The sequence below is a fragment of the Ictidomys tridecemlineatus genome, chromosome 5 (assembly GCF_052094955.1).
Source record: "Ictidomys tridecemlineatus isolate mIctTri1 chromosome 5, mIctTri1.hap1, whole genome shotgun sequence".
Taxonomy (NCBI): Eukaryota; Metazoa; Chordata; class Mammalia; order Rodentia; family Sciuridae; genus Ictidomys; species Ictidomys tridecemlineatus.
Genome location: NC_135481.1, coordinates 193,760,186 through 193,896,798, shown reverse-complemented (window position 1 = coordinate 193,896,798; position 136,613 = coordinate 193,760,186). Strand labels below are relative to the sequence as shown.

Here is a 136,613-nt window from a genome sequence, read left to right as displayed (position 1 = left end):
TACGAGTCTTTATTCCAACATCATCTCATCGGGAGACTTTGCCTGAGCACTTGATTAAAATCTGCAGCCCCTCTAAATATGTCTTGTGCTCGGCATCCCTGACTCTGCCTAGTTTCCCTGCAGTGTTCAGACCCACCAAAGGGGAGAGCAGGGGCCGTGTGGTTTCCTACACAGACGCCTGCCTAGCCCCCAGCACGGAGCCTCTTCAGTCCCCATAGATGCCTAGTGCAGCAGGAGCACAGGCCAGTGACGGCGCACCTGCTCAGCAGCCCCAGCTGCATGAATAACTACGTAAAGCGCGATTGAGTGAAGAAGGAGCCAGGTGTGGTGGCGACGCCTGTGACCCCAGCAGGAGTATCCCAAGTTCAAGAGCAGCCTCAGCAAGTCGGTGAGAGCCTCAGCATCGTAGCAAGACCCTGTCTCAAAAAATAAAAGTTGTCTGACGGGGAGCTCAGGGGTAAAGCTCCGCTGGGTTCAGTCACCAGTCCAGCCAGGAGCGGAGCCAGGAGCCGCTGTGGACACACTAGGAGCCTTCAAGTCCAAGAGTGTGGTTTGAATTACCGAGTAAAAGAAAGGAAGAAGAGCGCCCACCCACGTGTCCCAGCTGCGGCTGACTTGAGGGTATTGCTCCAGGTCACTTACTGAAATGCCCCTGCCCACAGCTCTCCCTCCCGCCGACCTGGGGCTGGCAGCATGGACGGTCAGGTGGCTGGCATCAGACCGGGCCCGGATGTGGTGGTCAGGCCACAGTCCAGGGGCAGCGGGAGCGTGGTGGCCAGAGGCGCAGTTGGGTGCCCAGTGCAGCAACCCAAGGGGAAGCTGGCGCCTGTGTTGGATCTGAAACAGGAACTGGGGCGCTGCTCAGGAAGGAGGCCCCACCTGGGCCCCTCGGCCCTGGCCACTGCTGGCTTCCAACAGGCCACAGATGCTTTGGGGGGAAACTTGGTCACTGAAGTAGAACGTGCATTCAGAAAAGTACACACGCGAGCGACAGACAGCGCCACGAACGTTCAAGGCATCAGGAGGAAGGGAATTAGGATGACCCGCCCCCAGATCAGGGAATGAATCCCCACCCCACACCGGGTTGCTTCCTTCCACCTTCGCGTCTGTCGTGCTCAGTGATGACCGTCACCGCCATTTCAACGCGGATGACTGCTTTTCTCTCTTCCCCTTGGTCCTGGGGATTGAATCCACGGCCTTTAAGCGGCACCCCAGCCCTTCTCTCTTCCTTTTCATTTTGAGACGGGGTCTCACAAGTTACTTAGGCCTCACTAAATTGCTGAGGCTGGCCTCGGGTTTTTGACCCTCCTGCCTCGGCCTCCCAAGAGGCTGGGATTACAGGCGTGCGCCGCTGCGTCCGGCTTCTACCATCTTCTTTGACTTCTCAGTTTCTCTGTCTAGGAAACGGGGTTTAAAGATTTCCCTAACAAAATCAGCAGGATGAGTGGTAAGAGCCACTGAGGGTGTGAATCGGGAGAGGCCAGGTACACAGGACACCACGGGGCGAGTGCAGCCTGACGGAGACCTCAGCTCCTGGAGGAGAGCCCTGCGCCGACGCTGGGCAGTGGCTGTCTCCCTGGAGGAGCTGAGGAAGCCCCTGGCCCTACAGGGCGGGCTCCCCATCTGCTCGTGGGGGGTGGTAGTGCACCTGTCTTCTTGGCCTTCCCCCGTGTCCTCTTAACAGCACCCCGATTTCCCGGGAGCCCCGTCTTTGCTTTCTGTCCCTGTGAGGCCCGTGGGCTGAGTCCATCCTGGGCGCCAGGAAAGCCCCAGGGCTCCATGCCGGGCCCTCAGCACCCCACATCCCTTTGCCCTCAGGAACCAGCCCTGGGGTTTTTGCAGCAATTATTGGGAAGATCTTGTTTTGTTCTCTTTCCTTCTGCTCTGGTGGGCGGGTGAGAGGAGGTGGCCACTGCTGGGGGAGCGAGAGAAAGGCGGAGCCCAGCGCCTGAAACTTCCAAGCCCCTGATCTAGCCGCACCTGAAGGCAGCCACACGCTCTTGAAGATGCTATTCTGTGGAATCCACTGGGTTCCTTTTTTGGCCTAAGTCACTGAGCAGGTGATGTTGTTATCTGCCCTGGCCCCTTTGGCACTCATCATTTTCTTGCACAATGACCTGATGGCTTCCAGCACCCTCCTTCTCTGCCAGAGGGACACACAGGGGGAGAACGCCCAGGGTTCACCTCCCCTGGGAGCAGCCCGTAACCAGTGGTTGACAGGAGCGGGCGCAGCCATACCCTCCTCTCCTGCCTTTGAGGGGTCAGTCCCCAGGAGGATTCTACACGGAGTCCCACAGCTCCCCGGGAGTGGGAGCGTCCTCATGTCCCATCCCCAGCCAAGCTTCTTGGGATGGTTCATCTCCCAAGTAAACCACTGGCCCACAGACCCGGTCTCCCAGCTGCTTTAGCGGGATCCTGACCCCAGCGTTTCCCAGGCTCCGCCTGACGCACAGCTCAGCCTTCCTTCAAAGCCTCTGCCTCAGCCCAACCCACTTTTCCACTAAAAACCATGCCCACGCTCTGGGGTGGTTTCCGCACTGCACCCACTTCTTGGCGTCCCCCATCCTCACGCAGAGCGGCCCGTCCCTCCGTACTCTTTTATCTGCGAGGCTGGCCAGTGATAAGAATGTTCCATGTCATCTTCCTGTCCCTGACCTTTGAAGAACTCTGTCCACTCAAGGCCTGTGACGGTGACTCAGACTGAGATGTTCCTTTCTGTGGATGAAAGTAGCAGGAACAGAGAGGGCCCCCGGGGCAGCTGCTCCTCCCTCCCCCTCCCCAGCAGTCACTGAGCCCCATGCTCTCCAGCAGGAAGCCTAGTTGTTGACACCAGGAGCGGACAGAGCCCTGGCCAGGGGCGGCAGAAGCCCCAACCTCCACAGCTGAGCTGTTCTGCTGAAATGTCACCGCTGCTGCTGCCACCTCTGCCTGGGGCCGAGAATCCAGGGGCTGGCCTCTGGAACTCCCGTGCTGGAGACAAACACCTCTGCCGTTGAGCTTGCCAGGCTTGGTGCCTCTGCTTGCTCTTGCTTCCCGGGCTCAGCAGGACGAACCCAGGGGCAGAAGGTGTGCCCGAGGCAGGGGAGTCTGGGAACTGGGGCTTTCTCCCTCCTGGGCTTTATAAAGCAGGCGCCCCAAGGGGAGTTGGCCAAGTATAGGTCTGCAGCAACGATAAAGTCAGAAAAGTCCCCCACTTTCCGAGCACCCAGAGCTGAGGGGGAAGACAACACAAAGAAGAAATTCCAGGAGAGTGGAGCATTACTTCAGAGAAAGTATAGCAAATAGCAAGCATGTATTCCAGGAAGATTCAGCTCTTCCAACAGGACCACCTGACAGGGGTGTCATGGTGCATAACTTGTGAAGATGCTTAGAGGACAACTGGGCAAAGAAGAGCAGGTGGGAACAGTACTTAAGGCAAGCACAAGCATCATGTGCAAAGGCCCAGTGGTAGGGAAGACGGTGAGGGAAGTAGGGGAGCAGTTGAGAGAAGATGGTTGGAGAACAGAGAACAAGGAAAAATGAGGAAGCAGAGGGGTGGGAACGCTAAGGAGTTCAGACTTTCTCCTAAGGGCAATGGTGAGCCCTCGGGCTGGCAAGCAGGGCAGTAGCATGATAATAGCTGATAATATTTATTGAGCCAACTCTTTTGCTAAACTGCTGACGTAGATCACATAGTACACAGGTGCAACAATCCTATAAGTCAAGTTCTACAGACTGTGAGCAAACTTCTCAGCCACTATATGGCTCAGTTTCCTCATATGCACAGTGAAAGCAATAATAGAGCCCACTGCAGAGGGTTATTATGACGGGTGATACGTGTGCCCCAGCCAGGCACTGGGGTGCACACCTGTAATCCCAGTGGCTCAGGAGGCTGAGGCACGAGGAGGATCACAGGTTCAAGGCCAGCCTCCGCAACTTACAAGTCTCTAAGCAACTCAGGGAGACCCTGTTTCTAAATAAAATAGGAAAAAAAAATGGGCTGGGGGATGTGGCTCAGTGGTTCAGCACCCCTGCGTTCAATCCCGACACAAAAAAAGAGTGCCCGAGGCGGGGGACCCCACCCACGTTAGCTTATGCTGCTGTTACTCCATCTCAACCTATGAAAAAGCTGAAGCCCAGACAGATCAATCAGCTGGCCCCGGTCACACGGCGAACAAGGTAAAGAATGCACGAGTCGGGGTGGTGCGAGTGGAGGGGCCGGTCAGCACGGAGAAGCCACGTCTTTATCCTGGGGCCCGAGGGAACCTGGGCTGCCGTGGGCACCCACACAGCCAGCCTCTCTCTGACGGCTGGGGTGTGGCCAGGGTCTGAATTGCAGCCTGCCATTGTATATATACTTGACGTCTCTCGTGGCTTCAATGTTTACACACATGGCGGCACACTCACGGTTCACTTGTGCAAGCTCCGTCCACACTTTGCCCTGTGACGCCTTCGTCCGCAATGTCTGCTTGTACCCCATTACGGGAAGTGAGCTGCGGTTCGCCCGGCCCCTGCCCTCGCCTGTTCAGTGCATTCCACCTTTGGCCTCTGCTGGGCAAAGTGGCCACACCCATCTTTGCACCTGTTAGAGCTTCTCCAGGATGTGGCGATGCTGGTCACCGGGCTGTGGACTTCGGCCACCTCACAGCAGAGTATGTGTGATCTGGCGTCCCCACTTCCTCACCCACGAGAGCACCACCAGCACGTACCAGGCCACTTCCCCAGCCCCATCTGGTCTGTTTCCACCAAGTGCCCACCCACGCGGTGCCGGGCCCAGATCCTGCCCCCAGGGGCATTCGCTGTGAAGACCAGAAACCCCGGCTCAGCCAGCGCCTGAAGGGCCTTTTCCCAAAGCAGACACCTGACTGCCAGCCAGTGGAGGGAAAGTCCATCCAGGTTCCGCCCAGCAGCCAGTGCAAGTGAAAGAACCGAGAGGCATCTCTTAGCAGCCGACGGGCAGCAGTTCCAAACCAGAAAATACCAAAGTCACAGCCCACGCCTGTCACCAGGCGGCTAGATGGCCCCCGATTCAGGCCCTTTGTGACCTGACTCAAGTCTACCTCCCCAATGTCCTCTCCCTGGACACCTCCTCTGTTTCTCATGAGTCCTACCAGCTGTCCTCTGTCCCTGGTACGGGTGATGTCCTCTACTCTTCCCGTGGTGGCTCCATCTCTTCCTTCAGGCCTCAGCCAAATGCCACCTCCTCAGAGAGGCTTCCTGACCGTGCTGTTCCGAAACCCAGGCCCCAAGAGACTGAGCGGAAGGGCCAACACTTGTGGAACTGAAGCACTGGTGAGATTCGGGGTTATCTTTTTTTATATGTATATTCTTTAGTTGTAGATGGACATAACACCTTTATTTTATTTTTACGTGGTTCCGGGGCTCGAACCCAGTGCCTCATGCATGTTAGGCAAGCGCTATACCACTGAGCCACAACCCCGGGTCCTGGGATCATCTTATTATGTGCCAGCCATTTCAAGTTTTTCCAAAATGATAATGTATTCCCTATGTGGATTCTTTATTTTTTATTTGTTGGTGCCTGGGATTGAACCCAGGAGCACTTAACTAACTGAGCCACATCCCCAGCCCTTTTTCATTTTTGTTTTTTATTTTGAGACAGGGTCTCCCTAAGTTTCTTAGGGCCTTGCTAAGTCGCTGAGGCTGGCCTTGAACTTGTGAACTTGCGGTCCTCCTGCCTCAGCCTCCTGAGCTGCTGGGGTGACAGTCCTGCGCCACCACCACACCCTACTGAATGACAGTTGTCAGTGGTCAGTGATCCGAAATGCGGGGCCCAGATGCAAAAGCCAGACCTGAAGCTACCCCCTCCCCAGAAATACCAACGAGCACCCCCAAGGCCTGTTCCAAATGTCAAAGGCCATGATGTTCCTGGTGGGCACAGCTTCTTTGTCCCAGAGGTGAGAAGGATCAGAACTCAAGGCCATAACCTGGGTGCTGTTTTCAATGCCAGCTACCCGAGATGTGTCCCCTGCTCCACCCGAGCTCGCACACCAAAGGGACTTTCCTGCTGTCAGCCCCCCCCCCAGTGAGTTCTCCCTCCCCTGCCTCAAGTACACCCTGCTCCGTTCACCCTTCCCTCCCTTGACTGTCCGTGGGGAAGCAGGGAATCTAGTCCCTCCTCAACACTCAGGTTTCACTATGTGATTTTTTTTTTAAATTCAAATTTAATTTTAAAAAGTGTTTTCAGTTGTAGATGGACACAATACGCTTCGTTCATTCATTAACACTGGGGTTTGAACCCAGGGGCACTTAACGGCTGAGCCACATCCCCAGCCCTTTTTGTGTTTTATTTGGAGACAGGGTCTCTAAGTAAAAGTTGCTGAGGCTGCCTTTGAGCTCATGATCCTCCTGCCTCAGCCTCCCATGCAGCTGGAATTACAGGAGTGTAATTCCACGGTGCCTGGCACAGATTAGTTGAGTAAACGCCATCCTGTCGTGGTGGGTTCAGCTGAACAGTGCCACTGCCGACCCCTCTTCCGGGCAGTAGACGTGGTCTGGTGGCCTCTGAGGTGAGTGCATGGAGATCTATCGACTGACTGTGCCACTAACCCCACTGAATGGCTGTGGGTGAGGTCAATGGTCCAACAGGAAGAGTCAGCCCTCCCTCCCAGAACTGAGCAGGGTGGGAGACCCGCCGGCCCACCCTGCCTGCTCAGTCTCCTTGTGATTCACTGGGAGAGGACTTGAGTAAACAAGGGTGACACTGTGTCCAAGAACCTCGAAGATCCGACAGGCAAAGAGCCCAGCCGTCACCGCAGCCCAGAGGTGAGGCTGTTGAGCACGCAGCCCCCCCACAGCCACCCCCACGAGGGCTCACTTTTATCTGATGATGAAAGGAATGTTGGCTCATAACTATGAAGTTTTTTTTTTTCAATCACCTTAGAAAAGTATGAAGAGAGTGAAAAATAGTCACAATTTTAGAGCATTTTGTAAATTACCTCAGCTTTCTTCCCAGTGCATATAGTACATTCAAACTCCAAAGCAAATTTGTGCTTTTTATTAAGCAGAAATTCCTAAGATTCCTGCATACACCACTGCTCTCTGTGTGAATCTACTTTATATTCAGGATAGTCCTGGGTAATGAGCACTGTTTGTTTGTTTGTTTGTTTCCAGTCCTAGAGAGTGAAGCCAGGGGATTCCACCCCTGAGCCTCATGCCCGGTTCTAAGTTTTATTTTTGAGACAGGTTCTCACTAAGTTGCCCAGGTTGATCTCTGCGTTCTATCCTCCTTCCTCAGCCTCCCGGTGAACTGGGGTTGATTTCAGGCATGTGCCATGGTGCCCGGCACCCATTTTACAGATACCAACTGAGGAGAGGTGAGTGATTTGCCCAAGGTCAAGGTGTAGGTGGCCCGGCCAGGGTTCAGGCCTTAACAGTGCACTCTGTGGTCAAGCCCCAGTGGAGGCCCCTTCCCGAGCTCATACAGAGAGGCGTGTTCCCAGGGTCCGCCTTTATTCTCCTGTCAACGGACGATTGAGGTTTCCCTAATTTTCCCCCATGAGGAAAGAGAAAAAAGGTCCCTTTGGGGCCATAAAAGAGGTAAGAAAACTGCTTCGATGTCACCACAAGCTGTATTTCTGTCCTAGGAGTGGCAGAACAGGCTCAGCCCAGCGGGGGCAGTCACCCTGCAGTGGCACCCTCGTCCGCGGGAGACACCCAAGGAGTCCACGTGGGCCACGCGGGTTCAGCGCTGCTGCATGCTGGTTTATTTGATCCCAAGAGAACACTCTGGAATGCCAGCCGGGGACGCGGATCCAAGGTTAACTTGCCCAAGTGTAAGCGGCAGGGCTGGGCCCTGGGGTCCGGTTCCTCCTCCTGGTGGAAGCACCCAGGTGCCACCGCAGGCGGGTGGCAAGGCCGGCCACCCCGGCACAGGGCGAGCGGGACCTGCGGCAAAACGAAGACTGAGGCCTCGAACTTTGTGTCTCATGCTCCAGTTCAACCGGCCTCTGGTCACCCTGGGTTTCCAGGGAGCTGGCTGGCCCTGGGTCCTCAAAGCAAACCACCCCAGGTCAGGCGGAAGGCAGCAAGGCCAGTGTGCATCTTGTCCCGTTGGGACAATACACATTCGTTTGCTGGCCCCGGGTTCTGCGGTCCCCGCGTTCTCACGGGCTCTGCTGGGTGCTAGGCTCAGTGTCACAGGCGGCCTTGAGAGGTCGCCGTCCAGGCCTCCTCTGAAGCCAGCCTTGAGCTCTCTCTGGGGTTGGCAGGTGAGCTTCCCTGCAGCTGCAGAACCGAGGCGCGCACCCCCGACTCGCGGTCCAAGGCTCCCTCTGCACTGCGGGTCCCGCGGCCCTTTCCATCTTTGCATTTAAGGCACAGGACTTGCCGATGGAGGTGGTGAAGGCCTGTGATCCCAGCAGCTCGGGAGGCAGGAGGATGCAAGTTCCGGGAGCCTCAGCAACTTGGGCCCTAAGCAGTCTAGAAAACCCAGTTTCAAAATAAAGAATAAAAAGGGCTGGGGACGTGGCTCAGTGGTTCGGTGCCCCTGGGTGTAAGTAATGAAGTGAAGGCAGACACTTTGAATGTCCCACAGGCTTGTGAAAGAACCAGAGGGACGGGGACACCCCTCGGGAAGAGGTGGCTCGTGGGGCCATCGTGCTTCCCTTCGGGCTGAGGCCCTGGGCTGCTGTGGGGTGTCCTTCCTGGAGTCCCCTGGGTGCCCCGGGGAGCCTTCCCACACCCGCCTGCCATCCCGCCACCAGCACCGCCCTGAGGTGAAGCCGGAGGAGACCCCAGAAGGTTCCTAAGGAGGAAATGAGGTGAGAGAGACAGTCACCCCAAAGGGAGCTCTTGGTGCTATTGTGTGCACACAGTAGGTGCTTCATCCATGGTTAATGACTTCTACCAGGCACTACTCTGCGCACTAGAGCCCCTTTCAGTCTAATGAGGGTGACAGATAGTAAGGAAGTGAATTTTTCAAAGAAATAGAATATTACACTGAGTGAAAGAAGCCAGATAGAAAATGCCACATTTTTATTCCGTTCCTGGGAAGTGCTCAAACAGGCAGATTCACAGAGATAGAAAATAGCGCACGATTGACAGGCGCGGGGCGAAGTGCACGGAATCAGAGTCTTGTCAGGGTGATGGGAATGTTCGGGAATCTGAGAGTGGAGACAGTGGCACAGCACCGGGAATACACTGACGCGTGCACTTCAAAATGATGAAGGTCATGTATGATACAGGAATACTTCAATGACAGCTTTTAAACATTTTGTGTGTGTGTGTGGTGCTGGGGATTGAACCCAGGGCCTTGTGCAGGCGAGGCAAGCACTCTACCCACTGAGCTCTATCCCCAGCCCCTTAAAACATTTTTTGAAAGAACAAAACAGGAGAATTTCACACACTGCTATGAGCCACGAAGTCAAGAAAGTAAAATGTTGAAAGACAGCAATGGGGGCTGGGGATGTGGCTCAAGCGGTAGCGCGCTCGCCTGGCATGCGTGCGGCCCGGGTTCGATCCTCAGCACCACATACCAACAAAGACGTTGTGTCCGCCGAGAACTAAAAAATAAATATTAGAAATTCTCTCTCTCTCTCTCTCCTCTCTCACTCTCTCTTTAAAAAAAAAAAAAAAAGAAAGACAGCAATGGTTTGGGCAGGTGGAGGGACTACCTCAGGCAGGGTGGTTTCCTCTGAGGCACAGACATTTGTGATGGGACCTGACAGGCTTAGAGGGCAGCTATACAGACACACACAGCAAGTGCAAGGGTCCTGAGGCAGGGATAGCTCTGCCTGTTCAAGGAGAAGTCAGTACAGCTGGAGCTGGGTGAGCTGGGGCGCAGGGGACACGTACGGGGAGAGGTCAGAGAACCCTGAGGAGGCAGTGGACCAGAGGGGCCTTGCAGACCACTAATAGAAGTTGGAGTTTGGCTCACCATCAAAGGGAGCCCCAGGTGAATTTGAGCAGGAGAAACATGACCTGATGCAGGAGGCAGCGGGTAGGGATCAAAGCAGAAAATACAGGTGAAGCAGCTGGCATGGCTCCGGGCTGGCAGCACCCAGCAACCCCCGTCACTTCCACCAACCAGAAGGATGCCAGCTTGTCAGGTCAGTTGACCACAGGAAGTCAAGACCAGGGGCACCTTGGTGTTTCCACTGACTCACGCCCTACTGCGTGAGTCACCTTCCCTATCAGTTCTTCCTCTCCTCCCCACAGTCACCTTTGTGTCTTTGCCACCGTCCCCACCCTAAGCCCTGGTGACAGATGGAAACACTGTCTTCTAGGCTGCCCTGGGCTGATCTTTTTGCTTTCTCTCTCTCTCTTAAAAACGTATTGTTTTACTGGGTGTGGTGGTGTGTGCCTGTAATGCCAGCAACTCAGGAGGCTGGGGCAAGAGGACTGCAAGTCTGAGGCCGGCCTCAGTAATTCAGTGAGGCCCGAAACAACTTAGAGAGACCTTGTCACAAAATAGAAAATGAGAAGGGCTGGGGTTGTAGCTCAGCGGTAGAGCACCCTTTGGTTCAATCCCCAATATAGCAACAAACAAACCACAACAGACCCGTCCTGGCTTTAGGTTTTGTTTCTATTGAGGTCATACATACACATAAGTTGAAGAGTCAAATTTCAATTCGTTTTCCAAAGAAAGAAATCTCCACTTTACTCCCTCTTCCTATTACCCCTCTCACCTTGAACTTTTTTTTTTTTTTGCCTTTAACTCCTGCCTCTAGGTAACACGCTTGTATTGCAACTTGTTAATTTTTCTTTTCCAGTCAGACCTGCTCTCCACTGCAGATGACGAGGCTTCTGGGGGCTTTGCCTCCCACACCCGGTGCTCCAGCACACACACACACACACACACCCTTGCCCTCCCCCGTCCTCTCAATATAGCTAGATGGTGACTTGGGTGAGGTCGATACTTGCCATTCACCTCGTGGGGATCATGTAAGCACCATTTGCAGCTGAGCTCCGTGATGCACTGGGGTGGCCTTGGCTTTTTCTGCTCAGCTTTTCATGTTTCCTTGGTTATTAATCATCCTCCTCTCCCGCCCCCACCCTGGCCTAATTTTCTCAGTACTTGTCGGTTCAACTGCAAACTCTTTGATGGAGGTCCAAGTGACCTCTCAGCACTCTCTAATTCACCATCATTCTATCCATTTACCTCCTGGACAAAACACCCTGGAGTCTCAGATGATACGCGAACTGCCGGACCGCGTGCGTGCTCTTTGGTTTCGGGCCACCATCCTGAGGTTTCTTGCTGTCTCCATTTAGGGATTGTGCTTACTTCAGTCCCAATCTGAGTTTCTGTTTCCTGCATCAAGGGTCTTATTCTTTTTTACTTGACCTGCCCCCCTCCCCTTTTTTTTTTTTTTTTTTTTGGTCCCAGGGATTGAACTCAGGGGCACGTGACCACTGAGCCACATCCCCAGCCCTATTTTGTATTTTATTTAGAGACAGGGTCTCACTGAGTCGCTTAGGTTCTTGCTAAGTTGCTGAGGCTGGCTTTAAACTCGCGCTCCTCCTGCCTCAGCCTCCCAAGCCTCTAGGATTACAGATGTACACCATTGTGCCCAGCTGACCCTTATCTTTTTGATGTAAGCACCTTGAGAAAGGGTATATGGGAAGTAGAAATCTTGAGACTTTCTGTAGCTAAAAATGTTTTTATTCTGTTTTTTCCTTTGACGATGGCTTAGTGGGTATAGAGTTCTAGGTGGAAATCATTTTCCTTTGGAATTTGGAAGACACCACTCTCACCTTCTTGCTTCTAAGTTTTTATTAAGTCTAAGGTTATTCTGATACTTTATATGTAACGTATTTTCCCGTCTCTTCTGGAAGTTCACGGGTTCTTTTCTCATATTTTGAAGTTTTCTAATAATGTTTCTTGGCAAGATCTGAAAGTTTGGCTCTCAACTGGACTTTTAGCTGATTTCCTTATTTAATACCCTCCTCTCTGGAGATGCCTACTCATTTCAATTTCATTTTCAATAGTACTTGGTGCAAAAATTCCTGAGCCTTTTGGAGTTTTGGGGACTAAACCAGGTTGACCTTGGCTTTCCCCGTACCAATTCAGAATTCTGTATTCCCAGTTCTTTTGAGTGGTTCACCTACTAACCTATCCACTTGCTGTTATACAAAATGATCTATAATCTCCTCTCCTGTTCTCAGGTGCATGAAGGCTTATTTTCATAATCGTAAACCATAATAACCCCTGCCTTGTCAATCCAGTGATGCTTAATGGTATTGCAAAAGTAAAAAGCTACGTTTGTTCTGTCATCTTTTCCTGCCCCCAGTCTTGCTGGCGAATCTGAACACGGCACTTTCTCCATTGCTGAAATCCCATACCTTCCCCAGGGCCTCGCCCGACTCCCCTCTCCCTTCCTCCTGCTACCACTGAGGCTGATCACATGGTAAACAGGGGGGACATTTAACAGGATCACCCTCAGTAGTGATCACCACGTGTGATTACCCTAAGAAGTCCCTGAGAGGAGTGTCCCAGTTTGCTTTGCTCAGATGCAGGAATGGGGGAGAATTAAGACAGGAAAGAGCAAGAAGCCAGGGCAGGTGCCAAGCCAGCCACCACTGTGGGCACGAAAGGGTGAGGGGGTGGGGCATGGATTCTCCAGTCGCCACTAGCTATTTGTTAAGAAGCATGAACTCCCCGGAGTCCTGTCTCAGTCAATCTCTGTCGCTGTGTCAGAATCCCCCAGACTGGGACATTTAGAGAGAAGGGAAATCTATTTCTTACAGTTCTGGAGGCTGGGGAGACTAACACTGAGGGGTGGCATCTGGCAAGGGCCTCCTCGCTGTGTCATTCTGTGGCAGAAGGGCAAAGGGAAGGCGAGAGAGAGAGGCAAAAGAGGCCCAGATGTGTCCTTTCACAGAGAGCCCACTCCTGTTCTGGCAAAGCTCCTCTTACTGTACTGACATTGATCCTTTGAGGAGGGCAGAGTCCTCAAGGCCTAATCACCTCTCTTAATAGTGTCGCATTTGGAATGAAGACTCCACCACCGGCTTTTAAAAGGAGACTCATTCAAACTGTGGAACTCGGACGGGCTGTAGCTCAGCGGTAGAGCGGTAGAGCGTTGCAAGGCCCTGGGCTCGGTCTCCAGGACTGAAGAGAGGGAGGGAGGGAGGGAGAGAAATCATGTTCAGTTCTCTTCCATTTTCTCTCAACAATAACGAATTAATACTAAATGATACTAAATGATATAAAAGAATGAAGGCGAATCCAACCTAGATCTTATTTTTCCTGCGGGGTGATGGGCACACAAATGGCTGTTCTAAAGGTGGGCCCGTGCTAGTGATGTACCTAGCCTAGTTGTCTCATTAGATCAGAAGCCAGCTTGTCACGGGTTATGAAGGATTCATTTCTGTTTTCTGTAACAATATCAGGATGTCTGTAGGGCCTGGCCATTAGTTGATGTTGTAAAGCTGATTGGCATGCCTGCCCGTGCCCTGAACTCACCCAGGTCCGGTTTTCCCTGACCAGATAACAACCCTTTCCTAAACCTTAGTGACGCCTCATAAATTCTGGCCTTCCCTGGCCGGGTAACGACCCTCTCTGAGTCTCTAAGATCTCCATAAATTCTGATGCCGGGGCCAGCAAAAGTGTAAACTTGTGTTATGCTCCTCAGAGCGTTGTTATCTGTAACCCCCCTTCGTGTAACTTTTTGGGCTATAAAACTGGGCCACAGCCTCGGGGCTGTCCTTGGCTCCCACGATTTTGAGGGGCAAGGCAGCCCGGCCGGTCGAAATAATGAGCTGGCTTTAATTTGATTTTAACTGGAGTCAGTGGTCTTGTCTTGCGTCCTGGTCTAACACTAGCCCCTGACCTGTGGACATGCTGGGTTACATGGCGGAAGGTCGAAGGTTGCGGATGGTCAGGTCACTTGAAATGGGGAAATCGTCTGATTTTCTGGATGAGTGCGTGTAAGGAGAGAGGAAGGCAGGACCGTCAGGGTCCACTGTCCCCACCATGTGAAGGAAGCCGAGGATGGGGGATGCAGTTGCTGGCTTTGAAGAGGCAGGATGGGCCTGGAGCTGGATGCCACCCCTCAGTGTTGGACTTCCCAGCCCGCCCTGTGGGATTGGGACGGCCTCTGGCTGGAAGGCGGCCTCGCCCACCCCAGGATTTTAGCCCCTTGTGGCTTCTAACCAATAGAAGTAGGCCATAATCAGGTTGTGCTGTTCTCTAACAATTCCTAGCTATAAGTCTTTTATTCCCCCCCTGAAGTACTAGGGGTCAAACCCGAGGCCTCTGTGCATGCGAGGCAGATGCTCTACTACTGACACCACAAATCCCAGCCATAAATATTTTTATATAAATCTATATTTTAATATATCTCTCTTACTGGTCCTGCGTCTCTGAACCCCGACTGATCCACGTGTAACCACTTTGATTCCCTTTTTATTTCTTTGTTTATATTTAATCATGCATTTCTTGCAGTGCTGGGGATTGAACTCGGGGCCTCGTGCATTGCTGAGCCACAATCCCAAGCCCTAGGCTCTTTTAAAATAATATGAAGTAGCAAACTTCTTAAGGAGTCTTTGGTGGGCCCTGATTTTGTTGACAGCTTCAGCATTTTCTGTCTTGATTTTCTTCTTCTTCTTCTTCTTCTTTTCTTTCTCTTTCCCAGTACTAGGAACCCAAGCCAGGAGTGGTGTACTCCTGAGCCACATCCTGAGATCCTCGCCCGCTTTTTTTATTAGGTTGCCCTGTTTGGCCTCAAACTTGTGATCCTCCTGACTCAGCCTCCCGCATGCGCCACCACACACCTGGCAGCTCCAGCAGTTCTTAAGCTCTGGGAAAAGAATGATGAGCAAGACTTCAGGGTTCCACCTCTGTAAACCTGGGCTCAAAAGAATATTTCTCTTATAGGGTTATTGTCAGAGTGAGCCATGCCATCCACATAGACCACAGCCAAACGGGTTAGGTCACCATGTCAGTGTAAGGTCAGGCCAGGGATGGCAACCAGCCACGAACTCCCAGGCCACACCACTTTCAGCCTTAGCAGTTCACCAGATACTCACAGGTCACCTGGTGGTCATAAGCTACGTCGTGACAAGTTCTTTTATTTCCAGGCTTAACTACCAATATCCATAACACCCAAGTCACACATCACTCTGTACATAATTATATCTGCACAAGTTACAGACAGGCCAAGTAAGGGTTAAGGTGGCCACAGGGGTTCGGGAGACTGAATCAAGGGCAAAGGTAGATAGTGAGCTACCGGGAGGCAGAGTCTCTGTAGGTGGTCAGGTGAGATTAGCAACCAGCAGAAGCACTTGTTCAGGGTACAGAGCTGCCAAAGTGCAAGGATTTGTTCTAAGCCAGGGTCTGGAGGGAAGGAGTGTCTGCTTGAGATGTCACAGTGGGTCAGGCCTGGTCTTCACCGCAGGGCAGGAGAAACCACGCTCTGCTGAAGCCCAAGGACAGAGATCTGGACATTTGTCACTGTAGAGATTTTCCTGGGCAAGGCTTGTGACTAGTGACCAGGTGATGGGGTCAGGGTGCCACCATATCCAGTCTCAGGGTGGCCTCCTTTTATGGGCCTCTGTTGAGGGGATTGCTTCACTGGGGGGTCTGGCGGGCTCCATGAACTCACAGGCCTGGTTTTTGCCATACAAATTGGATCCAACTACGCACCTGTGTGCTTCTCATTAACCTGTTGAGTGTGCCGGGGTCTTGTTGTGGCATTGTTGATTTAGCTTGTTTCCTGTGGGGGTGTGAGGCAGGAGGTTGTTTACTGTACAAACAAGGCGCGGGCCATTCCACCTCAGCCCTGAGACTCAAATGGGAGTCACTCACAGCAAATCACCGCTTTGTAAAACGGCGCAACTCCAGGTCAGGCACAGCCTGAAAGCACCTTGTGGAGTAATGCCCAGCAGGGCACAGCCTGCTCTCCACCATGATTATAAGGATTAAATAAATGACTGAGCGCAATCCACTTGGAACAGTGCCTGGAGCAGAGGAGGCCTTGGAGAAACGTTATAAGAGGCCAGGGAGGAAGGACTCGGGAGACTCCGATCCTTGATTTCCCCAGCTGTGGCCCAGGGAGGGAAAGGTGATAGACTCAGGAAGGCAGGAGAGAAGTAGCAGAGGAGCCGGGAAGAAGGAACAATTCTGGTACTGCAAAATGCCGGAGACACCTGCTTGTGTTTTAAACTTTGGGCCAGAGGTCAGAGCCTGTGGGCCGCATCTAGCCTGCCACCTATTGTCATATGACCCAATGGCTAAGGGTGACTTTACTTTTTTTTTTTTTTTGTACCAGGAATTGAACTCAGGGACACTTGACCCACTGAGCCCCATCCCAGCCCTTTTTTTTTTTGTATTTTATTTAGAAACAGGGTCTCACTGAGCTGCTTAGGGCCTTGCTTTTGCTGAGGCTGGCTTGGAACTCTTTTTTTTTTTTTTTTTTAAGAGGAGAGAGAGTGAATACCAGAGGGTGGACATCACTGTGATCCATTTTATTTATTTATTTATTTATTTATTTGAGAGAGAGAGAGAGAGAGAGAGAGAGAGAGAGAGAGAGAATTTTTAATATTTATTTTTTAGTTCTTGGCGGACACAACATCTTTGTTGGTATGTGGTGCTGAGAATCGAACCCGGGCCGCATGCATGCCAGGCGAGCACGCTACCGCTTGAGCCACATCCCCAGCCCCTGGCTTGAAACTCTTGATCCTTCTGCCTCAGCCTCCAAGCCGCTGCTGGAATCACAGGCGTGTGCCACTGTGCTTGGCTTGGTTTTACAGTTTTTAAATGGTCAAAAACAATCCAAAAGGGCTGGGGATGTGGCTCAAGCGGTAGCGCATTTGCCTGGCATGTGTGCGGCCCGGGTTCGATCCTCAGCACCACATACCAACAAAGATGTTGTGTCCGCCGAGAACTAAAAAATAAATATTAAAAATTCTCTCTCTCTCTGTCTCTCCTCTCTCACTTTCTCTTTAAAAAAAAAAAAAAAAAAAAAAACAATCCAAAAGAGAAGAGTGAAAATAATGACACGTGTAAATACCATGACATTCAAATGTCAACATTCATGAAGCTTTATTGGAACCTGGCCCCACCTTCTTATGTCTTCCAGGACTGTTCTATCACTGCAAAGCCTGGATTTACTGTCTTTAGAGGAAAAGTTTGCAGGTCAGAGAGGGCCCCCTCACCCAGGAGGTGTCATTGGAGATGACAAGAGGTGGAATACCAAGGCAGGAGTTTGGAGGTAGTGGGTAGAGCAGACCAGGCAGACAGAACCCAGGCAGGCGCTTTCTCTCTAACCGGGAACAGTCTTCTAAGAGGGGTGCTGACAAAAATTGTGGGGGGTCCCTGAGGCCTCCCCGGCTTGGGGCAGAACTGCAACTTGCATGCTGGTACTTCTGGGCCTGGCACAGCCCTGAGCCCAGGAACTGCATGTCCAGTGGCTTTATTTGTCTTCCTGGGCCATGACCTAGAGAGTTTAGATTAATTCCCAGGAATGGGTGAGAAGAACCTGGGACTTGACCACAGGCCTGAGAGCAGGTGACCTGCAGCCTCAGGGCTGGCAGCAGGCCGAGGAGGCCGGGGCTGCAGTCCAAGGGCTGTTGCCAAGTGCTGCCCTGGCCTTGACTGGTGAGGGCAGTGAGGGGTGGAGAGGAGCAGCCTTGGTGAACTGCAGCCAGGTGGGGTTTTCTGGGGCTAGAGAAAGAGGAACAGCCTTAAGCTCTTGGGTAACAAGTGAAAGCCAATGAAAGTGAATATAAAAAGAAAAAGAAACTGAACCAGACCTCAAGGAATCAGCAACGCTTGATTAAGCAGCAGAGGGGCACACTTTCAAGAGGCAACATGGCCACGGGCTACAACAAGGGTCTGAGTTTCACAGGGCTCAGCCGGGCCAGGTTGTGGGAGGAGTTGGTCAGGATTGCAACAGGTCAGACTCCTGAGCACCCTTTTCCCCTGAGGGTTTTGTAAATCTCCATTTCCTTCCACAGGTCTGGCCTGAGAGCACCCAGCATTCAACCTCTGCCACCCACTTGTCTCCCATAAGGCTCTGGGTCTACTTTTATTTTGGAGCCAGAGAAACTAAGGCAGTACAGAGAAACAGGGCTATTGGTTTTAAAAAAATGAGCTGAGCTGGTCATGGTGGCCTACACCTGTAGTCCCAACCACTTGAGAGGCCGAGGAGAATTCGAGGCCAGCCTGAGTGATTTAGGGCCCAGGAAGTCGCTGTGTCAAAGTTATTTATTTATTTATTTATTTTTGCAGTATTGAGGATCGAATCCAGAAGTGCTCTACTATTTACTACTGAGCTACATTCCTAGCTCCCTGCCCCCTGCCTTTTTTTTTTTTTTTTTTTTTTAGTAGTGTTACCCAAAGCTCAGTCCTTGTCCCTGATGCCAATCCAGGAACAAGGACACGGTTTTGAGAAAAAGGAAAAAGAAGGTTTATTATTTTGCTTGCAAAGGAGAAACTCAGGGGACTCCTGTCCCAAAAGGCTGTGATTCTACTCATCAAGGGGAACAGGAAGCTTTTAAAGAGATGGTTCAAAGGTTCACTTGTTAATTTGGGAGACAGTCATTTCTGAGATCTTCTGGTGCCATCCCCAAAATCTGAATTACTTCATTCCCACAGTGGGTGTGTGCTCAAGGACAGATAACTCGGAAGGGGAAGAAAGGTAATCCTGTTTCCCCTGAGATTAGGGAGGGGGAGAGGTTAGGGAGGAGAACAGAGAAAGAGAAACATGTCCTTTTAAAAAATCAGTCACAGTGGCAGAGCAGCAAGGGCTATATTCAAAGCATAAAAGGGACCCCTGTTACAGTAGTGCCGGGGACTGAACTAGGAACAGACCCTAGTTGCACCCTCAGCCTTTTTAAAATTTTTTATTTTGAAACAAGGGCTCCCTAACTTGCCCAGATTGGCCTGCAATTTGGGATCCTCCTGCCTCAGTCTTCCCAATTGCTGGGATTACAGGTGTGCACTTTTATATCCAGCCTCCAAATAAAATTTTAAAAGGGCTGGGGGTTTAGCTCAGTGGTATAGAGAGCTTTTCTAGCATGCACAAGACCTTCTCCAGCACAACACACACATGAAAGAGAGACAGAGACAGACTGTGCCTCAGTTCCAGCTTCATGGTTTGCTTTTGTGTGACTGCAGGCAAGTGGCTTGACTTCTCTGTGGTGATTCAGTCCCTGAATAAGGACAGTTTCGACAGTTTCGTCTAGAAAGCTATGGAAGGAATTAAGGAAACAATAGCCTCACACCACACCCACAGGAAGGGCTCAAAAAACCAGCAGAATCTAACCTCACTCTCTCAGTTTTGACAAGAGTCCTAAAAGGTCTCGGAGGGTGGAAAACTCTGGGTTTCAGCCGGATTTCTCAGTTCAGCTCCTCAGGGCCAAAACTCTGACTTCATCCTCTTTCAACTGCCCCAGTCCATCAGCAAACCTGCCTTCAATGTGCACCCAGTCCAACCGCACCTGCCACTCCATGTACTACCTTCATCCAGATGCCATCAGCTCTCACCCAGATGACTGTCAAGGCCTCCTGGCTGGTCTTGGGGCTTCTCCCCTAGATCCACCACACCCGGCCAACACTCCACAAGCAGCCAAGGTTGTGTCATTTGTTGGAAGGAATCCTTTCTGTGACTCCCTGAAGCACTTAGAATGAACTTATTTATCCAATGATGATTATTATTGTCTACCACGAGCCTGGTACTGTTTTAGGCACTGGAGATAAAATGGAGAATAAAACAGACAAGAATCTCTGTATTCATGAAGGTTCTGTCACAGGAGAAGAGATGTCTCCAGAGAAGGGCCACAGGAGTTCCCAGAAAACAGAGGGAACTCAACTGAGGACCAACAGGGTTCTTGCCACATGTGACAGAAAGGAAAAGAATTTCTGCAAGAGCCAGACAAAGGTTTAGATAGGTTTATTGAGGAAGGTAGACATTCAAGAGAGACTTGGGCTGTCTGCAGAGGGAGAAGCAGCCCTGACTTGGACCGGGGGATCCAATATTTATAGAAGGGCTGTATCAGGGACTAGATTTTAGCTGCACAATTCTGTGCCATTTTTCCGGTGCTTGTGTATTTATTTCCCTTATTTTACAGGGACACAGGCCTAGGGTATGGGTCAAGACTTGCCCATTTGTGTTTTCTGCATTTCAATGGGTTGATTCTGCATTTCAATTGCTTGAGGGTGTTTCCCTATCTCAGTTCCACTCTCATTGTGCAAGATGGACAATAACTATCTAAGCAAATCTCTCTATATATGAACATATGAAGCCAGGAGTAATTTACCACAGTCACATCCCAGCCCTTTTTATTTTTCTGGCTTTAACTTGAAATCCTCCTGCCCCAGCCTCCCAACTCACGGGATCATAGGCGAGCACCACCATGCCCAGCAAAATACATGGTATTTTAGGAGATCTAATAGTTCAGGGACGGTGGGGGTCCTTGGATTTTAAATAGTCAGGATTTTAAATGGTCAGGGAAGACTTAATGCAAAAGGCTGAAGGTGGGAAAGGTGGAGCCCAAGCACTTGCCTAGGAGCAGAGCATTCTAGACCAAGGGCTGGGCAAGTACCATGGCAAGTGGTGCTCTCAGGGCTCCTAGCGTAGGGAGAAGCTGCTGTGATAACAGCACAAAGTGGGGAGGGAGTGGACCGAGACCCAGCTTACTGGGGCAAACGGGGCAGAGCTGATTCCTGGAGATGGTCCAGGGCTTTAAGACTGTAAGTCATTACAGGTTCTGAGCAGAAGCGTGACTGTAGTTTTAAGGATCACTCTGACTTCTATGGAAGACCTTCAGGAACGTGCACAGACATTCAGGGAGTGTGTGATTAACCAGATGAGATTCTATGGCTCGGACGAGGGCAGCAGAGGCGGTCAGTCAAACCCCAAAGCCTTACAGTAGCCTTTTTGATGGGGTCCCCCTACCCGCCACCGCACTGCTGGGCACATAGTAGTCGCCTAATTTGTTGAATCAGGGGGCGGGGGGCGGGTAGCTCAGTGGTAGATCGCTTCCTAGCATGAGGCTGGGGGGGGGGTTTGTCCCGGATTTTAGCCAAATGAATGTCACGGCGCTGGGTAGAGAGTGCTTGCCCTCAGGGTGAGTCACAGTGACCTCACAGGAGTTTTCCCCAAATCGTCCCCGCCCGGTAATCGGGAAAAGGCCGACTCTCCGGGGCAGCGGTGCCACGTGGCCCAAACCGGATGTAAGCCCGGACAGTCCCGAGGGCCCTCCCACGCGCCTCCTCCCACCCTCAGGCCACTGAGACGTCAGGACAGAGGGTCACCCTCGCGAGGTCGAGGCCCCGCCCCCCGCTCGCTGGCCCGCCCGCGCCTCCAGCGGAAGCCGGAAGCGACCGTGGGCCCCGCTAGCCCCGCGGCTCCAAACTCGGTGGTCTTGGAGGCTCCGCAGGATGGGGGAGAAGATGGCGGAAGAGGAGTGAGTGGGCTTTTCCGGGGCGGCGGAGGCGGCAGGGCTGGGCCCCGGCGGGTGACGGCGAGCCTCTGGCCCGGAAGGCGGGGTTCCTGTGCCAGTTGTCAGGACTGCCCCTGCCCGCGCCCACGCGGAGGGCGGGATGGGGACGTGGGCCCGCTGGGGCCCTGCAGCCCCCGGAGGTCGGACCCCGGGCTGGGGGCGCCCCGAGAGCAGCCCTGCGGAGGCCGCAGCCCACCTCCACCGTCTGGGTTTCCGCCCTGCGGAGGCCTCTGCGCGCTCCTCGCCCCGCCGCAGGAAGGCTCCGGCCCCCCGCGCCCGCTCGCTGCCTCGCCACCGCAGCCGCCTCTAACGATGGCTTCGCGTCCCTCCCCTTCTCCGAGTTTCATTCACCCGAGGACGGTTGGCGCAGTTGCAGGCCCGAGGCACATGCTAGTGAGGGAGGCGGACCAGGAGCTGCCTGAAGTCACACAGGGACCCACGCGGTGGGCCCCCGCCCGATGAACGCGAGGAGTGGGGTAGCGTGCGGGTGCGGAGTTCCCAGGAAGAAGTGTCGCTTGAGCAGAAGCTTTAACAAACAGGAGGAACAGGAGGGGGACAAGTTCAAAAGTCCTTTCTCAAGAGAGGGTTCAGTGGTTTGGAGTGAATGAAAGAAAGGCAGCAGAAAGGGTGGAGTGTAGAAAACAGGCAAATGAGCGCCATGTGATGAGGTAGGGAGGGCGTCTGTGTCTTCCAGGCCTTTGTGGCCAAGGTCCATCGCCATCGTTGCAGGCCACCATCTGTTGCACGTTCTAGACACCCTGTCAGTGTTTGTGGAATGAGTATGTGAAGGTTGACAAGGTACCCATTGATACTGGACTTCTTCACCTGATAACCTTTCAATAGCCCTTGGCCAAGTGGGGGCCAGGTCATTCAGTTGACTGACTTATTGGGCATCTGCTCCAAACACTGAACTAGTCCTCAACAGCACAAAGCATAGAGACTGGACTAGCCCCGTGCTGTCAGGCTTGGGTTGAAGCTTGATTGTGCCATTGACTAATAAGGATGTTGGTCAAGGTATGGAACCTGGAGAGGTAGTGTGTTACCTTGTTCCTGGAATGAAGCAGGTCGCAGTAAATACCAACTGTTACAATCACAATTAATCATTATTATCATGCCAGTATTGCCCTAGTTCACAGTCCCAACACAGTATGAAAAGAGAGCCTTGGCACAGAAGCCATGGAGTGGGTACACTGGGTGGGGTGGAGTATTATAAAGCAGGTAATCTGAGCGTTTTGAAATCTGAGTAGGATTTTGTAAGGTAGGGTAGGTCATTCTGACCAGAGTGACAATTGGGCAAATTCAGGTGGTTTCTTCCACATGCAGAAATAATACAAAGAATACGAACTGGATAAATAAAGGCATGAAGTAATGGGCCTTGGGATGTGTTGAGACTAGTTGCTCCTATCAAGTACGAAAAAGCAGGACATATTTCGTTTCTATGCCAGCCCACATTTGCCCTTGTTCCTGGCCTCAGAGAGGCTATAATCAAAGGCACCTGAGGCCTTTATTACCCTCCTGCAGGTACAGGTTTCCTTCATCTCCATTTCTCTGAGGCCTGCCTTCTCTTTGGGAGACTTGTGAATCCCATGAAATTCTTTGCCAGGTTCTCTTCCATTTTGAGGTGTGTGTATTGATATTTGAGACCCCTTTCTGTCATCTAATTCTGCTTTTTATATTCTCCAACAGGTTCTCCAACACAACTCATGAGGGTTTCAATGTCACCCTCCACACCACCCTGGGTGTCACGACCAAACTGGTGCTCCCGACCCCTGCCAAGCCCATCCTCCCTGTGCAGACGGGCGAGCAGGCCCAGCAGGAGGAGCAGTCAAGTGGCATGACCATTTTCTTCAGCCTTCTTGTCTTAGGTGAATATGGAGCCCACCATTGCCCTCAGGAGTGTCTGTGGTTGACCCTGTCATCACTGTCTCCGTCAGGCCTTCCTGCCACGTGGTTCCACTTTCAACACTGAGGGCCAGTGGTCATAACACCGTAAGGGTCTATGGAATCATGGGGCTAAGCAGTTCTGAAGAGCTCTTAGTGTAGTATCCTGACCTTTGAAAGAAGGAATTAAAGAATTTTTGACCCAAAAAGGATCTTGAACAACTGTTAGTGGATTTCATATCCTGCTCATAGGAATCTGTGTGTGTGTGTGTGTACATGCACACATGTGTGAAGGTGGTGGGTAGGAGGTAGGGGGAGCCAAGTGAGAACACATCTGACTTCCTGTCCCTAACTTACTTCAACCAAAGCAGCATTTTGTCTGTTGTATTTATTATGTTTCGGGGTATATTTCTAATTTAGTTTAAGGTTTGAGTGAAAGACCAAACCCTTGTGTCAGACACCATTCAACTGTCATTCCCATTGGCTGTGGTTGTGACCTTTGCCATCTCTGCACACTATCTGTGCTCTTTCCTTTCTTTATAATATTTTCGTTTAAATGGGCTAATTTTGTCCAAGTTAAAATCTTACCTGTTCACCTCCCTCCACCAGCGGGTGAGGAAGTGTAGGCCTAGAGAGGTAGAGCGATCGCACACCTGGCTGGTGGAGACTAGTGGCTGATATCCAGGTTGCCAGATGCCAGTCAGGAGGTCTAGATAAAGAGGTCAGTGCCTCCCAGAGACAGGAGATGGACAGAGGACAACTGTTTTGGAGAAACTGTACAATCACTTTAGATTACCTGAGTATGGACAAAGAACCTGGAGGGTGACGGGACCCAAGTCCAGACTCTCATTTCAAAAGTTTGCATGTTTACACTTGCTGCTTTTCCTTAATGATACTGATGTCATTAATTAGATTAGACCTTTCCAGAGGAGTGAAAGGAGCTGGGGTTTTATGAGTGTTGTTTTGATGTTTAATAGGACTGGTTTTGGAGAAAAAGTGTAATTTTGTTCACATTTATGTTCAGACTCTGGTAAATGGTCAAAGAGTTTTAACAGTATAGTAGTTTATTGGAAATCTTAGGATTCATCCTTTTCCATCATAGAATTTTAAAAACTTTTAAATTGAATAATGAGAAAGTACACAATGCGAAGTGTACAATGTGTGGGACATAGTACACCTGGACCATTTTTTTTACCCAGTAAATGTAATTGAATGGTCTCTAGTGGATTGCTTCCAATAATCAAGGACTCTTTGGTTTTGTTTTTTTTTTTCCTTTGGTTATAGTAATTGAATACAAAGAAGAAAAGCAGTCCTTTTCTTTATTAAGAACTCTTCAGGACCTGACTTCATCTTTCAGGATGGAGCGTTGTTAGTCTGTTGACACTGCTGGCAGCCTGCTCTGTTAGAGAATAGAAAAGGCAGCCTGGGAAAAACTTCTGTGATCACTTTTTTTAAGGGAGGATGAAATGTTAAAGAAAACCTTTCAGGATGTGGGGCACTTAAGATTAACTTGTGCTGGAGATCACAAAACAGGTTTCGATAATGTGCCTTCTAATCTCAGCAAAATCCTGCCCAGTATTAGCTCATCTTGGGGGCTGGGAAGGCCGAACTGTACTTAATAGTGCTGGGTATTTTTCTTGATTGTTTTCTCTTCAAACTGATCATAAACCTAGACTCTAGAGTCACACTGTTGTTCCTTGAGTTTTGTTTTCACCTAATCAGATTCTTGGATGAGTTAGTGTCTCTACTTACTTATCAGCAGGCATTGACAGAAGGGAATAATGCTTGCTTTTGTTTTTGTTTTATTTTTGCAGAGTTGGGGATCATACCCAAGAGAGCTCTGTCACTGAGCCATATCTCCAGCCCATTTTATAGTTATATATTTTGAGACAGGGTCTCACTACCTGGCCTCAGCCTCTCAAGTAGTTTAGATTGCACAAGTGGAACAGGGTGCCCCAGCCATTTACCACTTTTGTTTACTATTTTAGTTAAATCAAATGAAATTGTAACTATGTCTCCTATAAGCATATCACAGGATTATGGTGTTTCCTCTTTGTTATGAAGGGATGACCAAACTATAGTTACTTTTGACTTTTAGAAACTTGAATTCACTTGACTTGCATTTAACCTGGCTGATCTTTGACTTCACTGGAAACAATGATGAGTCATTATTATTGACTTAAACTAGAGTTAACAATTAACATCATTTACTGCATCTTATGGGCCATTAAACTTAATGGAGTTATTAAAATTGACATGTTTGTTTTAATGTATTTTCCATAATTGCCAGGTCAGGCACAAAAAAAGAGAAGCACATTAGTTTATGGGATGTACTCCTTCCGTACCACACAAGTTTTTTCCCCTTACTGTACTTGAAGGCATGTTTGCATGTATGTATATGCACATGTGTCCATTTATAAGCACATACGGGTGTGCAGGCACATATAGTTTGGAGTTTATTTTAACATAAATGGAATTCTGTGATTTGCTTTTTCTCACAGAATGTCTGTGCTTTCTTTTTTCATGTTAGTAGATTTTATATCCACTTCGTTTTTAATTGTGGTAAAATAAACAAAATATCATTTAAACCATTTTAAAGTGTGTAATTCAGCTACATTTATTCCCTTCACAGTGTTGTGCAGCTATCTAGATCCAGAATATTTTCTTTTTCTATGGTTCTGGGGATTGAACCCTGAGGCGCTGTACCACTAAGCTACATCCCAGGCTTTTTTTAATATATTGAGCCAGGACTTTGCTAAGTTGCCCAGGCTTGGTTTGAACTTGTGACTTTCTGGCTGAGTGTCTCTGGGCTGTTGTTTTAATTATAGCTATCCCATGTGCCACTGTGCCTGGCTCGGAATATTTTTATCACTTTAGAAGGAAAGCATTAAAACAAAGCATTAGGGCTGGGCTGTAGCTCAGTGGCAGAGTGCTTGCCTAGCACGAGTTAAGGCACTGGGTTTGATCTTCAGCACCACATGAAAATAAATAAAATAAAGACATGCTGTCCACCTACAACTATTAAAAAAATTTTTTTTAAAAAAGCATTAAAAGCAGTTAATCCTTAGTCTTTGTTGCTGTAGCAATCACCATGTTACTCTCTGATTCTAGGAATTTACCTATTAAGAATATTTCATATAGCCTGGGTGTGGTGACACACGCCTATAATCCCAGTGGCTTGGGAGGCTGAGACAGGAGAATTGTGAGTTCAGAGCCAGCTTCAGCAACAGCAAGGTGCTAAGCAACTCAGTGAGATGCTGTCTCTAAATAAAATACAAAATAGGGCTAGGGATGAGGCTCAGTGACTGAGTGCCCCTGAGTTGAATCCCTGGTTCCCCCCAAAAAGAATGTTTTCATATATACGGAATCATACAATGTGAGACCTTTGTGATTGGCTTCTTCACTTAGCATAATGTCCTAAGGATTCTTCATGTCAGAGCATGTTTTAGAATGCACTCCTGTTTATGCTGAATAATAGTCCATTGTATGGCTATGTTTATTCATTTGTTTATTCATTCATCAGGTGATGGACACTTAGATTGTTTCCATCTTTTGACTATTCTGAATAGTGCTTCTGTGAACATTTGTGTACAGGTGTTTTTTGTTTGTTTGTTTGTTTTTTGTGTGTGTGTGTGTGTGTGTGTGTGGAGCGGGTACTGGGGATCGAACCCGGGGTGCTCTATCACTGAACTATATCTCCCACCCTTATTTTTAAAATTTTTTATTTGTTCTTTTTAGATATACATGACAGGGTATATTTGGACATATTATACATATATGGAGTATATGTTTTTTGTTTTGAGACAGGGTCTGGCTAAGTTGCTCAGGCTGGTCTTGAATTGGCAGTACTCTTGCCTCAGCCTCCTGAATGGCTAGGATTATGGACAGACATGTGCTAATGCACTTGGCAGTGTTTTTGTTTCTCTTGGATATTTACCTATGAGTGAACTTGTTTGATCGAATGGTTATTTTGTTTAACTCTCAGGAACTGCCAAACTCTTTTTCACAGTCTGCACTGTTTTATAAGAGTTTGGTTTCTCCATGTTTTTATCAATGCTTGTTATATTCTGCTTTTTTTTTTTTTGTTGTTGTTCCAGGGATTGGACCCAAAAATGCTTAACCACTGAGCTACATCCCCAGCACTTTTTATTTATTTTTTATTTTGAGACAGCATCTCACTAGCTTGCTACAGCCTCAATAAGTTGCTGAGGCTGGCTTCAAATCTGTAATCCTCCTGCCTCAGCTTCCTGAGCTGCTGGGATTACAAACATGCATGACCATGTTTTTATTACATGTTTTTATTGGCTGTTGTTTTTATTATAGTCATCCCAGCTGGGGATGTAGCACTCCCCTGTAATCCCAGCCACTTAGGAGGCTGAGGCAGGAGGATGACAAGTTCAAGGCTAGCCTATAAAACTCAGGGAGACCTTGTCTCAAAAAATAAAATGGGCTGAGGATCAGTGATAGAGTGCCCCTGGGTTTAAGCCCAGCATGAATAAGTCAATAGATAATAAGATGGATGGATCCGAGAGGATGTGGTTTGGTTTTGTTTCTCTAGGACTGTTGATGGTGAGCCCTTTTCCTGTGCTTACTTGCCATTTACTTGGAAAAATGTCTGTTAAGTTCTTCGCCCATTTTTAAACTGTGTTGGCTCTTTGTTGTTGGCTGTAGGAGTTCTCTGTATATTCTCTACACTAGTCCATCGTCATATATAGTAGTGCAAATATTTTCCCCCATTCTATGGGTTGTCTTTTCAGAGTTTTTTGTTAGTGGCTGAGATCATTACCTGGCATTGATGGACTTCGTAGTTAGCACTTTGTACTAATAGACAATTTCTCCTTAAAACTGCATATAATCATTTGCTTTTTATATGAGTAAACTTTTCAAGTTAATTTTTAGAAATCCAGCTTGATGCAAAGAAAGAGCAGAAACTGATGCCGTTTTCTGTCTCCTCATGCTCACGTGCTCTTTCCTCCGGTCAGCGCATGCTCATCAGCACACGCTGTGCTTGCATCTGGGGACTTTTTTCATGCTTTTATTATTTAATGTAGACTTTCTAACTAGGTTAAATATTTATATTAAAATAACATCACAGATTAATAGTGTGAAGCACAGAATGAACGAGGGGTAACTCTGTATAACTGTTTGCTTTCTTTGGCCACCTGGTGCTTTTTAGTGGGATTGAAGAAATCTCATTTGTTAGTGTGGGCTCTGAGGGTGTTAACAGTTATGCAGATTGTTTAAACGTTTCCTTTAAAAAATTCAGTTCTAGTAAGATAATACTGTGATTAGCAGATGGTATGCCGCAGAGGAACCTAATGAAAGACAGAGTCTACGTACTAAGGTCTGGGCCATGAAGTATTATGCGATGCTTACTTTTTTTTTCTTTTTTTGGTACTGGGGCTTGAAGTCCAGCACTCACTGCTGAGCCTCATCCCCAGCCCTATTTTGTATTTTATTTAGAGGCAGGGTCTCACTGAGTTGCTTAGCGCCTTGCCCTTGCTGAGGCTGGCTTTGAACTCGTGATCCTCCTGACTCTGCTCCCCAGCCACTAGGATCACGGGCGTGCACCACCATGTCCCGCTGCAGTACTTTCTTTTTTTAAACAGTTTTACATCCTCTTCTCTTGTTTCTTGGCAGAACTCCTGTGAGACAAGTGAGGCTTGAGTCCTGTTTTGGAGGTTGAGGAATGGAGGCTGCCAGCCAGGTGGGAGGTGGCAGAGAGTACTGTGGCACAGAGCACAGGGCCGCAGCACCACCTGTGTGTGGCGTCCTCAAGCCTCGCTTTTCTCTGTCCAAAGGATGTAATGGTGACGACAGCTAGCCCAGGGCGGAGCTGGGATCCAGTGAGCCAACTTCCGGGAGTGCTCAGTGTAGTTCCGGACTCTTGGGGAACTGCTCGGCCCAGCTGTAGCCAGCTGGGGAGCACGAGTATCCCATCTTCGAATCTCTTTGATGTTTTCTTCACTAAACCAAAGTATTGACCTTTAAACATCCTCACTTTCTTCATAATAGAGAGCTGGTCAGGTGGTGACAAAGTATTTCATGTCTACATAGTCTGTTGCAGTTATATTTGCGTAAAAGTGGTTTCATTGATTTCCTCTTCACTGTTTAGAGTTTTCCAGTTGAAAATTAGTTTAAAAAAAATAGGACCATTTCTCATAATCAGGAAAATCTATGTAATTTAAACGCTTGTATAAGTTTTTGCAGCTTATTAAAACATCAGCTACCAGAAAACAAAGTAGTTCAGGCATACAAAGAAGTATAGAGAAATATTATAAAAACTGTAAGTTTAAGTTTACTTCCAGGTTAAAAGCTAAGATAATATATAAAAGAATGAGAGGTTATACTCCATTTATGTATGATGTGTCAAAATGCATTGACTGTCATGTATAACTAATTAGAATAAGAAAAAATTTTTAAAAAGACAATGAAAATATAATCGAAGCTCACTGTGTCATTACCAAGTGTCTATTATGCTGATAGCTCCCCCGCCCCCAATAAACACTGCTTTGAACTTGATGTTTATTCAAATTTGGGCTTTTTTTTTTTTAAATACTATCTTATTTTTTCCCACAGCTATCTGCATCATATTGGTGCATTTACTGATCCGATACAGATTGCATTTCTTACCAGAGAGCGTTGCTGTTGTTTCTCTAGGTAAGTGCTTATTGTTGATCTCATAATAAAAGTGATAACAGTAACCACCATTTTTTTTTTAAGAGAGAGGGAGAGAGAGAGAGAGAGAATTTTTCTTTAATATTTATTTTTTAGTTTTCGGCAGACACAGCATCTTTGTATGTGGTGCTGAGGATTGAACCCGGGCCGCACGCATGCCAGGCGAGCGCGCTACCACTTGAGCCACATCCCCAGCCCCAGTAACCACCATTTTTTTAAGTGCCTCCTTAGTGCTGGAAATTACAAGAGTTGCATTGGGTATTTGATTCCATTTCTTCCTCACTGTTGCCTGCGTAGGGTGTTATGAGCGCACATTAAAGATGAGAACCTGGGCTCAGACAGTGGTGGTTACCCTCTGCAGGTCATGCAGCAGTCCGTCTATATAGCAAAGGCCTTTCTGTGGTCTCCTGCTTCTCACTGCCCTTGGTGCACATTAGCCTCTGCTGCTCAACTAGGCTGATGTCCTCCTAAGTTAAGGCAGGTGGTTGATAGTTAATTTACAGGATCACTATTTTTTTGCCCCTTGAAACTGAATTTAATTGAGGGCCTTACATATGCCAGGCAAGTGCGCCACCATTGAGCTACATCCCCAGCTCTTTTTTTGAAGCAGGGTCTGGCTTAGTTGCCCAGGCTGGCTGCAAACTTGTGATCCTCCTGGCCTCAGCCTTCCTAGTTGCTGACATTATAATTGTGTGCCACTGTGCCTGGTTCACAATCATGCCTTTTTATTTTGAGACAGGATTTAGGTCAGTTGCTGAGAGTCTCATTAAATTGCCCAGGCTGCCAGGCACAGTGGTGCAGGCCTGTAATCCCAGCAGCTTGGGAGGCTGAGGCAGGAGGATTGTGATTCAAAGCCAGCCTCAGCACCTTAGTGAGGCACTTAGCAACTCAGTGAGACCCTGTCTCTAAATAAAATATAAAATAGGGCTGAGGATGTGGCTCAGTGGTCGAGCACCCCTGAGTTCAATCCTTGGTATCAAAAAAAAAAAAAAAAAAAAAAATCACCCAGGCTGGCCAACTTGCTAACCTCCTGTCTTAGCCTTCCAGATTGTTGGGAGTGTGGGTGGTGCACCATCATGCCGTGGTTTCCAGTCTACCCCACTTAACTTTCTCTTGTTTCCTGTGGCAAATAATTGTTAAGATAATTAGCTTTTAATTGGGGAGAATGAATCTATGTAATAATAGGTGTGAACACACGTGCAGGTTCATTGAAGTGGTTTGTGAAGAAAGAAGCAGGGACTTCAAATGATATTAAATTCTAGTCTAAACTGTTTGTAGTTGCTCAAGGCACAGTTAAGTAGTTTCCTAAGATCACCTGAGACTTTTATCTGTTTCTTTTAGCTATTTTTACTAGTTTCCACTTACCTACTGTTAATTTTTCCTTATCACCACTGATGATTTATAAGTTAATTTTCTTTGCCTTTGGATCTCGATTACTGGACTAGTAATTCTTTTTCTTTTCTTTCTTTTTTTTTTAAAATACCTTGTTTATGTAGTTGTAGTTGGACACAATATCTTTATTTTATTTTTATGTGGTGCTTAGGATCGAACCCAGGGCCTCGCACGTGCTAGGCGAGCGCTCTACCGCTGAGCCACAGCCTTAGCCCCAGGACTAGTAATTCTTGTGCAGCATAGTTGTGGTCTGTGTTAGCTTCGGAAATGAACAGATTGTTCACTGGCTCCATCACTACCTGTGTCCTGATACGCTGGTGCCGACCTTCTGTTTCCCTGGACCTCACAGTACTTCTGAGTGCCGTGCTCTAGCCCCTGAGCTTTCATGTGCCATTTCATTTAAGTCTTCTAACTTCCAGTACCACCATATCTTACGGAGCAGGCAGAACTGGATAGTAATGTTTTTGTTTTTGTACCAGGGATTGAACCCAGGAGTGCTTAACCACTGAGCCACATCCCCATCCCTTTTTTATTCTTTTGAGACGGGGTCTCACTAAGTTGCTTAGGGCTTTGCTAAGTTGCTGAGGCTGGTTTTGAACTCATGCTTCTCCTGCTGGGATTATACAGAGTTGGAAACTAGTTTTACTCAGGGTTCCTGCTCTTTATTTAACAGGGGATTTTATTTTGTTTTGTGATGCTGGGGTCAGACTCTGGGCCCTGTGCTTGCTCTGCAAGTTCTTTTTTTTTTTTTTAAAGAGAAAGTGAGAGAGAGAGGGGGACAGAGAGAGAGAGAGAGAATTTTTAATATTTATTTTTTTAGTTCTTGGCGGACACAACATCTTTGTTGTTATGTGGTGCTGAGGATCGAACCCGGGCCGCACGCACGCTAGGCGAGCGTGCTACCGCTTGAGCCACATCCCCAGCCCTCTGCAAGTTCTCTACCAGTGAGCTACACCCCCAGCCTTCTGGTCCCTACCCCTTGGTGCTGAGGGTGGAACCCAGGGCCTTGCCCACACTAGGCAAAAGCTCTGCCACTGAGCTATAACCTGAGCTTAACCCGCAGGTTCTTTGGCTGTATATCCTGGCAGGTTCTAACAGCCTTGGCTGAGCATGGGAGGCTAACTCATTAACATTCCTTTCCTGCTATTAGGCACATTGAAAATAACCTCCATAGGTAATACCCATTATTCTGCCGCATTCAGCAAAGGCTTAAAAAACCACATCAAGGAATTTATGGCTTTGTGATTAATTCATAGTTTCTTAAGAATAAAAATTATGGATGGTGTTTATTTAGGTTGGATGTACATAAAAATTAAAATGATAATTCTCATAATTTGATTTGGAAAGTTGTGTTCTTCACTGTCTCACCAAACACCACTGCTTATGTTAGGACCTAGAGCAGACATTTTCGATTGCCTACCTAGGAGTCGTTTCCCTCTTCTTCCTTGGAAATAGAACCCTACATTTGATCAGGTGTCCTCCACAGTGTATGCTCCAGGAGGAGGGGGCCGTCCAAGTCATGCTTTGTCTTTGCCATCATGGTGACTCCACCCTTCCTTGCCTATGGTGGAGCCAGCGGGGTAGTGTGACGCTCCCTTCTGGCCAGTGACAGTAACAGGAAGTACACTGGGGTGGGTGGTCTTGGAAAGTGCCCTTCCCCAATAGAAACAAGTGAAATTTCCCACTCTTCCCTCTGATACTGTGGATTGGGGATATGATGCCTGGAGCACTGGTAGCCATTTGAAACCACTGTGAAAACTGTGCCTCAAAGACAAAAGCCAGAAGGGGAGAGAGATGGGAAGCCCAGATTTTTTTTTTTTTTTTGTATTGGAGATTAAACCCAGGGTTCAGTGTACCTCTACTACTGAGCTACATCCCCCCCCTCTTTTTTTTAATATTTATTTTATAGTTTTTTAGTTGGACTCAATATCTTTATTTATTTATTTTTATATGGTGCTGAGGATTGAACCCAGGGCCTCACGTGTACTAGGCAAGTGCTCTACCCCTGAGCCACAACCCCAGCCCACCCAGCCCTTTTAATTATTTTAAGACAGGACCTTATTAAGTTGCTAAGGCTGGACTGGCACCTGTGGTCCTCCTGCCCGAGTCTCTGGAGTCTCTGGGATTTTAGGTGTGTCCCACCATACCCAGAGAAGATTGATCACATTTTTAACCAATAGCCCTGAAGCTGCTTATCTCAGTGATGTCTGTTACATGAGAGAATAAATACCTGTTGTTTAAGCCTCGTTTATTTATTTATTTTTACTTGCAGCTGAAAGCATCTTTATTTTATTTATTTATTTTTTGGTACTGGGCATTGAACCAGAGATGCTGTAACACTGAGCTGCATACCAAGCCCTTTTTATTTTTTGAGACCTGGTCTCCCTAAGGAGTGCAGTGACTCCCTAAGGAGTGCAGGACCAGGTTGGCCTCAAATTTGCAATCCTCTTGCTTCAACTTCCTAAGTCACTGGGATTACAGGCATGAGTCACTGCACCTGGCTAAAAGCATCTTAATATAGAACTCTTCCATTTGATGAACAAACTTAATTTGATTTAGAGAAGACAGATTGGTGGGCGTGGAGCGGTGCACCTGTTGGCTTATGTAACTAGAAAGCTACAGGTGGCACTGGCTTTCCCTTCCCACTGACCTGGATCCCACTCTCTGGACTGGTCCTCCATTCCTCCTGCCTTCTGTTTTGTTTGGCTGCCCTCAGGCAGGCTGTGTGGTAAGCCTTACAGCAGCAATTGAAGTAGAAAAGGTGGCCTCCTCTTCCCTCTGGCAGCAGATGGATGAATGCCACGTGGCCACCTCAGAATTGGGGTACAGTGGTGCTGGGGTCACCTGAAGATAAACCATCTGCAACGTTCAACTCTACATTGATGCTGCAGAAATAATTACAGCCTGTCGAGCTGGTGTGGAGCTTGAGATTGGTGATGGAAAGTAAGGGTTGCTTTCAATACTTCTTTGCCAACTCAGGTGATTGGAAAGCTAAGAGAGTGTCCGGGAAAAGAGTGCCAGGGTCCAGAAAGAGTAGTATTTGAAAGGACAGTGGGCTGGGGATGTTGCTCGATGGTAGAGCACTTGCCCACCATGCACGAGGGAAAAGAAAAAAAGAAAAGTAACTTTATTACTTTGGAGGACATTTTGTTAGAATTTGGAAATGCTGACGAAGCTATGAAAATAGTTCTTATTTCATAAAGCCAAGGATGTTAAAGGAAAACGTTGCTTCATGGAGCAAATCATAATGAACCATTGAGACCGCTTTCAGGAAGGCCCTTTGTACTGGAAAAGCATCCAGAGGTGCTGGAGAGCCGCCTTCATTCTTCCGGGGATAAGTCTTGCTAGCCTGCTTCTTCCAACCAGCAGTTACAAATAATCTGCAGTCACCTAGAGCCTTTTGTGTTATGGCTAAGGATTCTGAGTTCCTAAGAAATGTCATAGAGAAGGACCAGATACACTCTGAAGCTTTTTCACCTGTTGTGTTGCTGCTGCTGTTTGAAGCACTGGGGATTGAACACGGGGCTCTCTATAACTCAGCTATATCCCCATACCTTTTTTTTTTTTTTTGGTTGTAGATGGACAGAATGCCTTTATTTTATTTATTTATATGTGGTGCTAAGGATTGAACGCAGTGCCTCACACATGCTAGGCACGCGCTCTGCCACTGAGCTATGACCTTAGCCCTCCCCAGTCCTTTTTTAAAAACTTTTTTCATTTTGAGACAATCTTGCTAATTTTCCCAGGCTGACCTTGAACTTCAGATCCTGCTGCCTCAGCCTCCTGAGTATGTGGAATTACAGGTGTGGGCCACTGTGCCCAGCTACTTTTTTATATTTTCAAATGAGTTTAGGCATTTTTTTTTTATTCTTTATAAAAACAGTATCAGTATAAAGTTCTAAAGAGATTTCCTTGACCTTTGTTCAAAGTTTTTAGGATACTTTCTGTCCTTTGTGAAGTTCTATAGTCTTGGCTTTTAAATTTTTTCCTTTTCATAAACAACTGTACTTTAAAAAACAATCCTGTTTGAAAGCTCTGAGTATTTTTATCATGGTTCCTTCTTTTCCAAGCCATGGTGGACTTATACATGTGTTAGATAATTCTCTGAGTTCAGAGTCATTTTGTATTTTTTTCCTTTTTTATATTTCTACATATTAGTTTAGTTCACGTGCTTACTTTTGTGGGCCTTTTAGTACCAATGTACTACTTTTTTTGGGCCAAGGATTAGAAGTGAAATAATTGTATTATGCTCCGTTGTGTATAACACAATTTTTCTTTATTTTAGAGTGAAAAAAGATCAGAATGGGGTTAGAGTGCTGGAAATTTGACTTTTTCAAATGCCAAGGTTTAGCCTGAACATTAGTGATAGTTCAAAAAAACATTTTGATGAACCAGTTTTATGAATTGCATTTGATTGTTGAGTAAATAGGACATAAAAGTGCCTCTCTCATTCCTTTTTTATTTTTTTTTATTTTTTATTTATTTTTTTTTTTTAGAGAGAGTGAGGGGGGGGGACAGAGAGAGAGAGAATTTTAACATTTATTTATTTTTTCTTAGTTCTCGGCGGACACAACATCTTTGTTGGTATGTGGTGCTGAGGATCGAACCCGGGCCGCACGCATGCTAGGCGAGCGCGCTACCGCTTGAGCCACATCCCCAGCCCTCTCATTCCTTTTTTAAAAAATATTTTTTTAGTTGTAGTTGGACATAATATCTTTATGCTTATGGTGCTGAGGATCAAACAAAGCACCTTGCACATGAGGGTGAGCGCTCCACCTCGGAGCCCCAGCCCCCGCCCCCCACCAATCCTTTTGTGTGTGGTGCTGGGGCTCAAACCCAGGGCCTTGTGCATGCAAGGCGAAAGGCAAGCACTCTACCAACCAAGCTATCTCCCTAGCCTCGCCCACATTCCTTCTTAACCACGTTTGGGATGTGTTTTACTTATTTTTTAAATATTTTTTTAGTTGTCAATGGACTTTATTTATATGTGGTACTGAGAATTGAACCCAGTGCCTCACACATGCTAGGCAAGGCGTTACCACTGAGCCACAACCCCAGCCCTGTGGTGTGTTTTACATATACACACACATATGTAAATTGTGACACATGAATTTTTAACACTGGGCCTCATGCGTCTAGGAAGGCACACTGCTACTGAGCTATAGCCCTAAGTGGGTTTTTTATCTGGTACCAGGAATTGAACTTCAATGAGGTTAACCATTGAGTCACGTCTCCAGCCCTTTTTATGTTTTAAGACAGGGTTTTGCCAAGTTGCTGAGGCTGGCTTTGAACTTGTGATCCTACCTCAGACTCCTGAGTTGCTAGTATTTCAGACATGCACATGTTAAGTTGCTGAGTGATGCTTCTGCCTCAGCCTCCTAAGTAACTGGGATTATAGGCATGCACCATCATGCCCAGCTTAATATATATTTGTTTTTGTGGTATTGGGGATTCAAACCTGGGCTTCATGAATACCAAGCAAACATTATACCACCGAGCTATAGTCCCAGCCCAGCTTTAAGAATAATGTTCTTTTTGCCAATGAGGTTTTGAGTAGAAAATGCAAGGAAAAAATAAATTGCTCAGTTTGAATTGTTTACTAAAGGTAATTCTGGAAAGCAGATATAGTAATTTTATATACCTGTGTGTGTATGTATGTGTGTGTGTGTGTGTTTGTATATAAATTTTTTTTTTTTTTTGTACTGGGAATTGAACTCAGGGGCAGGCACATCCCCAGCCCTTTTTTGTATTTTTATTTTTTAGAGATGGGGTCTTACTGAGTTGCTTAGCACCTTGCCATTGCTGAGGCTGGCTTTGAACTCACTATCCTCCTGTCTCAACTTTCCGAGCCTCTGGGAGGATAGGTATGCACCACCATGCTCAGCAATTATATTCTTATTTGTACTTAAGTTCTTTTAACAAACTTTTTAGAGGGTTGGAGATATAGCTCAGTTGGTAGAATGCTTGCCTCGCATACACAAGGCCCTGGGTTCAATCCCTAGCACCACACACAAAGAAAAAAAAAGAAAAAAGAACTTATCAGAGGAGAATCCTAAATGTGACCGTAACAGCTTTTGTTACTTTTTAAAACTATTATTCTAAGTAATGTTGATGAAGCTTATGTTGTCCCCTGGGTAACTGCCTGCTGATTTTTACTGGAGACACAGGGATTCATCTGTTGGTATTCAGGTAGCTATCTCAGTGGCCAAGGCCTAAACAGTTGTCAGATTGACAAGACAACCATGTTAGACTGGAAGGTTTTTCCAGGCTTTCATAATGCCAGAAGAGGGGGTTGTCAGCATGGTCTTGGAGCCTCAGCGTTTCTGACATCATGAATTAGAAGTGACAGTTTATCCCTGTGATGCCCCATTGCCGTGTCGCGGCCTTAGCTTAGGGCGTGCTCTGCAGGTGCCAACTTCATGTTTTTGCCTAGAGTCTTATTTTAAAACTCGTCTAGTTTTATGGTCATCTTTCATGCTTGGCCTTTTATCATCTATGCATTGTGTTTTATACTTGCCAAGATAGTGAGGTCATACTTTTTTTCCTACACTTTAAAAAAGGGAGGAAGCAGGTCTTTAAAGGATTGTCTTCTGACACTTGCCATATAAGGGATCTTTTTTGTTTTCAGTACCAGGGATAGAACCGCTGAGCCACACCCCCAGTCCTTTTTATATTTTATTTAGAGACAGGGTCTCGCTGCATTGCTTAGGGCCTCCTTAAGTTGCTGAGGCTTTAAACTCGTGATCCTCCTTCCTCAGTCTCCTGAGTTGCTGGAATTATAGGCCCGTGCCACTGTGCCCAGCCTGTTTTTTCTTTTACCACATTAATATTCTCATCTGAAGATTGGAAAGGATTACAGTTCTCTAAAAAAAAGTGAGCTACTTTAAAAACCATACAAACAGCCTTTCACCCCCACAAACAGACTAACCTGAGGTGTTGATTCCCATCTCCCTGCAAGGACTGCCTTTAAGGGTATCTCGGATGTCTACTTGCAAGTAGGTAGTAGAATCACAGATGGGTTTTCAAAATTAGTCCATTATAACTTGATTCTATAATTATAGCTACAAAACATGCTTCAGCATCTTATTTTTCCAGTACTGGGGATTCAACCCAGCGGCACTCTACCACTGAGCTGCATCCCAGCCCTTTGGGACAGGGTCTTGAGGAGTTGCCCAGGCTGGCCTCCAACTTTGAATCCTCCTGGCTGAGTCCTCTGAGTCAGTAGCATTACAGGTGTGCCAACCACACCCAACTTAAAAAGCATTTTATAAGGGCCCCAAGTATGTAAACTGTTTTTTGGAAAATCCTTTGCAGTGGATTTTAAAGTGTCACATAGGTAATCCTGTGTAGCAGCAGATCTGCCCCTCATGATCCTTGCCAGCGTGTCCTCCACTAATAGGCCTTCTGGTCTCTTGGCACAGGGAGTCCAGAGTGACGAGGAAGGCAGCATTGTGACTCTTCAATGGGTGAACCCTAGGAATGTCCCCCTCTGGAAGCCAGGATCTCTTGATCCACTAAGCCTAGCCTTCCAGGGTGAGAAATGGCCTCAGTAGGAATCCACTCCCAAGGGGGTCACTGGCAGTGATGTTGCGTGTGGCCACTTCTACCCATTGCTTACTGTATCAGTGCTTACCGTTGGGGACATACCACCCATGATAGCCTTTAAGGAATATAGTGCATCCTGGCTCCAATCCTCATGGAATGGGACATCCAGTCTTGTCTCAGTTCTGTCTGTAGGAGGTCATTTTGCCACTTTGGCGACTGGCAGCTTCTGGGTGGTTGCCATAAAGTCAGTCCCTTAGCTTGACTCGTTGTGTGGGTCCCCACACTGGTGGGTCGGACATTTGTGGGCTAGTTGAAAGACATACTGGCTACTGTGTGTCAGCGCCAGTCAGGACGAGTTGCTGCCCTTCCCAGGGTGAGAGGGGTCTGATGTATCAGGTCGCCACATGCCGCCAGCTGGTCCTCTCACGGGAGGCTGCTGTATCAGGTGATTAGCGTCAGTCTCCGTGGCTGCCCAGGCTCCATGCAGTGTGGCCGTAGTGGGATCAGCCTTGATGGGAGGGAGCTCCTGTCCTAGACCCATGTCCACCTTCCAGCTCAGCCATCATGGCTACTGTCACATGTTCTCTGTACACACTAAGCTGGTTGGGCTGACTGGATCATCCTGCACCAAGCTTGAGGTTGTAAGAATTTGCCAGTGACACTGTATGTAGGAGGCAAAGAAGGGTGTCAATGTAACAGTGGAAAGTGACATGGTGGAATGGGCCACCTGTCCACATAGCACACTGTCCTCTAGACCTGCAGAGGGCTGATCTCTAATGTAACACCTTATCTTCCGATTGGATTACTGCTGTGCCCAGCTAGCTTGTAACTTGGTAGGTCTGACAACTCAGCTTATGAAGGACATTTCTGACCATATGGTCACTTGTGTCCCTGCTCAGGTGCTCTGTCTCTGCCAGGCCTCATGCCGGGTACAACTTTTTGAATTGCAAATAATTCCCTACTGCAAATAGCATGACCTTGCTCCAGAACCCTAGAGATCTGTGCTCAGCCACCTTCCCCTGGAGCTTGCCCAGGATGCCACATGGCGTCCCTTCCTCCCACTCATACCTTCAGGACCACAGGGTCTGCCAGATCACGTGGCCAGAGTGGCAGGACTGCCTGAACAGCATCGGGACCTACTGCCAGGCCCTTTCTTCTGGGCTCACTGGGCACCGTCAGCCTTCCAAACACCCAGGAAGTGGAACGTGGCTTCCTCAGGTTTGGGGAGTTACCTTAAATCCAGAAGAGGCCCCAGGCCCCGTGTGCCTTTCTTAGTGCTAGGAAAAAGAAGGTACAACCTCTTGTCCTTTACTTAGAAGGAATGTCACGGCATGCCCCATACCCCTGAGCCCTAAACCCTCTAATGGGCAGGCCTGGCCCTTTCTGTCCTCTGAAGGCATCTACTTCATTCTCATCCCATAGATTAGCAGGATGTTGTTGGTGTAGCAGGCCAGCACGTCACTCTGTGGAACGTCCGTGTAGTCCAGCGCCTTTCAAACTACCTTAATGACAGAAAGCAGGCACTAGCCTAATCCTGGAGCAAGACCATGAGTGCATCCTCTCCTCTGTCCTTTGGGAATTGAGGCCGTCTCTGATGCTTCTTCCTGTTGGGAGTGAAGGAGGACACATTTTGCAGGTCAAGAGCCAACACCACAGGCTTGAGGTTTACCCTCCGGGTTCTTTTCAGGGCCCCACAGCACAGCTGCTGCAGTTTGCATTGATCTGCTGCATCTGCCAGTTTTTGCAGGGGCCACACTGGTTGACTAAAGGGACCACTTTTGTGTTAAGTATTTCAAGGTGGCAGTGATCTCTGCCCTTCTCCTTGGGGTGCTGTATTGTTTGGGCAGAGTTGTTAGGGACCCGGGCTAGGCACTTCTCTTGACCTTTCCTGCTACAGTAGCCTTTACTTGGTTGGTCAAGAACTAATGTGAGGAGCTGTGGCTGTGGCTCATGCTAGCGCTTGCCTGGCATTGTGAGGCCCTGGGGTTGATTCTCAGCACTGCATATAAATAAATAAAATAAATGTCCATTGACAACTAAAAAATATTTTAAAAAAACCAAAAACACAAAACTACTGTGAGCGGGGCATGGTAGTGCATGCCTATAATTTCAGCCATTGGAGAGGCTGAGGCAAAAGGATTCAAGTTCAAGGTCAGTCTCAGCAACTTAATAAGACCCTATCTCAAAGTAAAAAGGGCTGAGAATGTAGCTCAGTGGCAGAGCACCCTGGGTTCAGTCCCCAGTACCAAACGATCACTAATGTGAGAGTCTGCCAGCTGTTTGGACACCCCTGGAATTGGGAGACAACTGCCAAGTAGCTGAGTTGGCAGGGAGGCCGGCACTGGGTGGGTTGCACCAGCCTACGCTTCCTACCTCATCATCTGCTCCTGCCCCTGGGGGAGCCACGGTGCCACCTGGTATCAGTGTCGGCCTGGCTCCCATTTCTAGCAGCCGTGGGAGCCCTGAATGTTGCCCCTCCGGGTTTCTAGCTTTGTGTCTGCACAGCTGCTGGGCTCCTCTGTGCGGGTGGACAATTGTCACCCTTTGCACCTGCTGTGGTGTCTTGGGTCCTTCCTCATGGTCTGCCTTTTCCTTCAGTCTGGGTTCTAGGTCTCGGAACTGGCTCGGGTCTGGGATTGGGAAATGGATTGTGATTTTCCATTTTGACATGAACTCTACTTTCCTTTCTTGATCCCTTCTGATGGGACATGTTAAGCCAGGGTTTCCACAGGTCCCTGCGAGTTGCCCTTGCTGGGAGTCTTGCCTTGGCTTGCTAAGTATTGTCATTTTGCCTCTGCAATTCCAGAATTCCATTGTCCCAGTGCCATAACAGCACCTGTTTTTTGGTGGGCAGGTGAGACAGGTGGGGATTGAATCGCCACCTGCCTTAGCACTGAGCCACATCCCTAGCCGTGTGTGTGTTGCTGGGGACTGAACCCAGGGTCTTGTGCATGCAAGGCAAGCACTCTACCAACTGAGATATATAGTTGGCTATAGTCCAGCCCCCATTTTGTTTTTTAATTTGAGTCAGAGTCTCACCAGGTTGCTGAGGCTGACCTTAAACTTGTGATCCTCCAGCCTGAGCCTCTAGAGTCACTGGGATTTCAGGTTTGCACTAGTGCACCCAGCCCACACCTCATTTTGTTAACTGGGCCCCTGGGGTTTTCAGTGACATAGGTGCCCCTTTTACCAGTGCAATCCTGGCTGCTTGTCCTGAGGAGCACAGTCACCGCGTGGGTTTACCATCTGCAGTGAGTCCCTTCTGGCATGTCAGTCTCTCTGAACCTTTCAGACTTCTCTGGCACCTATGCCTTCTTTCATCTGAACCATCACTTCCACATTCTGGGGCCTCCTGCACCAGGGGGCCGCCTTCTGGAGCTCTTGCTGTAGTGCTGCATCATATCGGGGCGCCAGATTAACAGGCTCTCCTGTACCCTGCTTTACATTGCTCCCCTCATCTTTGATCTTCCTGGGCTGGTGCATGTTAATGGGGTCTCCTACCTAGGTCCTTTGGTATCTAATCCCCCCCACCGTGGCAGGCCCCGTACTGCTGAAGTTTGACTGGCTAGGCTGAGGGTCACGTGAGGGCTTTTCCTTGTCTTTTTTTTTTTTTTTTTGGTACTGGGGAATGAACTCGGGGGCACTCAGCCACTGAGCCACATCCCAGCCCTTTTTCATATTTTATTTAGGGACAGGGTCTTGCTGAGTTGCTTACCACCTTGCTTTTGCTGAGGCTGTCTTTGAACTCTTGATCCTCCTGCCTCAACCTCCCAAGCTGCTGGGATTACAGGCGTGCGCCACTGTGCCTGGCTTTTCCTTGTCCTGTAAGGAACTTGCCTCATTTGGGGCGTCTGTAGTCTTGAGACAGCCTCCGGTGCCTTTATTCCCACAGGGAGACGGGGCTCTGTGGGCAGGCTGAGAGGGTCCATGGGAACCATGGGTCCTGGTTACAGGTGCTTGGTGTCTCTCCCCAAGCACCCTGCCCCAAGGCCCAGAGCCCACCTTTCCCCCCTGAGGGGAGAAATGCAGACTTGCCTGGTTGAGTCAGCTTCCTTGGAAGCTGCATGCTCTTCTGCTCAAGTCCTCCGCCCTGTCCGGCCCTGTCCGGCTCTCTAAGCCCTCCAGGTAGGAGATGAGCCTCTCCAGGGCTACCAGGAAACCCTTGCTTCCTGGCCCGGTCATTTCCTCTTTTTAAAGCATAAGAAATTCAGCACCAACCACAAAATCCCCTGGAATCTCTCCCACGCCAGGAGACTGCAGGACCCGGGTATCTCCCTCCACAGTCCCTGACCCAGCCAACACAGGTGTGAGTCTTAGCACCTGCACTGCCACCCACGTGAGGGGTGTCAGCCCACCTACCACCAGTGACAGGGTCCTTGTTGCACTAAGTTGCCGAGTGACACCCAACTCCAGGATCCACAAGTGGGCTTCCTGCGACCATTCCATGTGGTACCAGCTCTCTAAGCAAAGTCTGAGACGTGGCTGGGGACAGGTATTTTGTAAGAGGGCTTCCCTCAGGAATAATTCTGTGAGGAGGGAGAGTCAAACAGACGTGGCTTCAGGTGACTAGCCTGAGTGGGGAGGGGCAGGGGCAGGAGCACAGCCACGGTTGTCCCTCTTTAAAGCAAGAGGTCCAGGCTTCTGTACCCCACCAGGTGGTCACTGGCTACTAACTAGGTGGGGCACGTGCAACTCACACGTGGGGCCTGCCCACAGCTAGGGGCAGTGTTCTGCAAGGTACAGGTGGGAGCACTTAGCAGTCACCACTCCCCACAGCTGGGAAGGTGCAGTGCCCTGGGGAAGGGCCCGGATGTGCTGCTGTGGAGTTGTTGCCAAGGTACGGGTTAAGGTTAAAAGTCAGTGAGCCAGGCTGGTGGTGCACGCTTGTAATCTCATCTACCTTCGAGGCTGAGACAGGAGGATCGCCAGGTTGAGGACAGTCTGGGCAACTCAGCGAGAGCCTGTCTCAACAAAAGGGGGGTGGGACTGGGATGGAGCTCAGTGACTAATACAGCCAAATAAATAAGTAGATAAGAATGTGAATATTAACTATCATTTGTCTTAAAAACTTGACATGTTCATGCATGAAATGAGACTATAAATGTGTAGACACTAAGAAAAAATGTAGGATTATCAAGAAACCTTAACAGTGGAAAGAAGAAAAGGGAGTGGAGGAGGGAGGGAGACTCATGTCTTCACTGTGTACCTTTATATACTCCTTTGTACCTTTTTTGTTTTGTACCAAATAATCAAATAAAAATAATTAATATTAATATTATTGTTTTAGTCAGCTTTTTTATTGCTGTGACTAAAAGATAGGACAGAACAATTGTAGGGAAGGAAAAGCTTGTGTGGGGCTCATAGTTTCGGAGGTCTCAGTCCATGGGCAGCTGGCTCTATTCCCGGGCTCAAGGTGAGGCTGACCATCAGGGTGGGAGAGTGTGGCGGAGGGAAGCAGCTCGCTGTGATCAGAAAGCAGAGAGAGACTCCACTTGCCAAATACAAATATAGACCCCAAAGCCACCCGCTCCCCACAGGCCTCGCCTCCTCCAGCCACACTGCACCTGCCTCCCATCACCACTCAGTTAATCCCATCAGGAGATTAATCCTTTGATTGGGTTAAGGCTCTCACGACCCAATCATTTCTCCTCTGAACCCTCTTGCCCTATCGCACATGAGTTTTGGGGAGACACCTCACATCCAAGCTGTAACAAATTGTTATGATTTTTTGTTATATGGCTTTATTCCCTTGTAGTCTAGTTGTGAGAATGAGCTAAAATGGGCTTTACATCTAAGCATGGCCCCTGCACAGTGTGGATGTGGGTGTGCTTGTGTATTTTTAGCACAGAGCAAATAAATAGATGTGTGTATATTTTAAGAACTAGGACCGTGCTGTGCATACTGTTTGGCAACCTGATTATTAATGCATTTTCAGTATTTTTTCCGTGGCCTTCATGACCAGGGATACTCATGTTTTACAGTGGTAATCGTAGCTCAGCAGTGCACTCTGGGGAAGACAGTCGGTGTCGCAGTTCTTAGTGGCCATGCAGTTCATAGTGGCCATGTGGATGGGCGGCAGCCAGTCTGCCTGTCTTCGCATCTTGTGGAGGTAGAATATACTTGGAGCCAGCAGACTGGCAAGGCTTGCTGTCCCTGAGCCTTCAGATGAGCTACTTAAACTCTGAGCTTTGCTCCCTACAGCATCTCTTGAGGATTAAAACTAATTTAAAGTGACAGATCCTGGGAGAAGGAGCTCAACAAATAGCCATTAGCTGCTTCTGTGCTTTGAATGAGTCTATGCTGTCCTGATGAGATGTGGGCATGAAGAGCCAAAAAGAAAATGTGAGAACTTGGGTTTCTGTTTATTTTTAATCTCACTCTTTTATAATTTCTGGTTTTGTGTGCATATATTTTAAAATATATTAGAGAATCGGGCTCAGTGGCTATGTTGCTGTAGTCCCAGCAACTCGGGAGGTTGAGGTAGGAGCGTCACTGAGCCCAGAGTTGGAGACGGACCTGGACAACATAACAAGACCCCATCGCATAACAACCAACCTGTAATCCTTGCAACTTGGGAGGCTGAGGCAGGAGGATCACAAGTTCCAGGCCAGCCTCAGCAACTTAGTGAGACTGTGCCTCAAACTAAGATGTAAGGGGAAAAAAAAAGTACTGGGAATGTAACTTGGAGGCAGAATGCCCCTGGGACCAGTCCCCAGTACTACAGAAACAAATAGAAGCCAGGCATGATGGCGTGCACCTGTAGTTCCAGTGCTCAGGAAGTTCCCTTGAGTCCAGGAGTTTGAAGCCAACGTGGGCAACACATCGAGACCCCTCTCAAAAAACAACAGCAACAAACATTGGAAACAATTAGTACAGTAGCACTTGCATAAAGTAATAAAAATCTGTAGCCATGCATGCTTAAATTATACTTACTGATAGGAATATATAAAACTGTATCAGGGTATATTCTCTCTGTAGACTAGGTTGAGTTAACTTTGAACCTCAGCCTCAAGACATAAAGTAGAAGTCTGCCGACTTAATACTGCACTGTAATTTAGTCCTGGGATCAATCTCAAGGATTTCTCTGGTGATCAGCTATTGTTATTCATAAAATATACTCACAAAATATATTTACATTATATTTTGTAAAGTTTCCCAGCCCCTCATAGGCAATAATATAGACACAGGCACAGGCAGTAGAGTGACTTCTCAGGTGGAACTGCTTTGTGTGCACCTAGGAAAGCATTAATTGTTATTAAAATTTGGCATGCACCTAGAAGGGGAAAAAAAAGTTGAAATTTCAGTAGAGCAGAAAAATACTAGCTTTAAAAATGAAATCTGGAACCATGTTCAGCTTCCGTGGTCATCAGGAATCATTGCTGAATGCAATACAAATTAAAACATTGAAGTATAATTCTTACCCATCACGTTGGCAGAAATGTCAGTGTCTGCTGGTTATTCGTATCCACCCTGGTGAAGACGTGGAGTCTCTCATGCAGAGGGTAAGTTGGCATAGCCACTTTGGAGGATAATTTGGCAACAGTTTCAGAGATAAAAGTGCTTGTGTTTTATAATCTAGCCCTTCTTAGTCTTGGGATCTGCCTTAGGGACACTCTTTCAGACAAAGTGGCCAGAACAATTGTAGGGAAGGAAAAGCTTGTTTGGGGCTCATGGTTTCAGGAATGTTCGTTGCAGCACCCTCGTTGACGGCAGCAGTTGGAGACAAATGAAGTACTATTCACATGTTGTACGTAAACTTTGTCACTTCAAAATGTACAATCCAGTGCTTTTCAGTATATTCACAGGGTTTTGCAGCTATCCCCTCTATTCTAGAACATTTTCATCACCCCAAAAAGAAACCCCATGCCTACATCCCCTTCTTACAGTCCCTAGAAACCACTAATCTGCCCTCTGGCTCCATGAACTGACCTGTACTGGACTTTTCCCTTGTTTTATTTTTTTACCACCTTTGTTACTGGGGATTGAATCCAGGGCACTTTATCACTGAGCTACATCTAAGTTGCTGAGGGTCTCACTAAGTTACTGGGGCTGGCCTGGAACATGGGATCTTGCCTGAGCTTCCTGTGTTGCTGAGGTTATGGGCATGTGCCACCAGGCCCTGTTTGGACATTTCATGTCAGTGCAGTTATATAATCTGTGATTTTTTTCCTTCAATACTTGTCAACAAACTGTCAAGCTCAGGGCCTTGCTCATGCTAGGTAAGCACTCTACCTCTGAGACACAGCCCCCACACCTGCAGCAGCTTTATTGAGATACATTCATATAACACAATTTGCCTGGTTTAAAGTACAGTTCCGTAGTTTTTAGTATATTCATTGAGTTGTGCAATCATCTCCACAGTCAGTTTTAGAACATTTTTATCACCCCAAGAAAGAGCTCCATGTACCCTTTAGCTATCATCCCCAAAACCCTCCTCCCCAGGCCCAGGCAAGGATTTCTATTGCCTGTTCTGGATATTTCTTGTAAATGCAACAGTAAGACGTGAGGCCTTTGGTTTCTGACTTCTTTCACTTACATCTTCAAGATCCCTCCCTACCGAAGCGCCTGTCAGTACGCCCTTCCCTTCTGCCGCTGAGTGACATTCCCTTTTGTGGACATACCACTTTCTGTCTGTCCTTTTATTAGTGGATGGATGTGGGGGTTTCCCACCTTCTGAATATTAAGATAATTCGGTCGTGAATATCCATGTACGAGCTTTTTTTTTTTTTTTAATATTTACTTTTTAACACAATACCTTTATTTCACTTATTTTTATGTGATGCTGAGGCTCAAACCCAAGGTCTTGCACGTGCGAGGCGAGCGCTCTACGGCAGAGCCCCAACCCCAGTCCTCCATGTATGAGGTTTTATATGAACATATTTTCATTTCTCTTAGGGGGAATGGCTGGGTCATTTGGTAGCTCTACTTAATTTTTTGAGGAATTGCCAAACTCTCTTCCCTAGCAGTTTTCTGTTTCCATCATTCATATGTGAGGGTTTCAGAGCCTCTAATCTTGCCAATGTTGTTATTTTTTACTGATTCAGTATAGCCATCCTCGTGGGTGTGACTTATGATGTTGAGCATCTTGACACGTGTTTTTTGGCCATTTATGTGTGGCCAAATATAGAATATCTATTTATACTATGACATTTTTATGCTACTCCATAGAGCAGTTAAAAGGAATGAAGTGGCTCTATATGTGATGATCCAAGTAGCAACATGATACAGTACCATACATTTTATATCAGTGTACTCAGCTGTGCTGTTTCTGTACATGAATGTATGGGTTCTGTGTGCTTAAATATAGACAATGTAAGTTCTTCTACCATCATTCTCTGCAATTTCTGGTCTCCTGGAGCTCTATAGCACTTCTGTCTGTCTGTCTGTTTCTCTTTTTTTTGGCGGGGGGTGTGGTACTGGGGATTGAATTCAAGACTTGCATGGTAAGCAAGGGCTCTACCACTGAACTACATCCTCAGTCCTTTAAATACACACACACACACACACACACACATGCATAGATGTATATAGGCATATGTCTAAGAGAGCACAGGGGGTGGTGTTACAGTCCCCAAGACTTACCGAGATGGCTTTATCTTGCATTAGAAGATGAACTAAGCTGGGGTGGGATATGATCAGAGGGGACTGCTTATAACGTTTTATGTGGTAGTCATACTGACCTGTTTTAAAACACCCGGAAATAAATGGTTTACTGCTTGAAAACATAAGAAGAAAGAGCTCTGGGCTGCTGGCTGGCCACTCTGGCGGGGATGTGCCGGCTGCTGTGTCACTGACTCCCTTTAGAGCTGTGTTCTGTGCTGAGGGTGGCCCCGGGCCTCACACGTGCTCTGTAAGCGCTCTGCCACTGGTCAGCGTCCCCACCCCCTATCATTAGTCTTCTACTGCATAGCAACTCAAATAGTGTAGAAGTTTCTGAAATTAAAATGAACCTACCCCCCGTCTTCACCCCCCACACGTGCACATGAGGGCACACGCTGTTATGCCAGGGAGGGTCCTTTTCTTTGTCTTGTTCGTTTGGTTTGGTTTGGTTTGGGCTTTGGTGCTGGGGCTTGTTCCCAGGGTGCTTTAACACCGAGCTCCCCCCACAGCCTTTTCTGGTTTTGGTGCTGGAGATTGAACTCAGGGACACTCAACCCCTGAGCCAGATCTCCAGCCCTTTTTTGTATTTTGTTTAGACACAGGGTCTCACTGAGTTGCTTAGTGCCTCACAGTTGCCGAGACAATTCTATTGTCTCAGCCTCCTAAGCCACTGGGATCACAGCCGTGCGCCACCGCGCCCAGCCCCACGATCTTTCCTATGTATTATTTTGAAACAGGTCTCACTAAGTTGCTGAGGCTGGCCTCAAACTTAGGATTCACCTGCCTCAATCTCCCAAATAACAGTGTGAGCACTGTGCCCAACTTTAGGTTCTTTTTTTTTTTTTTTCCTTTCTTTTTTTGGGTAGTGGAGAGTTAACCCAGCGGTGCTCTGCCACTGAGTTTACATTCCCAGCTTTTTTGTTTTTATTTTGACACAGGGTCTGACCCTGTCTAGCCTCAAACTTGCCATCCTCCTGCCTCAGCCTCCTGAGAAGCTGGCATTGTAGGTGTGTGCCATTGCAGCCAATAAGGATCCTTTTCTTGATAAATGTCTGTGTTCTGGTATTGTCCCCCCACCCAGTGAGGTGTCCCTGCTTAGCCTTCTGTTAGTGCTGGGGAAGCTCCTTCCTCTGTGTCTTCCTCAGAGTGCCACCAGGGCCATGGTCTGCAGACCTTCCTAGTGTCACCCTCACCAGAGTGTGGGGGTGAGGCCTGGAGTTCTGCCTAAATATCTTTTTCCCCCTGGGACTGGGGACGGAACCCAGGCTTCTCGCATAGGCGTGAGCTTGGACTTCTTTTGTTTTACACAAGGCTCCTGTGATGATTCAGATGGAGCAGTGGGGTTAAGAATTGTTTATCTAGTGAGTAATCCAGCAATAAAAACATGAACCCAAGGTGCATGTTTGAGGATTATTTTTGGTAGGTGCTTTAGGAGAGATTAAGGAGCCTGTCAGTTTTATAGAAACACGCTGTACTTAGATGATCTCTTTTCTTCCAGGAATTTCACAGAACTTTTTACTTTGGGTTATTTTCAGCCTTTGAGTTCATCTCTAAATAGTCAACATAGAGCTGCCATCTGAGTCTGTGAGAAAGTGATCTTGGGGTTTTGTTTTTGTTTTTGTTTTTTTAATGCTGGGACAAACTTGTCTTACAAGGTTTCGCCATTTTTACCTTGAAAATGGGCATATGGGCAGCTTCTCACTCTTTTTTTTTAATATTTATTTTTTTTAGTTTTAGATGGACACAATATCTTTATTTTATATTTATGAGGTGCTGAAGATGGAACCCAGTGCCTCATGCATCCTAGGTGAGCGCTCTACCACTGAGCCACAGCCCCAGCCCACATTCTCACTCTTGAGATGGCCTACATTCTCTCTTGAATGTGTCTCAGCTTCCCTGAGTAAATCTCTGTGCTTCTAAAAACGAAAAACAGCAACAAAAAAGGAAAAATAGAGTGGGTGTATGTAGAAGAATGACAGGTATTGCATCTTCCATGCCAGGCAGAGTACCTTGTGCAAAAATTTCTTCCCCCAGATTCCTGTAGACTTCTTAGTTTATCTGCGATGCAAGTGAGAAACTCGAGTGACTCACATAATGATAGACTAATTTCCTCTCTTTTGTGTGCATGTATGTTTCGGGGCGCTTGTGGGGGTTAAACCCAGGGGTGCTTTACCACTGAGTTATATATCCCCAGCCCTTTTTATTTTTTATTTTGAGGCACAATATCACCAAGTTGCCTGGACTGGCCTTGAACTTGTGATCCTCCTATCTCAGCCTCCTGAGTCACTGGAATCACAGGTGTGCGCCACCATGGCCAGCCAATTTTTTATTCTTATTTTTTCAGATATAAAACTTGCTGAGCTCCATGAAAACCATTTAGAGACACAATGAATAATATTCAGTTTCTCTAGAATTATAAGCCTGAGTAGTCTTTCTCCTGTCTAAATTTAAATTTATGTTAAACTTCACTTTCTCTCTTCTAGGTATCCTCATGGGAGCAGTTATAAAAATTATAGAGTTTAAAAAACTGGCAAATTGGAAGGTAAGTTTGCCTAACTGTTCTTTTTGTAATATGATCACAGTTTCTGGTTGTTTTTAGTATCATTAATGCTTATTCTAGTTTTCTTATTAACTGGATTGTCACTGAAGTTATTTATATTGTTCCATGAACTTTTTTTTTTTTTTTTTTTTTTTTGGCATGGGGACCAAATCCAGGGTCTTGTGCTGGATAGTGCTCTACCAGTGAGCTTCAGTCCCAGCTCCCTATTCATTTTTTTGTAAGATTCAGGTTGATTCCTTTATACCTGAATTTTTAGAAAATGCATAAATCTCGCACTGTCTGGCTGTCAGTTTGTTGTTACTTGCCTTTTGATAATCCTACACTGACTGACTTCATGGGGAAGACTACTCAGCGTTACGCCTGAACAGGGAGCGTTCTGCTCGCACTCTGCCAGCTGGGGGTGATGAGGTGATGAAGGGTACTTGTCCAGCACTGTGGAGCTTAGAGCACTTGATACACTTCAGCTCCTGTGGTCCTTGTAACAGCCGCTTGACCAGCCAGGTCGACCAGTCATTATCATTGCCACCTCCTTACACATGAAGGAGGTTGGGTCATGGCCAGCGTTGGCAGGGCTAGAGAGGAAGTGGCTGAACTGAGTCTTGGTACAGACCCTGAGCCCTGTATATTCAGTATTCTCTCCACTATTCCTGGTTCCTCAGTTCGCTGATGTACATCCCCTCGTGTTTACAGGTGGTTATTAGGGTATAAGCATCATTTGAAGTACAAGGACCAGCTGAAACTTGAATTTCAACTTAAACTTGAGCATCCTTATTGAGTAGAAAGTGTGTGGGAAGGTTCTAGGCTGGACAGGTGGGGCGGCGTCCTGGAGGAGCCGGCATCTGTGGAGAGCTGAGTTGGAAGCCGGACAGCCTTCTGGAAACCGGATGCACAGGGAGCAGTGTGCGAGAAGAACAGTGAAGGAGCCTGATGGTTCCTTCCACAGAGTCCTGTTTGTAAGCTGTCCTGCTGAATCTGCTGCTTTCTGCCTGTATTATCACATGCTTAATATTTTCCTTTTTTTAAAATCCAGAGCCTCATGTATGCTGGGCAAATTCTCTATCACTGAGCTACACCCTTGGCCGATATTTTTGTTAATATCAGCTTACTTTTTAATTTATGTATATTTTTGGCAGTTTTCAAAAATGTTTTATGGTACAACATGCATAAAATTTATATTTTAGCCATTTTTTAGCAGATAATTCTGTGACATTAAATACATTCACAGTGTTGTATGCCCATCCCCCTATGTATTTTGAGAACTTTTTCATCATTCCAAACAAAAACTGTCTTCTCGAAGCCACAGCTCTGTCCCCCTCCCTGTAGCCTGGCCTGTGTGCCCTGTATTCATGTGGTCATGCAACATCTGCCCTTCCGTATCTGGCTTATTTTCGTTAACATGGTGCGTCCAGGGTGCATTCATGTGCTTGCATCTCTCAGAAATTCATTCCTTTCTATGGCTGAATAACCCTCACTTCTGTTACCCCTTCCTCTGGGGGTGGAGTCCGGTTCTTTCCACCTTTAATTCTGCTGCTCTGGTGGTGATACACTGTATCCAACTTATTTTACTGCAGTGCGGGGATGGAACCCAGGGCCTCCTGCCTGCTAGGAGAGAGCCACCCGGAGCTCCTTATCACCCCCAGCTCCTTTCGCATTTATTTGGAAGGAAGCAAACTAACATTAGGTGGGTTTTTGGTTTGGTTTGGTGCTGGGGATGCAACCCAGGGCCTCACTCCAGCGAAGCCTGTCCTCTGTGGCTGAACTGCACCCCAGCCCCTAGTGCAGTTTTGTAAATAAATGGGGTAAAAGTGACGCAGGACAGGTGCCTGCTGACGCCTGGGCTCAGGCCTGCTCCCTCTGTCCAGGGGGCAGCCCAGTGGAGTGAGATTGCCGCCATGGCGATGCCAAACGTTGGGGCCAAACTTTTGAGGTTGGAAAAGAATGGCAAGGGGCTGACTTCTGTCCGTGGGGAGTGGATTTGACACCATTGCTCGATGGCACCCGAAACCACCTCAGACCATTTTCAGGGAGAAATTGTGGAAGGAGCCTGGCCGTCTGAGGAGGGGTGTTCGTGTCCCCATTCCCCACCACAGGGGTGGCTTGAGCTACAGGTTTGTCCCTCACAGTCTGGGGCCCCAAGCTGCTGGAAAGGCTGGGGGGGGGGAATCCTTCTGGGGCCCCAGGCACCCCATGGCTTGTGGCTGTGAGCTCTGTCTCTGCCTCTGTCTTCCTGTGGCCTTCTGTGTCTGTCCTCTCCTGGCTTCTGCAGTTTGGCTGCACTTGGGCCCTCCCTCAGGGCGGGAACCCTTCTCAGTTCTCCCCTTACCTCTGGCCCGTCCTTACCCCAGCCTGTTTCCCACTGAGAGCAGCCTGGGGGCCGCGGGGGGGGGGGCGGGCAGGGGATGTGTGGGCTCCCTGAAGGCACCCCTTTGTCCCGGGGTCTAGGTTTTGAACCTCCAGAAGGAGCTGCCAGGGCCTGACTGCGCAGATCCTAGCGGCCACCAGGAAGGCAGCGCTCAGCCCGTTTCTTTTGTGTGTGTCCCGAGGAGTCGCCACGCTGCAGAGGGGTTATTTTCAGACTCAGTAGGGCATTTCAGAGTCCTCATTTGCTTCTATTTTGAGCCTTTTTGAATGTTATTTTAGTCTTTATGATAGCAGCTACATTTGTAAGAATACAGTTAGTCATTCTTTTGAGTTAGGATTTTGACAAGAAATCAGACTGTCAGGATTGTGACATGGAAACATTCAGAGGGAGGGAGGCTGGCTTTGCAGTATTGAGTAGCCTGGGGACTGCATGCAGCCATTTGGGGTTTATTGTTTTTCCCCAAATCCCAATAAAATTAGGCAGATTAATGCAGAGATGGAATTCTTACGACCTCATCTCCCAGCAGACACGGATCCTGGAGCCATAGCACTTCATATTCAAGTCTGGAAGCCTGGCAAGGGGCTTGTGTCACAGCCACCTCCCAGGCACCCAGTGTGACGCAGGAAAAGAGCAGGTGCTTGTGGTGGGAGGAGGCCGAGCTGCCGCCACATTGCAGGCTGGCCCTCCCGAGCGGGCTTCTCAGGCCCACCGACGCCCTGTTCCCAAGGTCCCAGTTTGTGCACTCGATTTTGAAAGCTTTCTATCTGAATTTAAATTGTGTATATTAAAATTAATTTTCCTTCCTTCCAAGGAGTAAGCTTAGCACACCAGTAAGTGTTTGGTAGCAGTTCATTGTGCTGTTTCTTTTGCTGGTCACCCTTTACAATTGCTTGTCCTACATTTGAGAATGCAGATGACTAATTTACTTTCAGTCTCTCCTTCAGCTTGGTTTTAGTATCAGGGAGTACACTCGAACCTCAGACATCTCCCCTCTGCCAGACCCTGGGAGAAGAAGGATTTCTTGGTTATACAAATCTCTTTTTATATTTTTAGGAAGAAGAAATGTTCCGACCTAATATGTTTTTCCTCCTCCTGCTGCCGCCTATCATCTTTGAGTCTGGATACTCCTTGCACAAGGTGAGACCTGACCTGAGTTAGCTGCTGGTATCTGGATGCAACTTGTCTCTCTGGGGCCAGTTCCTGAAAATCTTGGGGTTAACAGAAGAGTAAAAGATGGGATTTCACAGGACAGCTCTGCCACTTACTGACTGTTACCTTAACAAAGCCATTCAACTTCCTGACTCTTGGTATTTTCAGCTATCAAGAGAAAATAGTGGGGCTGGGGTAAAGTGGCCACTGGGGTAATAGTGGCTCAGTGGTAAAGTGTTTGCCTAGCATGCATGAGGCACTGGGTTCGATTCTCAGCACCATATCCAAATATTTAAAAAAAAATAAAGATCCATCAACAACTAAAAAATATCTTTAAAAAAAAAGAAAATAGTAATTCCTACTATATAGGTATGGTGAGATTTAAATGAGCTATATGTGTAATACATATATCACAATGTTGTCATATACCTAACCTTTATCAGGTGCTTAAAATATACCAATGGCTATTTTACCTCTATATTAGCACCCATCCAGGCTCCCTAGATCTGTAGTGCATTCTGATTTCTTTTGCCTGGCCTTGAATCCCAGCTCTGTCACTCAATAACTAGAGATCATAGGTGACTTACATGGCCTCTCTTTCAGATTCCTCTTCTCTCAAGTGGAAAGATGACTCTTGCTTTGTTCTAACAATTGTAACAAAATTCAAAGAAAATTATAGCTATAAAATTCCCCCTTGTTCTTCTAAACATTCTTCAAAAACAATTGCTAGTTGGATAAATATTGAATCCCAACGCTCAGTGACAATTGTGGAGACTCAACCTTCTCTGATACTGATATTGGAAGAGATTGTTTTATTGTGAGTAGCAAAAGAATAAAATCTGGCTCTGTTGTGCATGTTCAGCTGACATAACAGTATCCTCAGGTGCGTCTTCAAAAGAGCTTGGGGGTTAATTTTAGCCGTGGTGGTTCCCTGACCCTGTAGTTGCCCCAGGGAAGCCAGAGAAGAGCAGACAGACGTGATCTTAATTGGGTGCTCTGAAGTTTCAGGTACAGTGGCCTATTGAGCTAGTGTTTCCACGGGGGTACTTTGCCCAGGAAGATGGTCAGACAGGGCCTTGCTAAGTTCATGAGTCTGGCTTTGAACTTGTGATCCTCTTGCCTCAGCCTCCCAAGCCGCTGGGATTATAGGCGTGTTCCAAAGTGATTTTAAGAGGCACATGGACAGTTATTTTATATACATGTATTTATATAAAAGTATACATCTTTATTTTTTTAATTTTATTTGGTGCTGAGGATCAAACCCAGTGCCTCCCATGTGCAAGGCAAGCGCTCTGCCACTGAGCCACAGCCCCCGCCCAGACAGTTACTTTGGATTCCTCTTGTTGGACACAGACTAACACATGTTATGAGGACAGACTGTGTCCTGGGATGAGGAACATGTGCCCAGGCCTGTGGCTTCTCACCTTGTGGGACCTTTTTCCTTTCTCAGGCCCATCTTTCCTGTCTCTCCTCTTAGTGCCCCTCTGTGGGCCTCCACCCCCAGTTGACAAGTCCCTTACCCCACTCCCTCCCTCTCCCTGGTCCCTCTCCTGACTGGCTGGAGGCCTGTCCTTCCCCTTGGCTTCCAGCTGCACATCTTGCAGATGTGTTGCCCATTCTGTGTTTGGAGACCACCCCTGCTGGGGCTCTGCTTGTCCTGGCCTTGCTGCTGTCCGCCCTCTGATGCCTGGTGCAACACTTTCTTGTCTTCTTTTTAAAAATCTGTGTATGGCTGGGTTTTTCTTCCTTTGAGTTTCCCTTAAATATAGAGGTATTTAAGTTTTAAAATAAGTTGATTCAGCTTGAGGTATTTGTAATGCTGTAGGTATTTTGTGAATGTGATAACAAACTGAAGGCTGGATGCACCAGGGCTAGCTAGACCAACCTGGGGGAGAGGAGGGAGCAGAGATGCAGCTCTGCTCTTGTGCTGCCCCCTACAGGTTTCTTGTTAGGAGGTAGAAATTAAAAGAACCCCCATCCCCAAACCCAAAACCCTCTTCCATGTGTGTTTGAGATGTACATTCCATGAAAGGATGTGGGCGAATTATTGCCCCCACATTAAGTAGACTGCTGCTGCTGCTTTTTTTTTTTTTTTTTTAAAGAGAGAGTGAGAGAGAGAGAGGGAGAGAGAGAGAATTTTAATATTTATTTTTAGTTTTTGGCAGACACAACATCTTTGTTTGTATGTGGTGCTGAGGATCGAACCCGGGCCGCACGCATGCCAGGAGAGCGCGCTACCACTGGAGCCACATCCCCAGCCCTGGACACAATATCTTTATTTAGTTTTTTATGTGTTGCTGAGGATCGAACCCAGTGCCTCACATGGGAAGGCAGGCATTCTACCACTGAGCCCCAGCCCCTTAAGAGTTAGATTTATTAAGAGAGTTTCGAGTGAAAAAAAAAAAAAAAAAAAATATATATATATATATATCATATATCACATATGGTATATATAAAATCTTGAATTTTCCACCCAATATATCCTAAGACATTCAGTTCAGAATTTTTTAAAATCGCATTCATCCAAAGAAAAAATTAAAAGGTAATGTAAAAAATACTCCCAAGTCTTCAGACATTATTATTTTTTTTTTAAAAAAAAAAGAGAGAGAGAATTTTAATATTTATTTATTATTTTTTTAGTTTTTGGCGGACACAACATCTTTGTTTGTATGTGATGCTGAGGATCGAACCCGTGCCTCACGCATGCCAGTCGAGCACGCTACCACTTGAGCCACATCCCCAGCCCCTCAGACATTATTAACATTAGATAATCATTTTTTAAAAAAACAAGCAAAAAGAAATCAAATTCAACATCTCTTCACTACTTCATTTTGTAAACAAATCTTAAAAAGTCAACTTCCTATCTTCTCAGGGGGAAAGTGGAAGTGGACAAGCAGATTATGAAAATATTTCAAAATAATGCTGAAGAGGGTTGGGGCTATAGCTCAGTGCTATGCTTGCCTAGCATCTTGGCACTGGGTTCAATCCTCAGTACCACATATAAATAAATAAATGAATGTTCATCAACAATTAAAAAATACTTTTAAAAAAGTAATGCTGAGGAGGGGCTGAGGTTATGGTTCAGTGGTAGAACACTTGCCTAGCATGTGCAGGGCCCTGGGTTCCATCCTTGGTACCACATAAAAGTAAATAAAAACAAAGTAAAGGTATTTGTCCATCTACAACAAAATATATATATTAAATGCTGAAGAAATTGGTCTCGTTTTGAATTTAAAACATGACATTTTGAATATTAGAGTATGTATAATTTTTATTTTCTAGTTTTTTTGAGGGAGAGGAGACAGGCTTGTTTAAAATTTTAGGAAAATAATAGTTTTTTAGAAAAACATTCCTGTTTTTTATTTACTTGATTTTATAGTATGTCTGTTTTCTGTGGCTGGTCCCAGTGCTCACACTGACTTGATGGTTTGGAGGATCAAATCAAGGCCAGCCTCCGCCACTTCGCAAGGCCATAGGCAACTTAGTGAGACCTTTCTCAAAATAAAGAATAAAAAATGCTGGGATGTGACTCCATGGTTAATTCATGGTTAATACTCCAGGTATTCCTGGGTTTAATCCCTGATACCAAGAGGAGAAAAAAAAGAAGGAAGGGAGGGAGGGAGGGAGGGAGGGATGGGACAGCCTGATGTGAGCAGGAAATATCAATTCAGAGACTTGTCCACTTCCACTTTCCCCCTGAGAAGATAGGAAGTTGACTTTGAATGTTTTATTTTAATATTGCTGCATTTTCTAATTTAAATTTGACTTAGAATACACATTTCAGGAAGACTGTTAGCAGCAGTGTGTGAAGTAAGCAGCTACTGGTTTTTTGTTTTTGTTTTTGTTTTTTGGTAGATGGGCACAATACCTTTGTTTTGTTTTATTTGTTTATTTTTATGCGGTGCTGAGAACTGAACCCAATGCCTCATGTGTTCTAGGCAGGCACCCCACCACTGAGTTACACACCAACCCCTACTGGTTCTTTAAATTGTAAATGTCACATAATGTTAATTATGTCAGAGAAATAGATAAATTTGCTGTGTAGCATAGGGAAGTTCTTCTGGCAGAGTAGCTTGAATTAGGATACTTTTAATATCTAGATTAATATTAACGAATTATAAAATCATATCAGAATTAGATCCCTGTGAACAGAGCAGGAGTGATTAATACTCTTTTTTTTTGTGTATGTGTGTGTGTGTGTGTGTAGGTTGAACCCAGGGCCTGTGCATATGAGGCGAGCACTCTACCAACTGAGCTCCATCCCCAGCCATTTACAAAGACTCACAGATAAAAGTCCTTTGTTTAGAAACAGAACTCAACATTGTGTTCTCACCGAGCTGTTTTAAAACTCTTTGTGTACCCGAGATCCATTTGCCAAACACAGACCCAGTGAGCGGTGTGGGCAGCCAGAACGGAGTTGCCAAGCAGCTTCCTCAAAGAGAGGGGCTCCGGGGCTGGGGATGTGGCTCAAGCGGTAGCGCGCTCGCCTGGCACGCGTGCGGCCCGGATTCGATCCTCAGCACCACATACCAACAAAGATGTGTCTGCTGAGAACTAAAAAATAAATATTAAAAAAAATTCTCTCTCTCTCTCTCTCTCTCTCTCTCTCTCTCTCTCTCTCTCTCTCTCTCTCCTCTCTCCCTCTCCCTCTCCCTCTCCCTCTCCCTCTCCCTCTCTCCCTCTCCCTCTCTCCCTCTCTCCCTGCTCTCTCACTCTATCTTTAAAAAAAAAAAAATATTTAAAAAAAAAAAAAAGAGGGGCTCGGTGGTCTATCAGCATCAAGCTGAGGACACTCTTAGAGTGACTTTGACTTAGCAGCTCCTGGTGTCCATAGTGTGACAGTTTCTGAGCAAAAGAGGGCATCTTTGGGGCTGGGGATGTGGCTCAAGCGGTAGTGCACTCACCTGGCAAGTGTGGGGCGCTAGGTTCGATCCTCAGCACCACATAAAAATAAAATGAAGATGTTGTGTCCACCAAAAACTAAAAAATAAATATTAAAACAATTCTCTCTCCTCTAAAAAAAAAAAAAAAAAAAAAAGAGGACATCTTCTCCACACCAGGAGTCGAGGCATCAGGCCCCGGGCAGTGGTCCCTGGGTGGGTCCGTAGGATTCCATTCCACAGCCTCACCCCTGCATCCTGTGGAGATTGGAAAGATGTCACTTTGCTACTTGGGATGAAATATTTTCTCTTGAATGTTGGGAAGCATAGATGTAAATATATTTTATCTGTCATATTTGAGATGATACCAATAGTGAGACGAAATTATTGAAGAGAACTGGACAGTAAAAAACCTGTTATCTTGGCATTCTTTATAAGAGTGAACTGCTTGTGTGTGTGTGTGGGGGGGCTAGGGATCGAACCCAGGGCCTTGTGCATGCGAGTAAGCCTCTACCAACTGAGCTATATCCCCAGCCTAGTAGTGCACCTTTCCTTAAATTAAAATTATAATTATATGCATTTTGGACTTGCTTGATCAGACATGGAACACAGTTGGTTCCTCCAATACCAAGTGACATCTGACAGGCAATGTGTCAGTCACTGTGTGTGCAAAGCGAATGTCATTGTCCCCATTGAGCACATAGCCTTATGAGGAAGTCAGACATCAAATAGTTACATAAATAGCTATAAAACTGCAGCCAGGTCAGTACCACCAGGAGAGGGCCATTGTGCACCCAGCTGGGAGCTGGCTGAGGCGCAGGGAAGGCTTCGCTCAGGAGGAGTGGAGGTGCGCTGAGGTCTTAGGGTGATGAGAGGTAGCAGGACATCCATGTGACCAGAACCCAGGGAACAAAGGACAGCATGGTGCCAGATGGGGTCGTAGGCTTTACCAGGAGTTGGGCCGATAGGGTTGGGATTTGCATCTGGAGCAGAGGGAGTCGGGTGCGGGCAGCACCATCAGATTTGTCTTTGGCAGAGATCCTTCTGGAAGTGCTCAGAGAGTGCTGTAAGAAGCTGGGGTCTGGGTAAGAGGTGATTCAAGGAGGGGGGCCCAGGAGGACATGACGTGGGTATGGAGGACCCTGGTTCCCAGCCTGCCATACAGGGCAGGTGATGGTGCCCTGAGAGTGGAGCTCCAGAGAGGGCCACCCTCCCCGGCAGCCAGCCCTCTGACCGTTCTCTGCTCTCTGCTCTTTCACACAGGGTAACTTCTTTCAGAATATTGGTTCCATCACTCTGTTTGCTGTTTTTGGTACAGCGATCTCTGCTTTTGTAGTAGGTGGAGGAATCTATTTTCTGGGTCAGGTAAGAAAAACATCTTTGAAAGCCTTTGAAGATTCAGGAGCTTGTGTGGGAGGCAGGGTGGCTCCTCCTGGGCAGGGATTGCAATTTTTAGAGGAGATCCCAACTCACGGGAGATGTGGCAGTAGCGTGGGGACGTTTCCAGGGGTCCCCCAAGAGGCTGGACTTGAGTGAATCTCTCCTATTATCTCTCAAGTATTGATCTGATTTGCAAACTAATGTTGTCTTAAACTGAAACATCAAAAAATGAAGCAGAGTATATACCATCATGATTTTCATTTGCTAACAGTTATCAATTATGTTGTCTGATAGGTAGAATTGGTGTTGAATGTTGTTTTTTAATAAAAATTTACATTTTAAGTCAAATATGATTCTGAATCTGTTCGTTCAATTCTAAACAGTCCACCTGTAGAATTATGTGCTCTGATTTTCCACCATTCTGAGCCACTTCACAGTGGCATCTGTTGGGTGTTCTGTACTTTGGTTAATTTGCATTAATTGAGACCAGGTTCCTGTAGGTTGACACCGTGTGCATCCATGCACTCCCCCAGTTCTGTTTCTTTATTGTCAGGTTTGCCTGCCCTGGTGCTGAGAACTTAAGTTGAGGTTCAGGCACTGGGTTGCTGGCAGGTTGTGCTTGGTGTGGTGGGGTTTTCTTCTCTTGGTAGCCAAAGCCCCTTCCACTTGATCCTCACCTTTAGTGCTGCCTCAAGGGCACCAGAATAAATCTGTCTGCCTGCCACTTTCTTCATTGCTCAGCTTCTAGAATCAAAGAGGAATAAACTATAGAGAAGAAAACTGCATGCAGTTAATTGGGCTTGGAAAATGTACCCTGTGTCCATACTTCTGTGGTCTGATTGATACACACTGTATCTGAAACTTAGTTTTCTTTATTTTTCAATTGGTTTGGGGACTGAAGATGAATGTCCTTATTAGTTGGTAATAAAGCACTAATAGACATTTTAATCTTCTTGGCTGTTCTCCAGGGGTTTTTTGTGTCTGTGTGTTTGTGTGTTTTATTTTACAGGCTGACGTCATCTCTAAACTCAACATGACAGACAGGTAAATCCTTCACACTGTAGCTCCATGTGACTGCTGCTCAGGCCGGGGAATTTTCTGCCCATTGCTTTCCTGGGTGTGGTACTTCTCTCTTTCCTCTCTCCCTCCCCACTTGCTGATGGTCTCTGCTTCAGAATCTATTCTGAATTAATTTGTGTCTCTGAGGTGAATCAAAATTATAGTGAAGATCCCTTTTGAGGGTGTCTAGTCAGAGCACTGCTGGTGGAAACATTCATCTAGCCTCTGCTCTGGGTGCCCAGCTCCAGTCGGTTCACTGTCCGCCCATCCCCCCACCCCACCCCACCCCTGCCCACATGCTGCGCTGCTGTCCTTTTATCATTATTAAGAATTATTTTCAACGAATTGCTGTCTTTTCGGTAGCCATGATGAAAGGCTGCCTTCTTGATAGATTGGGAAGGAGAGGTGGTTGAGGTAGGCCTGTCATGGGTCCCTGTCACTCTGCAGCTGCCCCCCAGGAACACTACACAGTGAGCTGCTACCTAGGAGCCTATCCAGAAATCATCTCAGTCACTTAGCAAGCAGCAGCCCCGGTATGGTGGTACATGCCTGTAGTACGGTCACTCAGGAGGCTGAGCCGGGCATGCGAGTGTGAGGGCACAGACCCCATCTCAAAGAAAAAGAAGAGCGAGCCCTGGCAGCTGGGTCCAGGAGGTCAGACTAGCAAAGCTCCATGCTCAGTGCAGCTGGGAGTGTGTCCCCCTGCACCTTGGTTCCTGGTCTGGCCTTGTGGCTTGCTGGGTTTGGCTTAAGGACTCAGTCCCAGGTCCTTAATACGCGCGCGCGGCTAGAGCTTCCAGACTGTAGCAGCAACCTAGTACCTTGGGACTAAAATTCAGAACCCTTTTCATGAGAAATGTGCCTCTGATGACGGGTCCCATCCCCTTTCCACCTCCACTGTCCCCCTGCCTCCCGCACCCTCCTGAGACATGAGTATTGGAGCTCTTGTTGTGGGAAAGTCTTGATACATGAAGAAGTAGCCGGAGTCACACTCCTGTTCCTTAGGAGGCAGAGTAAAGCCCATCTGGTCCCTGGTTGCACAAGCGAAAAGAAATGCCCCACACCCCACTGACATGAGGGCAGGTGTCCTCATTCAGACCTTTGACAAGATTTGGGGGCAACTGGCTAGAGACGATGCTGCCAGATTCCCTTTTGTGAAATTGAATTGAAGCCATGGTTGGGGTGTTGGGGTCGGGGAGGGGAGAGAGTCGCCTACAGCCAAAGGGTAGGAGCAGACCCACCCAGCCCCAGGCAGAGGGCAGTGTCAGGTGTGGTGGAAGTGGGACGGTGGCCACTGGAGACACACGTCTGAGGGCTGCAGTGCTTCTCAGCTCCTCCACATAATGTGGGCCAGTGGACATGTGGCCCACAATGACTAGATGTTTGAAGTTTTTGTTTTGGTGCTGGGGTTGAACCCAGGGCCTCATGTGCACAAAGCAAACGCTCTCCTCTCCAATGCACACCACGGGTTAAAATTATTTTAAAAACTGGCTAGATTTGTAGTTTCTAGATGTTTACAGGGAATGGTCCAGTTTTTGTCTTTATTTTGGGTGCTGGGAGCTGAACCTGAGGACTTTACCCTGGGCCACATCCCCAGCCCTTTTTATTTTTGACTTTGGGACAGGGTCTCCCTAAGTTGTTCAGGGCCTCGCTGAGTCGCTGAGGCTGGCTTTACCTCCTTGACCTTCCCAAGGTGCTGGGCGGGCAGGTGTGCGCCACCGCACCTGACTGGAGTGGTCCAGGCTTTTGTTGTTGATGTTGTTGACAGCAATGCCATTTTCCCAAAAGCACACATAGGCCACAGTGAGACCCACAGGTCACCTGAAGCAGCCTGTGCAGGGCAGAAAACACAAGATGACCCCGTGGCACAGGTGGTGGTTCAGTGATGTTTCTGCTGGACAGAGAGCGCACCCTAAATAAAACCCCGGGTTTTCCACCACCCCAGGCTGTTTTCTTTAGCCCGGGCCAACACCAGCTTTTCAGGTGAAGGTTCGGCTTCCTGGGAAATCCAAAGGGAGTTTGAATTAAAGAGACAGACTCTAATTACCTTTAAACCAGCTCAGGACGGCTTCCCTCCCGTACCCCCAGCCTCCAGCTGCCTATTACGATATCGAGGTTTATGAAGAGAGAGAACATGCCAGGGAGTGGACTTTTATTGGGGAACAAAAAATTCTGGGGAAAATCCCATCCAATGAAGATTAAGTGTCCAAGGTCCGGTGAGACGATTGGGTTGTCAGGGGCTGTGGCCAGGCACGCCTCCACACAGACAAGCCCTCCAACCCGAGAAGGGTGGGGAAAGCTCTGGACACCAGGGTGTGTCTACGCACCTCTCGCCCAGCCCGGGAGGTGACTCGGATCACCTGCCAGTGATGGCCTCCCACAGTTTTCTTTGCATTTTGTTGATGTTGCTAACTTTTGAGGTGATTAAAATAAAGAAGACCCATTTTTTTAAGTTGAACTTGTAGCTCCTGGCCTTTGAAGACTGGGGCCTGATGCTGCCCCTCACCAGTGCCCCTGTGGATCCTCGCTGTCTGCCTCAGGATGCCAGAGCGACTGTGCAGCTCAAGCTAGCGCAAACTGGTTTAGGTAAAAGAAAAAAAAGAGGAAGAAGTTTGTTGAGGAAGAAGTTTACAGAACCGAAGTGTCCCCAAGGTGATGCCATCTAGCATGACACCCTATGGGGACCACCATGTGGGAGTCTTGCCTGTCTGTCACTGCACCTTAGCCCAGACCCCCCCCCCCCCCAGGTTGGCCTGCTCCTTGGTGAGCTTGCCCTGGGTGCCAGGACAATGGCTCCAGGCTCACGTCACCTCTTGTCAGCATCCCTGCCAAAAGGGCTGCACCGCAGACCTCCAGTGATATTCTCATTGTCCAAGCTTGGGCACCGTGACACGTCTAGAGCCGAGTGGCGACAGGAGTGGGGAGAAGGAGATGTGGCTGTCACCAAGACAGGTGTGGGTGCTGAGTTGTGCACCCATGTGCTCTGCTCAGGAGTGGAAAGAGGGCCAGCCAAGCCAGCACGTGGGTGTAGCACGCAGCCCCGCCCAGCCCCCAGCTGGCACCCATGCTCCCTGCCATGTTTCTGGGGCCGGGTGAGAGCGAAGGCCAGGCTAGGCTGCTGTGCAGGCTGCAGCCTGGGCCTCCCACTCGCAGGTGGTTGGGAGTCGCCTTTCTTCACGCCCCTCCGTGCCCTGCCTGCCTTCCTTCCACAGGTGTCAGGGATGTGCCTTTCATGGATTCTGGCGACAGCAAAGGTGACAGGCAGCCTACACACAGGTCGGGTGGAGTCAGAGCTGAGCCTGAGCAGGGACTGCTCTCTGGGGTCTGTCCTCAGGTTGCGCTGCAGGCTCTCCTGCGTGGATTCACACTCCACAGGGCGCTGCCGTGGAAACCCCAGGACCAGAGAGAGAGTGACTGAGGGCAGAGTAATGAGCAGGGCAGCCAGGTGGGACCCCCGTGGGCAGTCTTCTTGGGGCTGCTTGGTGATGGCAGTCCATGGAGTGCACTCTCTGCCCCAAGCTGAGTGTCGCTCCTTTCTCTCCTGGATTGCAAGCTTGGTGACAGTCTGGCTTGCGACTCTGCTGCAGGGCCAGGACCCCCCCCCCAGTGACACAGCAGGGAGGGGACTGAAGCACTGTAGGCCAGTGCACACACCCAGGAGGAGCCAAGGGCCATCAGTGAATCATCCCGACTCCCTGGGGCCCACAGGACCCCAGGGGACCTGGGCAGCCTCCCTCACAAGCTTCTAGGTCTCCTGCCCTGGCCACCCACCCTGCCATGTGCACCTTCCTCTGCTTTCCCCCTGCCAGGCTTGCTCTCACCTTGGGGATACTCAGTGTCACCTCTGCCTCCCTCACCTTGGCCTGCCCGCTGCTGCTTGTCATGTAGGTGCTTGCGTACACAGGCTCCTCCTCTTTAGAGAGGCCTTTCCTGACCCCTCAATCAGATGGGCTCTCACACACCTCTCTGCCAGGCTACTGGTTCTCACATCATCCCATTTACTTCCTGTGTCGCACATTGCCATTTTCTAAATTTGGCCGAGTCTCTGGCTAGTGCCATAGTCACCTAGGTGGGTGGAGCAGGAGGGAGCTAATTAGTCTGTGTTGAGTCTGATCCTGCTCCTCGTTAGCCGACTGACTGGGTGAACCCCTCACCCTGTCTGCCGTCGGGTCTCTGTAACCAGGCAGCAGCCGGGCTGTCTGCACACCCTCTGCGTGGGTTGCTGAGGAAGTGTGCAGAGTGCCTGGGACAGCGCTGGGGCCCAGTGTGTGTCACAGGCAGCTTGCTTTTGTGATAATCCTCAGTGGCTGGAACAATTCAAGTGGTGACCTGGTGACTTGGTAGAGGCAATTTTGTCATCCTGGGCACTGTCTGAGTCCCAAGGCCTGGTTGGGAGCCAGCACGGTGTTGGTGTCTACCACCCAAGCCACCCCTTGGAGTTGCCCTGGCTTTTTTCTTTCTTTCTTGGTTTTTGTACTACGAATTGAACCCAGGTGCACTGAACCACTGAGCCACATCCTAGCTCTTTTTATATTTTATTTAGAGACGGTCTCACTGAGTTGCTTAGGGCCTTGCTAGGTTGCTAAGGCTGGCCTTGAACTAGAAGTCCTCCTGCCTTGGCTTCCCAAGCCTCTAGAATTACAGGCATGTGCCACCATGCCCAGCTTGGCACTTTCTTAGATATTGCAATCTGAAGACTGGCGTTGGTCACAGGTGGCACTAAGACCACCTAATGGCATGGAGCAGAGTTCAGGCCCAGCAGGTTGTGAACCACTGGGCTCCAGCTGCTCTGACTGGGAGGGCTGGTTGGTGTGTGATGTATGTAGGCAAAAGTCTTCCATCCAGCATTGGGCAAAATAAGGTCACAGTGCTGCTGGGGACACCAGACCATTTCTAGCAGCTCCTTCTGGAATGGGCCTGACTTGCTCTACTGCAAGGCCAGTCAGCAGATACAGTGCGCCAACACCAGCTCCTGTCAGTACTCCGGCTGGTGCACCTCACATTGTGTGAAACAGGCACTGACTGCGACGCTTTGCTCTGCGGACCAAGCACATCGTGTTCAAGATTTCCTTCTCTCTTCTTCCAGTTTCGCATTTGGCTCCCTAATATCTGCTGTTGACCCCGTGGCCACTATTGCCATTTTCAATGCTCTGCATGTGGACCCCGTGCTCAACATGCTGGTGTTTGGAGAAAGTATTCTCAACGATGCCGTCTCCATTGTCTTGACCAAGTAAGTGGGTGTCATAGAACCAACAGTCCCAGGAACTAATTGTCAAAAGTGGACTGGGGCATGGCTCACCTGACCTAGCATGCTCCAGGGCCTGGGTTCATCCCCAGCAACAAAAAAAAAAGTTTCAGCCAGGTGCAATGGCACATGCCTGTTTTCCCAGCAGCTTGGCAAGCTGAGACAGGGGAATTGCAAGTTCAAGGTCAGCCTCAGCAATTTAGTGAGACCCTAAGCAACTTAGTGAGACCCTGTCTCAGAATTAAAAAAAAAAAAAAAAGTTTCAGACATTTCCACGCAGCCACCTACTTTACAGTGGCTTGTTCTCTGGGTAGTTGGCTCACCTGCTGTGGTGCTCCATCTTTGTGCACTGACAAGCCATTCTGGGCCACAGGAATATATCAGGACCAGGAGTGACTAGGAGAATCCAGTCTTCTGAACTGTTAGTGGTGGTTTCTGGGCTCAACTTGTTAGCATCACTGAGGGTGCTTATTCAGTGTGACATTTTCAGGTCCTACCTCAGTCTCTGATTCAGTTGGTTTGCAGTGGGTTGCAAAACTTTATTATTATTTTTTTTTCTGTAGTGGGGGCAGGAGGGGTTTCAGGGGAATGAACCCAGGGTCTCACATGTACTAGGCAAGCACTCTCTCAGTCAACCATCGCCCCAGCTCTTTTTAAAAACTTTATCTTGAGACGGCATCTTGCCAAGTTGCCCAGGCTGGCCTTGAACTTGCAGTCCTCCTGTCTCGACCTGAGTGGCTGGGGTGATAGGTGTGTCGCTGTGCTGGCCCCTCTTGGCTTTTTGTGTGTTCTCCAGGCCGTGGCGCAGCGGTCAGTTGAGGGATCAGCACTTGGGAAGCATTGTTGGAGACAGAAGCAACAGACAGGACCGGGGTGCAGGCTCAGTGGCAGAGTGCTGGCTTTGCATGCCTGAGGCCTTGGGTTCCATCCTGGGAGCAAAAAAAAAAAAGTGATCAAGAGGCCCTCCTCTCCTGCTTCCCAGCTGTTGCACAAGGCCCTCGTTTTCATAGCCACAGGCGACCCACCTGCAGGTGCTGTTGTGTAAAGCTGCTTTGAAAACTACAGATTGTTTTCAAACATTCACTGGTATTACTGCCCTGGTTGGTAGGATCTGAGAAATTAAAGATGAATCATAAGATGTCAGAATTCATACGTTGGAATAATATGGTATTCTGTGGTAGAGAGAGCCCATTTTCTTCCCTTTGTTGCTGGGGACAGAACTAGGGGGTGTCACACATTCTAAGCCAGTGCTCTACCACTGAGCCTTACATCCAGCCCCAACCCAGGTTTTGAAGTCAAGCTGACCTGGGTTCAAGTCCTGTCGAAGCCCTCAGCTGTAAGACTCTGGACCAGCTCCTATACCTTTTTTTTTCCATTTATTTTGCAAAAACTTATATAGTTTTATTAGAAAATTATCATATAGCATGCCGTAAGACCTTTCAAAAAATCTATGGCAGCTGGGTGCCTGTACTGGAAGTTGCCTATAATTCTGGCTACTTGAGAAGTCAAGGCAGGAGGATCACAAGTTCCAGGCCAACCTGGGCAACTTAGTGAGACCCTGTCTCCAAATAAAAAGGGAGGGGTTGTAGCTCAGTGGTAGAGCACTTGCCTGGCATATGTGTGGTTCTGGGTCCCATCCCTAGATTCAAAAACAGAAACAAATCTGGTGGCAATGAGGGTTTTTTTTTGTTTGTTTGTTTGTTTTGGTGGAGGGTTACCAGGGATTAAACCCACAGTTACTAAACCACTGAGCCACATCCCCAGCCCTTTTTAAAATTATTATTATTTTGAGACAAGGTCTTAAGTTGCTGAGGCTGGCCTTGAACTTATGGTCCTCCTGCCTCATCCTTTCAGCTTCTGGGATCACAGGCATATGCCACCGTGCCTGGCACAGTGTGTTCTTCTTATCTAAGGTCTATTCTGAAAGCCGCTTAGCTCTCTGGTTTTTACTTTTATCTCATATCCTGGTAACATATTGAAAATTTGTGATAAGGAATTTTGCCTGATTTGGAGTTAACATCATGAGTTATTTTTATACATTAGGAGCTAAACTGAATTGCCTCATCTCTCATTTATGTAAAGAGAAAAGATCTGTCACGACCTTTTCTGAGCTTTTCCAGGTCTCTGCTGCAAAAAGGCCAGAGATTAGGAGATATTTTGAAAAACAAGAGCTGATGACGTCATTGTATATAGACAAAGGTTCTTTCTTAGTGGAAGTGCCTTTGAGGCCAAGATCGCCTGTGGTGACTGTTTCCACAGTGGGATCTCTGGACTGCATGCATCCAGTTCCCAGCCTTCCTTCCCTCTGCCATCCGTAACACTGGGGCGACCCTGCCCCTCAGATGTCAGCTGATTGTCAGTCCTCTGCCTCGGGTGCCAGATGCTGCTCAGAAACAAGTTGGACTTGATGACCTTGATGCATGCTGGGTGAAAGCTACCCCTAGAGAAGTGAACAAGAGGGTCAGATGTGGGAGCCTCCACCTTATATACAAAAATTAAAACCCAGCAGGGCACTGGCACACCTCATAGTCCCATTGCCTTGGAAGGCCGAGGCGGGAGGATCGAAGTCGGAAGCTAGCTTCAGCAACTTAGCAAGACCCTGTTTCAAAATAAAGTTTCTGCAAAGGGTAGGGATGTGGCTAAGTGGCAGAGCACTCTCCTAGCCATGCTCGAGGCCCTGGATTCAACCCCCAGTACTGAAAAAAGAAAGAAGAAAAAATTGCTAAGCCAGGAAGAACCCAGCTCCTGCTTTCATTTTTCTGGCATTCAGAGCCTGCTGGCCAGCCCTGGGTCTGCTCTAAATCCTAGTTGGTCTTTGGGTCTTCACCTCCTCTGTATAAAAAGAAAAGAGCCAGAGACACCTGTGTTCTGGCAAGCAGTGGAGAAGGGTGGGGCTGTAGGCCTGGGGTCAAGTATGTGATCTCCAGGTCCCTGTGGGGAACTGCAGATGACCTTGACCTTCCAAAGCACTTTTCTAGGGAGAGCCTTCGTTGGCCTCACATTCATGAGCTAGTAACCTTTTGGAAAAGACAGCAGGTGGGGGAGATGGAACATTCAGGAAAGTGGAAGACTGGTGTGAAGAAAATTAGTGTCTGAGAATCCTTGTTATGTTATTCTGTGCTGAGTCTCCACAAAGGTTTCCTGGGTGACTTGACCAAGCTGCCCTGTTGACAGAGATTTTTCTGCTTTCAAATGAAATGCTGATCGATGAAGCTGTATGGTGCTGCTAGAGATTCTTGATTTCATTTACTGATTCAACAAAAATGTACTGAGTGTCTTTCATGTGCTGGATGGTGCTTTAGACCTGGGACAGGTGGCAGTGATCCAGGTGGACAGAGGCTTGGTCTTCAGGGAAATGATTTCCTGCAGTTTTCACATGGTGTAAAGCAGTCAGGCACCACGAAGGCCAGTATCTGGGCTGGCTTGTGTTATGGGGTCAGTGTAGGTGTCCTGGGGGAGTGGCACTGACACTGGGTGCTTAGGGTCCATTGGAGATTTAACTGGGGCCAGGGAAGTTAAAAGGTGACCTCCAGGGAGGTACCAGTGACAGTGTGGCCCACCTGATTGGGAGATGAGGTCAGGTAGGTGAGGGAGCTAGGTCATACCTGGAAGACGGGGCTTCCTCCTGGAAGTGTCGGGACACCGCTGAGGAGTTTGGAGCTGGCTGCTGGCCTGCTTGAGTGCATTGCTCAGGCTGCGGAACTCAGCCCCAGCTGGTCTGCAGGAAGAGGAAGATGTCCATAGAAACTGGGGAGGCGGAACTCAGCCCCAGCTGGTCTGCAGGAAGAGGAAGATGTCCATAGAAACTGGGGAGGAGGCGGGGAGGAGAGAGGTGTGTGGAGTCCTGGGAGTCCTGGGACTGGGTGGAGGAGGATGTGTAATGAATAGAACGGCTTCCTGGGAATGGTGTCCTCCCTTTGAGGACAAAACCCACAATTGAGTTTTATGGCATACGACATTTTATTTAGTCTCTCAATTCTTCTTCCTTAATGCCTCCTCAGTCCTCCCCTCGCCCTGCACCTCTGACATTTCTCTGGGCGGCTCCATTCCAGCCTGGCTTTTTGCTGTGGTCTCAGTTTCAGGGTCACTGCAGGTGTCTGGTATGAAAACCTGTCTCATCCTCAGGGTGAAACACTACCGCCTGCTGCTCTCCTGTCTCCTGCCACTGCCCCACCTGTCCCCACATCCTGCTCCTGTGTTGTAGCCGAACTGATCCACCGCTTGGGCTCCCTGCCTCCCCACCCCCGCAGGGTCCTTCCTGATCTCTTCTTTATCCTGTATCTAAATCCAGCCCACGTTTGTTCTAGAAGCTTCCTTGACTCCCCCCTCAGTGGGAGTTCCACGCCCATGCCGTGTTTCTGCGGCCCTCCCTGCCCCCCCATTCATTTCCATCTCGGGTTTCTCCTTCAGACTAGGGAGAGCTCCTGGGGGGCTGGACGCTGCTCTTATCGCCCAGTCCCCAGAAACTAATGCAGCACCAGGCACAGTGGGGGAACAGAGATCACATCTGACTGGCTGAACAGTGTAATAATGAAGGAATAAGGAAATAAGCAAGAAATAAGTTTTAAGTTCTAAATTTCTAAGAACATTGTCTGTAATATTTTAACTTTTTATTGATTTTTATTCTTTGAGGTACTGAGGATTGAATCTAGGTCGCTATGTCTCTGAGCTACATCCTCAGCCTTTTAGCCCTTTTTATTTTATTTTTGAGACAGGGTCTTGCTAAGTTGTCAGGGCTGGCCTCAAATTTATCATCCTCCTACCTCAGCCTCCTGAATCGTAGGGATTGCAGGCATGTGCCACTGCGCCTGATGTAACATTTTGACTTCATTATATTATCCTTTATTTCCTAGCACAGCTGAAGGTTTAACAAGAAAGAATACGTCAGATGTCAGTGGGTGGCAAACATTTTTACAAGCCCTTGGCTACTTCCTCAAAATGTTCTTTGGCTCTGCGGCACTCGGCACCCTCACTGGCTTGATTTCTGCATTAATATCCTTTTGGTGTGATGCAGGGTGGGGTCCTCTAGTGGCACCCATCGGGAGCTGGCTCTTCCTGCTCCTTCGGGGCCAGTTTAATCAAGGTTTTGTTTAAAGGAAGACATATTTAGTTTTGGTGTGAGAAATACTCTAGACTCAAGGAATTAAAATTTAACATATGAAATTTAGTATATCACTTTCCAAGCTTAACAACACTGTGCACTGTGGAGTCTTCAGGTGTGACCGGGGACTTTCTCAGCTGTCAGGATAATGACTGCATTCCGATGACTTTCCTTGTTGGCTCTCTCAGTTCGCACATACAGAATATTGGAAATGGGATTTCTTCAAAAATGTGGAATTGACAGAATCTTCCCAGCTGAATGTGATTGGAAAGGGCCTTTGGAAGTGAGCTCCGTCTAAGTTATTTGCACTGATTTTGTTGCTTAACAACCGTGAGCTTTTCCAGCCAGAGCAGAAAAGAGGCCTGTCAAGGCAAAGGCGCCTCAACTGCCGTTGAAAATCCATCATGTTTAAAATATGAGCCGGCACCAGACCATTCTGCACGCGCCGAGCCGCCAGCCCGGACGTGGCCACCTGGCCCTCTTCCACAAGCAGTTTGTTTCACAGATGGCCGGAAGACTCTTGCCTGGAGTGTTTTCCTGCCACTCTGTTGAATTTTCCCATCGGCTCCTCTGTCCAGAAGCCTAAAGCTCTCTCGAGGCGGCTGACAGCTTTTCATATTGTACCAATAAACAGAATGGGCAGGAGATCGAGCCTTCCTGTTCAGCGTTTCCTGCACGCTGAGCTTCTTCTCTGGAGAGCATGTGTGTAGTGAGGAGAGTGATGGGTCCCCGAGCTCCATCTAGGCCCGTGAGCAGCATGTGAGCGGACACCCACCCCCTCCTTACACAAGGCTGTGGTACAGAAGTGTGCAGGGACGGGGACACAGTCCTTCAACTGGGCCTTGAGTCCCTGGAAACAGGCACCCATTGACGGTCCCATCTGAGTCCTCCTAGGAGGTGGGAAGGTGGCCTAGCATTGTGGCCTGTCCTCTGTGTGTCTGCAGCCCAGACTGTCCTGTCACCACATCTCCAGTCCTAAGTCAGCATTTTTTAAGTAGTTGATTTGAGTTGATTTGAATTTTCCCCTATTTATCATAGGAATTTGTACTTTTTAGTGTTTTATTAATTTCCCATTTTTATGACAATAGTCTCTGCAAATAAATTTTCCACAAGCCCCGTGGAGTAGGAAGCATCCATGATGATTAGTTTGCCATTGGAACCTTGGGATGCTCAAGTCTTTCATTTCCTTTATCTGCTTCATACATTGGAAAGCTGCAGTTCTGTGACTTCTCTATCAGGAGTCCCTGGTTCGTTTTCCTTGACGATCGCCGTTTATGTGCTGAAGCACATTGACTTGAGGAAAACGCCTTCCTTGGAGTTTGGCATGATGATCATTTTTGCCTATCTGCCTTATGGGCTTGCAGAAGGAATCTCACTCTCAGGTAAGTGGCAATGGCTTATTGTCCTTCTGTCGAAAAGTTTTTCACTTGGGTCGCTCTCCATCATGAGAGGCAGAGTCAACTCAGAAGAGATTAAGGCTTAAAGAGGGTTCACGGGTGCCTAGAGATTCAGGCCTGACCATCTCCAGGGCTTAGCCATTTGGGGTCTTTACCCACCTTCTTTCATTTAACCACCCGTCTTAGGAGGCTCCCTTGTAGGTAGGTGGTTGTGGGAGGGAGGTACTGTGAGGATCCCTGTTATACTCATGAGAAACCCAAAGTTGAGAGAAATGAAGTATGTTGCCTGAGGTCAGAGCTGAAATTGGCAGAGTAGTGATGTGTAGTAGTTGACTTGATTCAAGAACCGATGCTTCTCTAACCTGGCCCCTCCAAAACAGGTCATCGTGAAACCACATACCAAGGGCTGTTCAGAGGCACAAGAAAGTGTGGTGCTGTCACGGTGGGGTGTATTGGACACAGTGAACCTGTATTCAGGGTTCCATTTTGTTTTGTCTTTTGAGACGAGGTCTCACTGGGTTCCCCAGACTGGCTTTGAAGGCAGCATCCTGCCTCAGCTTCCCAGGTAGCTGGGACTACAGGTGTGCTCCACCACGCCCCAGCTTGGGTTCACTTTTTAACTTTTCCACAAGCCCCGTGGAGTAGGCTCTAGGAAGTTAAGTCATCAGCTCGGAGATGCACAGGCGGTAAGCGGTGGCCCTGAGCCTCAAATGCCCTTTCCCTCACCCAGGGGAGGAGGGTGTGTGGTCCCCAGCAGCGGAGATGGCTCTGGGATGGGGTTTTAGAAGCCCTGCTCCTAGCTGCAGGAGGGGTGGCCCCTCACAGGTAGTGCTGCTGGAGCCCTCCCCCTCCGTGTCAGGCATGCAGGGCAGGCCTTCCTCCCAGCGGGAGGTGAGCCTGTGTCCACTGAAGTTTTTAGGGCGCTGGCCTAGAGATGGAGGCTGTGCTGGCACCTGGAGCCTGGCTCCCCTTCCCCTGTGTGAGGGGCAGCTGAACAGCGGAGAGGGAGGGTCTGCCTGGACCCCACCCTGCAGGCCCTTCAGAGGCCTTGTTCTGGAAGGAGCTCCCGCTGTGGGGCTGGCTAGCTCTCGCCACAGGGAGGCTTTTCTTTTGTGTCCTTTCTTGTTTTATTTTAAATCTTGGTCCAGGTCTGACTCACCTGTACTAAACGTACCTGTTCTAAGTATGCATGCTGTGAATGTTGACAACCACATGCAGTCACATTGCCACCACAGTCAACATGTGGAACCGTCCATCTCCCCACAGGGTTCCCTGGTGCCCTCTGGCTGTCCAAGCCTGGCACTCCCTGACCTCCTGGTCCCTGGAGCTTCGCCTTCTCCACGTGGTGGTGAAGGAGCTCGGGTGTCTTTGGTCTCAGGACTCATCTCCTTCACTTGTGCTGTTCCCGAGAAGATCAGTAACTTAAACGCTTCTTGGCACCACAGTCTGCTGGCCATTCACCATCTGAAGGACATTTGGGTCTTTCTTCCTTTGGGACTATGAACGTGTGTGCGTGTTTTTATTTAACTTGGGTTAAATACCAGGAGGAAGGTTGTGGGTCATATGGTAAATATATATTTTGCTTTGTTAGAAACCTGCCAAGTGTTTTTCAAAGTGCTGTATCATGTCACATTCCCACCAGGATGTGACAGAGTCCAGTTCCTTGATGACTCTTATTTTAATTTTTAAAAAGCTTATCCCTCCCAGAAGAGGCATGGCCTTTGGGTTTGGATGTGCCTGGGTGTGGTTCTCTGGGGATTCTGCTGGGAAGCCCCCTGGAGATTTTGGGGTTGATAGTTTAGGTGTGTATAGCCTTCATTGAATTGGTGATTTCTTTACCTTTTTCTTCAGTTTTTCTTTTCTTCTTTCTGCCTCCCTGTTGGGACTCCAGTTATGACTGCATGTGTGCTACTGGCCCACAGTGTGCTCTTTTTTTTTTTTTAGTCATACATATATTTAAATATAGAGATACTATTTATATACACACACATATACATATGTGGTTTATTTTAGTTAGTTTCTACCAGTGTGTCTTCAAGTTCACTGATTTTTTCTTCTGCCATTTGGGTATCTGTTAATCCTATTAGTGTATTTCTCATTTTAGCTATTGTGTTGTTTCATCTACAGAAGTTCTCTGATTTTTTTTTTTTTTTGTAGATGGACACAATACCTTTCTTTCTTCTTTCTTTCTTTCTTTGTTTCCTTTCTTCTAAGAATTTAACCCAATGCCTCACACATGCCATGCAAGCGCTCTGCCACTGAGCCACGACCCCACCCCGTTTTTATATCTTTCATTTTTCTCATTATCATGCTCATTTTTTCTCTGTATTCTTGAGCGTATTTATAATAGGTATTTTAAAGTGCTTCTTTACCGATTCCTTCAATCTTTGTCAATTCTCGGTCTGTCCTATCAATTTGTTTGTGTTTTAGGGCATGTTTCCTGTTCTTTGCTTGCTATTAATTTTCTATTGGAGGCTGGTCATTATGAACTCAAGTTTAAGATTTTACTGTCTTTCGGGCTGGGGATGTGGCTCAAACGGTAGCGCGCTCGCCTGGCATGCATGTGGCCCAGGTTCAATCCTCAGCACCACATACCAACAAAAGATGTTGTGTCCGCCGAGAACTAAAAAATAAATATTTAAAAAAAAAAAAGATTTTACTGTCTTTCTTTATATGGTTCTGGACTTTTTTTTGTGTGTGTGGTGCTAGGGATTGAACCCACCCTGGGCTACACCCCCAGTCCTTTTGATTTTGAGGCAGGGTTGCTGGGGCTGGCTTTGAACTTGGAATCCTTCTGCTTCAGCCTCCTGAGTCTCTGGAATCACATGCACCATCACCCCTGGCCTGAGGTCAACTTAAACTTTGTTAGGACAGTTCCAGAGAAGCAGTGCTAACTAAAGCAATGCCCTGCTCAGTCCTTGGCCTCTTGTCCCATGTGCCGGGACATCACTGCTCCAGCTGAGGGGGAGGCAGATGGCTCTCAGGCCTCAGGGATTGCTGGGCCGACCTCTCAGTGGTCCTATCCTCAGCCTCTGGGAATCTCATCCTGGCAAAGGCTTCAGGGGATCTTATGGAGAATCGCAGAGCTTTTTCCATGCAGCTACCCCAGCTCCAACCTCCCAGAACCTGCTCTCCGTGGCCTCGCCCTTCTGGAGTCTCAGCTGGGAGCTCTTCTTAAATTCAGCCACCACACCTGGCTCCATCCTGGCTGTTAAGTACCTGGTACAGGGAGAACCTTGCGGTGAGGTTTTTAATGGTGTGGGTGACCCGCCTTTTCCCTCTGCAGGCCATTGCCTGGAGGAGGAAGCAGGGGGGAAGGGCTGCTTTCCCTGGAGGCCTTTTGTGACCTCAGGGCTTTGTTGTCAGTCCTGAGTCAGTTCACCTGGATAACTGCTCCGGGCATCTGCCAGCTTGTCTTTTCTGAACTTTGGTGCTTACTGAACATTACCTGTGAATCTCGGCCCCGCCTACCTGTTTTTACCTCTGGTTCTCTAAATTATCCCCCTGCCATTAGCACTGAGTCCCTGTTGGGAAGATACATTCTATGCATCCATTTAGGGAGTGTTTTTCTTATCTTCTGTCCAAGAGGCACTGTTTTCTGATCAAGGGTTCCTTGGGAGTTGCTACAGTGCCACTGGACAGCCGCACAGGCCAGGAACATACTGTCAGCCCCGGGAAGGGCACTGCTCTCCTGCTCTTTGCCTTTGGGCTGTGGTCATCTGGGTCTTCAGAGAGAGGTTGGGTGGAGCCTCCAGATCACTCTGTGAGAGTGAAGATTCTCACTGTGGAATACCGTGCAGCCACTTACTAAGTGTTGGTCCGTTTGCACTGCCCTGGAAGGAACTCCAAGACGCATTGTGTCTCTGCTGAGTTTGGTTTTGGTACTTGGGATTTAACTCGGGCACTAGCTGAGGCTGCCTTTGAACTTGCCATCCTCCTGCTTCATCCTCCCCAGTCGCTGGGATTGCAGGTGTGTGCTACTATGTGCGGCCTGCCGGCTACCTACTTTCTTAAATGATTTTGCCCTTCTTCTTCTTCTTCTTCTTCTTTTTGTACTGGGAATTGGACTCAAAGACACCACTGAGCCACGTCTCCAGCCCTTTTTATTTTTCATTTTGAGACAGGGTCTCACTAAGTTGCTTAGGACCTCCAAGTTGCTGAGGCTGGCCTTGAACCTGTGATTCTCCTGCCTCAGCCTCGTGAGCCACAGCACCTAGCTGATTTTGCCTTCTTAAAGAGGTAAATGTGGGGCTGGGGCTCAGCGGTAGAGCACTCGCCTGGCACGTGTAAGGCACTGGGTTTGAGCCTCGACACCACATAAAAATAAATAAATTAAATAAAGGTTTAAATAAAGAGGTAAATGTGTCAGGATTTTTTTTTAATAGCCATGGCATTTATCTCACAAGAGTGAGCTTAGGTCACCCTGTTCCCCTGTGGTGTTTTTCCAGCCTGTACAGGTGGCAGCTGCAGTGGATGGGGTGGTCTGGGTGGTGGTAGGACCCCTTTGCATAGGGAGGGATCATGGGGAGACACCTGAGCTGTCCCTTGGGCTCTGGAGCCCACTGCTGGCCCAAGCTCTTTCGTGTAGCCCAGAACTTGACATATGCCCCACCTGGCACTGCCCTGGGCGAGGCACTCTTCCCCGGGGGTGGCCCATTTCCAACATCAGTAGGTCAACCACACAGGCACAGCATCGTCCGGACTCACTTCCCAGCCTGGGTTTGTTTATTCATACAGGGAATTTTTAAAGATTTGAATCAGTTGCTGTCTTTAAAAGCTGGGAAATACCCATGAGCAGCAGATTCTCGGCATCTAAAAACACAAGCAGGAAGATTGGCCCACTCCAGGCCGCCAACCCTCCGGGCTGCAAGCCCTTGGTAAAGAGGCCGTGTCTGCTGGGCGTGATGGTGCAGGCCTGTAATCTCAGGAGGCTGAGGCAGAAGGATTGCAAATTTGAAACCAACCTCAGCAATTTAGCAAGGCCCTACATAATCAGTGAGATCCTGTCTCAAAACATTAAAGGAGGGGGGCTGGGGATGTGGTGGTTCTGTTTTTAAGTGACCCTGGGTTCAATCAAAAACGAGTGTCTTCTATGACCACCTCCCACTGTTCACCTCCATCCTGCTGATTTTTTTTAAATTTTTTTGTTTTAGGGGGACACAGTATCTTTATTTTTATGTGGTGCTGAGGATCGACCCCAGTGCCTCATGCATGCTAGGAGAGCGCTCTGCCACTCAGCCCCAGCCCCAGCCCCGTTGCTGACTCTTGATTCTTATTCTTTGTGTTGTTACTGGGGATCGAACCCAGGGGTGCTTACCACTGAGCCACATCCTCAGTTCTTTTTACTTTTTATTTTGAGATAGTCTCACTAAATTGCGTAGACCCTGGTAAGTTGCTGAAGCCGGCCTCAAACTTGCGAACCTCTTACCTCCACCTTCTGAGTTGGTGGGATTAGAGGCATTTGCCACCCCCCAGCTTATTCTTTGTGTTTTCAGTGTGGCCCCCAAGGAGTGTGGAGTAAACAGGCCAGCTAACCCTTCTTCGCTGAGCCTGTCCCCCTGAAGAACTCTGGGGCAGGATGGTCCTGGGGGTCCGAGTCTCACAGGCTCCCATATGGGCTCTCCTAGTGGTCAGTCCCGAGAGAACTTCCACACTCTGTGTCAGGTCCGACTGCCCGCAGCCTTGGCTTTCTAGAATAGGTATTTGACGTCCACTCCTGTGGCCATGGCCGTGACAGCTTCTCTCTGTGGGTGGAATGACGATCGGGTGTGAGGTGACTTGTGTGGTGACTTCAGCGTGGCTCGGGCTCCTCTTGGGTTGACTTTTACATCAAAGTAAGAAGCACAAAGGCCTGACCTTGCCAGAGGATTGGCGGTCCCTCTTGAAGTCAGCTGGTGGAAAGAGCCCTTTCAAAGCTGGGAGCCAGGGTCTGTGAGCATGGGACTGAGTGGCCGAGGGGCTGCCAGCGCGGCACCCGGCACCCAGTCTTCCGGCTGAGGTGGGGTCCAGGCCACCCAGTGCTCCCTCCCTGCCCTTTCCGCATGGTGTTGCCTTTGTCTGGTTGATTTGCTCTTGCGCTGGGGTTGGACCCAGGGCCTTGCACCTGCGGAGCCTGAGCTCGACCACTGAGCCACACCCGCAGCCCATCCTTTGATGGCCTCAGTGCCTGCATTTTCTGCAGGATCAGAGGGCTCAGCTCTCCCTCCCAGTATGGAACAGGACTTAGAGGAAAAGTGAACTTGAGAAGAACTGAAGTTTCTGTTGTGCTCACTCTTTGTCCAGTAGAGCCATGATTCAGAGGGATGCTGAGATCTGCCCCTGGGCTTCCTCCCCGGCTCTCAGGCCTCGTGGGAAGTGTTTCTGGGCTCTTCCTGGAGGGAAGTGAGAGAGCAAAGGAATTTGCTGTTTCTTTAGAGAATGAGGGGACAAAGCGTCCCAGCCCCTCTCACGCAGCCGGCAAGCACCTGGGCAGTTCAGAGAGCGGGGCTTGCCAGGTTTCTTTAGGGCGTTGTGTGTACACTCAGCTCAGCAGCTGGAACGTCTGCGACACAATCCTGTCGTCTTCACCCTGTACAAATGGAAAGGTAGTTTAACTGACTTCTGCTTCTCCAGAAGGGCACAAGTTGAGTTAAAACTTTTGTTATAAAATATGACTTGCAGTTCGTGCGTTTTGGCATCTTGTTTGATGAGGTTTTTTTTTTTTTTTTTTTTTTTTTTTTAGAGAGTGGGAGAGAGAGAGAATTTTAACATTTATTTTTTAGTTCTCGGAGGACACATCTTTGTTGGTATGTGGTGCTGAGGATCGAACCCGGGCCACACGCATGACAGGCGAGTGCGCCACTGCCTGAGCCACATCCCCAGCCCCAATTGATGAGTTTTTTAATGTCAGCATCCTTGCTTGACATGGAGACCCCTTTCCTGCTGCCTGAGCAGGGGTGAGCTGAGAAGAGTCAGAGCCAAGTGCCTAGGAGGGGTGCAGGGCAGGGGACAGACTGGGCACTCAGAGCCTGAGCAGCACAGGCCGTGGGCCGTGGAGAGCTTTGAAGAAGAGACGTGTCACCAGCTTAAATACACATTTTCCTTCTTACACGATGGTTATGGGGAATTCAAAATTAAGGGGAAGCAGCTAAAAAGCCCCCCGAAGCTGCCCCTTCTTGTCCTCAGGCTCTCTGCCGCCCGAGCTGCACCTGCCCCCCACCCCTGGATGGCCGTGACGGTGCGCACGTGGTGGGGCCGGGACTGTGGGGCACTTTGCGTGGCCCGTGTTCCCTTGCCCCCTAGCAGTTCACGGGTGGGTATTGTCGTCCCGGTGCCCACGAGCAGACAGGCTGCGGGAAGGGAAGAGCTCAGCCAGTGCCAGTGCCGAAGAGCCAGGGCCTCGGCTCCCCGCAGCCCTGGGAGGCCTCGGGATTATTTTCTTTTCCTTTTTCCTAAAGCCCTCGTGCCCCAGGCTCTGGGGCTTCCAGGAGTGTGTCGCCTGACTTGGGCGCCCCGTGGCAGGTGCTATTCTGCCGCTCATGTCTGTGCCCCTCTGTCCCTCTCCAGGCATCATGGCCATCCTGTTCTCGGGCATCGTGATGTCGCACTACACGCACCATAACCTCTCCCCCGTCACCCAGATCCTCATGCAGCAAACCCTCCGGACCGTGGCCTTCTTGTGCGGTGAGTCCTCCCTGGTGGCTGGCGCCTGGGCCCTCCAGCCCTAATGGGCTTCCTGCCCTGTGGTGGGAGTTGGTGGAGATTTCCCTGCAGCAGAAGCAGAACCTCCACCAGACGCTGGGCTCCTTGCCTGTGCTGTCGCCCTGCTGTGCACCGCCAGGGCCAGCCTCGCTCCTGACAAGTGGGATATGCAATGTATTGAAGGGACGTGTCCAAAAACTTCTCCTTGGAAATGGTTTTGAAGAGGGTCAGACCCAGAGCTGTATAGGAGACGAGTTTGGGAGATCCTGGGTGAGCTGAGCAGGCTGGGAGCGGGGCTTTTCAGCAGATGGGCATCTTGGGTTTCTAAGAAAGGGACACTGTGCCCGCATTCCCAGGTTTGTCCAGGGGGCCCTTTATTCACGGGCCATCCTGAAGGATGCATTTGGGGGTGTCATGTGCTGGGCTGAGCTGGGCTGGACCGTGAAGAGCTGTTTCAATTTGAGCTCTCACTTGCCACCTCCCTGGCTCATCCCCGGAGTGAAGGAGCCAGTCACACTGTCCCTTTACACCAGCCCTGAATTACTGTGCCCCAGCTGTCATCACCAGTGTCCCCTGGCACTTCAGGGGCCCTGTCTCATTCTAAAGCAGTAGTTCCCTGTGGTGTTCCAGGAGAGGGCTGGCTATGCGGAGGCAAGGAGGCCCAGGTGAGGCCTGGTGGCCTTCTGCCAGGAATTGGCGCCGGCAGCCAGGCCTCTGTGTCCCAGGGCCGGTGGGTGTTTATTCCACAGTATTCCTCTCCAAAAGCCAAGGCTAAAGATTCCGACCTCATCCTCACAATTACAGGAACCTAGAACAAAACATCCATCAAATTCTATTTGGCACTTATCAATCAGATTGGCAACTTTTAAGCAAATTGGCAAGTTGATGATATTCAGTTCTGGCAGGGTGAGTGGAAATCAAGCTGTGGGAGGGGCTTCTCCTGGAGAATCTTTTGCAGTTATCTGTCTGAATGTAAAAGGCACGTACTCTCTGGGCCAGGCAATTCAGTCTTCAGGAATCTAACCTGTGTGCAGGGGTGTGGTGTTGTAGCTTGTAATGTCAAATGGAACTTGTCTAAGTATTCATCTGCAGAGGGTGGGTTAACCGTGATACACCCAGGACTAGAATTTAGACTGCCAGGGAAAAGGTAGATATGAATATTCTAAATGTGCCAATTTGGAAAGATCACAAAAATGTTTAATAGATAAGAAAAACCTTCAAGTAGGATAAGGGTGAGTATGTCGTTCAGCTTGTGGACTCACTTTTAAAAGATACACATTTCAGGAGGCTGAGGCAGGAGGATTGCAAGTTTGAAACCAGCCCCAGCAACTTAGTGAAACCCTTCCTCAAATTAAAAAAAAAAAAAAAAAAAATTTAAAAGATATATGGGGCTGAGGCTGTGGCTCAATGGTAGAGCACTTGCCTAGCATGTGTGAGGCACTGGGTTAGATTCTCAGCACCACATATAAATAAATGAATAAAATAAAGGTCTATATATCTAAAAAGTATATTTTAAAAAGAGAGAGAGAGAGAGAGAGATACATTTGGCTGGGGTGTAGCTCAGTGGTAGACAAATTGCCTGTCATGTGTGAGGTCCTGGATTTAATCCTCAGCATGCACCAAAAAAGAAAAGATTCACGTTTGAAGAAAAAACATTACTGCAATGTTTTAAACAGTTTTAATGCTTTATGATGTTCAGCTATTTTAAAATATAGTCCGTGTCTCCCTGGTTAATGGACAGTTCTGGAGGTCATCAGAGTTTAAACAGGGTGCCCAGAAATTTATAAAGTGCTTTTTCTTAAGATACACAAGTGACTGCTGGCCCACAGGAAGTCAGGGCTCCTTTGCTCTGTGGAGCAAAGCCCAGAGCTGGAAGGGGATCTCTTCCTGAAGTCCTGCTGGGCTCGGGCTGTTCTCTAACCTACAGCAGCAGTCAATATGTTCATTCTGTCACTTGACTGTGACACTGGCGGGGAAGTTAACCGAAAGCCCTTTCATGCTTGTCATCTGGCGCCTGCAGCCATTTGCTCTGAACTCTTGCCACTTGGCTGCTATCAGGACCCTTGCTAAGAACAGTGCTGAGCACACGGGCAGATTCGGTTTATCATCTTCCCCGGGTGGGATGGTGTTTATTTAAGTTCGTATTTGACAGTTGACTCATTACTTTGGGAAATCCTGGAGAACAGCCCATGTAGCTAGTGTGACAGAAAAGAAAGAATCCAAGCACAGTTTGACCAAAATATTGGTTGCAGTATTTTCCAGAAAATGAAAAAAAGTGCCTTATTGGCTCATGACTTCTGCATGTTTGCTTAATAGTTTTGCACTGTATTGGAAGAAAATAGTTGGGGCTGAATAATCCATTCTTTGGTTTGTTTCAGAAACATGTGTGTTTGCATTTCTTGGCCTGTCCATTTTTAGTTTCCCTCACAAGTTTGAAATTTCCTTTGTCATCTGGTGCATAGTAAGTATTTTCCTTGTTTTTTTTTTTTTAATTTAAATACTTATTTGTAGATCAATAACATGTTCTGGATTCATTTATGTAACTGTTAACTGTTCAGAGTCAACAGCTACATAGACACACTTCTGTTTTTAAAGTCTCTTTTGTTAAAAATCATATACAAGGGGGATGGGGTCGGGATGGGGGGATTGAAATTAAGTGGCTGAGTAATCCTGGAAAAGGACTTGTACATAGTTTTTAATTTTCAGTGCACTTGAACGTTACGGTCTCTTCTAAGAAGAACAAACTCATATAAATATTTTTTTTCTTTTTTTTTGTAGTGCTGGGGATTGAACCCAGGGCCTTATACATGCAAGGCAAGCACTCTACCAACTGAGCTATATCCCCAGCCCAAATTCATACAATTTTATGTTAGGTGATAAAAGCAGACTTCAAAATTGATTATGCAACCAGTTATAACCATGTATGTAAGAAAATACTGATGGGGTTGGGGCTGTGGCTCAGTGGTGGAGCGCTTGCCTAGCATGTGGGAGGCACTGGGTTTGATTCTCAGCACCACATATAAGTAAATGAATAAAATAAAAATCCATTAACATCTTTTAAAAAATTAAAAAACTCTCATAGTACTTTTTTTTAAAAAAAGAAAATACTGACAAATGTTCACAGCAGTTGTTAAAATGGGGATGATTTTTTTCTTTGACCTTTTTCTGGAAAATTTATAATGGATGTATATTGCCTTCTTACTGCAGTTTTTTTTTTTTTCCAAATGTGCCTATTTATAAGCATGACCTTAGATAGTGGTTAAAGTAAAGATTACCAGACCCTGGGTGACTTCCTCAGAATCACCCAGGGGAGTTACCCAGGTAATGCTTATGACATGGAAACAGGGTTATAATTGGGCTGAGGGTGGCAGTAAAACAATCAAAATATACCTTTAAGAAAGAAGAGAGGGGCTGGGCCCAGTGCTGCACATTCCTGTAATCCTAGTGACTCATGAAGCTCAAGCAGGAGGATTGCAAGTTCAAGGCCAGCCTCAGCAACATGGCAAGACCCTGTCTCAAAATAAAAAGTAAAGGGCTGGGATGTGGCTCAAGCGGTAGCGCGCTCGCCTGGCAAGCGTGCGGCTCGGGTTCGATCCTCAGCACCACATACCAACAAAGATGTTGTGTCCGCTGAGAACTCAAAAATAAATGTTAAAATAAAAAAAAAATAAAAAGTAAAACAGGGCTGGTTTTTTTTTCCTTATTTATTTGAACAGGGCACCCCGGGTTCAAATAAATAAGGAAAAGCGAAATGTAATCATCTACAGCAGAATGGAATCCTTTTTGGGACTGGGAGGGAGAATAAATGTCTGACATTTGAAAGAAAGGTCCAGCTCCCTCAAGCATCTGATTCAGGTGACAGCAGAGACCCCTAGCATTTGGGCATCTGGCAAACACCTCCAGGTCCTTGCCTGCGTTTCTCCTTTGGTCTCTATTTCTCCAGTTCGGGCTCAGCCCTCGGCCCAAGGCCCAATAGCTGATCTACATTCTTTTTTTTTTATTTTTTTTTATTGGTTGTTCACAACATTACAAAGCTCTTGACGTATCATATTTCATACATTCGATTGAAGTGGGTTATGAACTCCCAATTTTACCCCAAATGCAGATTGCAGAATCCCGACGGTTACACATCCACAATTTTACATAATGCCCTATTAGTGACTGTTGTATTCTGCTGCCTTTCCTATCCCCTACTATCCCCCCCCTCCCCTCCCATCTTCTCTCTCTACCCCATCTACTGTAATTCATTTCTCTCCTTGTTTATTTTCCCATTTCCCTCACAACCTCTTATATGTTGATCTACATTCTTAATTCCTAATTTAATCTTTTTGTGTCCCTCATTAATTTCAAGCATTTACAAGACACTCCTTCCTGTTGGAGTGTGGCATAATTGTTTTTTTTTTTTTAAAGAGAGAGTGAGAGAGAATTTTTAATATTTATTTTTTTTAGTTGGCAGACACAACATCTTTGTTGGTATGTGGTGCTGAGGATCGAACCCGGGCTGCACGCCTGCCAGGCAAGCACGCTACCGCTTGAGCCACATCCCCAGCCCCATAATTGTTTTTTGTTAACGTTTACTGCCAGTTCCACCTAAAACCCAGTTATTAGGAAGCAGACTTTATTAAAACACTTTTACCTACCAAGTGCAAACTGGAAAGGACCGCCTGCTTGGCACCCAGGAGAGCCGTGGAGGACATAAGGAACCCTAGGGAAAGATGTCCTGGGTTCTTCTCTCTGCCTTTCACTTGGCCGGAGCTTGTTGGTGTTTGTCAGTTGTCTGTCCTACAAACTCAGGTTTTAGGACAAAAGAACAGCAACAAAAGCTTTTTACAGAAAGTACAATGGCCGTTACTGTCGTCCTTGGTCAAGGGACCACCTTTGGTTAAACCTGAAACCAAGTGTAGGAGCTGAGATTGGATGTTACGGTGAACCTGGGAGTGACTGTCCTAGCCATGGGCTGGGAATAGTTCCACCCTCACACCCAGCTCAGTGGTCTAGACTGTGGGCTTTGGGGTCCGACCAGGTTCACACCTTGGATCTACTTCTTCCTGCCCAGTCAGCTTCACCCAGTTCCTCGGCTTGCCTCGGTTTGCTTGTCTGTAAAATGGAGATGGTAGCACCCACTCCATAACACTGCTGCAAGATTCAAATGCAGCCAGATAGGATGCATGTGAAATGTTCAGCACAGTCCCTGTCACTGGACTGCTGGATAATTAGGAGCAGTCGTTGTTAACTTGACTCTCTGAGGCCTACCACTCAAAGCACACTCAGGTCACGTTTGTTAAGAGAAATAAACTAAATAGGATTAAAATACGTTCATGTGGGGCTGGGGTTGGCAAGATTCAAGCTTTACATAGAGCTATATTTTGTTTGGTTTTTTACCTTCTTCTTTGTGCAGTGCTGGGGATCGGGGCCTTGCTAAGTAACACTCTGCCACTGAGCTCCGTCCCCAGCCCACCCCATATAGCTATTTTTTTTAATATATATATTTTTTAGGTGTAGATGGACACAACACAATGCCTTTATTTTTATGTGGTGCTGAGGATCGAACCTGGGTCCCGCCCATGCTGGGCGAGCGCTGTACCGCTGAGCCATAATCTCAGCCCCAAAAAACTATTTTTCGTTAAGACTAAATGCCTTTGGAGATGGTGGGAACTAAAAGCCATAGCAACGGGCTAGGCCGTGTGTGGCCTCCTTATAGAATGCTTTCTTTCTGCTCAGAGAAAAATGCCCAGGTAGGCCTTCTCAGTCCTTCCCTCCTTGTCCTGAGGAGCGTGGTCCCTGCGGCTGAGGTAGAAACACCTGGTTTATCCCTCCAGAGTTTGCCCCTTGGGGGGGATTAGTGCAGACCCGTCCCATGGTGGCCACTTTTGGAGGCAGGTTGCCCTGAAGTTGCACTCTGGATGTTTCTGCAAGGCCTTTGGCTTCTGTTCTGCTGTCATTACCAGAACCCTCATTGACACTTATTGGTCCTTTCTTCGGACTTTGGAACCAGGTGGGTGTGATGCTGTGCACCTGTGATCCCAGGGAAAATGGAGCCATAAGCGTCATCCAGGCCTCCGTCTCTAGCCACCCACTGCCGGCTCTGCCTGGTGTTGTACCAGTCACACCTTTCATGGCTGAAGGGGCTGGCGCGTGGTGACAGGTGTGTTCCGGGTCTGCGTTGACTTGGGCAAACTGGGACCTGAAGAAGCTGACGGGTCCCCCTGGGTCTTGGCTCTCTGCTGTTACCAGGTGCTCGTGCTGTTCGGCAGAGCCGTCAACATTTTCCCGCTTTCCTACCTCCTGAACTTCTTCCGCGATCACAAGATCACCCCGAAGATGATGTTCATCATGTGGTTTAGCGGTAAGTCAAATCTTGAGTAAATGGATGAAAAATACTTATAATAAAGGTGCACACCAGCTGGGGAGAACCTGAAGCCACCTGCTGGAAACCCTGAAAACCAGTGTGCCTCATAAGCCAAGATTAATAAAAGCTCCCACTTGGCCAGGTGCCGTGGCGCTCATGTGTAATCCCAGCAGCTGGGGAGGCTGAGACAGGAGGATCACAAGTTCAAAGCCAGCCTCAGCAAAGGGGAGGTGCTAAACAACTCAGTGAGACCCTGTCTCTAGATAAAAAATAGAAAATAGGGCTGGGGATGAGGCTTAGTGGTCAAGTGCCCCTGAGCTCATTCCCTGGTACCCGCCCCCCCAAAACTCCCATTTAACGGCCCCTACTGTAAGCCAGGCCCCTACCAGATGCATCCTGGCCACAGTAGCCTGAGATCTGGGGGACAGAGGGCATGCTTGGGCTCCTGTGACCACAGGAGACAGAGCCAAGGTGTGCCCTTCCTTTGTCCACCCCTCTCCTGGACAGGCCAGTGAGCCCAGGGGTGAGCAGGCCAATTCTGGTTTTCTAGGCTGAAGTCATAATGGCTCAAAATAAAAGAGGTAGAAGTTAAAATTCTCACGGACCACGTGGTGATTCTCTGTCTTCCAGGGCTGGGGTGGGGCCCAGGCCCAGCACATGCGGGCAAGGCTCTGCGTGCTAATGCTGGGTATTTCTTCCTTCAGTCACAGAGTTCTGACGCTCTCATTCACAGTCTCAGCTGCCATTCCATCATGTTTCTCTACTTCCTCAACAATGGAAATGACTCCATAAATCTTTGGCTCCTAGAGAACCGGATCCTCAGCCATCTTTAAATTTATTTTTGAACAACACATAGAGTTCTCTGTACTTTCGTGTTTAAATATTATAATTGAAACATTTCCATGTGGGTTGGATACAGCAACATGCTTTATAATGTTCTCTCTGGCGGCACAAATGGAAATTTGTCTCAGATTTCTCTTTTTTCAAAAAACGTGTGTGTGTGTGTGTGTGTGTGTGTGTGTGTGTGTACATGCATGGACTCATATACAATGAGAGAAGCTCAGTTTTTCTTTTTTTTTAATTTTTATTTTTTTTTAGTTGGACACAATACCTTCATCTTATTTATTTTGATGTGGTGCTGAGGATCAAACCCATTGGCCACCCCTGCCAGGCGAGCACTCTGCCACTGAGCCCTGGCCCCAGCCCCATTTTTTTCTTAATCCTTTTTGCCAAGGAAGAAAAACTTTTCGTGAACATACTTTATATACAAAGATATGAAAAATTGTGCTTTATATGTGTAATAAGAATTGCAATGCAAAAAAGAAAAAAGAAAAACTCTTTGGAGTAGTCGATCCCAGGTTGTGAAAATCTCCCAAGAAAATCCAAGAACTGTGTCAGGTAGTTCACAAAGCCACGGGGGCTCCATATTTGGGAGTGAGGGCAGGAGGACAGATGCTGCAGAGCCGCGTGTTGGGGGTGAGGCCAGCTGGCCTCTGATAGCCCTTCCTCCATGATTTCCGAGTCTTTCTGGATCCTCTTTGAGGACTTTGCCTCTCTGGCACCGCCCATGCCCATTTCAGCCTCTTCTCTTTCCCAGGCTTCAGTCTCAGTCCCATCCCTGTCCCCTCCCCCACCACGGCCACCTGGGACAGGCCACCCTCACTCACTGTCTCCGCTTCTTCATCTCCTGTCCAGCACCCCGGAACTGGCCTTACCTGGTCACTGGTGTGCCACCTGCAGCCAACCTGCTGGGCCCAGTCAGCCCCCACCCTAGCCACCTCCTGGCTTTAGGCTCCCTCTGCTGCCCACACTGCCTGAGGCCCGCAGGCCCCTTGCCCTCTCCCCTGTGGGGTCTCCTCAGGCTCCCGCCGGCACCACCTCAGGACATAGCCCAGCCCTGCTGTGCTCGAGGCCATCACTCCCTGGGGAGCTGGGGGTGCTTCGGGCTCCCCTGACCAGACCTTGCCGAGTGCCTCCCTGGATGTCGTGGGCCAGCATGGCCTCACTGAGACAGGTCTAGGGCCGCTGCCCCATCCTGGACCTGGGTGGGCCCTGCGCTGTCTCTGCCCCGCCCTCCCTCTCCGCACTCAGCATCTCCTGCGTCCCTGTTGATAGTCACTCCTCCCAGCCACTCTGGAAGCTCCCAAGGGCAGGGCCAGGGCCACCTGTGTCTGGCTGTGGGTTACCAGAGTGGCCAGAAGTTTCTGACTGAGTGAAGGGCTGTCTCCTGCTCAGTCCACACCCTTGTCACTCCCCAGGAGCCTGTCACCACCACCAGGCAGCCTCCTCAGATTCAGGGGGCACCTCCCGACTGCAGCCTGTGCTGCTGCTGTTCATGGTGGCCCCGGCTGGGACGACTGTGCTCTGGCTGGCTCATCAGTGTGTGGTGGAGCGCACTGGAGACTGCTGTGCACAAAGCCCTAGGCCTGGGGCGCCCGGGAGCGCTTGGCCCACAGCAGCCAGCATGAGTCACAGGCCTGGTGGCCTCCCTGCACAGGCACCTGTGCCTTGCAGCCTAGCGGGTCGGTCACCTCACCACATGTATGTAGCGTGGAGTGGGTGGAGGGCTACCACCCCGTCCCCACTCCTCTGCGGCCTGTGTGGGCTGTGGTGCAGGCAACCTGGTGGGCAGCCGCCCTGCTGCCTCCCGGCGCTCCCCTGACCACCCTGCCGCCCCCAGGCCTGCGGGGGGCCATCCCTTACGCCCTGAGCCTGCACCTGGACCTGGAGCCCATGGAGAAGCGGCAGCTGATTGGCACCACCACCATCGTCATCGTGCTCTTCACCATCCTGCTGCTGGGCGGCAGCACCATGCCCCTCATCCGCCTCATGGACATTGAGGACGCCAAGGCGCGCCGCAGGAGCAAGAAGGACGTCAACCTCAGCAAGACGGAGAAGATGGTCAGTGGCGGCCGCCGGGCGGGGCGGGGGCAGGCGTGCTGGGGACCCGCTGGTCACTGCCTGCTGCCAAAAGGCAGGGCAACAACCTGGCTTCTAGGGTGCCCTGCATCTCCATGATGCGCACGTGCGCGTTCGCAATACACATGCACGCGCACGCATCGCGGAGCACAGTGCAGTCACCGTGCTGAGGAGGAACTGGAGTTATCTGCAGAAAACCTCCTGTTGGGGGCTGGAGGACAGGGAGGGCATGGCTAGGGCTGGAGGGGTCCAGGGCCCCCTGCAGTCCAGCTGAGACTCCTATTTCCCTGCCCACCTCTGCTTCCTGCAAGCCACCCTCCTGCCACCAGGCGGCCCTCTGGGCCAACAGCCCTGGTGCCTCCCTGCGGTGTCTTCACCCTCAGGCCCTGTGCGGAGGTGGGCCTGCTGACTCCCTGCAGGCTCCTGCAGCCCGCCCCCACCATGTTTCAGGAAATGCATCTTTTTCTGGTTCCCTTATTTGAGGCCACTGGTAACTGGTCACAGAAATCTTTTCCTGTTGGTCTAACATGGAGGTCAGGCCTGGCTGGTCCTGGGACCTCCACACTGGGCCTCAGCCTGGGCTGTGCCACTGGAAGGAAGCTTCCATGGCCGGGACAGGGCTCTGCAGGGCCTTTCGCATGCTCCCAGGCCTTTCTCCCCACCCACCAGCTTCCTTATTGGTTTTTAACAAAATCTCTCAGGGGGTCAGACATTTGTTTGAGTATCAGAGTGGACGGCAGGCTGGTCACAAGGTTACTGGGCCTCACCACGAGGGTCTTAGAGGTCCAGAGGAGCCCCCAAAATGGTCGTTTCTTACAAGTTGCTGCTGCTGCCACCATTCCTAGAGAGCCAGCTGGCTGAGGGCCAGGAGGGGTCCTCAGGGGGACTGCTGTGGGGCCTCTCTCAGGTGCAGGCATGTGCCTGTCTCGGGCCATCCTGAGTTCCTGCAGGAAGCAGATGCTCTCCTGGTCCCCATTTTGCCACTGGGAATGCTGAGGCACAGGAGGGTCCCACTCACCCAGCTGAGGTCCCACAGCTCCCACAATTTAAGCTCGAAGTCACCACTTTCTCTTTTCTTTAATGTTTATTTTGAGTGGTAGCTGGACACAGTGTTTCGGGTTTAACAAGCCCTCCAGGTGACGCTGACGTGAGCCAGAGCGTGGGAACCGCTGCTCCACAGCGTCCGAAGGCACTTCCTTCGCCCCGCTCCTGAGCACACGCCAGCACGCCTGCTAGAGCGAGGTGGTGGACTGGCAGGCACCTTCCGTGGCTTCGTCCGGCTTCCTCCGGCAGAGCAGAAACTCCTGCATCCAGCGCTGCTGGCCTTTGGGCCTCCTGGCCAAGGGTGGGGCTGTTTGAGGCTTTGGGGAGCGCAGGAAGACGCTCAGTGCCTGAGACTAGTCCTCCTTTCTTCACCCCTCTCTGGAGCTGTTCCCCCCTCCCCTGCTCTGACTCGATTGGCAGAAGCTCCCTCAAGTGGCCCCAGAGCCTCTGATTTGACTCGCCAGGAGGCATCCCTGGCATCCCTGATGTCCTTAGAGACTGTTGTACCTCCCGTGGGCTCCCAGGAGGCTGTTTGTACCCACATTCACCCTGCCTGGGAGTGAGGCACTTCGGGTTGGGGACACTGGTGACCTGGGGCAGAAGCCTCTAGGTAGTGCCCACTGACGCATCCGGCTGCCTCATCCCCCAGGGCAACACCATCGAGTCCGAGCACCTGTCGGAGCTCACCGAGGAGGAGTACGAGGCCCACTACATCCGGCGGCAGGACCTCAAGGGCTTCATGTGGCTGGACGCCAAGTACCTGAACCCCTTCTTCACGCGGAGGCTGACACAAGAGGTGGGACCTTGCCTCCCCTCGGGAGGGCTGGCGGAGGGCTGGGGGAGGGAGTGTGCGAGAGCGCCTCCCGGGCTGGGCTGGGAGTGGTGCAGCGGCAGCTGCTGTTTCCCTGGGCTGCGGATCTGCTCTTCACTTGGTAACAGCCTGTTCCTGTGTTTGGTTCTCCTGGTTGATGGCTCCGGGCCTTGGTCAGCTGTTGAAGCTGGGCTAAATTTCAGGCAGGCCAGGGCCTCGGGAGCCGTGGTGCACTGCTAGGCGGTGTGGACGCCCCTGCACTGGGGCTGGGGCTCTTCCAGCCACCCAGCACCTTCTGCTGCTCAGGCCGTGGTGCCAGCTGTCAGCACGTGAGCAAGAAGTAGGGGCCACGCTGCAGCACCACCTTCCACCCCAGCCACCTGCAGGAGGCAGCCGTGGTCTCCCTGACATCGAGGAAACTGAGGCGCAGGGAGGAGCCCCCGCTCCAGCCCAAGAGGCCACGCAGCCAGCATGAGGATAACTCTAGAGGCTGCAGGGGTTTGGGGGTTTTTTTGTTTGTTTTTTTGAGGGGTGCTGGGAATTAAACTCAGGGTGCTCTACTGCTGAGCTCCATCTTTGGCCATTTTTCTTTGGGGGAGTTGGTGGGGTCACTGGGGATTGAACTCAGGGGCACTTGACCACAGAACCACATCCTCACCCTACTTTGTGTTGTATTTAGAGACAGGGTCTCACTGAGTTGCTTAGTGCCTCCTTTTTAATCTTCCAAAAGCCAGAGGTTTGAACCCACGATCCTCCTGCCTCGGCCTCCTGAGCTGCTGGGATTACAGGCGTGAGCCACCACGCCCAGCTTTATTTTTTATTTTGAGCCAAGGTCTCATTAAGTTGCTGAAAGGGGCAGAGGTGCCACATTTTTATCCTCACACCATCTGCCTCCTCACCTCCTGTTTCTCAGGGGCCCCTCCTGGTGCCCCCAAAGCTGGCTGCTTAACACTCTGCCGTTGCCTGGTGCCTTGTCCTGCGCTCCCAAGCCCAGGGGAAGCCCCTCCTCCACACTGACCAGGCTCATCTCATCTCCCACCCCAGGACCTCCATCATGGGCGCATCCAGATGAAGAGCCTCACCAACAAGTGGTATGAGGAGGTGCGCCAGGGCCCGTCGGGCTCTGAGGACGACGAGCAGGAGCTGTTCTGACCGAGCTGGGTGCCGCGCCTTCTGGCAGACAGGGCCCAGGCGGGCCTTGCCACCCACAGACACGGAGCGAGGCCCTGGAAGTACTTGCACTTGGCAGCCTCTTCAGGGTGTCAGAAGGAGAGTGACGTGAGGCTGCGGAATCTTCTTAGCCTGCAGTTTTCCAGGCCTTTGGAAACACTCATCTCCCCACTCCTCACTGAGCAGGGCCTCCACAGAGTGGAGTGGCCACCGTCACAGGTAGTGCCCCCTCCTGCTTCTGCAGCCCCTGTGCAGCCCCTAAGAGAGCGGTTCCACCTGGACAGGGAAGCCCGAGCCAGGGCCTGCAGGGAGCGCTGAGCCTGGAGCCTGGGGGTCAGGGTCTGAGTCGGTGCCACTCCCCAGCTGAGTCTGCTCCAGGGGCTGGTGAGGAGCAGAGTCGGCCGCACCAGTGGTTCTGACCCTCATGGAGGCTCAGAAAGCCAGAAACCAACCCCCTGAGAAGGAAAAACTGAACGACCCTTTTTCTTTACCTCTGATTGGCACCTCACCGCCTGTCTTCCCGGGGCTGGCAGCTGCTGCCCTGCTCGGGGCTTATCGTGAATGTTTACACTAGTGTCCACCTTGAGGGCTGGGCCCTTCTTAGAGCCTGGTTGGAAGCTGCAGCCCTGGGTCTCAGGCTGGGCCATTGGGCTCTTTTGTGGGCTCAGAGCGCCCCCTAGAGAGAAGCTGGAAAATGGTGTCTGCAGCCAGCCACGGCTGCCTTGATTCCGTTTCAGTTCATGCACTTTACCAAGTCCAGGAGTCTGGTAGCCTCCTGCCTCAGCCGGCATCCCGTCTCCCTCACTGGGTCCTGGTGCTCCAGTGTTCTCATTCATCCAGTCCGAGGTCCTTTGCCAGCTGTATGTCCACCTGCATTACCTGCTGCCACCTTCACTGCTGTTTAGGGTTCTGTTCTCTTCATTTCCCTACCATCTTGGTTTCTGTCCGTCTCCCATGCTGGGGTGCCAGCTCCCCACCCAGAAGTACTGTCTCGGGCCCTGCCTCCCCTGCCACCTCAGGGTGAGAAGCTGCCAGTCGTTTCCGTGTGACCCACACCCCGTTCCCACCCACCTTTCTTGTAACTGCTCCACTGCGCCCATCCTCAGGCATGGACAACATTCCCCTGTGGCTCCGGGTCCCAGCTGGAGTCGAGAGCAGAACCCTCAGGTGATTCAGTTCATCACGCGCATGTCCTTGGCTCTCAGTGGGACACTGTGGGCCCAGGTCTGTATGGGCCAGCATGCCTTGGACTGGTAGAAGGTGTATTTCCCTGTCTTGTGCCCCAGGCAGGGAGACTCTGGAAGTCAGGAAGGACCCACTGCAGACCCCCTAGGATTTTTGTCAGGCCCAGCCCTCACTGCTCACCATGCCTAGAACTTGTCGCTGTCAGGCAGGAAGCCGCGTTTGCTTTTATGCATGAGAAGTGAGTTTGTGCTTGATAGAGCTAACGCGTGGTCTTTTCCTTCCTAGAGTCCCACACCTTGACCCCATGTTCAAGCCATCCCATTGCCTTGCATAATTTTGTTTTCCACATTTCTTTGCCGTGGAAGAAGAGGTCAGAGAAGAAGGGGACCTTCGCCCTTGCCTGAGAATAGGCAGGGAGCTGAGACCAGATTGATCGCTTAGCCCAGCTCAGAGCTAATTTCTCTTCTCCCCTGAAATCCAGGATCTGATATCAGAGATGAAGGTTGTTTTGCAAGCTCAGTAACTTGCCAAGATTTTCTTTTTTTAATCTTAGATTTATAGATGAAGCAATGAGACAGATGGAGTCTTCTCAGTTCAGACTATTATCATCAGGTCCAGTGGCCCAGCCACATCATGCTTTTTCCTCCCACTTTTTGCTGAGACCTGAGAATGTCATGGTGGGGAGCATCTGTGGGGTTTGGTGGAAAGGCCACCAGGCTTTGCTGGTGGGGAGGGTAGGACCTTTCCTGTGCGCTACCAGCACTAGCCTGGGTCTCCTGTGAGTCTCCTCTGCCCCCTGCTGGTAAGTGAGGGTTTAGCAGCCTGGAAGAGCAACCCCAGAGGTGAGGGTGACCAGCTTCGATTTGTAGTAAGCAGAAGGCCCTGAAGGTGTGTTTTTCAGGTGGAGTATCACTTCAGGCGGTAAATAAATGTAGAAGACATAAAAGGATCCAGTTTTGCTATACCTTCCCGCCTTCTTCAGATCTAGCTAAGAGACAGGACAGCTGTGGCTCAGAAGGTATTGCTTTAGAGTGAGGTAAGAGGCATGAGTGCCCCTGGGAATGTTGGCCCTGTAGCCAGTAAACCAAGATGTGCCACAGCAGGCCTGTGCCCCCGACATCCCACTTCCTGGGATAAATCGTACACTCAGTGCCACCTGTGGTTGTAGGACCTCTTGGAACAACCACACCCTGCAACTTGAGATTGGAGTCTTCGGGAGCTTTTCCTAAGTCCCCAGGGGTCAAGTCAGCTGTGGGCTGGACCAGGCTGGGGATGGCTCAGCCCCGGGGTGCCCAGCCTCTCAGCCCAGGAGCAGAGCCAAAGCCCTCCACAATGGGGCTGTAGCAGGGCCCTGCCTGGCCCAGAACGTGGCAGCCCCAGTCAGCGCAGACGTCCTCTTTGGCCGTATATGCCTTTGTGTGCGGTGGATGCCAGACGGGCGAGTGGGGCCTCCTTGACACTGGCCAGATTTCCCTATCCCTCAGCAAGACCTGGCCTCCTGAGTCTGGGTCCCTGTTTCCATGGACCCACACCCCGGCAGAGCTCTCAGCAGGGTAGCTGTTCCAGGACCCCACTAGTTGGCAGTCCAGGGACTGGCAAAGCCCAGGTAGAAAGTTGCCCCCCGATTCCAGCTGGAGAATCTCACAGCTCTCTGCTGTAGGGTAGGATTTTAAAATACAAAATAGGGTCCCCTCCCCATTCCCTCCAAAATGCAGCCATGTGTTTCCCCTGCTGGTTGGAGCGTCAGAAGCTGAATCTGGGATGTTCCTAACGCTGCAGCCAGAGTCATTAGGGTATCCTCCCAGGACCCCACCTCCAGGGCCCAGGCCTAAGTACAGGCTCCCAGAGAATAAGGAGCTAGCTCCTTGCCAGTTCCCACCGTTTCTCAAATGCATATTTATGGGCCACAAAGGAAAGACTTTCTAACATGGCCTGCCCCGTCCCATTTCCCCACCATCCCAGGGCCCTTACCCACGGTGTGGACTCTCAGCTCTGCAGGCAGGAGGCTGCTGGGAGCCCCTCAGGACTGTGGAGCTGGAAGGAAAAATGTGCTTGGTGGCCAGAGGAAAGAAGCCACTTGCACATGACAAGGGAGGGATGGTTGGGAGGCCCCAGCTTCCACCAGAGGCTCCAGTGCCCCCCTGCAGTTCCCACAAGGCCAGATCTATTCTCACGGCCAATAGGAGTCTTGTGTTTTGTTTTTTTTTTCATGTTTTCTCTAAAAATTAAGGTTTGTGTAATTAAGTTTGGGGTTTTTATTGTTTATTTTTTCTTTAAGGATCCCAGGGAGGAAAAAACAATTAAACAGGGAACACTGGGGCCAGGCACTGGGGGCCCTGGCTGCAGGGGATGGTGGCTGCACTGGGCGGGGCGGCTGTGCTGCTGGGCCCCTGCTTGTCTCCCTGGACTGAGGATTCAGGATTGGAAAAGTCATGTCACTGGATATTTATTTAGAAATAAAAATGCTGCCGAATCCGAACGGGCTTCTGTGTCCGTGTTCACGTGGCTTTGCACATACAGGTCCTGCACTCCTGGGCTCACTCTGGTCACACAGCTTCTTGGGCCAGCAGCGAACAGTCCCATGAAGGGCAGTGCCTGGCAGCGGGGACTTGGTGTGACGAGGGCCGGGATCTGGTTCCTTCCTCTGCCCCCAGGAGAAATATGAGGCCGAGGTGGCCACCTGGGCTTCTCACGGGTGCAGGAGCCCACCTCCCAAGCTGGTGGCAGGGCCACCTAGGATGGCACCTGTGGTGGCCGTTGCCTGACAATTAAGCAGATCGTCTCCACTGAGCCCACACAGCCGCAGAAGCTGCCTGTCCCCCTCCTGGGAGAGGAGGCAGTGGCAGTGGCTGGGCATGAATTGAGCTTGCACGTCCGTCCAGGGGCATCTGAAGCTTCTGTGAGAAGAGGCGCAAAAAAGAAACGAAAACAAATCTAGAACGTGGGGCGAACCCGCTCCCTGTTCTGGCCCATCGGGGGCGGGGCGGGCCTCATCTCTCCCAGGCCTGCACCGCATCCTGTCCCGCCACAGCCATGAAGGGGGAGAAGTCGCCCCAGAACACGACCTGGCCCGGGCTGCCCAGGTGCCAGCAGCCATAGACCGGGTGTTGGGAGCAGCGATCCAAATTACGGTCCTCAAGCCGGCGACAGGAGTGCATCTGAGCTGGGAACTTGTGCAAAGGCCCAGGTGAGACTGCCCAGTTAGCTGTGGTGATGCCCTGTTCAGAAGAGGTCCCACGCCTGTCATGGGACTGTCACTTCTGACTCCAGTTCAGACACTAGCTACAGGGGTGAAGAATTGTGAGCAGAGTCTGGTCACGTTGGGCTGCCTGCAACCGCAACCTTTGTCCTTGTGTTAAAGAAACTTTCCCAAAGGCCCCTTTTGATGTTGAAACCTCCATGATAAACATGCTGGCCTGGCTCCAGGGGATGGAGAGCCACCGGACCCCAGCTTTCTCTCTAGGTGTATCTGTTTGTCTTTTCTTCATCCCCCATTGCCCCTTGTCCTGTTTCTGAACTAACAGCCATGCAGGTGGCAGCAGTAGGGGACCCAGTCAGGAACTGGGGGCTGCAGAAGGCCCACAAGGCCTCAGCCCCCTCCCCTCTGCCCACTGATGCTAGAGAGACCTGGGTCCGGAGAAGAACTACAAGTGTGGTGACAGGGGGTGGCTGTCACAGCCTCAGTGTAGGGAGACTGAAGTGACAGACTGGGAATGGAAAGCAGAATTCGCCCAGGCAGCATTCCATGTTACATAATGCCCCAGCCACACCCCTGGGAGCAGTCAAGAGAAAAAGCCATTTCCTTAGACCTGGGGGCCAAGGAAGGTCTGGCACAAAGCTGAGGACCCTGTGGTCCCCACTCTTCCCACAGGGGAGCTAAATGTAAATTTCAGGAGTAGAATTTTGCGAACATGCTTTGAGAAATACACATAACTGGGTTAGAGGACATGGAGAAGACTTTGACCGTGACAAGAGGGGTCCTGCGAAGACAAGTTGTCTGTGAAAGACGTTTTTCATACTATAACCGTGTTTTGTGTGTGCATTTACTCCTCATGACCGTATGTGGGGTTGACAATGCTGAGTACTTTTTAAAAAAAAAAAAAAAAATCTAAAGTGCTTGATAAATGTTACAAACAGAAGTAAAATATAACACAAGTGAAATATAAATAGAAGTAAAATATAAATGGTTTGGAGGGGCAGTAACCACCCCCTGTGGAATGGCGCTCACTGGGTGCTGGGCTGGGAGCACGGTGGCTTACTCGAGGTGGGGCAGAGCACTGTCCCGTGCCCGGGTTTGGTTTTACGTTGCTGTGTACATAGTGTTATAAAGGACACACGAGTCCTACTCTACGTCTAGTTTCCTAGATGCTAACAAGATTGCAAGTATATGACAAAAGTGGGATTAGTAAACATTCTGTACATTTTGGATAAGATTCCTAAGCTTCGGGTGCAGTGACCTGTAACCTCAGTGGCTGAGAGGCTGAGACAGGAGGATCTGAGTTTAAAGCCAGCCTCAGGGGAGGAAAAAAGCAACTCAGGAGACCTGTCTGTAAATGAAATACAAAACAGGGCTGGGTGCGGCTCAGTGGGCGAGGGTACCAAAATAAGGACGTCTAGGAAGGGCAGCCCTCGAACAGTGGTGCCCGTAGTCCTGGCGTGGAGGGCCGGAGGGCTCGCATTCTGAAGACGTTTCCACGTTAGAACTGCCGTCACACGTGTGCCGTTTACTCAAGACGACTGTGGCATCCTCACCTGAATCACCTCGTCTGTTGGGGCGTTTAGAAGTGTTTTGTGGGTGCGCTTTCCTCCTCGTGACCGTATGTATAGTCGACGATGCTAAGGACTTAAAAAAAAAATGTAGGCTTTCTAGCTGCTCTAAAGCGCCTGGTAAATGTTAAAAGTAGAAGTAAGATATAACCCATTTTGTGAACTCGATGTGCGTTGGATGTGGAGGTGCTGGAATAGCTTCATAGGCTAACGCCCTCGGCTGGGCGGCTGCCAACGCGGTGGGGGTGGGGGCTGGACTACAAAGGAGGGTGGGGGAGGGGGGCAGTGGAAGGGTCAGAACCTTCCTGTGTGCATATCTGGATACGCAGCAGTGTCACTCCACATGGTGCACAACCACAAGAATGGGAAGCCACACTCCGGGTGTGACATGTCCTTTATATACACTCTACTGCCGTGTGTACCTAAAAAGCACAAATTAAATGTTTAAAAACAGAAGAATTCCCACAGTACCCACACCCTCCCTTGACCCCTGTGTGCCCTCCCCCTGCTGCGGCATCACCTTTGCTAAGAGAACCCTAGTGTTCACGGAGGGAGGCCATGTCCTTCCGGGAAATGGCGCACCCTGGATCTGGCCATTCCTGGCCGTTCCCGCCTCTTGCCTGAGGAGTGCTGAGGGGTGGGCCTGAGCCGAGGGCAAGAGAAAGAGGGCTATCGTGGGGGACTTCAAACTGTCCCCTCATTCCCAAAGAGACTCAGGAAAAAAAGAAGCCAAATGGTGTCCCCAGGTCGTGGCCTAGAGGTGAGGGTGTGAGGAGAGGCTGGAGCGGCCAGCACCTGGGACAGAGGTGCCCGGTGGTGGCCGTTGTGCCTGTTGCGGCTTAACTGTCCTGAGCTGTCCCCTGCAGTTTCCCTTCCCCAAGAGTGGCAGGCAGCAGGAGCTGGTCCTGAGAGTCCACCCCACCTCCCGCCCTGGGAACCCACAGGGCTCCTCGTGCCCTCCCTGCCCTCCGTGGGAGTGACCAGACCCTCCCCCAGGGCCACAGCGACAGGCCCACAGCCCCTCCCAGCAGTCATGATTAGGTTTAGTCATGGTGACAAAAGCAAAAATTAGTAGTGGCTTCCCTGGTGCCCTTGATAACCAGGATTCTCAGCATGGGAAAAGATAGGCTTAGAAAGAGTCTGCGGCCCCGGATTTTAATTTGAAGTATGAGTAATCCCAGCGGCTGGAGGCTGAAGCAGGAGGATGGAGAGTTCAAAGCCAGCCTCAGCAATTAGTGAGACTCTAGTGAGACTCCCTGTCTCTAAAAAAATATAAAGGGCTGGAGATGTGCCCCAGTGGGTAAGTGCCCCCCGCCTCAAAAAGAAAAAAAAAGCAAATGGAAAAAAATGGGACTTAAGCAAAACAAGAACTTTTCATCTGGCAATCTGGAGGCAGGCAGCGCAGGCAGGGCAGCGCAACAGGTCCCTGGGCACAGGACCCGGCCCTCGGGAGCTGCCCAGCCTCCTTCGCCTGGCTTCTCCCTCAGAGTCTCAGCCTGCTCTAGGCCCGGCCTTCACGGCAGGCCAGTTGGGAGAAGGATCTCAGCCAGAAGAGCAAGCTCCCGCTCTTTTTTTTTAATGTGCTGTCCAGCCGCCCAGGGCTGCTCTGAAATTCTGGGTTCAGGCAATGTTCCAGTCCCAGCTTGTTGAGCAGCTGGGACTACAGGTGCCTGCCACTGATCAAGCTCCTTTTTTTTTTTTTGGTGCTGGGGATTGAATCCAGGGGCACTTTACCACTGAGCCACCCCCCCCCCGCCAGCACTTTTTATTTTTTATTTGAAAGAAGGTCTTGCTTAGTTGCTGAGGCTAGCCTTGAACTTGCAATCCACCTGCTTCAGCCTCCCAGATCGCTGGGATTACAGGCGTGCGACACTGTGCCTGACTCAAGCTGCCATTTTGAAGAGCATGTCCTAGAAGACTTACGTACAAGGCAACTTTCCATCCAGCCGACAGACATGATCATGTGACCCTCTGGCTGCAGGAGAAGCTGGGAAACAGTCCTTATTCTGGATGGCCTAGAAGTCAGGGTACCATCTGCTCTCCTCCCAAGACGGTCACCAGGCGTGTGAGGTCCTGCAGCCTGGTGCAGGGAGCTGGCAGCAGAGTGGGTGCTACACAGCTGGTGGTGATGAAGTATGCTTTCCATTTCAATGGACAAATTAGTCAATTGCCCCCCACCCTATGCCAAGGCTGTCGGCTTCCTTTATCTCTGGGTTGTGTGCACCTCCAGGAGGCCGCTGCTCCCAGGAGGGCCATTTCCTGGGTGGCAGCTCACTGCAATCCCAGCACCTGGACGTCTGGTCCGGGCCCTGAACACTTGGTCAGCCAGTGCATGAAGCAGAGCGGCCTCCCTTCCCGGCAGCTGAGCTGCCCTACAGGGCTGGCCCGGTGGGGAGTGAGCACTGAGGTCCTGCTGGGCTTTGGGCCAGAACTGCCAGCTGCGGCTGCTCTGCTCACCCTCAACACTGCTGCCTTTTTTAATGGAAAAGTGGCATGGTGTGCCCTAAGAGGGTGACTGAAAACCCAACTACCATCCTGCCAGAGGCTCTGCCTGACACTTCTTTTTTGGTCGGGGCGAGGGGGGCGGTGGGGGTGCTGGGGTTGAACCAGGAGCACTTAAACACTGAGCCACATCCTCAGCCCTTTTTGTATTTTGAAACAGGGTTTTGCAGAGTTGCTTAGGGACTCCCTAAGATGCCCAGGCTGGCTTTGAACTTCCATTCTCGCGCCTCAGCCTCCATGCATATGTGCCACCCCCGCCTGTGCCCGCCACCTGTTTTCTGTTAAAGACAGGCAGTGGGGCTGAGGACGCAGCCCAGTGGCGGGGTGCCATTACTGCAAAAGCCAACAAAACAAAGGCAGCATCACACTGACTTCCTCCTCTCGGAAATTAAATGGATGAAAAGTGAAAATGGAACTTTTAAACAATGTCCTTCCATGTTCTGTAATGCCCCAGACACCACCCGAATGCCTTAGTCTTGGAGTACAAGAGTTGTGTCCTGGGAAGGCGTGGCTCAATAGTGCCTGTTTTCCCACCTGTTTCTGGTGGGGCTGGGGACTGAACCCAGGGCCTTGGGCATGCTAGGCAAGCACTCTAGCAACGGAGCCATATCCCCAGCCCGAACAGAACTTATCTCACAGAATAACTGGGATTCCTTCTCTTTCCTTCGGGTTTTCCCCCCAGGTCTGGAGATGGAACGCAGGGCCTCATGTTCTAAGTGAGCGTTCTACCCCGAATTCCGCCCTCAGCCCCACGGGCTGTGGCAACATCCCGCGTGGACAGTCTCAGCTGACAGGCGCCTCACTCCACTGCTGGCTTTACTTGTCAGCTTCATGGAGCGGAAAAATTTTAGTCCTGTCATTAAAGAACTGAACCAGAACAACCCACACTTCTAAGTGGGGAGCACACAGGTAAAAAAAAAAAAAAAAAAGAAAGAAAGAAAGAAAAAGAAACCCACACTTCATTTAACAATGGAAGACACTTTATTATTATTTTTTAAAATCATCTCTCAACATTTCAACTCTTGGTAGAAATCAAATGTAAAACATCTGCATTTTTGAATTAGCATATATTTAACTATCTCAATCACAGCAACCTCATACAGTAAGGTACACACCAAGAAGGAGCACGGTTACAGTATTTCCTATTCCAGTCTCTGAGCACAGTAGTTCCGTGATGGTAGGGACACTGGACTTTGTCTTCCTAGGACACCTGGTCACACCTGCTTCTGTCCACTGTAAATTACGTGGCATCACGGTTGGCTAAGTTACTGTAATGCTAGAACAATCTGGAAACGGAAAACTAGAAAACTAGAGCTCTCGGGAATGGGCCAGGCATTGCCAGTTCTGAAATGTGAAAAGGAAGAACATCAAGATGAACCCCCAGCTCAGGGGGTGGAAACTCAGCTTTATGTACACATCGTGTATCTACATGTGATCTACCAGGTGTGTAAAAACAGCCAGAGAAGATTGGAAAACCTTAAAATCACTCCACAGAGTTGGAAGAACGTCGGCAAATTCACAGTGGCCTCAGGATTCAGCCAGATTTAAACCCTGCTCAAGAGCTGAATACCTCTTTCTCCCAGAAAAACCCACTGCACATAAATCCCTTAAGTGGGCACATCACAAACACTTATGGCTAAAATATATTATTAGTTCACAAAAGTGATCTATTTTCAAATTCTTGCCCCACTCCTGCTTTGCACCCCCAAAAGGAAAATCCCGAGGTCGGTGATTCCCACGTGGAGTCGAGGGGCCTTCGGGCGTGGCTGTGCGCAGGTGTGGCTGAGGCTGGCGGCCGTCTGGTGGGCAACGCCGACTCCTGCCCACTTATAGTGCAAAAAGATCGCGAATGTTGCAGGTGAGTCCTGGACACTTGTGAAGAGGACCGAGATGGATGGGTGACAGGAAACCCAAGTGACTTTCCTTCTAAATGCGACTTGAGAACTTTGGAGTGTGAGGTCACTCGGCAGGGCCAAGGACGAGGGACAGCAAAGGTTGAGGTCCCTGAATCATCCTGACTGCCCTGCAGTCTGCAGGCACGGACCTCAGCGCCGGTGCTCACCCCCTAAGTGCAACTGGAGGTAGGTGTATAGCGTGTACTGTAGGGAAGACAGTGGCCCTCCACCAACTCCAGAAAAAGGGACATCGTCTCTGTCCCTCCCCTGCCCCAACTCGCCATTCCACCCCAGTGAGTGGAGGACACAGAGAAAAGGGCCCGAGGCCTCCTTGGAAGACTGAAGAACCCAGGGCATTTTTATAAATAGCTACATAATCAATTTTTAACCGCTTTGAAACACATAGCAAGTTGAATATTTATTTAAAAATAAATCTCAAAAATATCTATTTACAGTACAGTCCAAGGGATGTGTGCAAACAACAGAAAGGGGAGGAGCCTGCCCTGCCGTGGGAAGCCCGCATTCCAACGTGTGGGGTGACAACAAGAGGAAGTTCAGCTAATACTGGACTTGGCTTTCCTTGGACACCTGCAGAGGCAGGGAGCCAGGGAGCAGGGCTCCGGCTGGGGATCCTTGTACTTGGGAGCAGGATGGCCAACGGCGTGAGCCATCAGGAGAGGCCCAGTGTGGCAGGAGGGCTCATTTCACAAGCCAACAGGCCTCTAGCTCGCTGCTTCAAGTGGACACTTGGACGTGACCCGAAGGGTCTTTCCCAGTCCAAGCTGGCTTCGCAGTGGGCGGGGCAGTCCCAGGACAGAAACCCTCTTGAAAGGAAAAACAAAACCAGAACCCAGCTGCACAGGGAGTGATCAGCCAAAAGGAATCTGAACGGAAGCGTCACCCTCTCCCTTGCAGATGACAAAGCAGCCGTCAGCTGCAGTGAGTCCTAAGTGAGCACTCAGGCGGGGAGGCCGGCTGGTCCCACCACCCAGGGAGTCAAGTGCAGCAGCTCTGCTCTGAGCAGCTTCACACTTCTTCACCAGGAACTGGAAGGTCAGTGGCATAGCCCTTGTAGGGGGAAGTGCAGGGGGTCTATCTGTACACGAGATGGGAGAACTGCGTGGACTTGTAGTTCAGCTGGTTGTTGGGCATGAACTTGTGCAGCTCATTCTTTTTGCAGCAGGGGTCATAATGGTAGGCGCTGAGGCAGGTGTCGCAGGAGACTTTTGAACACTGGGTGCAGGTATTGGTGGCACCTGGGCGGTTGCAGAAGCCGCAGCGGGAGGTGGCGGCGCCGGAGGGCTTGGGCTTCGAGTGGAGGGGTGGCAACCGGTCGAGGGCCTGAGTCTGGCTTGCATACTTCTCCCGCAGAGACATATCGTGGGCAGAGGCCTTGCTGGGGAAGGCGCTGGGCTTGGAGGCCGGAGGACAGACGAGCAGGCTGTCGCAGCGCTGGCAGAGGGAGGAGCTGCAGGACAGGCCGCAGTTTTGGCACTTGGAGAGGGCGGACTCTTTGGCGGGGGGTGAGCGCTTGTGGTAGAGGGGGTGGGCATCATTTCTGACCAGCCACACATCCTGTCGCAGAGCGTCCTGCCTGCGGTACGTGGCCCTGGGTTCCGAGTCCGTGTACAGATCCACGTCATCCTGAGCGGAGAAGTACGTGCTGCGCAGCAGACCGAGGCCATTGTTGGGGGAGGTGGGAGGAAGGTCGTCTGGGCTGCCATGGGGGGAGCTGGACATGGTCAGGAGTGAGGGGGATGGGCGGATGATCTCGTCCTCCAGACCGTCCCCCAGGTCTGTGACCACGGGCTCCCTCCGCAAGCTCAGCGAGGCCTTTGGGGGTGGCTTTCTGCTCTCGCGGTAGCTGTCATAGGCGTCCACTGACCTGGACGGCTTGGTCACACGGGGCTTGCAGTAGTCCTTGGCTGCCCGCTCGCTGGCGGACTTCTGGAGGGCCACACGGGCCATGGACGTGGTCAGGTGCTCCCTGCCCTCAGCCCGCCGCCGCAGCGCATCCGAGCAGCCGCGCACGTCCTCCGTGCTGCTCTTGCGCTCGCGCACCACGTCCAGCTCCGAGTAGCCCTTGTCCTTCACCTGCGAGTGGATCTCCAGCATCTGCTCGCACTCAACCTTGGCCAGAAAGAGCTCGAAGGAGACCATCTTCACCTGCAGGGTCTCCACGAGCTCCTTGAGCCTGTACGCAGCCCCCAGCTCGGGCACGTAGCCCAGGTAGCTCAGGATGGCCTGGACGTCCTCTTCCAGCAGCGTCGACTTGACGTAGTAGACAAAAGGGCCTGTGTAGGTCTAGGGAGGAGGAAGAGAAAAGAGGCGGGTGTTGCTCAGAGGCACCCAGAGACCAGAGACTGCAGAGCTGCGAAGGCTCAGGCCTGAGGCGGGTGAGGGGCAGCGGAAGCGGGCCTCCTGCTCCCCTACGGAGGCAGAGGCTGCTTGTGCTAGAACCAGGCCACTCGCTTTCTGTGCAGGGTACAAAGACTCTGGTCCACATGACAAGAAGCCAAGCAAACGCGGTGGAGAGAGGGGATTTAGCTCTGGGCAGAAAGCCCCGTGAGAGCATGCCCTCCTGGCTTTTCTACGAAGCTCTGAAGAGCACAGCAGTCTTAACCGCCTGACCTGGTGTCCTCCAGTGCCCTCCCTGCCACACTCTCTGCCCCACCACCACTGGGACCACTGAGTCCAAACCAGCTCTCAGCCTGAGAGCAGGGGTGGGGGCAGGGGCCCCAGGGACACTGGCCCTCTGGAAGGGGCAAGGAGAAAGAAGGCAGTGCAGCCCCCGGCCCTGGCCTCACCTTGATGCTGCGGAACTCCTTCTTCCACGGGTAGAGGAAGAGGTTGATGGCCACGGTCTCCAGCAGGCTGAAGGCGCAGTGCAGGGCCCGCAGGCTGGAGGAGCTGAGCGCACGCAGGGAGCTCTCCACCACCTCGTAGAACTGGATCAGCCGGAATCGATAAAAGGGATCCACCTTGTGCAGGCTGAGCAGGGTCGAGGCCGCCACCCGCAGGTGCTCATCACTGCCGGGCCGCGGCTTGCTGGGGGTGGCGTCCACTTTGCTCTCGTGGAACTGCACGTACTTACGAAACAAGTCATCTTTGTATTTTGTATCCATTGAGCTGGGCCTCCCCATCTGCTCAGGGGCTACCTTATCTCCTCCATGGCTTCTGGGCTGGACACAGGGGCGTCACTGAAAGCACTGCCATGCTGCCGGCCGGGACCAGGGAGGACTCTGGAAGGGGAGGAGCAAGCAGCAGGTCACTCCATGAAACAGTCCATGTGCCACCTTCCAACCACTGAGGCCAAACACCACAAGTTGGCTGGGAAGGTGATGCACACCTGTCATCCCAGTGGCTCGGGAAGCTGTGGCAGAAGGACCACAAGTTCCAAGCCAACCTCAGCAACTTAGCGAGACCCTGTCTCAAAATAAAACATAAAAAGGGCTGGAGACGTGGCTCATTGGTTAAGCACCCCAGGGTTCAATCCCTGGTACCAAAGAAAACCAAACCAAAAACCACCAGGAGTGGCCTGGGCTTCCCTGGGCACCACGAGATCTGGTCCCTGTCTGCTGGCTCAGTCAGCACATTTGCAGGTACTAGATACAAAGTGACAGTGAAGAGGACAGACACAGCCCTTGCCTCTGCTGAGCTCGCAGGACACCTCCGAGGAGCATGCTGGCACAGAGGCTCAGGCAAGTGGAGGCGGCCCTCCCTGGACCTGCAGGGGGGGAGTTCAGGAGAGCCCTGAAGCAGCGACAGCCCCCTGAAGGACAAGGAGGCAGCGGCTGAGGTGGGCGACGGAAGCACGGGGCGAGCAGAGGTCAGATGGCAGGACACTCGCCCAGGGCTGCGGACTCCTGGAAGCAGGACTTGGATCAGAACCAACAAGGCCCTGCTCCAGCACACCCTGCTCTCCGAGGCAGGAAGGCGCTGGGCACGCCGACACAAAGGAGGCTGGCCAGGCAGCAGCGGGGCAGTGGCGGGGTGGAGCTGCAGGCACACCCAGGCCGGACCCCAGGCCTCAAAGAGCACATAGGCTCCTACTTAGCCAGCCGTGACGCACTCTGGGCCAGCAGCTCAGGAAGCTGAGGCAGGAGGACTGCAAGTTCCAGGGCAGACTCAGCAACTTAGTAAAGCCCTAAGCACCTTAGTGAGACCCTGAGACCCTGTCTCAACATAAAAAATAAAAAGGGTTGGGGGTTGTGGCTCAGCCCCTGGGGTTTAGTGCCCGGTACCCCCACCAACAAAAATCAGGCGATTACAGCACCCTGTTGGGAGCCAACGGCTGTGCTGAGCCAGGACTTTGCACGCATAGGGTCGTGCTAACTGCTCCACCACTGGTCAACAGAGCAGTACATACCCAGCAATGCTCTTGTTGCCACGGTTCTGGGGGCGAACTGGACTTATCCCAAACATGGAGTCAGAGCCAGGCTGCCTGGGAGGGAAACCTGGGGCTGCCCCAGCTCATTCCGTGAATCCCTCAACCTCTGGGTCCAAGATCAGTGCGAGCAACCTACATGAGCAGCACAGCAAGCTCTTCCCAGAGCGCCAGCTCCAAGGAGGCCCTCGACTGCTGCTCCTGCTCTGGGAAGGGGCTTTGCCCCCAAGAGGGCAGGATAGAGGGCGAACCTCTTCAGCGGGACGATGACTGCATTTCCACACTCTCCTTTCTGACCAGAAGTTCCAGGAGTGCAGGACCATGACCATCTTGCTCGTAAGGTCACCTCCACACAGCCCAGGCAGAACATGTGCTTCTGGATACCACGGACTGGCCGTGAGGTGGCGAGAGACTGGGGAGAAAGCTGCAGGTAACCCAACTGGACAGAGCCGTGGAGTCCCTCAGCAGGTCCTGAAGGCCATGGAGCCAGGCAACTATCAAGGTCATCCCAATGTGCCACCGTCGAAGTTCAGTTTTGGGGAGACTCCTGGGGTATTAACAGCAGGGTGAGAGGTGCAGTATGTGGTAAAACTAGGGACACAGAGGCCATCTTCTCCTGCCCACTGCCTTGCCCAAAGACTCCAGTGCCACAGGCAGAGACAAGCCTGGGAGCACAGGAGGCAGATGAACTTCTGGCTCGTGACAGGGGTCGAAGGTGCCGTGTGATCACGCTCCGGCTCACCTGCCACACAGCCTCCCTCTCCCCAAGCTCCATCCACACGGATCTCCATCTTGTCTCAAAAAAACCCAGCTCACGTCTGTCTCAGGACCCCCACATCTGCTCCTCCTGTGTGCTCTCTGAGTCTTCCCATAGCTGGCTACCTCACCATTCAGGTCTCAGCTCAACTGTCCCCCCTCAAGGCCCTCCCTGCCCCTCCTCTCAAGGAGTCCCTGTCATGCGACAGTCTGAAATGATCAACTCTGTTTGTTCATTTACTACCTCGTCTCTTCACCTCCCCCACTACCTGGCAAGCTCCACAGAGGCAAGGACCGCGGCTGTTACCCACCACAGTCCTCGCAGAGCCTGGCACGCGATGGGCCTTGGTAAAACAGGAGAAATGAATGAAGAAAGGATGTGCACTACTGTGACTCTGCCCCCTTATTTTCTTGTTAGTACCCCCAAGAATTCTGACAGGGCAACAGAAGAGAGAAGAATGGGCTCCAAAAGATGGCAGGACGTGACACAAGCAGCTCAAGGCCAGCAGAGGTGAACCCACGACTCCAGGCCTGGCCTTCTGGCCTGACGCCATGCTCCTTGGCCACTCCATAATCCCACATCTGACAGCTCTCTGCACAGTGCCCACCTTCTGCCAGGCCCATGGCTGGACACGGGGGCAGGAGGGAGAGGGAGGGAAGAGGCCAGAAATCAAAGACACATCTTGCCCTGAGTTCTAGCTAGAAGAACTCAGTGTCCAGAATCAAAGTACCTATGCGCTCTTGAAAGATAAAAATTAGTCTATCCCAAGAGAAGACACCTAAGAAATGACATTTGCATTTACTGTTTTTAATTTGTCTAAGAAAAGATCCCAATCTGCCTCTGGTCCCAGGAACAGTGTTTTGTTTTTTTGTTTTTTTTTTTTTTTGGTACAGTTGAGAACCATTTAAAAAGGATATCAGGGCTGGGTGGTGGCTCAGTGGTAGAGCACTTGCCTAGCATGTGTGAGGCACTGGGTTCGATCCCCAGCACCACATAAAAAGAAACAAGTAAAAAAATAAAATAAAGGTATTATGTTCACCTACAACTGGAAAAGAATTTAAAAATAAATAAGTAAGCAAAATAAAAGCATGCAGTCCATCTACAACTACTGGGCATGGTAACACACTCCTATAATCCCAGTGACTTGGGAGACTGAGACAGGAGGATTGCAAATTCAAGGCCAGCATCAGCAACTAGGTCCTTACCAAATACCAAATAGAAATTTTAAAAAAAGGATATCAAGGGGTTGGAGATATGGATTGGGGTATAGCACCTCCCTAACATGCATAAGGTCCCTAGCACTGTTTAAAAAAAAAAACAAACGGTGGACATCAAGCCCCCTCCTAAATACTGCTGTGACTTTGCTCCAATGAAGTCAGCCCTGAGCCCACAGAAGCTGACCTTTGAACAAGTCGGCCATCTTGAGCTCAGCTCTCCAGTTCAGCATCTGCTGCTCGGTGATCACACAGCCACACCCTTGTTTGCTGCTAGTGTAAACAAGGAAAAGGGATGCACATGGTCTAACTCGTGCTCTAAATTCTAAAAACACAGATGGGAAATCCATCTAAGAAGGCTCTTGAACCAGCCTAGCTAGGGGAGGTAAAAGGTGAAAGAAAACAAATGCTAAAAGATAATTAAAGAGCTGGGTAAGGTGGCACATGCCTATGATCCCAGCATCTTGGGAGGATGAGGCAGGAGGATCACAAATCCAAAGCCAGCCTCAGCAGCAAGGCCATAAGCAACTCATCAAGACCCTGTCTCTAAATAAAATATAAAAAGGGGATGTGGATGTGGCTCTGTGGTTAAGTGCCCCTGATACAATCCCTGATACAAATAATAATAATAATAATAATTAGGAAAGAGAGAGAGAAAAAAAAAAACAACAATTAGTGAGGTTCTACTGTGTGCCAAGCACTAACTAGGCTTTCTACTTTAACGGCATCTCCCTCACAATGACCCCAGAAAACCAAGGCTGAGCCGTCAGGCCCCCCCAACCAACAGAGCACGGAAGGGTCAATGCCAGAATCTGAACTCAGGTGGGGAGGAGGCCCTACAGAGCCCCGTTCTCTTCTGCTCATCTCACTTCCAAGGGATTGATGCGAGGACCCCCCTATTAACTGTTCCTGGGAATGTGGCTCAGTGGTAGAGCACCTGCCTAGCTTGTGTAAGGCCCTGGGTTCAATCCCCAGCACTGCAAAAATAAATAAGTACATGACTAATATGTGAAATTCACATGACAACCCCAACATTAAACAGAAACAGGCTCAGAGGACCAACTCATTTTCCTAAGTGCTAAGGTTAGGAAGAAATGGATCCAGGAGTTGATCCTAAGTCAAACAAGCCTGTATCTCAGCCAAGTGGCCCTGCTGCAACTGCTGGACAGCTCTTCCTGCAAGCTTGGCTCAGGCGAAACTCCCCATGGCAGGCTGAGCAGAGTGGAGTTCTAAAAATTCCTATAGTAGCAAAATTCCATCTTCCCACACAGAATGGGGTTGGGAGAGCCGCAAATCTCTCTCTGAGGTAATTTCCAGGGCTAGGGAAAGAGGCTGGCCGGAGACCGGCCAGTGAAGCAGTTACGTCATCCTTGCTGAATACATTTTCTGAGAATACAGGCTGCCTTGTGGCTGGTCATAGCTGGTGTCTTTTCTGAGCACAGAGCCAGCAATTTATTCCAAGCACTCTGCAAGAACAACAAAAAATATGCTCCCTGCAAAAACAGCCTGGTTACAGAGACCAAGACAGCCCAGTGACAGGAGCTGGTAATTTCTCTAAGCAACCCAAGAACTGGAACACCAAGCTGTGCCAGGCTAGCGGGGAGTGGAGGAAAGGGCTCTGTGAATATCCCAACAAAGAGCCAACAGCCCTGAGTGACACCTCCTGCACCCCCAATCGAGGGTACCGTGAAGCAAGGCAATGAAGAGACAGATATTGCACAGCCAGGGAGGTGGGTTTTCTAATGAGGATCTTTGAAACCTAAAGGGAAAGCGCTGTCTTTTTAAAGTTCCATTGCATGGAACTGAAATGGTTCTAGGTAGCAAAGCATTAGCTTGGCTTTACCTCAGCTGGCCATTCAAGCAGAAACACTCCCAGAGCAGCATCTGAAGGGCCCCCTCCCTGCACAGGCAGAGCTATTTTGGTCCCAGCACCGGCCTAATCCACAGGTTTACCCATCCCTGGCCTGGGTTGGGCCTGCACTCAGGAGCAGGGGAAAGCAGTTTCACCCCTCCCTCCCCCACCTCCACGCACTATTCCAAACAGGAGGCTCCGGAGACACATCCCTGGCTGCCAAACGCCAGAAGGTTCCCACACCCCTACTGCCTGCCCTCCAGAGATGTTATTCAGAGAGGATGGATATTCCCAGGCCTCTGAATATAAACCCAGTAGAGCTAAAAGGGGGCTTCCCTCCTGACAGCTACCTCTCTCAAAGGGGCTCTGAAGTAAACCATGTCCCCTCCCTGAAGGGAACGGAACCTGGCGACAGCTATACTGGGTTGATTCCTACCGCCTGAGGCCGCATCAGTTTTGCAGAACACCCTGCCTCACAACCAGGCCCTCCCCCACGGTCTGCTGTTTGTGGTGCTGGGGACAGATCCAGGGCTCTGCGAAGACCAAGCGAGCGCCCTTCCCCGGGGCACACCCCCAGGCCCGCGCGGGCTCGTTAACGGAGGAACGGGACCACCGCTAGGGAACGCCTGCTGTATGCCCGAGGCTGGGCTCCACCTGCATTCTCTCATTCATCCATGGCGAGCAGGTTCGTTCCACTTAACACACGGGACAACTGAGGCTCCAGAGAAGTGCCTTATGCAAGGTCACGCAGGGCGTGCAAACCCACGTCTGCGCCAGATCCTGAGTGGGGGACCCCGCGAGGCCCCTGCCCACGGCGGGATCCGGAGTCCTCCCGCCTGCCGGGTCGCCGAGGAGGGGGTGTTCCTCCTGGGCTGTCCCAAGCGCCCTCGGCCGGTCCCGGGGGCCTGCGCAGCAGCCCCGGGAACCGCGACCGCGAGGACGGGCCGGGGGCTCCGCAGGCGCCAAGCGCGGGCGCGCCGGCCGCGGGGCGGGCCGCGCGGGGACCCTGCTCCCGGGCCGCCGGACCCTCGGCGCGGGGAAGCCCGGAGGCAGTTTCCACCCGCGGCCGCCCCCACTCACCCCTGAGCGCCGCCGAGGGAAGCAGCGGGGCGCGGCCGCCGCCGGGGCCAGGCCGGCTGGGCTGTCGCCGCTCCGGCCGGCTGCGGGAACCGAGACCAGGACCCGGGGGCCAGCGGCGACCCGGAAACACTCGGCCCGGAAGGGACGCCCCTCGGAGGCGGGACCGCGGCGAGGCTGGACCGCGGCTGCGCGCTGGGCCGGGGACAGGTCACTGCCTGCGGCCGGCAGAGACTACAGACGGCAGCGGCGGCAAGAGCAGACCCGAGAGCGAGCGTAGAACCCGTGGAACCCCGCCTGGGAACCCGAGGGACCGTGGCCGCGGCCTGTGCTGGGACCCGGAAGTGGACGACCCGGAAGTGACGCCCGCCACTGGGCCGCGAGACTGTGGCTGTCTGGGTTGTCATGGAGACGGGTCGGCCTCCGCCTCGGGACTCGCCCCTCGTCAAAACGATCCGCGAGCTGCGCTCCAGACTGCGCCTGAGCGAGCAGGGGCTGAGGGTTGGGTTCCTTGGCCACATTTCACAGACGGAAATACCGAGGCTCCAAGAGAGCGAGTGAGATGCCAAAATCGCGCGAGACTGGAACCCAGTCTGAAGGCCGCTGGGGTGGGGGTTCCGAGCGCGGGTCCCGGTTTGGGCGCTGCTGCTTACTAGCATGTGACCTTGGGCCTCTTCGTTCTCACCTGTGAAACGGAAAGATGGTGCCTGCCTCATGAGATTGCCGTAATTAGAGTTCACACACAGTAGTGCAGCAGCTGGCATACAGCAAAGATCTAAATATATTTTGCTCTGTGTGTGTGTGTGTGTGTGTGTGTGGTGCTGGGGATTGAACCCAGGGACTTGTGCATGCTAGGCAAGCACTCCACCAACTGAGCCATATCTCCAGCCTCTATTTTGCATTTTTAATCTGGTAAAATCAAAGGAAATGAGCTCTCTCTGCCCTCGATTTCCCTGAACTTGGAAGCGAGGCTTGGAGAAGGACCAGCCTCCCTGCGTTGTGACTTTTCACCAGGCACCTGTAGTACTTGCTCGGTCTACACTGCATCAATCCTGACATCCTGTTTTTGGGTTTTGTGTAGTCCTTCGCATCACGCGGACCGACAGCTCCCTGGGGCTGAACTTTTGTCGTTCACCACTAAATCCCTAGTGCATGCAAGTGCCTAGAGCATACTCAAGACTTGCTGGAAATTATTTGCCATTGAACTATTCATTCTATCTGACTTATCCCGGACATTTATTGGAAGCTCACAGCCCATTCCAAGCCAGGTTCTCTTCCTCCAGCACGCTTTTGGCTCCCCGCACCTACTACACTTTCCTGGCTTCTGTGCCTCCATATGCTGTTGCCTTGGTGTGGCTGCCTTTCCTCACCTCTTCCCTTCCCGACCTTCTTGGCTTCCAGCCCTGACTCAATCCTCACTTCCTTTCTGAAGTTTTTTCTGATTTCTCTCAAGATCCTTTTTCTTCCGTCCCCACCACACTGTCTTTCATAATCTTCTCTCAGTTCTCAGCACAATGGAATATACATATAGTTAACACAACACCCCACCAGACCCCAAGTTCCTTATTCATCTCCAGTTCCCCTGAGCTCCACATATGTCTGATCAGCAGGTGCCAAAAGATGTTCCTTGATTGTGGGATTCTTCCTCTGAACCTTAGTGACCCCAGCTAAAGCCAGTGGGGCTTCAGGAATCCATGACATGATTCTGGGGAAACATTTAGAGAACCAGGAATCAGTTCTTCAAACAGTGGCAATTACTCTATGTACCTATTGCTGCTTGGACACCCCTTAAGGTCTTTGAATACTTTATGAGATTGGGTTAAGTGCCTTTCTTAATCAGCTGCAAAGTGATCACACAGCTGAGAACCTCCCCCCCCCCAGCTGTGTCTGCCTTGACAGCTCAAAACTCTCCTTTGGCAAGTGTTAGGCTGGGGATGTGGCTCAAGCGGTAGCGCGCTCGCCGGGCATGCGTGCGGCCAGGGTTCGATTCTCAGCACCACATACCAACAAAGATGTTGTGTCTGCTGATAAATAATAAATATTAAAATTCTCTCTCTCTTTAAAAAAAAAATTGCATTTTCACCTGAAACTGCTAAAAAAAAGTCTCCTCCAGCTCTGTGGTTCTGTGACAACCAAGATAGAAGCAGATTTTTAAGAAGGGTGTTAGCAGTAGGAAACCCTAGTCTTGGAGACTCAGTAACATTTCCTATTAGAAAAGTCCCAGAGTCTGCTCTGTTCAGTGGCTTGGGCTTGTATTCCCAGCTACACAGGAGATGGAGGCAGTAGAGTGGCAAGTTCAAGACCAGCCAGGGCAACTTATGGAGCACCGCCTCAAAATAAAAAAGAGCTGGAGATGCATCTCAGTGGCCAAGCACTTGCCTAGCATATGAGAGAGAAGCCCTGTGTTCAGCCCCAGGACTATAAAACAAATAAAAGAGTACGGAAGGTTTATGATTTCTCTGCCTTGAGGTGTGGAAATCATGAGAGCATCTTTTTCATATTTTATTACATAATGATTAGCAGGTTATATAATGGTCATGTGACCGTGATCAGGCACCTCTACTTCCTAAGAGCCAACAACACGAACAACCTACCTACCTCTTTCTATTTTTTAGTTTTCTTTTTAATCTCAAAAGTAGCACATGACTCCCAACAGTACAGAAGTGTACAGAACAAAGAGTGAAGCAGAAGAGCTATCCCATGACCTGGCAGATTTCTTGGCATCTGCCAGAGAAAAACACAAGTGCACAGACCTGTGGCATCACTGCCAATCATGAGGAAAAGAACAACAGGCCACCTACTTCAAGGTACCAGAGCAGACAGTGCACACACTGCCCAACACACACACAGCCCTGCAAAGCAAGGTGCAGACAGCCCTCACGACGTGGGTTCAAACACCAGGCAACACTAGGCATTTCCCAAGGGTACCAGTCAACCAGGGAAGGCAGTACAGGCACAAATGTTTTTTCAATCACTGCACAAATGAATTTTATTTGATTTTTACTAATATCTTCTTCCCCTGCAGTGGACTGCATGTGGACAGTACTACATCGATTTTGCGTACAGTTTTGCCACTACTACCTGACAGCTCTACTACTCAGTAGCCAGCAGAAGTCAACTGTGTTTTTCTGACCAAAATTTCCCTAAACGCCTACAGCATACCAGGATTAAAACGGTACAACTGTGCCAAGTACCGTGGTGCGCACCTGTAATCCCAGCGGCTCAGGAGGCTGAGGCAGGAGGATCTGGAGATCAAAGTCAGTCTCTGGAACTTAACCCCTGAGAAGCTCAGTGAGACCCTGACTCTAAAATACAAAAAGGGCTGAGGACGTGGCTCAGTGGTTAAGCACCTCTGGGTTCAATCCCTGGTACCCCCACCAGAAAAAGGGTACAGCTGTGAGCAGGACAGACCAGCCCCTGTCCTCACAGAGTGTGCAATCTCATCAGAAATAGATTTTAGTAAAATAGGACTTGGGGGGGGGGGGTTAAAACCTGAAATTCAGACTAGAAGGTGGTCAACAGGATGAGGGTGCAGGGGAAGCGACTCTCACAGGGCAAAGTGAGGACAGCGTCAAGGAGAGGCAGCATGTGAGCTGGGCCCTGAGCAGCTTGAACATGTGAGCAGGTCTTTTCCTTCCAGAGGGAGGAAGGAAGCAACCAAAGGCAAGCACCAGAAGTTGGAAACTGTTGGGTGTGGGGGAGCACCCGTGTCTTCCCCATAACTCAGGAGGCTGAGGCAGGAGGATGGCAAGTGGAAGCCAGCCTCAACAATTTAGCAAGACCCTATCTCAAAATTAAAAAAAAAAAAAAAAAAAGGATGGGAGACATGGGGTCAGAAATGGAGGTCAGTGCTTAAGTGGTCCTGGGCTTAAGTCCCAGACCAAAACAAAACAACCACAAAACCCCTAAAAACTGAAAACTCAGCCACCTACAAGCACATAAGGTGGGTGTGTAGTAAATTCTAATCCTGGAAATTAGTGGGATGAGGTCTCACGTAGTCCCTGGCTCAAGAAAGCATTCATGAATTCTTCAGTGAGGAAACACTGAAGCCCCTCCGTGCCCCAGTTTGTCCATCCATGAAATGGGCAACACAACAACAGTATGTATCAAAATAGAAGTTAGGCTGAGCGTGCCTGTAATCCCAGTGGCTCAGGAGGCTGAGGCAGGAGGATCGCCAAGCAACTCAGTGAGATCCTGACTCTAAATAAAATACAAAATAGGGCTGTGTATGTGACTCAGTGGTCAAGTGCCCCCGAGTTCAATCCCCAGTAATAATAAAAAAAAAAAAGTCACATGAACTGTCCACACAAGCACTTGTCTAAACACTCAGTTGGCATTAGCTGTCATTATCAGTCTTTTCTCCTTCTGCCCTGCAAAGAGCCCAGAGAGGCCTTTCACACAGTCCTTGCTTATTCTTTTCTTTTGATTGGTTCCTGATACTGACTTCTTCCTGGGATCCTCACTGTATTTTAGGAGCTTAATTTTAGTTGCATTGTTAGTTCATCTTCATGGTTATAGAGCATGCACTCAAGTCACACTATCTGTGGCATCCACCCGTAAATAGGGCTCCTCAGTAGGTTATTTTGCATATTGAATGGAACAACACATGGGAAGAACTTTACCCGGTGCCTAGAAAGGAGTAAGCTGCATAAATGCTGCCCAGGATTGGCCTGTCATGTAGCATGAATTGCCAGGAGGCTGAGGCCCCCTGGCTCCTAGAGCTGGGTGTTCACTGAGGCCTCCCACAGGTAGGGGCCAGGCCTGATGGAAGCCTGTAGCCTCAAAGAAGGCATGTGAGAACTGAGAGCCAGTGCCATCAGGCAAAAAAAGGCCTTTCTTTCCCCCTAAATGTAAACCAACTGCCAATCAGTTCAAAGTCTTCATACACCCACGAGTCCACAGGTACTGTAAGGGTCCGGCGAAATGTCGGAGGAAGAGACCACCAAGAGACTGACTCATGCAATCGCAGAAGGGGATTTATTCCAGCGCGCTGGGGCTCCGTGCTCACTCAAGAAGGGAGAGCAGCCCAGAGCCCAGAGCAGAGGTCAAGCAGTGCTTAAGTACACTTTTGGGGGAGGGCGGGAGCATCGGAACAAATCATCATGAGGCGAGGGAAAATTGAACAACAACTCTCATACATGATTGGCACATTCATTGGCAGGAACAGGTCGGGCGGGGGTGATTGGTCACTCCTAAGCGGGGTACACATTCAAACTGATTGGTTTGGGCCTTGAATGCCTACATGCCAGGCTACACAAGGTCCTAGGTTATTAAACAACTAAGTGGTCAGTGGGGCATTGTCTTAACTGCCCCAGGAATTTCAGGTTCTGTGTGCAGTTCAGAAACTTTACAATACTTAGTCCTTTACATTTTAACTCAGGCTTTGCAGCTTAGAAACTTTACCCTTTCAGGACCACTGCAGACTTGAGGGCCGTTATTTTTTTTTTTTTTAAGAGAGAGTGAGAGAGGAGAGAGAGAGAGAGTGAATTTTTAATATTTATTTTTTAGTTTTTTTTTTTTAGTTCTCAGCGGACACAACATCTTTGTTGGTATGTGGTGCTGGGGATCGAACCCGGGCCGCACGCATGCCAGGCGAGCGCGCTACCGCTTGAGCCACATCCCCAGCCCCCCGTTATTTTTTTAATATTTATTTCTTTTAGTTGTATACAATGCCTTTATTTTTATTTATTTATTTTATATGGTGCTGAGAATCGAACCCAGGGCCTTGCATGCACCAGGCAAGCGCTCTACCGCTGAGCCAGAACCCCAGCCCCTTGAGGGCTGTTATTAGTGGAACCCAGCCAGCTCTGCCTACCTCCGAGCAGACACAGCCAAGTGTCAACAGCTCACCTGATTTTATATATATATATGATATATATAATATTTATATATAATATAAATATATTAAAATATATAAATACGTTTATATATATATTTGTATTCAGAATTAAATCCAAGGGTGCTTGCTAAATTACCAAAGCTGGCCTTGAACTTTCCATCCTCCTGCCTCAGCTTTGAGTGGCTGGGATTACAGGCGTGCACCACCATGTCCAGCTTGCCTAGCTGAATCTTGACTGCACTGAAAGCAGTAACCCAGAGGTGTATCCTGTGTAGTATTGAGTTTGAAAGGATTGTTTGCAGGAATCCAACACCTTTGTCCTCCCCACTCCTTAGAAGGGAGCAAGGGAAAGCCACACCCATGTTGTCTCTGTTACACAACATTATCTCTGGGCAGGCAGGAAGGCACAGTAGAGTCAAAGGGCCCAGTTCAGATCCCAGCTCTGTCACTTTTATTTGTATGACCTTGTACAAACTATCTAACCTCTCTGCGCTTCACTTTCCCTATCAATAAAATGGGGTTAGTAACAGAGCAGTGGACACCTGCAATACCAGGTATTTGGGAGACTGAGGCAGGAAGATCACAAGTTCTAGGCTAGCTTGGGCAATTTGGTGAGATCCTGTCTCAAAAATTAAAAGGGGCTAGTGGTGTAGGTCAGTGGTGGAGCACTTGTTTAGCGTGTCAGAGGCTTTGGGTTCAATCCCCAGTACCAAGCAAACAAAGGGATTAGTGGTCACTTCAAGGATGATTGAGAGATTAAATGAGCTACTAGGTGGTGCCAAGTGCAGAGGCAGTATTTAACACAAACTAGTCACAATGACTTTTTTTCCTTTGCACAGTGTGGTGATGGATGGCTCTCATACTAGGCAAGCACTCTACCACTGAGCTACATCCCAAGCACCAGAGTTGATAATTATTAAAGCTGGGTAAGCCAGGCATGGTGGCGCATGCCTGTAATCTCAGTGATTCAGGAGGCTGAAGCAGGAAGACCTCAAGTCACCATGATAGTTTAGCAAGACTGCCACAGTCTGGCTGGACACAAATAACCAAGCCGCCAAGAGGCACTTGTAGGTTCAAACTACTTTATTGCCCGAACTCTCCCGGCCCTCAACCGGGCTCCAGTGAGAACTCAAAGGGAACTCAATAGGTGCCCGAGGCAGGAGGAGCCACCCTATTGCCGGAGAGCAGGGGTCCATATACAACTGAATACACAGCCCGTTTCAATCCAGCATCATCCAGTCACAGCAATTATACACAACTTAACTTAATTATCATCATCTTAATGGCTCCCTGGCATCACCTCACAACTACTCAATCTGGTAAAATGCCAGGCCCCATTCAGACTAGGCTGTGGCTCTCAAAACAAGACCCTGTCTTAAAATTAAAAAGGGTTGGGAAAGAAGCTCAGTGGTAGAGCACTTGCTTAGCGTGCACAAGGCTCTAGGTTCAATTCCCAGTTGGGTGGGGGAAGCATTTGAAGCTCAAACTCAGTGAATTAAGACTTTTGGAATTCCCAAGAAAGAATGCCTCAAAACTCAAGAACAAAAGGTGATGGGGGGCTGGGTTTGTGGCTCTGCAGTAGAGCATTTGCCTAGTATGTGTGAGGCACTGGGTTAGATCCTTAGCCCCACATAAAAATAAATAAAGGTACTGTGTTCATCTACAACTAAAAAAAAAAAAAAATTTAAGGTGATCCAATAAAAATGACCCAAAGAATTAAATGGATACGTCCCAAAGGAAAACATGCAAATGAGTAGATGAGCAAATGAAAGACGGCTCATCACCATTAATCACTATGAAGGGTGAAACCTGTGGATGCCGCCCTACACTCACTGGAATGGCTGAAATAAAAATGGCCACTGCCAAAGGTGGTGATGCAGAGTAAAGGACACCTTATCAGTGGCAGCAGGGAATATTTGTAAACATTTTGAATTGGCAGTTTCTTATAAGATTAAACACACGTGGGCTGGGGTCGTAGCTCAGTGGTAAGGGCCTTGCTTAGCGCGTGCATGGCACTGGGTTCGATTTTCAGAACCACATAAAAAATAAATAAAATTGGGGCTGGGGCTGAGCGGTAGCGCACTTGCCTGGCATGTGTGAGGCACTGGGTCCAATTCTCAGTAGCACGTATAAATAAATAAAGGTCTATCAAGAACTAAAAATATTAAAAATTAATTAAAAAAAGGTATTGCGTCTATCTACAACTAAAAAAATAAATAGATTTTAAAAAGATTAAACACACACCAAATAACCTAGAAACCCATTTCTATATGGATTTTTAGTTTAATTTTGTTTTTTGAGTACCAGGGATTGAACTCAGAGGCACTCGACCACTGAGCCACATCCCCAGCCCTATTTTGTATTTTATTTAGAGACATAGAGTGTCACTGAGTTGCTTAGTGCCTCACTAAGGTGCTGAGGCTGGCTTTGAACTCACAATCCTCCTTCCTCAGCCTCCTGAGCTGCTGGGATTACAGGCGAGTGCCACTGGCCTACTGTTTGTTTTTTGTACTGAGTTTGAACCTAGGAGCGCTTAACTATTGAGCCACATCCCCAGCCCTTGCACCACCACAACCCTTGGATGCTTAGTTTTTAAATGTCTTGCTAATTCTTATGACTTTATTCTATCATTATCCAATGTCTCAAGCCACCATATCCATTTGGGGTGCTGTTTATTCTTTTTTTGGGGGTAGGGATGCCATTTATTCTTGATGGTGGATTTAAATTTCTATTTCAGAGGGGTTGCCTAGCGCATGTGAGGCACTGGGTTCAATCCTCAACACCACATAAAAATAAATAAAGGCATGCTGTTTATCTACAACTATTAAGAAAAAATTTTTTAAAAGCTTTAAAAAGTTTTTATCTCAATCAGGGTTGTTTTTGTTTTGTTTTGGATTTTGCTAATCTTAGTTATTCAGCCAGTGAGACCCTGTCTCTAAAGACCTTGTCGGATCTTACTAGATCAACAACATTGTTTTTACCTATTATGTGGATGACCTTTGGTATAATAGAAACTAAAATTATGTGAATGAGCTGGTATCTTATGAGGCCCCATTTTTATGGGATCCTTGCCTCACTCCGGGTCTCTCCAGTTTGTATCAGATCATTTGCTGCCTTCTCTTCAACACGTAGCAGCATGCTGGCACCTAAAGCTATTGCTTATGTACACTTGCACGCCAGGGTCTCCCTGTTTAAAGCTCTTTGCAAACCAAGACTCTGTCCCTTTCCATTTGCACTCAGGCTAAGTACTCTAAGTCATAAATGGCTGGACCAGTAAACATTTGAAAAATTGTTAATAAGGAGGCCAGGTGAGTGTGAGTCACTCGTTGCCCCTTAGTGGTGAAAACAGGAATTTCTCCTGGTTCTCCCATACCAGTTTGGCAGTATTGAAACATGCTGAAATCAAGATATTATCTATTCACAGGTTTAGAAATGTAGTAATACATAACGAGAGAAATTCTATCTAATTTAGATATGTACAGTGATAAACTTTACATGCTGCCTGAGGCTGAGCTAAGACTTTGAGTGCTAAGAGTTACATGATTTACGGTCTCAAGTTCAAGGTTAGCCTAAGCAATTTAGCGAGACCCTAGGTAACAGCCAGACTCTGTCTCAAAATAAAATATAAAAAGGGCTGGGGATGTAGCTCAGTGGTTAAGCTCCCCTTGGGGCAATCCATGGTTAAAAAAATAAAATGCAACAAACTGATAGAAGAGTTAGACAACCCAAAAGGAGAAAGGATGGGAACTACCGGTAGAAGATTCTCAGGAATCTTCTTGGGCAAACTGAGGGCTCAAGATTAAGGTTGTACGCGGTGGCCCACACCTGTAATCCCAGCAGCTCAGGTGGCTGAGGCAGGAGGACAGCGAGTTCAAAACCAGCCTCAGCAAAAGCGAGGCGCTAAGCAACTCAGTGAGACCCTGTCTCTAAATAACATACAAAATAGGGCTGGGGGTGTGGCTCAGTGGGCCGGAGTTCAATCCCCGGTAGCCGCACTCAAAAAAAAAAAAAAAAGAATAACTAACGTTGTATTAGTTATCTGTCGCTGCATAACCAAACACCCCCAAACTTAACAGTTTAAGCGATACATATTTATTGTCTCCCAGTGCCCGTGGGCGAGGGTCGTGGGCGAGGGTCGTGGGCATGGGTCGTGGGCACGGTGTAGCTGGCTCCTCTTCTGAGACTCACCAGGGTCTAACCCACACGTTGGCTGGGCATCATTCTCACCTGGACGCTCAGATAGAGAGGAACTCCCTGGCTCGCAGAGGATGCAGACGGAACCTGCTTGCGCTCGGCAGCGACCTGGAGGCCCCGCCCCACGCTCAGAGGCCCCGCCCCGCGCACGCGCCGCCGCCGCTCGGCCCCGCCCCTCGCCTCCTCCCTCGCGGCCGGCGGGGCGCGGCGCTCGCTCGGCGGCAGCAAGATGGCGGCGCAACAGCAGCCCCGTGAGGGCGTTACGCAGCTGGCGGGGCCCGCGGCGGAGGCCGACCCCCTGGGCCGCTTCACGTGTCCCGTGTGCCTGGAGGTGTACGAGAAGCCGGTGCAGGTGCCCTGCGGACACGTGTAAGTGGGAGCTGGGCTGGCAGGGGAGCGCCTGGCGGGAGGGAGCCGAGCCGGGAGCGAGGCCCGACGGGGGCCCGCGCGGCCGAGCGGCTGCCCAGAGCGGCCCTCGGAGCGTCCTCCGCCCGCGGCGCCGGCACCTGGGCGGGACAGGGGCGCGGCGCTGGGGTCCGGACCGGTGCGCGAACTTGGCGCAGCGCTGAGCCGCCAGAGACGGGAGGGAGCCCGTCGGCGGAGGCCGGGAGCTATCGGCGTCCCGCTTCCTCCAGTGCAGGACCCGCGGCCTGAGCAGCGTCGGGGTGCAGACGGGGCTGCCCATCAGGAGCTCGGTGTGAGGGTGTCCCGCGCTGCCGCAGGCGCCGGGGCGGGCGGGCCTGAACCCGAGCCTTGCCCCGTCACGCACACCTAAGCCGAAAAATCGAAGAAAACCTGGCCACCTGCTTCCAGCTGCTCAAGAGTTGGCATTTTCTTCGTTGCCGCCCTCCGTGCTTATCACGGGCATCACCTTGGCATTGGTCTTGGGGACCCCGTTACTCTCAGCAGACACAATAGGCACTTGTTGGGACACAGGGGCATTATTCCTACAGCAGCCCTGCTGCAGGGGCTGGGGAGGGGGACGCCGGGAACCATTTTACAGGTGCATAAGCTCAAGAGACTGAGACTCACTCGCATCGCAGGTGTCCAGTTTTGCTAGCCTCGAGAACCTAGAGCTTCGTGGCCACACACAGGCTTTTTGTTGCTTCAGGCACGCTAAGCTCTTTCCAGCCTGGGGCTATTCCTTTCTGCAGTTCAGTTAACCTGGAACTCTTGCCCCATTCACACCTTCCCACCACTGGCCCCCAGATCTTTCCCAAACTTAAATCGCCTCCTTCAGTTCTCTCCTGGAGCTCCCTGTTGCCCAAAATAGTATCCTGGTGCCTAAGCAGAGTTCTGATCATCCAGATTCTAATCATGCAGTCAACTGAGATGTTTGTATGCCCTGTGTGTGCCAGAATCCGCAAGAACATGATCCCTGCCCTCAGTTTACAGTCCAGTGAATTGATTATTTGGACTGCAAGTGGTTTACAGGGTTCAAGCCTGTGTGGGTAGGTATTAACATTTGTAAAAAAAAAAAAAAAAAAAGATGACCCAGCACAGTAACCATCTGAAAAGCAGCGAAATTTGAGTTTTCCTTGAGTCACCTGAACCTTTCCTGGGTAAGAGGGCAAGGAACAGTACTGGGATCCAAGCCTTGTCTCATCTCCTCTGTTCACTGTACCAGCTTCCTGTGTTGAGCAGTTCAGTGCTGAATGAAAGACAGACAGATGCACCTTGGTGAGGGCAGCAAAGGTGTCTCATAGCTCCAGCTCTGCTCTCTGCTCTACTTAGTTGATTTTTAACTTGGACATCATGATAGCTGTGGCTGGGACGTTGGATTAAAAAAAAAAAAACCTTTATTTTTAAAGACCAGAAAGATTGCCAGTTGCAGTGGTGTGCACCAAGTAATCCCAGCAACTGAGGCAGGAGGATTGCAGATTCAAGATCAGCAACTTAGTGAGACCCTGTCTCAAAATAAAAAGGGTTGGGAGGTAGCTCAGTGACAGAGCACCCCTGGGTTCAATCCCCAGTACTGAGGGGAACAAAGGAAAAGACCTGAATGACTGCATACACCTCAGTCAAGTGGTATTCAGGGGAAGAAAGGCTGGAAGCTAGGTGCCCAAGAAAAGGGATTTCTTCATAGCAGTGTGATAGAAAAGAGCATTTGGAATGCTGAAACCCTATTAATAGGAAATAGAAACTGAAAGTCAACCCAGTATAGTTTTAGCAGCTTGACTGAGCATGATGATGCACAGCTGTGATACCACTGACTGGGGAAGCTGATTGCAAGTTCCAGACCAGCCTTAGCAACTTAGCAAGACCCTGTCCCAAAAAGGGCTGGGAATGTGGCTCAATGGTTAATTAAGCATCCCTGGGTTCAGTCCCCGATATCACACCCCCCCCCCGAAAAAAAAAGGCTTGTTTAGGTATAACTCAGGTATAAAAGGGGCTTCTGAACATGCTGTAACATGAGCTGTTTGCTGAGGATAAACAGTTGGTTTTATCAATTTGCTTGCTGGGTTCTGTGACCCTCTGCCTCCTTGAAGAGGCAGTGCCAAGATGGCCATGAGGTCATGCTTCCTCTCCTACCTTGTCACTTGTGTTCTCTCTTTAGTCTGCTATGTCACAGCCTCAAAGATCTTCCTTTTTGCCCTTGAGACATGCCTTTGCATTTGGTATCATTTCAGATCTGTGTGTCTATCTTCATAAGCAGGTTTTAGTTCAAATGTCACCTTCTCAAGTTTCCTGTGGTTGCCCCAACTGATCTCTTTGCCTTGTTTTATTTATTTCATATACTTAATCACTGTGAAATTGACATGTGTTTTCCTCCATTTTAGAATATAGCATCATGAGGACAGAGACTTTGTCTCATTTTCATTCTGCCCTCAAGCAAATGAGTAGGCCCCCTTACCTGTACTAGACAACCTTATACTAGCATAGCAGCATTTTTATGTCCTGGGTGGCGGGGGGGGGGGGGGGGGCTACAAGGGATTGAACCCAGGTGTGCTTAACCACTGAGCCACATCCCCAGCCCATTTTTTATATTTTATTTTGAGACCGGGTCTTTTTAAATTGCTTTGAACCTCACTAAGTTGCCGAGGCTGGCCTTGAACTCCCGATCCTCTTGCCTCAGCCTCCTGAGCAGCTGGGATTACAGGTGTGCACCACCATGCCCAGCATGGATGAAAAAATTCTTAGAGACACTAAAACATCATCAGGTGTGCAGAAGGGTGCCTTTGATTATACATCCTGAGTTCTGACAGAATCTGTTAATCCTACCTTGAAATAAAATTGGAGCCTAGCATGGTGGTACTTGCCTGTGGTCGTAGGAGGCTGAGGCAGGAGGATCACTTGAGCTTATATATTTGAGACCAACATTGGCAACATAAACCCTTATCTTAAAGAAAAAGTTGAGAATCTATTACATTGGGTAAGTAGCCCAGCATATTTTCATGCCTTATTTCTTCTTCTTCATCATCATCATCTTCTTTTTTTTTTTTTTTAATATTGTTTTAGGTGTCAGTGGACCTTTATTTGTTTATATGCAGTGCTGAGAATTGAAGCCAGGGCCTCACACATGCTAGGCAAGCGCTCTCCCACTGAGCCACAACCCCAGCCCTTTATTCATTCTGTATACCGAATCTCAACATCACCTGCCTAAGTTTTAGGGAAGAAACTGTCTTTTTTTTTTTTTTTTTTTTTTTTACTTCTTCAAATTCAGTAAGTCCTCAAGTCATACTGCCTCTAAATTGTGTCCTGAATTCATTCTTTTTTGTCAGGACTTCACAGTCCCTTGCCTATAGTCATTTATTAGGTTTGTACTTTATTTCTTCCCATCTAAAAAAAAAAAATAAACAAAATAAAGTTCTGTTGTCCATGATACACCGGAGTTGTTTTTCTGTAAGTCAGATTTGGTCTTTTTGATTTGAACCTCCGGCTTTCTGCTGCTTCTGAGGAAGTTTATTAGTCTTCTCAAGTGCATCATAAATTTTAAACCTAAGGGCCTGGAATAGTCTTCCCTTCCTCTGCCAGCAGAACTCTTTAAGGCTGATCATGGAGGCTACTTCTGAAGTCTTACCAACCTTATTCTCCTTAGGTTACAACTATTGTTCTTGGCTTTGTGTTCCCACAGTGCTTTGCTTTTACCTCTGATGACAGCAGTTCCCATTTACTGTGCATTTCTTTTGTGGTAGACAATATACTAAGGGTCTGCTATACATATTCCATCCTCCCAAACAATCCTAGAGGTAGATACTGCCATCTTCATTTCATAGAGGAGAAAATTCTGTTTCTGGAAAGGCCCACCAAGTCCCTCAGTGGCAGGGGCTAGGGTTTGAAGCCTCAACATTATTGCGTTTTACCTGTGTCATGATATTTCGTGTTTGCTACTGGACCTGTGTGTTCTTCATAGTCTGCTGCTACTCTCAACAACAATTTTTCTGTCCTAGAAGATCTTAGTATTTTAATTGGGTGTAGGGGACAAATTGTTTTTAATCCATTATTCATTGATGTCCTTTTAAAAGTTTATCCACATTTGTTGTCTTGTCTCCACGATGCATGACGGAGGTTCTCTGTGTGTCTTGTTCTAGCTTTTGCTCTGCATGCCTGCAGGAATGTCTGAAGCCGAAGAAACCTGTCTGTGGGGTGTGTCGCAGCGCTCTGGCACCTGGCGTCCGAGCTGTGGAGCTCGAGCGGCAGATTGAGAGCACAGAGACTTCTTGCCATGGCTGCCGTAAGAATGTATGTGGAAGTAACATGGAAGAGTCATTATCCTGTGATGAGATGGGTAAAGCATAGAGCTGTTGCCACGGCGTTTCTGAAGTTAGAGCATGACTAGGTGACTAACAGCACGTGTGCATGCCAGTTATCTGTGGTGATGGCTGTGCTGTTTTCATTTTTGTAACCCTACCTACTGGTTTTTTGTTTCTTTTTTCATGAGTTGGTTGGATATAGTATATATTTTAGCTTTGAAAGTCAGAGGAATAACTAATCCATTTGTTCCTATGAGATCTATTTTCTAAAGTATTAAATACAATTTGAATTAGAATATAATGATATTTTATGATTAAAATATAAAACGAAGCTGGACACGGTGCACAGGTGACTTAGGAGGCTGGCAAGTTCAAGACCAGCTTCAGCAATTTAGTAAGACCCTGAGCAGCTTAGCAAGACCCTGTCTCAAAAAAAAAAAAAAAAAACTGGGCTATTGCTCAGTGGTGAAGTACCCTAGGTTTAAAATAAACTGTAAAATGAAGTTGGTGACTCAAAGAAGTTATCTACTGTAAAGAGTTTGAAGGGAAACTTTATAATCTGTATCATTAGAGATATGAACTTAATGGTTAAACTTTTTAGCACTTGCTGGGGAAGAATCATGATGGAAATATGAAATCCTAATTTTAATAGCATTATCTAACGTTTGAAATGCATCCACGCTCTAAACAGTACAAAAATATAAAATATCATAGGCTGCTTCTTCAGAAATTATCATTGCAAAAGCAGTTTGATTTGGAAGTCTGCCTGACATTTCTACCCTTTGGCAAATGCAGACAAAATTTTTATAAATAATAGGTATAGGATTTTTTTTAGAAAATGGGATCATACTACATATTTTGTAACGTTTTTGACTTTTGCAAGTTTTGTTTCACTTAATCTGGCAGTCCTGCTTGTCAGTTTTATTATTTTTAAAACGAGTATATAGGTGGCCATAGTATGGACATATTTTATCTCCTTCCTTTCAGAGTGAGTTAGTATTAGGTGTATCTAGCAGAGCTATTACAGTGCTATCTTAAGACTAGTTCCCATCCCTTTTAATTAGGAGCTCCTTGGTTGGTAAGCTTAAAGTTAACAAATTCTTGAGCTGGAGGTAAGACAGATTCGTCGTGGTAAGCTGGAATTCAAATAACAACCCCCCCCTTGCTAGTTGAATTTAGAAACTTTAAAAGTACTGAAATAAAATTTCCTCTTACCTTCATCTTTCTTCGTGCACACATGGTATTTCTTTTTTCCCCTTTTGTTTTTCTCCATTTTAAAGATTAGTGATTGCACACCTATAGTCCCAGCTCCTTTGAGGCTAAGTAGAGATGACTGGAGTTTGAGACCGCCTGGATGACATAATGAGACCCAGTCTCAAAACAAAACAAAACAAACTTGAGCACAGTGGTGCATACTTGTAATCCCAGCAACTCAGGAAGCTGAGCCAGAGGATCACAAGTTCAAGGCCAGCCTCAGCAATTTAGTGAAGCCCTAAGGAGTTAGTGAAACTCTATCTCAAAATTTAAAAAACCAAACCAAAAAAAAAAAAAAAATGGAGAAAGGGCTGGAGATGTGGTTCAGTGCTTCAGCGACCCTGGGTTCAATATCTGGAACCAAAAAAGAAACCAAGAGATTAATTATTGTACCATACATACCTGAAAAAATATTTTTGTTCCCTTACCACCCTTTTTCTTTATTCCATACACTTTTTCTTTCTTTGAGAACACCTGGCCAAGTGTGATGGCATGTGCCTTATAGTCCTGCCTACTTGGGAGGCAGTGGCAGGATTGATTGCTGATGTGTAGGAGTTCAAAGCCTCCCTGGGCAACATAGCAAAACCCTGTTTCAAAAAAGCAAACGGTGCTGGGCATGATGATGCACACATGTAATCCCAGTGACTCTGGATGCTGAGGCAGTTTAAAGCCAGCCTCAGTAATTTAGTGTCTGAGCAACTCAGTTAGATCCTGTCTCTAAATAAAATACAAAATAGGACTGGGGATATGGCTCAGTGGTTGAGTTAAATCCCTGGTACCAAAAAAAGAAAAAGGAAAAAACAATCTGGGTTCACACCTATAATCCTAGCAGCTCAGGAGTCTGAAGCCTGAGGATCAAAAGTTCAAGGCCAGCCTCAGCAACTTAGTGAGACCCCGTTTCAAAAAAGGGGCTGGAGATATGGCTCGGTGGTAAAGCACCTCTGGGTTCAATCCCTAGTATGTATGTATGTACGTACATACATAAATAAATAAACAAACAAACAAATGCAGTACACAGGGTAGGGGATGTCGCTCAGTGGTAGAGCACTTATCCTGGCATGCACAGGCCCTGGGTTAGATTTCTAGTAGTTCCAAAAAAGAAAGAGCCAAAAACAGTGCCGGGGAAGCCAGGTACTGTGGTGCACACCTGTAATCCCAGCTACTTGGGAGATTGAGATAGGAGGATTGTAGGTTCAAGGTCAACCTGGGCAACTTAATTAGACCCTGTCTCAAAAAATTAAGAACTCTTAATTCTTAATTAAGAATGTATTCCAGGGCTGGGTTTGTGGCTAGTGGTAGAGTGTTTGCCTAGCACTCTAGGTTCTATCCCCACACCCTGGGTTCTATCCCCAGCATCACATATAAGTAAATAAAATAAAGGTATTGTGTCCAACTACAACTAAATAATAAATATTTTTTTTAAAAAAAGAATGTTATTCTGGGGGGCTGGGGAGATAGCTCAGTGGTAAAGCACTTGCCTTCTGTGCATGAGGGTCTGGGTTCAATCCCCATCACCACATAACAAAAAAGTAAATGCAAGGATGTAATTCTATAGCTCAGTGGCAGAGTACCTCTGGGTTCAGTTCCTGTCATATTTCCCCACCGCCCTGCAACCTGTGATGAAGCACTTTTTGGACTTTTTTTTTTTTTCCTCTTTCCATCTTATAACCTACATTGAGTATAGAAAACTTTTTTAAAAAACATCACTTGATTTGGAGCATGTCTATAAGGTCTTTGTATATCATGAGTAAATTCTTTTAGAGTAGAAGCAGATGTCAGGGTTTTGTCAAGTGGAAAACATCAGCCTTTTTATTAAAGGTTCTACAGTCACTGTTCTACCCCATCAGTATAGTCAGGAGTGTAGTGAGGTTGTTTGCCAGGGTGATGTAAGTCCAGTTTTCGTCTTACCCTTGCTTTGGGACCATATTTGCCTGATATAAGGTGCTAACTTGTGGATTCTGATTCTTCCTATTCAAGTTCTTCCTATCTAAGATCCGAGCCCACGTGGCTACCTGTTCCAAATACCAGAACTACATCATGGAAGGTGTGAAGGCCACTACTAAGGACGCATCCCTTCAGCCAAGGTTAGTAACTCAGTCACCCCCTTAGCTGGAGTTCATTTTCTGCGACCAAGTTGTTGGGTACTTTATGCTCTAGGGTTTGAAATTGATTCAAGTTTGTCGTTCGGGGGGCACTCTGACGTTCACTTCAAATGTTAGCTGTGCCGTTATTTTCTAAACACTTGACCTGCTTTGGAAGTGATAATGAGAATCCTTCTCACACAGTTAGTGAACTCTGTTCCTTTTTGATTGAAGTTGTGTGGAAAGGTGTTTACAGAGAGATTTTTTTCTTCTGCCTTTCATCTTTCAGGAATGTCCCAAATCGTTACACCTTTCCTTGTCCTTACTGTCCCGAGAAGAACTTTGATCAGGAAGGACTTGTGGAGCACTGCAAATTATCCCACAGCACGGATACCAAATCTGTGGTAAGACTTTTTTATTTGAATGAGGGAATAAGTCAAACTTACAAGAAAATTATAGGATTTGTGAACTTCTATGTACCCTTCACTTAGATTTCCAAATTAATATTTTACCATAACATTTGGGCATAAATTATAGATACTATGACTCTTAGACCCTTAAATACTTCGGCATATATGCAAAGAATAACATTTTTTTTTTTTTTTTTACAAAATTACACTTTTTGTAATTGTATTTAGGAAGCTTAACATGGATACAATCAAATATCTGTGGAATCCATGTTTAAATTTTAATAGTTGTGATCTTCATCATGATTTCCCCCTTACCCCCCAAGAGGATGCGGGGATGGTATGGAAGTGCTGTGTATTTTGGGTGCTGTCTTTGGGTCCTTTTTACTGATGGACCTTTATTTTATTTATTTAAATGCAGTTGGGGGGCTGGGGATGTGGCTCAAGCGGTAGCGCGCTCACCTAGCATGCGTGCGGCCCGGGTTCGATCCTCAGCACCACATACCAACAAAGATGTTGTGTCCGCCGAGAACTAAGAAAAAATAAATAAATGTTAAAATTCTCTCTCTCTCTCTCTGTCCCCCTCTCTCTCACTCTCTCTTTAAAAAAAAAATAAAATAAAATAAAAAAAATAAATGCAGTTGGGTTGGGGCTGTGGCTCAGTGGCACAGCACTTGCCTTGCACATGGGAGGCACTGGGTTTGATCCTTAGCACCACATAAAAATGAAAAAACAAAGATATTATGTCCATGTATAACGAAAAAAAAATAAATGCGGTGCTGTGGGTCGAACCCAGTGCCTCTCGTGCTAGGCAAGTTCTCTGCACCCAAGCTCCAACTCAGGCCCAGCTTTGAGTAGTTTTGTGTAGTTGCTGTCCCCTCTAAATGGGATGGGCTAATGCAGCACCTGCTTCACTCATTTGCCTTACTAGTCTGTCCCCAAGAGCACTTGTGTTTGCAACATTTGTACCTTGGCTCTCTCCTTCCCTCCTGTGTTGAGGAAAGGCTCCTTTCTACATCTTGCTCTTCTCTCTCCTTTTTCCCCATACCAGGGATTGAACTTGGGGTGCTTAATCACTGAGCCCTGTCTCTAGCCCTTTTGATTTTTTATTTTGAGACAGGGTCTCATACCTTGCTGAGGCTGTCTTTGAACTTCCGTTACTCCTGCCTCAGCCTCCTAAGTTGCTGTGATAACAGGTGGGCACCTGTCCATCTCACTCTTCTTAACTGTATTCTCTGGTCTAGGTAAAGGACCCAGACTAGGACTTGGCACATTGCCTTTCCTGTCTAATTGATGGGAAGAATATCCAATCCTGTTTGCTTTCTCTAGTAGCATTAAGTTTCTTTGCCCTCCAGATTGTGGCTTTTCAGTGCTGCTGTGTCCTCTGCAGAGTCCAGCTTCTACTTCTACCATCCTGCTGATATCATGTTCTGTGTGTCCCAGCTAGTCTTATTAAAAGTCCTTGTTTTCCATCATCTCTGAAATTTTAAGAATTTGTTTCTTTGTAGATAGCTTTTTTTTTTTTTTTTTTTTTTTTTGGTACTGGGGGTTGAACTCAGGCACTCAACCACTGAGCCACATCCTCTGCCCTATTTTGTAGACAGAGTTTCACTGAGTTGCTTAGTGCCTCCCCATTGCTGAGGCTAGCTTTGAATTCTCGATCCTTCTGAGCTGCTGGGATTACTTGGCTGATAGCTTATTATATGAAAAGTGGACTATAAAAAAACTCTCTCTACGGCTGGGAATGTAGCTCAATAGTAGGGCACTTGCTAGCTTGTGTGAGGCCCTGGGTTAAATCCAAATCCCCACCACCTCAAAAAAATGGGAGCTTCTTTCCAACCCTTCCCCTAAGTATGTCCCCCCATAGCATCAGTTGGCATCAGTCTGTCTTTTATTTATTTTATGTATGTATGTGAAACTGGGGATTGAACCCAGAGCCCTCTATCACTGAGCTACTCTCCAGACCTTTTTATATTATTTTGAGACAGGTTCTTGCTCATTTGCCCAAGCTGACCTCAAACTTGCAATCCTCCTGCCTTAACCTCCTGAGTAACTGGTATTACAAGTGTGTACCACGACACCTGGCTTCTCAGTCTTTATGGGTTTTTTGTTTTGGTACCAGGAATTCAACCCAGAGCCATGCCCCCAGTCCTTTTATATATATATATATATATATTTTTTTTTTTTCCCCTTAGTTGTAGATGGACACAATATCTTTATTTATTTTTTATTAACTTATTTTTATTAACTCATGCATGCAAGGTAAGTGCTCTACCACTGAGCTACAGCCCCAGCCCCCCAGTCCTTTTTTTTGTATTTTATTTAAAGACAGGATCTCACTGTGTTGCTCAGAGCCTGAGTTCCTGAGGCTGGCTTTGAATGCGCAATCCTGCCTCAGCTTTCCTAGCCTTTAGAGATTACAGGTGTGCACCACTTTCTTTATGGTTTTGTAGTTTTTTCTGTATTCAGATTTGGTAACTATGCTATACCATGGTGACAAATCAACTTTTCAGGACATAAGACAATTACAAATAATTTATTATTCTCACCCCAAAATAGTCATTTTTCCAATATTTATATTTTTTACATAGACGATTACTAAAATTTCAATGAGCATATGTCAGTCTGGATGGGTCATAACGTCTGTTATTTTGCTTTTCTTATGATTCCAAAATGATAGTCTAGTATGTCTTCTTTGGCTGCACTAGATGAGAGGAGAGAATCGTTCTAAGCTGGTCCAGTAGCACATGTCTATAATCCCAATGGTTTAGGAGGCTGAGACAGCAGGATTGAAAGTTCAAGGCCAGACTGGGTTAAGACTTAGCCAAATAAAAAGCTCAGTGGTAGAGTGTTCCTGGGTTCAATTTCGAGTACCAAAAAAAAGTAAATTATTGTCATAAATTCTAACATCTTTGTATGTTTATTTTTTGCTTAACTGTATATCTGTTGGTTGGTTGGTTTTTGAGTGCTGGGGATGGAACCCAGGCCATTGAGCATGCTAGGCACGCGCTCTACTGCAGACCTCTATCCCTAGCCCTGTTGGTGCATGTTTATAAGATACAGTCTTGGAGGTGAATTAATTTGGGCAATGGATAACTGCACTCATAATTTTGATAACCCCTGTTTTCTGGTATGACAGCCTAATTTGTTTCCCCTCTCTCCTCCTTCCTTCCCCTTTGGCACCCTGAAGTTCCTCTGGTGGTTTTGTTTCTGTTGAGACCTTTTGTCCTTCAGCTTCTGGCCTCTGTCCTAGTTCCTCTCCCTCTACAGCTGCTTAGCTCTCAAGCTCTCAGCCCTTCACTTTGGAAGCCATCTTCTCTTCAGTCTCTAGGCTGTGTTCTAGCTCCACAGCTGCTTGCTGCGTATTCCACTTGTTGCTCTGTTATCCAAAATTCATCTCTTGCCAGTCCCCTCTATCCCTGTGTGCCTTGTAGGTGGCTAGGGTTACATCGCTAAGCTGAAGCATGATACCATCCTCCTTCCTGAATTCTCCGTCATGTGATGCTGCCACCCGCTAGCTTCTCTGTCTGCCTCTCCATGGACCTCTAGTCTTCAAAGCTCAAATCAGCCTGTTGGATCGCTTTCTGGTGTGATCCCAGTCATCTGAGCATTTACTTTGTCAACATGCACATGAGGCTGTGCTGTGCTTCCTGGGCCATAATTCATCTGATTATTTACTTGGTTGTCCTTGGGTTTTTTGGATCAGCTTGTGTGCTGGATTGGAAGGCCATATTCCAACCCCCACAGAACTGGCCCCTTTTTGACTGCAGTAGCCTTTCAGAAGAAATGATACTATGACTTAAGTGACCACCCACACCCATGTGTCATTTGATTGAAGCAGGAGGCTTGAAGTGTTCTCTGGGATTCTGGTGTGCACAGGAAGGAGGACCAGGTGTTCCACACTAGGTGTCAGGAAAACCATCCTGGAGGAGAGACAGCCAGCAGGTTGCACAGGGCTGGAGTCCATTCAGAAGTCAGGTGCCTGATATCTTGCTTCTTTGTTGAAAGGTCTGTCCAATATGTGCCTCAATGCCCTGGGGAGACCCCAACTACCGAAGCGCCAACTTCATAGAACACATCCAACGCCGGCACCAGTTTTCCTATGACACTTTTGTGGTGAGTCGTATTTCTCCCCTAGGGGACAGCAGAACTTCTCACTGTCTCTGAGAAGAGGAAGGGGGGGGCCTGTTATCTAGCCTTGTCTCTATGCAACAGCTCCCAGGCCCTTGCATGGCAGCCGTGCAGTGTCTTCTCCTGGCAGCCAAGTGATCGGAGTGCTGTTGAGATGATCGTGACAGTTACTGGAACGATACAATGAAGCTTGCTCCTGCCCTGCCCCCATTTTGCCCCACTTTTTTCTAGGGTTGGGGGGACTGGATATTATATCCAGTGTGGGGGGGTGGTTCTCTACCACTGAGCCACATTCCTGGTCATTTTTTTGAGACAGGGTCTCTCTGTTGCTTAGGGCTTTGCTAAATTGCTGAGGCTGGCTTTGATCTTTGAAGATCCTCCTGCCTCAGCCTCCCTAGCCACTGGGATTACAGGTGTTCACCATCATGCTTGGCCCTCCAGCTTTCTTTCTGTAGGTATAATTTCTGCCTGTTACACAGCTTAGTTTGGGAACCTCAGGCTCAGATGCCCCTGAGGACCAGGCAAAGAATAGAAATGGTCCTCAAAAGAATTTGTAAGCTGATAGGGCATGACTCATGGTATGCTGCCATCTAGTGCAGCTGATTGTTGTTGTGGGAGTGCAGGCCCAGGACTCGGGTGTGGCTCAGTGATAGATCACTTTCCCAGCATGCACTGGGCCTGGGATTTGAAGCAATGTTGCAGTGTCAAGTTAGGATTTTAGTGTAGTGTTTACTCTTTCTGTGTGTGTTTTTGGGGATTGAACCCAGGAGTGCTCTACCACTGAGCTCTGA

The 136,613-nt window shown here is 49.0% G+C and overlaps 3 protein-coding genes and 1 long non-coding RNA gene across 13 annotated transcripts; 2 read left to right on the top strand and 2 right to left on the bottom strand.

The window, feature by feature from the left end:
• Positions 1–7,549: 7,549 nt before the first annotated feature.
• LOC144378188 (uncharacterized) lies at positions 7,550–10,931 on the bottom strand. The gene is made up of 2 exons (XR_013439849.1): positions 10,861–10,931; positions 7,550–7,884 (listed from the first exon to the last, which is right to left on the bottom strand). It is a non-coding gene; the product is annotated as an uncharacterized LOC144378188 (long non-coding RNA).
• Positions 10,932–21,192: 10,261 nt separating this feature from the next.
• Positions 21,193–97,250, top strand: Slc9a8 (solute carrier family 9 member A8). Of its 9 annotated transcripts, none has more exons than XM_005325220.5 (16): positions 21,193–21,348; positions 23,071–23,249; positions 29,845–29,925; positions 50,964–51,022; positions 54,456–54,539; positions 60,695–60,796; positions 61,821–61,855; positions 66,957–67,100; positions 71,969–72,107; positions 73,493–73,598; positions 81,159–81,275; positions 83,672–83,754; positions 87,528–87,639; positions 90,323–90,543; positions 92,255–92,401; positions 93,461–97,250. In XM_005325220.5, the coding sequence occupies exons 1-16, from the start codon at positions 21,323–21,325 to the stop codon at positions 93,566–93,568; spliced, it is 1,743 nt and encodes a 580-aa protein (XP_005325277.1). In that variant the 5' UTR covers positions 21,193–21,322; the 3' UTR covers positions 93,569–97,250. The 9 variants fall into 9 exon arrangements, with proteins under 9 accessions (XP_005325277.1, XP_077908078.1, XP_077908077.1 ...); XM_040275886.2 differs by lacking the exon at positions 21,193–21,348 and adding an exon at positions 21,430–21,827; XM_078051947.1 differs by lacking the exons at positions 21,193–21,348; positions 23,071–23,249 and adding an exon at positions 50,212–50,287 and having other exon boundaries at positions 29,848–29,925.
• Positions 97,251–104,340: 7,090 nt separating this feature from the next.
• Spata2 (spermatogenesis associated 2) lies at positions 104,341–113,545 on the bottom strand. Of its 2 annotated transcripts, XM_078051945.1 has the most exons (4): positions 113,226–113,545; positions 108,574–108,734; positions 106,743–107,177; positions 104,341–106,239 (listed from the first exon to the last, which is right to left on the bottom strand). In XM_078051945.1, exons 3-4 carry the CDS (start codon positions 107,076–107,078, stop codon positions 105,028–105,030), a joined length of 1,548 nt encoding a protein of 515 aa, XP_077908071.1. In that variant the 5' UTR covers positions 107,079–107,177; positions 108,574–108,734; positions 113,226–113,545; the 3' UTR covers positions 104,341–105,027. The 2 variants fall into 2 exon arrangements, with proteins under 2 accessions (XP_077908071.1, XP_077908070.1); XM_078051944.1 differs by lacking the exon at positions 108,574–108,734.
• Positions 113,546–123,442: 9,897 nt separating this feature from the next.
• On the top strand, positions 123,443–135,873 carry Rnf114 (ring finger protein 114). Its single transcript, XM_078051943.1, has 5 exons — positions 123,443–123,624; positions 127,788–127,938; positions 131,181–131,287; positions 131,574–131,688; positions 135,700–135,873. The coding sequence occupies exons 1-5, from the start codon at positions 123,485–123,487 to the stop codon at positions 135,856–135,858; spliced, it is 672 nt and encodes a 223-aa protein (XP_077908069.1). The 5' UTR covers positions 123,443–123,484; the 3' UTR covers positions 135,859–135,873.
• The last annotated feature ends 740 nt before the right edge of the window (positions 135,874–136,613 follow it).

What these genes read in the sequence shown, in the direction of transcription:
- Slc9a8 (XM_040275886.2), top strand. Translation starts at nt 21,697, where the DNA reads ATGGCTTCGCGTCCCTCCCCTTCTCCGAGTTTCATTCACCCGAGGACG. An exon ending in GTCACACAGGGACCCACGCG is followed by an intron (nt 21,828 to 23,070) that starts GTGGGCCCCCGC and finishes ATTCTCCAACAG; the next exon opens with GTTCTCCAACACAACTCATG. An exon ending in CCTTTGTCATCTGGTGCATA is followed by an intron (nt 83,755 to 87,527) that starts GTAAGTATTTTC and finishes TGCTGTTACCAG; the next exon opens with GTGCTCGTGCTGTTCGGCAG.
- Spata2 (XM_078051945.1), bottom strand. Translation starts at nt 107,078, where the DNA reads ATGGGGAGGCCCAGCTCAATGGATACAAAATACAAAGATGACTTGTTT. An exon ending in AGGAGTTCCGCAGCATCAAG is followed by an intron (nt 106,240 to 106,742) that starts GTGAGGCCAGGG and finishes CCTCCTCCCTAG; the next exon opens with ACCTACACAGGCCCTTTTGT.
- Rnf114 (XM_078051943.1), top strand. Translation starts at nt 123,485, where the DNA reads ATGGCGGCGCAACAGCAGCCCCGTGAGGGCGTTACGCAGCTGGCGGGG. An exon ending in CAGGTGCCCTGCGGACACGT is followed by an intron (nt 123,625 to 127,787) that starts GTAAGTGGGAGC and finishes GTCTTGTTCTAG; the next exon opens with CTTTTGCTCTGCATGCCTGC. An exon ending in GACGCATCCCTTCAGCCAAG is followed by an intron (nt 131,288 to 131,573) that starts GTTAGTAACTCA and finishes TTCATCTTTCAG; the next exon opens with GAATGTCCCAAATCGTTACA.